Below are 144,179 nucleotides of genomic sequence, written 5' to 3'. Positions count from 1 at the left end.
CACTTGTAAATTCATAGTTTTACAGTCAGAAGAGATCAGTATGATCACCTAGTCTGTACATAAAACAGGCAATATAATTTCTCCCAGCAATTCCTGAATCAACCCTACAACTTCTGACTGAGTTAAAGCCAATCTATCAGAAAGGTATCCAATCTTGGTTTAAAGATTACAAGGGTATGTCTATGCTACAGTATAATCCCAGGCTCAGACTCAGGCGTAAACCCCACCTCCCTTTCTCTCTATAGACAAATCTCTCAGACTTGGGCTGGGACCTAGGACCCTGGAGGGTGAAGGATCCAAGCCCAAGTCAAGCCAGAACCCAGGGCTCAAGCTCTATTGCTTTGCAGTGTAGATGCAGCCCCTCTTGACTCAGGTCCTGGGAGTCTGCCAATAGTATCCCACTACTTCCTTTGTCCTCTCTATCCCAAGAATCTCCAGTCAGCTCAAGTAAAAACAGAAGCAACCCCTCAGTAGCAGCTCAGTGAGTCAGCGTTAACTCTTCCATTCTCTTCTGACCACTGAACTGCAACCACATCACTGGAGAGCCTTCAGTGTTCGCAATGGAGACTGAACAGAACAAGCCTTTTGAAAAGCACACTGCTTCATGGTCATGGGAGCACAGCCAGACTCGCTGACATTGTACCTGTTTTCTGAGGAGTTTAACTGGGTGCTGGGCACTGCACCATTTCAATTAGAGGTAGTCCATAGGAGACAAAAATCACTTGTCTCAACAACTGGGGTTTGAATTTTTGTCCAGAAATGTGTTCGGGTGGGGAGGAGGAAGGCTGTGGAATTGTATGTGTTTACATGCAGCCATAACAGGTTAAGCCACATGTAAGCTAGAGCGGCTTCTTCTCGATTCCCTCATGAATTGTGACCCTCTCTTGGGTACAGATAGCTGCAAGCTTTTCCTGAAGCAGGAACTCAGGATCACTTTGTGGGGAAGGTCATATTTTCCTGCGCTACCTCAGTAGTTGACCAGCCCACTCCACTCCTAGATATGCTGTTCAGTCACTATATGTTTGACTATTTTGGCTGCATATGCTGCAGGTTTCCCCCACCAGCAGCTTGGAATAACAAATCCCTTTGCCAATAGGGCACCACAAGAACAGTTATGTCCTCCAAAATGTGGAAGGCCTGAAATGATAGAAACAGCTTGTATAGCAATGCCACTGACTGCCCCCCCCCATCCAACTAGTTATGCAACTGTTATAAAATAAAAACAGCTTTGAATTTATAACCTTTCCCAATGTCGCTGCACTTCTTAACCCGGCTGCGTCTGGAGAGATTCTGTCAACTAAAGCATCCCTTTCACAGTAGATTGAAGTTCAGTTTTGCAATGTAACATTTTAGGTCCTTGAGATTCCACAAGAATTATTTCTGTGCTCCTGCACTGAGCTATTTGAGACAATTACCTTCTGTGTCCTGTCCTATTGCAAGCACCTCGTCATCTACTGGCTGCTGTACCTCCACAGCTTTACCTCCATGCAATACAAGCCTGGCCCATTGTAAGTTCACAAACTGTTCCAAGAGGAATCATTTCCATGACGGACTTATGGTTGAAGTTCTGAAGAGGGCCCACAAGCCAGTCCAGTCCAGTCCCAGAAACAGAGGGACTTGCAACTGGAGCAGGGGCATGCTGAGAGGCAAGAGGAAAGGCCGAGTCTGGCTGCACAGCATGAGGACATGATTTCAGTGTGGGAGCAGGCACTTGCTACATAGTTCCTGGAACAGGAAGGGCAGCTAAGGGAGGAGGACAGAGCTCAGCAGAAAGCTGTTTGAGTGGCTCCTCTCAATCACGAGTACAAGAGTACTGATGCCTGCTGCCTCTCCAACCTCATGGCCTGAGTCCCCTGTGATGTACCCTCAGTCCAGAAATAGCGTGGAAAAGTCCATGACTGGGTGGTCCATGCAATCAGTCCCCATGAGTGGCTGGGCAGGGCAACTAAACCCCATGCAATCCTCTGTCTTGACCCCCACTCCTGTAGATGCCCCCCTCCCTTGGTGCCAAGTGCACAGAAAATGGGGAAGAAGGGAAAGGAGAACGGGGGCCGGGGACATGCAATGGTAGGGGGTTTCTGTCATGTTTGCCATTGTTAATGCACATTTTTGTTGTTGTTTTGGAAGTGTTCTGTTGTAATTGGTATTTTGGTGTTGTAATGACAACTGGCCTGGCAATGGGTGAATGTTGTACGGCTTTAAACATAGGTTTATAAATAAAGCTTTTTATGTTATCAAGAAAGTTTATTGCTATCACTGCATCTCATCATACAACGTGTATTTAAAATAAAGCTAAACACATGATCAGGAACAATTAGGAATTAGTAAGTAGACACTATTCCTCCATAAAGTTAGGTACAGCAAAATACACTTCAATCACTTCCCTATATGAACCCATTCGGTGAATCATCCCCCACCCCTCACCCCCATTTCATGTTAAATCATAAGTACATTGCAATCAAGGCCTCCCAACCACTGAACTCCCCCAAAAGAAGTTAGCCCCATCCCCTCCACAGGCATGTTCCTAGAGGTACTATTCACCCTCTGCCATTGTGTCATGCAAGTCCATAATGCGGGACCATAAAGCATCCCTGATTCTGTTGCCCAGGTGCATCCAGCTCCAGCTGTGGTAGGGGCACTTTTTGGCTGAGTTTACCGATTCAGCAGTCCCTTGTTGTCACAGTTCCATTCAGGAGGAAGTGACTCACCTCTGGTTCACAAAGATTGTGAAGAACATAGCAAGCTTCAGTAATGCGGACAGCATTGATGACACTGGAATCCAAACAGGGCTGTAGAGATCTCCAATGGGATTTCAATCTGCCAAAAGCACATTCAACCACCATTCTGCACCTGCCAAAAGTGTAATTAAACTGTATTTTGCAAGGGCTTCTGAAATCAGGGTACAATTTCATAAGCCAAGGCAAAAAGGAGTATACAGGGTCTCCCAGAACAACACTGGTGACAGTAACTCCATTTATAACAATGTCATTTGGTGGGAATAGTGTCCCAGCCTGTCCATGAATAGACTCCCAATTGGCAAAAAACCCTGGCATCATGAACTTTCCCAGTGCAGCCCTTGTTGGCATTCATAAATCAACCTCTGTGGTCCCCAAGGGAATAGCATGCTTTGTGTACTTCAAAGAGCACATGAGAAGGCAGACTATGGGCACATGAGTCCCATCAATGGTCCCGGTGCAGTTTGGAAACATTCTCTCAAAGCCAGCAATTACCTCAGGAATACCTTTTATGCCCAGCACCTTGGAGTAAACCACATGCCTGATTGCCGCAGAAACCTTTGCCATCACTGTACCCACAGTAGACTTCCCAAACTGGTTGACAATGGACCAGTAGCAGTCTGAAGTAGCCAGCTTCCATTCAGTCATAGCAACCTGCTTCTGGACCAGCAAGGGTGGCCTCCTGAATGTGTCTTTACACTGGAGGATGGGAGCAAGCTGCTTACAAAGCTCCAGAAGTGTAGCTTTCTTCATGCGAAAGTTCTGGACCCACTGCTGGTCATCTCAGGTCTGCATGACAATGTGATGCCACCAGTCTGTGCTTGTGGCCCTTTGCCAGCAGCACCAGTCTATGTATGGGAAATCAGTGACTATACCACGTGTAACAAGCGGTATCAGCCAATGAGAGTCTGCCATGCCTGGGTATTCCTCCTACTCCATCCAAAGCTCTGTCAGGTGTCTTTGGTGGGACAGAAAACACTGCTGAAATGTCCACCAGAGCTTTTGTGAAGCTCTTCCCATTCCCTGACACAGGAGTGAAAGTGCAAACAAAGGAACTTCTTGAAAAGGGGTCTCCTTCTTGTTTCTTGGAGGGGGTATTGGTGGCTGATCAAACTTCCTGTAACATGCAGGGTGAGCAGTAAAGTTTTCCCACTGTGCACCACAGTCAAAGGCCTAGAGCAATCACATTTCAGGAGGGCACTAGGGTATGGGATATGGTTGGTTTGACTCAGGTCTGCATGCTGCAGTGTGGACACCAGAGCCCCAGGTTCAAGTCCAGGTTAGAAAATTCTTAATGTAGGGTTAAGAATCAGTGTAGACGCTCAAGTCCCGGGTTCTCTAACAAGGTTTAGCTAACTCAAGTCCCACTAACCCTGGGCTTACATTGCCAGGTAGCCATACCCTAGGTGACAAAGAACCAACCACCTCCCAAGTAAATTGTTTCAATGGTTAATCACCCTCACTGTTAATGTGAGCCTTATTTCCAATCACACAAGAAACATCTTGAGGCAGATGAACAACCACCACCACTTTCTAGGTCCTCTCACCAACAGAAGAATGGAGTCACTTATGAAAATCCAGCCATCGCTGCCAGTCTGCAACTGTTTCAACAACACCTCATGGTCTATATTCTCAAAGGCTGCTGATAGGTATAAAAGAATCAGCATGGATACTTAGTTCCTTTCAATTGTCAGCAAGAGGTCATCAGTCTTGCAAAGTGATTGCTACAAAGGTCTCCTTGTAACTTAAAATTCGCTTTGCTCTGTTTTTCAGAAAGAAATGAGGACAACAGGAAACTGGGAACTCAAGGCTCATATTTGCATTATTGGGGACTTTGTGTGATCAGTACAAATGGACTGAGGAAGTTAGATAAAATGACAATCCCATTTCCATAGATAAAAATGAGGATAATATTTGTCCTGATTTTATGCTTCCCAATATATTATGCATAGCTTTTAGTTGTTTCAGAAACCTCTCAGAGCTATAGGGCCAAATCTGAGGTCTTTAATCAGTGTATCTTCAAAGGGAGTTTGCATGAGTGAGGAACAAGTAAAAAAATTATTAAGCATCTCAGACTTTGCCTCATAGTTAGTAATTCCACTCAGTGGGGAAGTGTTGTCTCTTTGGATGTTTCAGCAAGTTGGTGTCTTCTTTGAACTCAGTAAAGATATTCTGGCCTCACACATCTTACATGCCACCAAGTAGCGTCTCTGTGCCTCAGTTTCCCCCTCTGTAAAATGGAACTATAATACTTACTTACTTCAAAAGGATTTTATGAAGGTAATTTGTGCAGCCCAATGAGATCGCGAGATGGAAGCCTGTATGTAAACACAAGGTATTGTTATCATTAGTGTTGGGTCAAAACCTAGAGACTTTATTCAGTTTGTACTCAGCCCCTACTGTCAAGACATACAGGTTTTAATATCCAAGCCATGGGTGCCAACTTTTCCTGGCGCCAGTGGGTGCTCAACCTCCCCCCCAGCCCCGCCCCCTCCTACCCCTGCCACGAACCCATTCAACCCCTTCCCCAAAGTCCCCGCCCCAACTCTGCCCCCTCCCCGCCCCTATTGGACTCCTTCCCCAAATCCCTGCCCTGGCCCTGCCTCTTCCCCGAGCATGCCGCGTTCCCCCTCCTCCCCCCTCCCTCCCAGTGCTTGCCGCTGCAAAACAGCTGTTTCATGGTGGCAAGCGCTGGGAGCTAGGGGTAGAAGAGGAGCTGTGGAGTGCTCAGGGGAGGAGGCGGAAGTGAACCGGGGGGGGCGTGGGGAGCTGCCAGTGGGTGCAGAGCATCCACCAATTTTTCCCCGTGGGTGCTCTAGTTCCGGAGCACCCACAGAGTCGGCGCCTATGATCCAAGCATTAAGACATACACTCTGGTTAGTGTTTCTGTCAGATAAGGCAGCTTGCCTCCAATCTTGCCCCCTGAAGCACCATCCTTGCCTCCCTTGCTTTTCTGATTCCCTTCATTCAGACTCCCCCTGCTCCCTCTTATAAACCTCCCCCCAAAACCACCACCAAAGACTTTAGAAACTCCACAGAGACTCCCATCCCTTCAGTGAGCCTTACTAATCCTATCTGCTTCCAATGAGCTTGGACTCCACAACTCTTTAATTTCACTGTCCCATGGACCCTCACGACATCCCAGCTCCCCTATTTCTAGGGTTACCATACGTCCAGTTTTTCCAGGACATGTCCGGCTTTTTGGTAATCAAAGCCCCGTCCGGGGGGAATTGCCAAAAAGCCGAACACATCCGGGAAAAATACCGGCCGGGCACTTCCCCTCCCGCAGCTGCTCTGCTCCTCCCCTGACTCTTCGGCTCTGTTTAAGAGCTGAGCTGCCCGAGCGCTACCGGCTTCGGGCAGCCCCCTTGCCTCCGGACCTCAGCCGCTGGCCAGGCACTTCCCCTCCCAGGCTCCAGCTGCTCTGCTCCGGCGGCTGGGGTCCGGAGGCAAGGGGGCTGCCCGAAGCTGGAGCGCTCGGGCAGCTCGGCTCTTAAACAGAGCCGAAGAGTCAGTGGAGGAGCAGTGCAGCCGGAGCCCGGGAGGGGAAGTGCCCGGCCGGGGGCGTAGGGTCCGGAGGCATGGGGGCTGCCCGAAGCCCGAGCGCTACCGGCTTCACAGTTTGCCAGGCAGCCTCCAGACCCTGCGACCCCAGCTGGGCACTTCCCCTTCCGGGCTCCAGCTGTGCTGGAGAAGCGCCAGCTGGGGGCACAGGGTCTGGGGGCTGCCCAGCAAACCGTGAAGCCGGTAGCGCTTGGGCAGCCCTTTTCGCTGGGAGGGAGGAGGGGGAGTTAGGGCGGGGACTTTGGGGAAGGGGCGGGAAATTGGGCGGAGTTGGGGCAGGGCCGGGGGTGGGAAAGGGGCAGGGCCAGGGCCCCATGGAGTGTCCTCTTTTTTTATTTTTTAAATATGGTAACCCTACTATTTCCCTATACCCTCCTCCATTTTATGCTGATCTCCTCCCACTGACATAACATAAGTGCGATTAGATGGGGTCAGACCATGGTCCATCTTGCCCAGTATCCTGTCTCTGACAGTGGTTCATACGGGAGCTTCAGAGTGAGTATACATTTTCTATTTTTGGCTTCTAGGATTCAGAGGTTTAGGGTTGCATCCCTGAGCATCTTAGCTAATAGCCATTGATGGATCTATCCTCCACAAACATATCTAGTTCTTTTTTTAACCCATTTATACATTTGGCCATCACAACATCCCTTAGCAATGATTTCCACAGGTTAGTTGTGTGAAGTATTGTTTGTATTAAATCTGCTGCCTACTAATTTCATTGGGTGACCCCTGGTTTTTGTATTGTGTGAAAGGGTAAATAACACTTCTCTATTCACTTTTTCCAAACCATTTTGTAGATCTCTATCATATCCCCTCAACAACACATCTCCCCTCTCTCACAATGCTCCACCTAGCCAGTGCCTCACAAGTGTCCCAGGTCACCAATTTCACTCACCACCACAACTATTTGAGAGACCTATACCGTTCAAGGCCCTTTCACAATGCTGCAGTTACTTCTACCTCCTCTATAATCCCATTCCACCTCACCACAGTTTTTGGATATTACTTGAGTCTTCACCCTACTCCTTGATGAACCTGTAGCCAATTAGTTCTTTTTATCATTTAATTTTATCATCTATTATCTTGGCAAACTCATGTTATTTCAGATGTAATCATTGTTAGCATAGATATAAGTAGGATAAGATCATAGGAGTATAATATTGACAAGTATTGAGGATCAGGGCCGGCTCCAGGGTTTTGGCCGCCCCAAGCAGCCAAAAAAAAAAAAAAGCTGCGATCGCAATCTGCGGCGGCAATTCGGCGGGAGGTCCTTCGCTCTGAGCCGGAGTGAGGGACCGTCCACAGAATTGCCGCCGAATAGATGGACGTGCCACCCCCCTCCGGGGTGGCCGCCCCAAGTACCTGCTTGACAAGCTGGTGCCTGGAGCCGGCCCTGTTGAGGAGTGATGAGTGTGTATTAGGTATATGAGTAAGGCTATAATGCAAGGCCTACAGGCTAAGGCCTCTAATATTTTAGTTTAAGCTATACTAGGCCTCAGGCTTAATGAGGCTTGACATAAGTAGATGACCCAAGAATAGTCCTGTGCCACTAAAGTTACTGGATTTCTGTAAAGAATGTGCCAATAGGTGATGTTCCAGGAAAATATGATACAGTGTACCTGTCTAGATTACAAGGCACTTGACTGTAACATCATGGAAATTTCTGCTTATACTGCAGGTTACCATGGAAATGTGTGTGTATAAATGCTAATAAGAATAAGGGAAACTAAGAGAACAGCCTAGGAAAAGTGGGGCACCCCAAAATTTATGGAGTGTGGAAGTACAGATAAGGAAGGGAAGGCTGGAACCCTCATGCATGTGCATAAGGTGCTAGCCATGCATAATAGGCTAAAAAAGGTTCCCTAGTAGGGATAGGATGGGAAGACCCTTTTATTGATGACCACCCACTGAGAGATCCATCAGACTATTATATCTTTGGGTATGTGAGTACAGTATGAATACTGCTTTGGCTTGTGCATAGGCTCTCTCGGGTTTTGAATACCTATGTGCAAATGTAATCTTAATCATCTGCTTAGTAAAACTTATAGTACAAACAAGACTTCTTACTTGTGACTCTGTTTGTGGTTACTGTTCTCATTCTTCATGTACTCCTAGAGTCTTTCAACCTAAGAATATTGCTCTGGGTAACTTTCTCCCTGTTGGTCTTTAAACTGTAGCAACACAGGAGCCAGACTTACTCACGCCCTAGGGACACTGGTTTAACCCAGAACTATCAATTCAATTTTGAATAGCAGCTACGAACCTATATAGACCGGCCACACCTTGGCTAGCCTAAATAGGCCTTAGACTTGCTGTGGAGCAGAGTGCTTGAGGGAACTTTTGTTCCTGTGCTCCAGCTGTCCAGCTCTGCTCCCTTATTCACTCCCTTTCATACTCCAAATAATTACAAAGTGTGAGCTATAGAGGGAGAAGTTGTGAGAAAACCATAAAACACACAGAGGTGCCAGTCACAGCCTCATTTTTAAGGTTACATCTAGAGTTCCTTTATATTCATATTTTGAACCTCTCCCCTATCAGGATCCCAACAAGGGCAGACAGGGACAATGCTCAGAGCAGGGGCAAACCTGAGGCTAGGAATAACTGAGGAGCTTGTAGTCAGGTTCAGGCCAGGGTCAATATCAAGGATCAGAGTCCGAGTCAGGTTTCAAGGTCCAAGTCAGGAGGTGAAGTCCAAGTCAAGCCAGGGATTTAAGAGCAAGGAACAGGCACAGCAGCTACAGAAGATCCACACTGTTGCCTGGACACTTCCTGGAAGGCCTCTTGGGTTTATATAGGGCAGGGAGCCAATCAGGAGCAATGGGGCTGCTGTCTGTCAGACCCTTGAGGTGGAATGTCCACAGCAGGTCATGGGAAGTGGAGCACATGTTGGTTACAGCTGCTAGGTGACAGCCTGGTGATTTCTGCTGCCTGTATTTCTTGTTCCCGGTTTCTCACCAGAAGGCTAAATGCCGCTCGAGGTGAGCATCCCTTTGTGGCTTCATTGGACTGGGCTTCATGTAAACAAGATGAGCTAAGGAAAGGAGAACAAGTGGACATCTTCCTGATCCTACACCTCTGTATGTGAATTGCTGCTATGGCAGATGGCTGAATTAGAGGGCTTTTAAAGAACCAGCCACCATTTTACCCTCAGCTTTACGATAGATCTAGCATAATGCAGCTTTCCAGCCCCCACTTTGCAGGCTGCCAGGCACTTCCCCCCCCATCTAGTAGAGATCCACCCCAGGTTCATACAACAGTGGGGGGTATGGATCAGTGTTCATGTCGCACTCCCCATCAGTACCTGGCCCGGGGTGGGGAAGCTAATGATCCAACCAGCAGACCAAATTCGGTGATGAATCCTGGTGGCATGCCACCTGAGGCATGTTGCGCATGCACTGAAAAGAAGATACAACAGTGACTTGGTTGAAATGAGTTAGTCTAAATTTAGCCACTCTGGAACAAGTGTCCATATCACAAAAACCAATATCACAAAATTGATAATGCTTCATAATTTTCTAATTAAATACATATTTCTTCCTTACATGTTAACATTAAAGATATGTAACCAGCTGCAGTCAACATAATGCAATGCAATGAAGATGAACCCATTGGCAATGGACAATATGACTTCTAGTTGTCTTCAAACCTTAAACAAAAAACAAACAAAAACAAAAAAGAGAAAATGGAGGCCATCTTTTTGTTCTGTTTGTACAGCACCTAGCACCAGGGGGTCCTGGTTGGGCCCCTAGTTCTCACTATAATAAAATAATATAATTAATGAATTCTTTACTGTGTGTTGAATGATGGCTATAAGTTCTAAATTATGAAGGAAATTTATTCTTTGCTTACCCACCAAGCAGAGACAAATCAGGGCCATTTTTAGGAATTTGGGAGGATTTACTATGGTTCTTCCTGGGAGGACCCCATCTTTCAATCTCTGCTTTCTTCTTCTTTCTTCAGAATCGCCTTAACCCTCCAGTGGTGGGGTGGACTAGCCCTGAGGTCCCCTGCTGGATACCAACAGGCCCTGCCACACCACTCCCCAGAAAAGGGCAGTAGAGAGGTCCTTCAAGTGGCATACAGCAGCGGTGTGGGAAGCAACCAATTGGGGCCCACCAGGCTAGTATAAGAAGAGCTGCAGGGCCAAAGTGAGACTGGTTCCTTGCTAGAGTTGAAGGAGTGTGGATGCTGTGTGGCTGGCTGAGGGAGTTGCAGGACCTTGGATGAGGTAGTGCTGCCAGAAGCTGGGGAGAGCAAGAAGGAGCCCTGAGCTGGTTGCAGGGACTCCATCAGGACAAGGCCCTGAGGTAAGAGTGAAGATGGTGCAGGGCCATAGGGAAGTGGTCCACGAAATTAGAGCAGCAGTGTGACTTAGATAAAGGAACACAGTGACAGCTACTATCTACAGGGTCCCTGGGCAGTGAGGGAAGTAGGGGAAATGTTCTGGGCATTGATGCACCCTGGAAGGGGGAAACTAAACTCTTTAAAGGCCCAACTGAAGAGCTGGGGCCAGAAAGGCCTTGAGAGGGTGAAGACATTTCCTCCAGGTAAGGAGCCCTGGGGCACTGCTCTATTCCAGAGCAGGGACAAACTGAGAGACATTACAGGGCACAGAGAGTCCCCTGTTGGACTTGCACCCTGAAAGGGGTTTCCTTGTCTTATCTCACAGACTGTATGAGTTGGCTGGAGGGCTGAGTCAGCAAAGACCTACCACAAACAGGTAGAGAGTTCAGGCACATGCACTTGGCCAGCGGGTGCTTGTGAGAGGTGAGTGCAATCCTGTTACACCTGCCTACCCACATTTTCTTTGTTAGAGACTAACCTGTAAATGTACCCATCCACTAGCAGATCTGGTAGCCTACCTCTCCCCATGACAGGCACTGTGAATCTGACACTACATTTAGTAGAGCAAGCATACCGCTCTTAATACTATGTATATTTTATTTGGAATTGTCCCACAAAGTAAAGCCCAAGTCCTGCAACTCGGGCTGGAGTCCAGCGCCTGTGCTCCAGCCTGAGCATTTATAATGCAATTTTATGGCCCTGCAGCCCAAGCCCCGTGAGCCCAAGTCAGCTGACCCAGGCTAGCTGCAGGTGTTTTATTGACTGGGGTATGTCTACACTACATTCAGCAACCTTGGGGACCTTTTGGTAACCCATGTTTTGAGGACTGCAAAGATCGCTACACAAATTTGTGTAATCTTTAGAAAAAACACATTTTCCATAAAAACAGATGTATGCTTTTTTCACAGAACTCACTTACACACACACTCATTTATGAATCTACTAGGCAATGGAAATGTACCTCCTTGTGTGTGAATAAAGCCCCAACAGTCTACTAATAGTGCTAACACACTGACATCATTCTACAAACATTTTCACATAATACAATCTCTGAAAACCTTTGTTTCCACTTAGGTCAAATTACTTGGAAAAAATCACACTTTTCCCATTAAAAATTATTTTCCCTTTATGCAGTTTCCAAGTACTCCACCCCACCTACCTCGAGTTCAAATTGGCTTGCTTCACTTCTCTGGATCCAGCAATCAGAACATATGCAGCTCCTTAGTGCTCAGGGCAGGTGGGGAGCAGAACAGAAGCAATCAATATACACTACAAATATTAAACTAACAGTCCAATTGTTTAAGTACTTTCTGCTTTGGCAGTAGTCTGCAGCCAGTAGGAGTAACAAAGTTCCATGCCATGGTGAATAAATAGTTCATGTCAATTTACAAACACTTTTATTCTTCGAATTTACATGGGGATTTAAATGTAAATTCAAATGACTCTAATGAAGGGTCCTTTTCAGATAACTAAACATTTCCAGCGCTCCAGAACTAGTTCTGTAAGGGCCAGATTTTCACCGACAGATTCTGGGTGCATTGTGCTGTTCTGGCACACAAAGCAGCCATTAAGCCAGCTTAAATGGCCTGTTAAACCAGATTTATGGCCTATTTGTATCACTTTAGTGGCACAAAGTAGCTGGAGTATACTGGTTCTGTCCACAAACCTTAATTATTAGTTCATTTAATATTGCGGAATTTTTGTAAAATACTGTGAAGATGAAGAGCTAAGTAATTGCTATATATCATTTGTTAATTATTATGGGTATATTTTCAGGCCTTCTGTGGATGCATGTTGCATCTGGATTTTGTGCCCAAAACTGAGCTGCAGGAGCAAATCTACTCACTTGCATCTCTCTACTTGACTGTGGATGGAAATCATAAGAGATGCAGGAACTCAAATATGCACGTGGAGTTTTCAATAGGCACAAATTTTGTGGGAGCAAATTACACACACACACACACACACGCACACTCACTCAAAAGAGTCAGGATTTAACCCTTCTGAAAAAGGCCCTCTACATTTCTAAAACTTGCCTTATTCTTGGGAAGAACTCCTGGTCCTGAGATTAAAAGTATTTTCTAAAAAAATTCAGACAGTGACTTTAATCTCACATTTTCTATGAAATTTGTGCGGTTACGCTTTTGTGCTTGATTTGCTTCCTGAATTACTGAGCAAAGCTGATATTTCATACATGAAAAGGTAAAGATCAAGCACCATATTCATCATGTGGGCCTATGGCTCTTAGATTTTCTATTAAACTTTTATAATCTTTCTATGTAATATATGCCTTATGTCTGGATAAAATATTCCCCACTATTTTCAATTATATTCTGAAAGGTTTTTATTAAAATATAAAATAATAATAATAATATCTAGCTTTTGTATAGCACTGTTCATCAGATCTTAAACACTTTACTAAGGAAATAAACATCAATATCCCCATTTTACAGATGGGAAAACTGAGGCTCATAGAAGTGAAATGATTTGCCCCTAGTCACTGTCGCAGGGCAAGTGTGCCCCATCCCCTCTTGGGGTGGGGGCAAAGTAAATACTTCCCTGCAGTCACGTCCTTACGACCACCCTCTGTCTTGGGGTGGTGCTTGCTCACATGCGCACTCTCTCTCTCTCTTTCTCTCAAAGTTGTGTGGCCAATGGCCAGAGTCAGGGTGACAGCACCTTCCCACAAGGCAGTGGGGACCAATGGCCAGAGTCAGTATAGTGACCCCCTCTATGGGGGCTGCGTGGCCTAGTGATCACAGCCAGTATGATTTCCCAGTTCGGGAGGGCTGTATAGCCTAGCAGTCAGAGTCAATTACAGCAGCCCTTGCATTCAGGACAGCACAGCCTGGCATCCAAAGTCAATATAACAGCATCCAGACTCAGGGCAGTGTGGCCTGTGTAGGGGGGCCTTGTGGGGGCAGTAGCAGCCTGGGTAGGGGGGCCCAGGCCCACCAACTCCACCAGGCCCTGACCCAGGGCCATAACAGTGGTGGAGTTGTCTGCTACTGGGTCAGCAGGGAATCCCACCGAAACACGCTGACCTCACTCAGATGGGAGATACCACTAGCTCACCCTCCCTGGGTCACTTTCTACCATGTTACCCCATGGACTATGGCTTCAGGAATTGGGGTTTCTGGGCTCCTCAGCACGGATGATTCCCTGGGACTCTCAGGATCTCTGGCTTCCCCAGGCAGGGGCTGGGATGGCTCTTCAGCTGGAGCCTCCTCCAGCAGTCAGCCCTGAATGAGCTGAGCTGTTCTGCTCCCTTTTATACCTAGTCTCCAGCTGGAGCATGCCCAGTAGGGCCGCAGGGACATGGCCTCCTGGGCTCAGAGAGTGGCATTAACTCTTACAGTACCAGTGCAGGGCAAGTGCCCTCCGTCACAGTCACCAGCCAAGGGAGACCCAGGAATAGAATCCAGGTCTCCTCCATCCCAGTCCAGCACCCCATCCACTAGGCAACACTGCCTCCATAAAAGTAGAATAAAATTATTTGTATAAAGTTATACAGTCCTGGAGGGCATGATACCCCTCTGAAATGGGTCTTGTTTCATTTCCCTCTCAGATTAAAAGAGCGAGAGTTGAGGCCACACCACTTGCATTTTTTCTTTAGCAAAATTTCACAGAAATAATTTTATTCAATGGAGTAAAATAAAAATATCAAATTTTGCCTGGTTCTACCCACTCTTACATTTTACATGTACAGAGCTGAATAGATTGGCAGTTTGATCAGTCTCCTTCTGTGGTAAATTGAACATCTAAATAGCCTCTCAAGGATCACATACGTATTTTCCAGGTTTTCTTTCATAGTTCCAAAATCTTTAAATCGGAATATTTACCTCCTCCTTCAGATTCTTCTTAGTAAATATTTGTTATGGTAGTGCCCAAAGACTCCATTAGGCGCCCATGCTGGGCACTATACAAACTTAGAAAAGAGACAATCCTTGACCATAAGGGGTTGAAATCTAAAGACACAAATTATATATACATTGGGAAAAGTTACCACTTTGTGCATGACCACCCAGTTTGTACAACCTCTACTGTCTGTTACCTAGAAGTCAGAGGCAGTGCCTTTTGGGTTTGGCCCCATGGCTCACTTTTTGTGGCAACTTCCCACCCTGCAAAACTTTCTCCTTGATCATTTCGGTCACTCTCCAAATATGAATATGACAAGGAACTAAAGCTTTGAATGGATTTTTACATTCAGAAAGCAATAGCTCTGTCTCAGCTCTTTGAGGAGAGTTGACCTAGAGGTTTTGCAGTTTGAGGGGAAAGGAAGTTTTGCTTCATTAAGGACTCTGTAAAACGGTAAGAACTGCATGACTTGGCCTAGCATTAACAGGATTTCCTCCCATGACGTCTGAGCAGTTGCTTAGGAACTATTCAGTAGGATTCTTTTCCTAGTACTGAATATGAAGCTTTCCAGTTGTTCTTACTTAAAGACATGTATCATTGTTAACTTGACAAATAACTCAAGCTATTGCTGTCTATTCTGGAATCTTTATTAATTTACTTTGGACAAGCTGTTGCAAGGGAGAAACAATCTTTTTGGCTACAAATGGAAAATAACTCTGAGCTCTTTAATTTAAACAAGTGTTAGAAAATGTTGGAAAATCTCATACTTATATTATCAGGCCAAGAGTAGTCTTAGATCTTGCTTTTGTTGTATATCTGGTGAAATTATATCCCCACTGAAATCAATGGGATTTTGTCCACAGACTTCTATGGGGCTAGGATTTCACGTATACTATACATTAGAGGGGGGAAGTCCAAAATCATACTTCTAGTGGAAAGCAGGTCTCAGATTTACCTGTGAAGAAGCAATTGACTCTATAAAACACAGTACTTCCCTAACACAACTTCACCACTCACCAACACATTTAAGAATTAGATAGTAACAATCCAGCTCCATTATGCTGCTGCCTTGGAAATCAACTGTTTGCATAATTTGGCTATTTGCAAATAAAATTGGGTCCAAATGCTGTTTTATCACGTGCAATCACTCCAGTTAAGCGTATACTTGGAAAATGCACAAGATTTCATCTATTTATCAGTTTCTTTTGAAACAGCTGTTAGTATCTGCACTAAAAAGTAAAATGCACAATGTCATTGGGATGTATTGAAAACATGCTTATATAAAGACATAAAACCCATTATTGCAATGGGGAGGACAATCTGCAAAACATCAAAGGCAAGATTCAGCTTGATTTTTGTTGGCTTCTGGCAATCTTACCCAAGATGCCATGCCGCAGTGATAGATAATCCACCAAGAGGACATTGCAGCAGTGCAAAACAGCTGCAACCTCCCCATGTGTTAGGGGCCATTAGGTAGCCAACACTTGCTATGAAGGGGGCCCAGCCAGTATGGCTGACAGATGCTCTGTTTCAGAGCATCTGGGGCTCCCATCATTCATGCTTTTGGACAAAAACTTATCAGGTTACCCCCAGGGAGAGAAGAACAATGTTTCTTTCAGCTCCAGGGAGCACAAAGGAAATATGGCTACCCTAGCCACCTCTTTTAGATGCTTCTTACCACCACTCCAAGTAAGCCAGCTTTGGAAGAGGGGGTAGGGCCAAGGACATGCTCCATCCCCCTTTCTGCCCTTGATTGGAAGGTTAACGGTACTGTGTGTTGGCCATTCAGTCCTTGCTCTCAGGGGAGTACAAGGACTACAATTGTATTTGGCTGCTCTGATGGGACAGAAGAGGAGAGAGCATTGCATCTTCTCCCAACCACCTTTCTCCTCCACCCCTTGTGTTCTTGTGCTGTGGCTGGGTTTGCTTTGGTCCTAAAATAGCATTTATTTTATCACAAAATACAACTTTTTGTGTTAAGATATTTTCCTATTCCCTTAATGTTAACTCATGTTAAACAAGTTTGACTGTGCTAAGACAAATTGCTAAGGCCCAAATTCTGCCCTCAGTTACTTCGACACAATTCCATTGGTTTTGGTGTAATGGGCAGTACAATAGGTTATTTGCATGAGTACAAGTGTAGGCAAAATTTATCCTCAAGCTTTAGGGCCCAATCCTGCTTCTCTGGAATTCAGTAGGCCTGATTTTCCACTTCCCTGCCCATTGTGTAGCATTTTTACCAGTGTAAAGTGGTACCAAATCATCTTACACTATTTGGTTTTCACTTTGCCCAGGTGTAAATGACAACACAAGGTACAAGGCAGAGGAAGATCAGGCCCTATGGGAGTTTTGCCATTGAGTTAATTGGAAACATTCTTGGTCCTGTGATTTGAACCACAATATTTAAAAACTGAGTTTCTATAGTCATTTTTTGCTGTGCTAAAGTAATGACAGGAACCATTTCATTTGGAACCAGCTAGCATTCATGTTTCCAAGATAAATACCTTAAAATAAATTATAATAAAAATATGGTAGACTAGGTTGTCATTAGTTAGGGTACCAATAGTAGATGGATTATTTTGAAATTCCATTCATTTTTTTAATTCTCTGTTGGTCCCAGTCCATGAGGCAAAAATATTTCAACAGATAATGAAAACAGACATATGTGAAGGAAGAATTAAATTCATCAATTGCAAGACTTGGCCTTAAACACCACTTTGCTGCACTGAGCTATACAGGCTGGCAAATGAAAGCACTAGAGGTGTGACATTAGAAGGGTCACCACATGAAGCTCAAGATTTTCTGCAGTGCATACTGCAAAATATAGAGAGGTCTATGAGAAAAATGATTACTGGACTGTGGGTGAAAGAAGACAGTCACTCAGGAGACAGAACCAACCACAGTGTCCCATTGTCAGACAGGTTCTTGGAAGACAGGTGCATAAGAGTATGTGCATCATGGAGCATGGTAAAGAACAGAAGCAACCTGGTATGCCATGCAGTACACTTGTATCTACATCAAGGGAAAGAAAACAGGACTTAGGAACCCAGACTTTCACTACGACTATCTGTCTCCTTTAGAGCCTGATCCCTGTGTAACCTTCCTCTATATCTCCCCTGGTGCTGTGAGAATATGGCTAGTTGGTTCTGGACAGCTTGGAGCTATGCAGGAATGCTCCTTCTTTCTGACTGCTATGCTTGAATAAACATGTCCCTTTTAATCGCTAACTCTAGATCTCGAGTGTATTTGTTTCCCTGTTAAAACAATAGTGATGGGTATGACAATACTGCCAACACCTAGTATTCAAAAATCATGAGGTAAGCCCCCCAATTCATGATTGGTTTAAAAACATGGGATTAAAAAATAGGTTCTTTTTATTTGTTCTCTGCGTTCTGAGCCTTTAGAGTGTACATTTTCAAACTTTTATCAGCAATCATGAAGTCTAGACATGTACTTTTGTAAAATGAAACTGGGAGCGGGTGGTCTCATGAAATCCAACTACACCTCTACCCCAATACAACGCGACCCAATATAACACGAATTCGGATATAATGCGGTAAAGCAGCACTCCGGGGGGGTAGGGGGGCTGCACACTCTGGCGGATCAAAGCCAGTTCAATAGAACATGGTTTCACCTATAACGCGGTAAGATTTTTTTGGCTCCCGAGGACAGCGTTATATCGTGGTAGAGGTATATTGCAAGACTCAGGATCAAATCATGAGTTGGTAACACTGGAATAATGGTGACATTGCTGCCACTGTTCACAATCCTTTATCTTAGCTATTTTCTATTTGGATTGAAAGGTTAAAGAATTGATCTGCATAAGTAGAAAATAAAACAGATTGTTGGGTTGTTCACCTTATCTATTATACGAGTTTATAGAAATACATGTTTGAAAGAGAGAGAATGGAATTGTAGGATTCCTGGATTCTAACAGGGGCATAACATTTCAAAATGTATGTTGTGCTGAATGCACTTCTGAAAAGCTGTTTGTTTGGGGCGGGGGTTATACTAACATGGACATCTTTTAGAAGATAAGGTCATGTTATATTCCTACAATTGATCTGTTAAGTACTTGTTACTATTAAATGCCATATTCAACAGTTGTGCCAAACACATGAGCTAATAAGTTACAAACTTTATTTTGAGCTGCTTGATTTAGAATCAATATTTTTGACACCCAATACAAAGTTACAGCAGAGCAACTTCCAAGTTTAAGGTCTCTTACTGTGTGTGTAATCTCACCTTAACCACTTGCATATGACATGAAACTGCCACCAGTTGCTGCTATAGCAGAGATTTTGTGGAGAAGTTGATGGTGGTTGGCTTTCTCCACCAGCTCAGATACAGCAGGATTCCTGAGAGAGGAGAAAAGCCTGCAGTTATTAGTTGGCAAAACAGTAAAATGTCATGGGGAAAAACCTTACGTTTCTATAGAAATGAATAGGTAAGGACATTCCTGATGAGAAATCTTGAATGCTACCAAGTTGTAATAATTTCCACATGGATAAATACCTGTGCAGAGTTCTATTGCCTTCAGGGTTGGTCCCTGCAGGTAGCATTTATACCAGTGTAAAGTGCCTGCCCATGTAGAGCTTATTGAAGAATTGGGGCCAAAAAGATCAGTCACCAGTAGGCATACTTTTTGCAAGAGACTATTCAAGGAGACCTCTACCTCCGCAACTGATGACCAATAGAGTAAATCTAAGTCACTAAAGAGTCATTAAATCAGAAAGGTAATACAGTCCCTAGCTCGGAGAGTGATTCTAGCTCATTACATGCATGGTATACTTATACAAAACCACTATACTACAACTACACTAATACAAAATTTAAATGGTATCAGTCTATAAATACCTACATAGAGAACTAATATTTGATAATGAGCTTTTCAATCTAGCAGAAAAAGGTATAAGACAATTCAATGGCTGGAAAATGAAGCTAGACACTGGCATAATTCTCCACTGGAATAATTTCCCAAAGGTCATGGTGGATTCTCCATCACTGTCTATTTTAAAATGAACATTGGATGCTTTTTGAAAATATATGCTCTAGGAATTATTTTGGGGAAGTTCTATGACCCGTGTTATACAAGAGATCAGACTAGATGATTGCCATGGTCCCTTATGGCCGTGGAATCTATGAATCAGGTCAAGATTGGGGGGGTCATGTGGTTGGCACTATGGTGCTCAATCAAAATTCTTGCTTTGGGGATGTAGTATTATCTAAAGTCTAAAGCTGGAGCTTGGGAGTCAACTGATGAGTTGTGCCATTTACATGTTGAGTAACCTTAGACAGTCTCCCTGTGTCTGTTTACCCATCTGTATAATAGGTGTAATAATACTTGCTTCTCGGGGAGAAGGTTTAATTAATTAACGTTTGTAAAGTGCTTTGAGTGTAGATGAAAGGCGCTATATGTAGGCAAAATATTATTTGTACTAACTGTAGCCTGTCAATGAAACTAGTGAATTTCAATAAGGAACATTTAAAAATGTCCTTCCATCTCCATGTGACTCTTTAAGGTTGCTCAGACAGCATTCAGAGTGTACACAAAACAATTCACCCTGGCTTTTAATACCATTATGGCTATTCTGTGTCCTCCTTTTAGTGTGCATATGGGACAGGGACTGTCACTTATTTTATGTTTGTACAGCACCCAGCACAATGAGGATCCAAAGTGGTTGAGACTCCCAAGCATTACCCCCAATGTAACTATTTAATGATAATAATATTAATAGTAAAAATTAATTTCCAAAGTGCTGCTTATGGTGGACAGTTTCTGGTCTTCATTACACTGATTTAAATACATTAAATCAGTGGAGTTACTGAAGATTTACACCAATGTATCTGAAAACAGCATAGTCTGGGGAACAGTACTCACAACTTTCTGCTCCAAAACCATGGTTCCCTACCACTTGAACTAAAGGAAAATTTTCATTAACCATGATTACCATAGGCCTTGTATTTAGGGCTAATAAAGGCAATGCAAAATTAAGTTTCTAATCATAACTTTTAAATGTACTTCATTCTGGGGGAAGTCATTCACTTTAGTCCCAATGTTACTTACATTCCATGCAAACTTGATGTCCTCTCACATTGCTGAAAAGTATTTGAATAGGAAATAAAGAATTATAAAACTGAGATTACAGAAAGTTATTTGCCGTAGAGGAACAACTCCCACAGGATTTTAAGTTTCCTTCATAAAAAAATTATTCATCACACAATTGGGTTTTGGAAGGTGGAGAAGTAGGTTTCTAATTTGAACCATACATTCATCCCCAGCAATCCTGAGTGAAGCTGATCAGATAGTCAGATGAATTTTGCCTAGTTTCATGTTTCATTATGAAAGTTTTGCAAAATTGTACTTATATCCACTTTGTAGACCAGTCTCTAAAGGATAAGACAGTCCTTCAGTTGAGCAGATGCAGTTCCATCCATTAAAGAACTACACACAAATACACCTACTTACCTTTACATAGATGTAGGTTCCACATTATTTTTATGTATAATCTTTTCCCTTCCTAACATCTGGGAAAATGGCCTCTTCCAAGCTGATGATTGGTAGGTTCACACCTATAGTTGGAAGGCTGGTATGTCTGAGCAGCAGACCTTGCCTGAGCTGTCAGCTGGTTTCCCTGACCTACTATACTACCAACTCTCTGCAGTAAACTATTACAATTTCATTAATTCTGTCAAGATCAAAAATTTGACATTTTCACTGGCACATGCAACTTTTCTCAATGAAAGTTGCCAAAAATCCTTTCTGGAACAAACCAGAAATATTCACACACTCCCCACAAGTGATAATTCTCATTTTTGCAGTATAATTAGCATTTTTCTGGTATTATGGTCATATTTTGTACTCAAAACAACTTTCATGTTCATGAAAAATAGACAAAAAAGATATTAAAGACCAATGATTGAGACTTTCAAAAATGTCTTGGAGATTTAGAGTTGTAGCCACGTTGGTCCCAGAATATTAGAAAGACAAGGTGGGTGAAGTAATATCTTTTATTGGACCCACTTCTTTTAGTGAGAGAGACAAGCCTTTGAGCATACACAGAGCTCTTCTTCAGGAATGTACTTAGTGTCACAGCTAAATACAGGGTGGAACAGATTGTTTAGCACAAGTAGTTAACAATCTGTTCTACCTTGTATTTAGCTGTGACACTGAGTAAGTTACCCAGACCTGAAGAGCTCTGTATGAGCTAGAAAGCTTGTCTCTCACCAACAGAAGTTGGTTCAATAAAATATATTACCTCACCTATATTTGTTTCTGTAGGAGATTTAGACACAGATTTTCATTAAATTAATCAAACCCATTAAAAGTAATGGAAGATATGTTTAAATCCCATGTTTAGAAAAATCTCAATTACCATGTTTGTCTTTCTGCAACACCAGCAAACTAGGATTTTTCATTAATAATTGGAGATTAGAGCAACAAACTCCAGATATGGATTTCAAACTCACTAATACTGGAAGACCATTGGATTGGCCCATTGGTGAAATCAACTTTGTGTCTAGTTTGGATTCTGAAGGCTCCCACAAGATCAAAGGTGATAAGAAACAGGGTTTTGACTTTGACCCATTTCTTCTAGTATTATCCTAATGTTCTACAAAACTGGGGAAAGACAGAAAGAAAATGCTGGGGTCCAGTTAATAAATTTATAACATACAAAATAATGGACACAATATAAGAACACAAAGAGGATGATGATTACTAGCCCTAATTTAAACTTAAAAAAAATTACTGGTAGCGTCTCACAGAGATTTAGTTAATTTTTAAGACAACCTCTGGCTGCATAATCAGATGCTTTGTGAAATTTCTAATGCCTATTCTTTCAGGCAGTGTCTTGAAGAAGAACCTTAGCTTGAGACTCAAACCCCTTATTAGACTATATACAGCAGGGGTCTGCAACCTATGGCACGCGTATCAAGGACGGCACGCGAGCTGATTTTTAATGGCATGCTGCTGCCTGCCGGAGTCCCGGCAGGCAGCAGCGTGTCATTAAAAATCTTGCCCAGCCCGGCCCGCTCTTCTCCGCCCTCTGCTTCCCCCCCCCCCGCCCCCGCGGGGGCAGGGAGCAGAAGCATAGGCGTGTGCACGGGGCAGGCAGGGGACAGGGAGCAGGGTGGGTTGGATAGGGGGTGGGATCCCGGGCAGGGTGGTTAGAGGGCAGGCAGGGGACAGGGAGCAGGGTGGGTTGGATAGGGGGTGGGATCCCGGGCAGGGTGGTTAGGGGCAGGGGGTCTCTGGAGGGGGCAGTAAGGGAGCAGGGGGGGTTGGATGGGGCATGGGAGTCCCAGGGTCTGTCAGGGGGAGGAGGGTGGATAGGGGTCAGGGCAGTCAGGGGACAGGGAGCAAGGAGGGTCCTGTGGGGCAGTTAGGGTGGGGGGGTCTCTGGAGGGGGTGGTCAGGAGACAAGGAGCTGGGGGGTGGTTGGATGAGTCAGGAGTTTGGGGGGGGCTGTCAGAAGGCAGGGGTGTGGAGAGGGGTTGGGGCAGGCAGGGATCGGGGGGTTGTATGGATCAGGAGTTCTGGGGGTCCTGTCAGGGGGCAGAGAGTGGTTGGATAGGCATGGGAGTCCTGGAGGTCTGTCTGGGGGCGGGGGTGTGGTTAAGGGTTGGGGCAGTCAGGGGACAGGTAGGGGGTAGGGTCATAGGGGGGCAGTCAGGGGACAAGGAGCAGGGAGGCTTAGATAGGGGGTGGGATCCTAGGGGGCAGTTAGGGGAAGGGGTCCCAGGAGGGGGTAGTTAGGGGACAAGGAGTGGGGGGTTAGGGGTTGTGAGGGGGGCAGTCAGGGGGCGGGAAGTAGGAGTGAGTGGATGGGGGCAGGGCGGGGCAGGGCTAGGGCATGGCGGGGCTAGGGGAAGGGGGGGTGGAATAGGGGCATATTCCCTCTGGCCTCCTGCCTTGACCCCCTCCACACACCCGTCTGCCCTGACCCCCCTCACACACACACAGCCCTCTGCCCTGAGCCCTGCACACACCCCAGGCCCCTTCCCTGAGCCCTGTACCCCCTCATACACACCCAGCCCTGCTTGACTCCTTCACCCCACCCCACGACCCCAGCCCTGACTCTGGCACCCCCACACATACCCAGCCCCCCCTGCCCTGACACCTGCACCCCCCTCACATGCCCCCAGCCCTCTGCCCTGACTCGTGTACCTCCCACATCCCATGCACCCCCCACATCCCCACCCCCACCCTGAGCACCAAACAGGAGCTCCTGCACGTGCGCACGCGCACGCGCGCACACACACACACACATTCCCACTTGCACCAAATGGGAGCTGCCCAGATAAGTGCCCCACACCCAAACCTCCTGTCCCAACCCTGAGCCCCCTCCCTCATTCTAGCTCCTGGCCAGACCCTTCACCCCCAGCCCTGTGTTCAGTGCACTCCCACCCTCAGCTCAGTGCAGAGAGAGGAAGAGAATGGGCCAGAACCAGAGAGAAGTTAGGTACCCACTGTATGTGGGTAGGACCAGGACCCCAGACCGGCAGTGGGCTGAGCGGGTCCAGCAGCCGGGATTCCGGCTGGCAGGAGCCAGCGGATGGAATCCCTGAGCTGCAGTGGGCTGAGCCGCTCAGCTCACTGCCGGTCTGGGGTCCCGGCCCTACCCACATACAGCCTGGCCACCAGCCCCACACAGCCTGCTGCCGGTCTGGGGTTCTGACTGCTGGACCCTTGCCAGCCGGAGTCCCGGCTGCAAGCCCTGCTCAGCCCGCTGCCAGCCTAGGCGAACAGAACCCCAGACCAGCAGCGGGCTGAGCAGGCCAGCAGTGTAAGATCAACATTTTAATTTAATTTTAAATGAAGCTTCTTAAACATTTTGAAAACCTAGTTTATTTTACAATAAAACACTAGTTTAGTTATATAATATATAGACTTATAGAGAGACTTTCTAAAAAAACATTAAAATGTATTACCAGCACATGAAACCTTAAATTAAAGTGAATAAATGAAGACTCAGCACACCACTTCTGAAAGGTTGCCGACCCCTGCTATACAGGGTGTCCTAGCTTCACTCTATCACTTTGATTAGTCTCTACCAAACTCCTTCTCATTGTAGTCTCCAGTTCTGAACTGAAATGATGCATTGAATGTGCTGGCTCAGTTTCAGAGCAACTGCATTTATATTCCCACTCTGTGGTCCATCAAGGGCACCCACTTTAGATTTCTAGCTCCAAGCCATCACCTCTCTTGGGCAGAGAACTATGTCTCACTCCCTCCTGATGTGGGAATTTAAGGCTGCACAGCTTCCTGCCTTACAATGTGATATCTCCAGCAAGTTAGACAGCCTAAAAAGGTCAGCATCTGTGCTTTGCTTTCTGTACTAAGGCTTTGAAGCATGTAGGTGCCTGTAGTTATAAGTTACCATACAGCTCTCTTGAAGCAAGCATATCTATTTTTATGGCAAAAGTTTTACAGAGAAAACATTAAAACCATAAGAGAACCTATACATATTCTAAAAAGTTCACCAGAAGTCACCAAATACAACCTAAGGGTTCTGGTAGGTTTTAGTCCTTCAAAACCCACAACTGGGTTTTCCCTGTGGTCACAAGTTCATCCATCTTAGATTGAAAACCAGAACGAAAGCTGGAAAGACCAGCTTTTCTTTATACAGCTCTGGTCTTTCATCTTGGACTTCCATAATAGGTAATCAGCAGATAATGGCCATCTCCTCAGGGTGCATCTTCAAAAGGCTGTGTTTTTTGCATAACCAGATATGTGAAATTTGTATTACACACTCCCCAGGGATTCCTCGGGAAATTCACTTAAAACTTATAGTCCCAAAAAGTCCATGTTTATCTGGCACAATTCAATATAGTCTTTTACATTTCTTTATACTTTCCAGGTCTTACATCTGTCCCATCGCCCCCGCAAGGGAAGTTACATACAATCCCAGGCCACCTCAATACATAAACTTAAGTCAATACAGTTGTCCAAGGATATTGTAGGAAACTGCCATATCTGTCATATGTGCATCCATAGATATCCAAATGGCATCTACATGGCAATTTCCTATGGTTTTGCAGGACCCATCTGGAACCATTTATATCACAGGCATTATAAAATAGTGTATTATTATTATTATTATTATTATAAGATTTGGCTAACCAGTTTATTCTACTACTTTTTTTTCTTACAGGAATATGTAAACTGTAGTTCTGAATAAGTGCATTATTCAGTAATCAACTAGCTTTAAGTGAATCATTCATTACCACTCTGCAAACCTGGCATCCCATAAACTGACCTGAACCCTGTTTTGCTTTAAAGGTGATCTCTGGGAACTATTTGTTGAATAGCTCCAGAGTCTGCTGTACATCATTTTTATTCATGAAAAGATAGATATCATATATGTAGCATCTGCACAGCTGGCTGAGTAATGTTTGTTTAAAAATATTATGTTCCAGATAAGTCATAAAGATTTCATCAGCTACTGAAAGAAATAAGAGATACAGTTGCAGCTCCAATAAACTGGTTATAATATTGCCCATTGCATATAATCTATGTGGCAGTGACATAGTGTATAGAGTATACCCACTTCCAAAATTTCCACTACACCCCTGAACTTTAAGATCTACATTCAATCAGTGGGGACAATGTAAACATAGAAAGTAATTCTTTTTAAAAAATATTGAATAAGATCTTAAATTCAATGATTATCAAGGCTGGCTCCAGGAAAAATAACATTAAACAACAGAAGAGCTTGTCTAATGGCCTCTGTTATTTGAATTAACAATGATTTTGGTGTGTTGCTCTCAACTTAAGCAAAAGAACCTTCTAATCTCAAATGCACAGTATGAATCTCAAAAACGTTTGCTACTGCAATTGAGTAGTAGAATAGGTTGAGACAAGTCTATGCACTACCACAGCATATATTTGCAACTAGTTATGTAGTAGTGGAAATTCTGTGCACCAGAATGTTTGACATTAAATGGTCCCCTTGTTGGCAGTTCAGTAAAGTAGTCAAAGATTGACTGGGCAAGGAGACTGAACTGTATTGTAAGTTGTGAGCAAATGGTGCAGCAATTTGTCAAAGTTTGCAATACCTACCACTCGTTATCCATGCGCTTTACTTATTCTGTGCCAAATGGAAGTTCCATGTGAGTAAGGCAAGCAAGATTTGGATTATCATAAATAAACACAGGACTTCAGCATCTAACATTTCTATAAATCTAGCAAACCTCTTTTCAAGAGAATTCAATTTTTTAGAATTATTTTTTAAATTTTCCTTTTATACCCTTTATTTATTATTTTATACCCTAAAAATTATTCGAAACCCAGGCATCTGATTTTACTTTATGGCTCAAATTTGCTTGGCCATTGTTCTTGTCGTACAGATGAGATTTGATTTTGGGGGGTGCAGGGAATAATAGGTAAGACAGAGTGCTGCAGCGAGCATAAATTTAACTTTGCAGAATGTCTGTGCTTGCAATCAGCAGTCTAAGGAGTTCTGCTATGATCATCAGGAGATGATGTCTATCAATCAGTCTTTAAATACTCCCTGTTAGGAACTGTTGCTGAGGATGTAATTGAAACTACAATTCCCACTAGTCTGTTCTTATTCTATTTTGTAGCCAAAGTAGAAATAAGGGAAGTTCTCTAGCTTTCCAATCCATTAAGTGGCATGGATCAAAAGGATTAGTACTGTGGCCCTAAAAGGGTTTTTTTTGAGCTATAACTGAAACTACCATTTTTGCAAGGCATCATTCAGGACACTAATCAAGTCCTGATTAGTGTTGATTTCAAAATATACTTTCAGATGTCATCCATAAAAATGGAGAGACAATTTGTTTCTAAGTGGTTTACCTTCAGAATCAACAGGACTCTGTATTTACAATGAAAGTATGCAAAATTCATTATATTACTCTCCCTGCTCAGATTTTCCAGAGAACAGGCATTATTTTTATGATTCACTGAATGGAGTGACACAATAAATTACCCTGACTTATACTCCATCAGAACCTATGATGATCCGGCCACGGCTGTTGCCCTTTCTCATTATGCACTGTCATATACTCCCTTGTCTAGCAATGAAATAATGGAGCGTTCCCAAACACCAGCAGGAGAGCTCTATTCCCCTCATGTATCTTGTTCTCACCCTGGGAACTTCTCCATTCCAGACTCACTGTACAGTTCCCCTTATGGATGGCTTCCATTCTAGTGCTTTATCTATGATGTCCCATGATATCTCATTCCTCATATTAGATATGCTCTTTGGAGACAAGCACCAAAACAATAAATCATGGTTAGGTTATTTTTAGGCCCCATTTCCAAAACCATGTTGCAAGTATTTCTGAAGAACCTGCACAAGGAACTGATTGTGTGCATGCACAAATAAATGACACAATTCAATGGTTTAATACTATCTGCCAAGTTAAACTACTGCAGAGCAGCTGTGTACATTTAAAATGATTCCTGGCACTACTGAAGAATCCATAAATCAGCAGTAACATACTTTCTTCCAATTAAGAGAGTTAAAGGGAAAAAAACAAGAAATTAATGTGTCTAGGAGGTGAATGACATCTCTATACATTTATAAATGTAAATAAAATAAAAAATAAGTAACTCTTACTCTCTGTAATATTACAGTTATAGCTCTTAAAAATGTTAATTTTTGCCAGCATTCCAAAAGTTTTGTTATTGGCAAACTTTTAAGCCTGCCAGGGAGGTTCTTCTAAACATATTGAATAGACCCTTCAACCAAAATATAAACACTTTCGGTTGCTTGAAATATTGCTGCCCAAATAATTTCTACCTAGTCCCTCTCTCCTGCCATTGTGATGAAACTGTCATGTGAATGAGAGTAAGTCTTTTTGAAGTTAGCTTGAAAGTAACCATGACATCAGATATTGCTTTAAAGAACCACATTACATATTTCCAGCTTCTAACCCACTGTCTGCCACCTTCTCAAATCTACACCAAAATCTGTTGGATAGTTGTCATTTTTTTCCCACTTCAAGTTCATGACCTCTCTTTTGAGATGCTAACTATAATAGGAACATTGTATGTTACATGTGCATAGCAGAGATACTGATGTACACACTGACAAATTAAGAAATGGCCCAGATCAGCAAACTTCATGGATGTGGGTAATTCCATTGACATCTCTAGTGGGCACCTGCCAGTTTTTGCTGTTTCTGATGCCTCTGCCTGTTCACTCCATATACAACATAAGCTACAGAGTAAGGTTTTTTTCTACTCACATCTTTGTTCAGTCATTCATTCATGTCATTCCACATGTCTAACCTGGCATTAGCTTGTCTGCTAATTGCAATTTCCAGCTTTTTGACACACTGCTAAGATATTTTCTATTTTCCTGACAATATTTTCTGCCCTTTAACATTCTTTTGTTTTATATTTTCCATGACTTCCTTAAGTCTGCAATAAAATAGTTATTTGCATGTTCAAAATGCATTTTATTCACTAATTAAATTTCACAGCACCCCTGCTTCAGGTGTACCACTGTACTGTGTTCACACTCCCTGCAACTGTAACTAAGTCTGTGGAATATTTCATTTGTCTGACAATTCCTGACAGCTCCCTGGAGCAGCTGGGTGAAGTCTGTGGTATATAATGTATATTTGCTCATATCCCCTTGCACCACTACCAACTGTGTTGAAAGGGTCCAGCCTTATGAGGATTCATGCATATGCCATGAGGACCAGAATTTAGGTGATAAGGAGCTTGAGTTCATTATTGGCATTCATTTGTACAGTAATTGTTATTTTCATTTTATTGCACTATTGTTGATTTTTTTTCTTTTGTGTTTTGTCCGTCAGCTGAACTTATAGTTTTCTTGACTCTTGTGTTTCCCTCTAGAATCCTGAAATGGTCTTCATCAGATCTCGCAGAAGGACTTCTCCCTCCTCTTTGATTATACTGTACTTTAAAAGAATGCCCTCAGGACACATCTGAGTATGCTGCTAAAGTGTCTGTACTGTGCGTGAATCTGTTTATTTCTTATTAGCTTGGCCAAACACCATATTGGAATCACAGCCCCAATGTCTTGGAGTGTCCTGTTTTGAACTTTTAGCAAACAGGCCACTGCTGTGGAAAATTTTGGATGTCCACTAAAGATTTCCAGTTGTTTCATAAGAACAAATGTGGAATGGTATGACTATGAGAGAGTGTTGCAATACCTTGACATAAGGTTAAGGACACTGTACAGCTGTAAGTTTTTATTATATGAAAGTTGCAGCACGGTGTAATAAGTCTATTAGAAATAGCAAGAGGTTGATTATAATACAGAATTTCAACATATTCTTTAAAAATGCCAAAATTACTGGGTTCTTCTATGGATTTTCTTTTCCTATCCCAACCCTCTATATCCTGCATACCTAGTGACAAATGTCTGACAATTCAGGAAAGGTTGAGTTGTGTCCTAATAATTCAAGAAACTAAGCTAGAAAATCTTTCTGCTTTATAGCACAGTATTTCTTTAAAAATCACAAAGAGTGGATAACATTTGACTGCATGTTACAGGATTCCTTTTGCTTCTTTACAGTAAAGACTGTTACTTCCTGCTCTGTTAGGGTGAGATTCACTTTATCTATATAAAATGCCAGTAATCAAACTTTATATGAGCAAACTTTAGAGAGAGCTGGGGAGGTGAAATCACCCCATTAGTGCAGAGCAATGTAGCAGGGCAATTATGGGCTGAAATAATGCTTGCAGCATCTATGTGGCCCTTGTGCTATGTATTGGGGCTACTCAACTGATATAAATATAAACCCCATGACCTTTTCCCCACCATTTAATGTAGAAGACAAAGGGCCTGTCTTCACTTGATGTTAGGGAGTGCCCAGTCCTTAACTCGACTTGATAATTCATGTGAAAACTACAAACTGCCATGACATCCCTAGGATTTTACTGTGAGTTAGTTAATGTTAGTTAAGAACACACCTTTTCTTCCCGGTGAGAAGAAGGCAGACAAGAAATAAGACATGCACCTGAGGGTAATTAACTACTGGGATAACCACCCAGGGCTGTGGTGTACTACCTATCACTTGAAACCTTTTAGAAAAACATCTGATCTTAATTTAAAGATGCTCGAACAATGGGCTTGATGCAGGAATTACTGGATGACATTCTATGGCCTGTGGTGGAAAATGTGAGAAACTTCTGTATTATTTTTATGAAAAATGTGTGACTCATTTTCCCCACTCACTTTATTGTTATCCACTGAGTGTGAAGTAGTTAATTTCGCCTTTGGGATCAGCGGGAAGGGGGCCGTGCAGTACAAAATGGGTGTTGGTCACATTGGGTTAGTATGAATTAATTAACATGAACTGTCAGTATATGAATATTGCTGTGGAAATACAATGGAAGACCAACAGCTGGATGTTAACTTTTTAACACCTGGCAGCCCAGGGAAGGAGAACATGTGGAACCAGACTGGTTGCAACATGAAGCAAAGAACTGAGGTGTCAGGATGGGTTAATAAGAACTCAGCTGACCAGTGCAAGGGAGAGAGTTTTGACTCATAGCCAAACCTCCCTGCTTTGCCTATAACAAAATCTACCTTCCAGGCCAAGGAAAAAGAGGAGCCTCCTTACCTGAAAAAAAGCAGAAGCTAGCAAGTTACATATGTAGGTTTTGCTTTAACATTCTAACTGAAAGACCCTAAAATACCATACTCCAATTGACTAATAAATGCTGGCTTGTTTTGAAAAGCCTGGCCCATGTCACTGCAAAACGTCTGCTGTTGTATGGCTCCCAGGAGGGTTATGTCTCCTGCAGGGCATTCAAGCTCTTTTGGACTCTGCTGAAGAAACCACAGAGGTGCTGAACCCAGAGACCCAGTCTCAGAGCAGTGGAGCCATGGGGCTCCCCTTTAAGAAAGGGGAGGTGTATAAGGACTAGACCTAAAGTAGTGTACTCCCAGAGAGACACTGCAAAGGTTGAAGGCCTAGCACCCTCTGAGGATCTGAGATACCTGTGTTATGCATGAGCTCTGACTAGATTATCCTAAAGATCCACTCTGGCCTTTTAATATGGAAAGCTGGCTTGGAGACCCATTCCAGGGTGCACAGAGAGCATGGAGGCATCTTAAGAGACCACTCTACCCATAACACCCACACAGCCCCAACACAGGGGGATTGTAAGAGACAGAGGCTTTTGCAATTATCCTGAGTGAATTTTACTCATAAGACCCAGTTCCATGAGATGTTGAACATTTTCTGCTAGGTGCTAAGCAGCCTCCACTTCCATTGACAGGAGTGGAAATTGAAGGGTGCTTAGTGTGATGGATATTGCAACCAAATGAATATCTTTGGGAACTATATTATATTAATCTTATTCATGGTGGGCTGGGGTTGTATGCAACTCCAAGGGGGAGGGCTACTACAGCCCCTCCAGGATCCAAAAACAATGGGAGTGATTAAAGTGAATCAGTTATAGTGTAAACACCTCTAGAGATGTACCTATCCCTGTGGAGGCTGGCATGTAGCAATTCAGACTGGGTTTTCCAGAGACAACAGTCAAAGAAATGGCTTTAAAGGCTCCGTTTAAACTGACTCAGGGCTTTCTTTCTGACCTAGCAAATAGATGGGGCCTTCTGTCCAAGAGGGTCTTTGCCCCTTGCAGAAGAGTTGGCAAGACTTTGGCCTATTATGTCCCCTTGAAACTGATGAGTAACTGTGGGGGAAGCTGCTAGGATGCATACAGAAACAATTTTAAGATACAGGTTTTCTCTGTAATGTTTTTACCTTAAGAATAAATGTGCTTGCTTAGAAAGAGCTGTGTAGTAACTTGTAACTATGGGCAATACACTGATCAGACTGTTTAGAAAGAAAGACATGCACAGGGGCTGGCCTTTAGATAGACTGGCTTGCTGGGAATATCACAGTGGATGGCAGGAGTCTGTGCAGTCTTAAAATACCCCAGTCAGAAGGTTGTGGGACAAAGGTCCCTGCACACAGACAGGTGATAGCTAGAAACCTGACTGGGCACTCCTACAGTGGACCACAGAGGTGGATACAGGTGCAGTTACCTGTAACTGAAACTGTGACATTTAGCACTTCACAGAGTACTCAGAACTTCATTGCAATGGTCCCTTAGTCTTTGTTTTTTACGTTAGTCCTTATTTGTTCTGGCATAACTTATTTAAGGTCTGACATTCTATAAAATTCAGACTCTTTCACTGCTACCCACACAGTCACTTTCTGGCTCCTAGACTCAAACTGACAAACAAGTGTTCCTCTAAAGGAAAGAAGTGATAATTGTCCTCAGGATACTTCTATATTTAATAAAACAGGCACACACTATGCCTTCATTCACAATAGTTATACAGCATGGCAGTCTTGGTAGTTAGTTTGGCACATGTGGAAGTTCCAAGTATTCTATAAGTAAATATTTTTCTTTGAAATGTATACAGTTAAGATGGCAAAATGAAGAATACTGAATTTAATATGAATTACTTGCTTTTTTCCATCCATTAAATAATGAGGAAGTTATATAACATACTGTGCTTTTCCATACTTAAATTATGGAAGTAATTATGATTTAAACAGAATGGCAATTAGTGAATGAGAGTACAGCAATATGATGGTGTTTGAATTGCTGAGGATTTCTGTGCTTACTTTAATGACAGCTAATAAGGCTGATTAGGGTGACCAGACGTCCCGATTTTGTCGGGACTGTCCCGATATTTGCTCGTTTGTCCCGCGTCCCGACCAATGTTTGGTCGGGACGCGGGACAAACAAGCAATTTTTGCCCTCCGCTCTGGCTCGCGCCCCCTCCCTCGCCCCAACTCCGCCCCCTCCTTCCCCCATTGGATAGCTCCCCAAATCCTCGGCCTGGCCCCACCCCCTCAACTGCCCCATTGGATCCCTCCCCAAATCCCCGCCCCCTACCGAAGCACGCCGCATTCCTCCTCCCTCCCAGGCAAGCGCTGGAGGGAGGAGGCCCGGGGACAGCGGGATGAGTCCGGCCTGGCCCAATCGCAGGCAGGAGGGTGGGGGGTACCTGCAGGGGGGCAGCCCCGGGTCCAGCCTGGGGAACCGGCTCCCTACGCGCCCATGGGTGGGGGGGCAGCAGCTGTCCGCGTGGGGACTCTGGTTCCTCGGGGCTTCACCTCCGCCACGTGCGCTCCGGCCCCGGAGGGGTGTAGTTGGCGCTGGGTGCCAGGCAGATGCCTCTGCCTGACACGCGGCGAGGGAGAGGCGGAGTAGCAGCTGGAAGGGCCGGTCGGGCTGCACTCCCGGGCCCGCGGGGAGCTGAAGCCTGCCAGGGAAGGGGCTGCCACACGCTGGCGCGCCCGCGGCCAGCCCAGGACGGTCTCCGCGCAGGGACTTGGCGGGGGTGCTCCCCCTGTCCGTGCCCATCTCCGCGGCATCGGGCTCCGGGCAGGGGTTGTTGCATCCCGGGACCCGGGGGCCGCTGTTTACCGGCACCAGCCTAGGCGCTTTCCGCTTGTTCGTGCTTTTTTTTTTTTTTTTTCTCCCTACCGGCTTTTTTATTTTTTGGCTCCGCCCCCTTCCCCCCCCGCCCCCCCCCCGCGCGTCCCGATATTTCGCCTCTCTGATCTGGTCACCCTAAGGCTGATCTACCTCATCAGTGGCCTGAAAACGCAAAAGGCAGAATTCAGCAAATGTTGCATAAGGTCCTGATTCTGCAAAGACTTACGCACATGCTTAACTATACAATCTGTGAGTCGTCCCACTGAAGTGTAACAAGTCTTTGAAGAATCCGGGCAAGAGAGAGAGATAGTTGTAAACTGAATGAAATTCTGATTAATTTACTATCACACATAATATAGATGAATGTATAAATGAGTGTAATGCATTCCACATATGCTCACATCTAACAGTAGGATAAAAATGCAAGATATTTTTAAAACAATCACTTTTCCTGTTCAAAATAAAAAGCTTTATGCATTTGCTTGTTGCATATTTTGAGGATGGATAGAAGGAAAATTCTACTGAATATGTTATCAGTTGGCTGCCATTCTCTGTATAGGAGCCAATAAAAATGGAGAATTGTATTGGGCTGCAATAATTTCCTCTATATCAACCCTTGCAAGGACTATTGCTTCAAATCCCAAATGTATTTGTAGAAACAAGACACTAATTTTAAATGTTTTCTCAAGATATGAGTTAATCATTACATTTGTTTGAATTCCATTATTTTAACCAAGCATGTTCATATTTTATAGCACAGAAGTGCAGATAGCATGTCCCAGCAAATGGAGGGCAGACTTAATAGTTCATTTTGTTGAGATCTCCTGTTTAAATTTGGGGGATAAAAATAAGGGGTTAAGTATGATGTGAGAGAAGGACACAGTTCTAAGAAGTGATGGCAGAAAGGCCTCTACATTAGTGACCAGATGAGGTTATGCAGCAAATGGATGTGAAAAATCTTTTCATCCAGGGTCAGATTAATGAAGGGGCTTTAGGGGCTGCAGCCTCTGCCAGTCGATCACAATGTCCTGGCCGCTAAGAGTCCAGCAGGGCAGCAGGGCTAAGGCAGTCTGCCTGCCTGTCATGGCCCCACGCTGATCCTGGAAGCAGCTGGCTGTTGGCATGTCTTAGCCGCCCAAAGCGGTGGGGATGGCTCTGTGCACTGCCCCTGTCCCCAGCCAGGGCCGGTGCAACCACTTAAGCCAACTAGGCAGCCGCCTAGGGCACCTAGTGGTTCAGGGTGCCTAAAAGCCCGCTCAGGTGAGGAGGTGGAGTGGAGGTGAGCTGGGGCGAGGGGGTGGGGGGGTGCGGGGAGGGCCGCCCGCAGTAACGGGGGGGGCGCACAGGGGAACTGCTCCCTGCCCCAGATCACCTCCACTCTGCCTCCTCTGCTGAGCACACAGCCCCCGCTCTAAGTCTCCTCCAATCGGAGCTGCAAGCCTAGGAGGGGAGGAGAATTAGAGCAGCGCCGGCATGCTCAACGGAGGAGAGCTGGGGCGGGCTCCCCAGGCAGGGTTAGCTGCCGCAGGGGGGGCTCCCCAGGCGGGGTTAGCTGCCGCAGGGGGGGGCGGGGTTAGCTTCCGCTGGGGGGGCTCCCCGGGTGTTGTTAGCTGCCATGGAGGGGAGCAGGGTTAGCTTCTGCGGGGAGGGGCTCCCCAGGCCGGGTTAGCTGCTGTGGAGGGGGGGGCTCCCCAGGTTGGGGGGGAGTTAGCTGCCACAGGGGGTGGGTGGGGGGGAGTTAGCTGCCACGGGGGGGGTGCACAAGATGGAAGTTTCGCCTAGGGCACGAAACTTCTTTGCACCGGCCCTGCCCCCAGCACCATCCCTGCAGCTCCCTTTGGCCAGTTCCTTAAGCCCTGCTGTGCCACTGGCCACGAGCTGCCTGTGGTAAGCACCTCCTGGCCAGAGCCTGCACCTCACACCCCTTCCTGCACCCTAACCCCATGCCCCAGGTCAAAATCCCCTCCTGCACTCAAACTCCATCCCAGAAAGAAACTAATAACAGCGGTTCTAAGGTAAGAAATAGGTTATTTTGAATTAACTGAACTGTATTCTACTTGTTTTAAGACTGAAATGTAACCACAGAATGGCTTAATGTTAATTAAAAGGCAAGTTTAGTATAGCGTTAATAGCCTTGATGCCATAATTGTGATCATTTTGTTTTAAATTAGGAAAAAGACTTTTATACAGGGGTCCCACAAAATCTAATAGCCCCAGACCCCCAAGAAAGTTAATCCTGCCCTGCTTTCAGCACAGGGAAGCCACAGTCACTCCCTTGCCCAGAGGAAACACTAAGTAAAATGAAACAGAAGCCAGGTAACTATTGGAGCCCCTGCATATTCCCAAGACTGCTTGGTCACTGGCTTCTTAGGTCTGATTATCTGATCCAAAGCAGGAGTCAAATACAACTCAGAAACTTAGAACAAGTTACAGCTACCCTCAAGCCAAACCCCAGAAACCTCTACTGCTGAGTTTCACTAAAATCCTGCAAGTTAAAATAATCTCCTATTTTATAGCTGACCAATTTCAGCCTAAACCTGGCCAACACAATTTCTTTTGCTATGTACTCTTAACAACATTTTAAAATATTAGCATAATTTATAACTATCAATATAACTGAACCCAGCTTCAGCCTTGCTGGCCCTCCATAAACCAAGGTGATCCATCACTTTTTGCCTCAGAAGAGTTCTGAGGGTGAGGGGAAGCCACCATATCAATGGTGGAGGACAATTAAATACATTATAAAATTCCATCAAACCATTGATAAAGTGATCAGTCAGAAGAACATAATTCTTCCTCAGAAGCTCCTAGAAACATTTGGGTTCCATTATTTTCTGAGTGTGGGTCATCAAAACAAATCCATTGCCCCAACAAGAAAGGGGAGCCCAATAGTCAGATCAAGAGACACGGGCTGGAGCATGACATGGATATAATTTCGAAATCTCTAATCCTAACCCCAATACTAGATCAAGAGTCAGCCAGCTATGAGTTAAGATAACAGCCACCTGGGATAGTCCCATAGTCCTCTTGGTGGCCATGAAATCAGAAGATTCATCATCCGTGAAAATGTTGACTATAACCCTATCCACCACTAGATATTGATTGCTTGCCTGGTAATTTACCAGTTTTACTTCAGGCTGGGACTGGATATCAAGACTGAATGCCATTCCCAGTGTATGAAAGCTGCACTCATCTAGATGGATAAGCAGTTCAAAAAAATAAGGCCATGACCAAGGATTTCCTTGAAGCTGTTTCAGGTGAACTTCCAAATCTCATGGTTGACATTCCTTCTGGGGCTGTCAATAGTGACAGTCTTTCCTCCAGAACCACTTAGGGTACATCTACACTACAGGGGGGAGTCGATTTAAGATACGCAAATTCAGCTACGTGAATAGCGTAGCTGAATTCGACGTATCGCAGCCGACTTACCCCGCTGTGAGGACGGCGGCAAAATCGACTTCTGCGGCTTTCTGTCGACGGCGCTTACTCCCACCTCCGCTGGTGGAGTAAGAGCATCGATTCGGGGATCGATTGTCGCGTCCCGACGGGACGCGATAAATCGATCCCCGAGAGGTCGATTTTCTACCCGCCGATTCAGGCAGGTAGTGTAGACCTAGCCTTAGTAATGTATCCACCCATGTCAGCCTGGTACAAGGGAAAATAAAGTTTGAGCTCAATCTGGTTCCTCTTTTGTTTAATCCAAAGGCCATATAAATTGTGTCAGGAGGAAGGAAGGAAAACCCTGCCAGATCTCTTAATGATCCTCTCCCTTCCAATCCAATGCGTATACCATTGAGGTCTAGTTCCAACCATTGGTCATTGTCAAACTGTCTGGAGCGGTTCAGGAGCATGAGTACCAACCTCATGGAAGACTTAAGCAGGGCACAAACCCCAACCTGGTTGTGAGTTCTATACTTAGATTTCACCAATCAAGTGTGAACTCCTCAAGCACTACAACAGTCTTAACATGGAGTCAGACAGTCCCATTGGGTACTCCAGTCTGTCTTGACATCCAGTTAAGCTTGCCTTTGTGATAAATGGCCCCTTACACTAAAAATCACAACAATATTTAGGTTACTCCCAGTCCCAAAAGATTAGTCACTTACCTCAGATCCTGCAGCAAAGACAACTCTTGTAACCAATCCTATAATAAATTAACTAAAGATTTATTATTTAAGAAAAAGAAATATAAGAGTTACAACCGAACTCGTTTTTCCGATCTAACTGGGACGGGTCAGATCGGATAATCAAAAATCTGGATAAACGAGAGAATGGGAAAGTGCAATGCTGCAGCGCCATCTAGTGGCCACATGAGAGATTTCCCCTTTCTGTACCTGTGCGCACTGGTGGCCTGGGTAACATGGAGAGCCGGATAAATGGGGTTCTACCATATTTACAAGATTAGAGCAGATAAATATGCACACACATGAGTTATAGTCTTAGGTTTCAAAAAGTAACAGAAGCTACTATAATACGCAAGTTCTGTGTCCTCATGGGCTAACCCAAGCTAAGGAGCTTGGGATCTCTTCCTTATCCTTAGAAATCTTGCCATCTCCAAGTCCAAGCAGGATAGAGATACCGTTCCTTCTTGTCAGGGATTTTTTCATCCCTTCCCCCAGAGTTCAAGCTGGTGGGATGAGTCCACGTGCACATCTCCTCTTCACAGATATGGGGAGTACAATAAACAAGGTTGTTGTCATTTCACAATGACTCATTTGGTTTCAATGGGCCTTTTCGTGTGCAGGACCTAACACCTTCTTTAGGAAGCCAGCATTTTACATTAATTAATGTTTCTTTCCTGTTTTCTGAGTTACACAGAGGTCTACAATGCAAACATTTAATATAACAATAACATGGGGTACAGATGTTAAGTGAGATTAATACATGTCGCACCCTACAAGTATTTCATAAAGTCTAAACACATCTATTTTAATAATACTAACACCAGGTGAGCCAGACTGGTTTCTAGCTATGCATTTGTCAGTGTTCAGTGAGGCCTCGGCATGAGCTGGCACTTGGTCTACCAGCATCACAGTCATATCAAACACCGTCCCTTCTGCCTCATCCCAGCCCAGTGCATATAAATGCTCGATGGTCCAAATCAAACAGTGACACCTTCCCCTAGCACATCAAAATTGCATCTGCAAGTACAAGGATCTTACCCTCTATCATCTATGTCTGAAACTGACCTTCATGCCTAAAATAAGAACAAAATCACCCCAAGCAGACTCACACAGCAGTCCCCTGAGCCCCAGAATTCTGCAGGGCAGGCACAGGTTACTGACTACTCGGGTCTACACTGGCCATAATTTAGATGACAAGGAGGGAAACTGCCTGGCTGACAGCCATTAATCTACCTTCTAAGCAACCCCCCCCCCCTCAGGTTCCCCCTGATGAGTCTCAGCCGTGATGCAGGAGGAGTGGTACCTGCAGTAAGCTGAGCATGCTATGGCTGGATTTCCTCTTTGTGGGGCTCTGGAGTTGGTGGGGTTGGGAGCAGTTGGAGCAACATGGGTGACCTTATACTACCTAGTATTTATAACTGAGACCACATAGTAGGCCTGACATATGGAAGCTTTAGAGATAGCAAAATAGGTGGCTGGAGTAGCCAGCCTAAGGTGAAATTGAATGTCCCTGGACATTCAATAACAGATTTAAAAGTAGCCATCCTTCAACAAAAAAACTTCAAAAACAGACTTCAAAGAGAAATTGCAGAGCTACAATTCGTTTGGAAACGTAACACCATTAATTTGGGCTTGAAAAGGGACTGGGAGTGGCTGGCTTCCCTCTCTTGGTATTGACACCTCCTCATCAATTATTGGGAGTGGACCACATCCACCCTGACTGAATTGACCTTGTCAACACTGATTCTCCACTTGTAAGGTAACTCCCTTCTCTTCATATGTCAGTATATTTTTGCCTGCATCTGTAATTTTCACTCCATGCATCTGAAGAAGCTTTGTACTCACAAAAGCTTATGCCCAAAGAAATCTGTTAGTCTTTAAGGTCCTCGTCGTTTTTGTGGATACAGATTAATGTGGCTACCCCTCTGATACCGAGGATAAAAGGCAATAATGGCTGGAACTGAGTTAGCAGACTAACTAGAGGAGGCTTCTTAGCTGCAGTACCGTGCCATGGAGATCAGGTATAGCTGGGGAAGAACATAGCTGGAGAGGAAGCTACAGCTTGTGGAAGCAAAGAATCTCCCTGGCAGGTGGAAGGCAGAATAATCCAGCATCATGAAGCTCCCTTGTTCAAGAGTGCTGCTTCTCAGCTGGCTGGCTCACCAGACAGTTTTCAGAGCCAGTGGGGGTAGCCAAATGCCCTGTTTACAAAAAATGAGTTGTAGCCATCTGGCCAGGAGAACTTGCCATGGAGACAACTCTAGCAAAGAAGCCATAACTACACCTGTTTTGGGGGAATGGGACAACTGGAATGGCTTATAAGTGTTCTGGGAGGAAATGATCATATACTGAAGGATAAAATAAACTCTTAATCTTCAGGTTCTTTAGTTCTTAATTACTTTTTTCATATATATGTTGCATTAATATAATGGAAACAGTACGTTTCTATCTCTACCACATACCTTTCTCCTGTATTTCTTGCAATTGGATCCTTTAAAATCTAAAGAGGAACATTTGACAGTAGTTGTGAAACACATCTGACATGATTTCATTTATTTTAGAATTTATAAAATATGCATCTTTCAGACACCAGAGAACGATCAATATTTAAACACATTAGGCATATCTCAGATATCAAGATCAACAAGAACCGCTCTGCCTATCAAGTACAAACAGACAGGCTATATTATGGGACAGATTTTGAAAAAGTCAGAAGTCTAGGCCTTGTGTGCACACATGTATACAAAACTTTCCTATCGTGTTCTCACACCAGATTTATGCAGACTGTTGTGGTAATTGCACATGCAAATTAAGCACACACGTATGTGCAGTACAAGGCTTCTGATTTTTCTTTTCTAACCTCCCCAGCTTCCTCCAAAAACTGGTCTTGTATGTCATTGAGAAACTGAGGTTTAAAGACAATGACAAGTTTATTTTTATTGTGAATAGTTTCCTTTAGCACTCAATGAATATATCTAAGGCAGATTAACAACATATTTCAACATTACAATATGCAGTTCTGATCAAGAAATCAAGTATCAGAGGGGTAGCCGTGTTAGTCTGAATCTGTAAAAAGCAACAGAGGGTCCTGTGGCACCTTTAAGACTAACAGAAGTATTGGAGCATGAGCATAAGCAAGTCTTGCGTCTGATGAAGTGGGCATTCACCCATGAAAGCTTATGCTCCAATACTTCTGTTAGTCTTAAAGGTGCCACAGGACCCTCTGTTGCTGATCAAGAAATGTTTATTAAAAGTACACTCATTTTCTACTAATGGTGTGCTTTCCTGGTAGGTTAAAAAACAATAGTATAAGAAATATAAAAGGGTGAGTGAGTGTTAACACAAAGATCTGCCTTTTCTGTCTTCCTATGGTCCATGAATAGGAATCGTCCTAACCTCATTACAGAGCTATGAAGTTCATTGACAGGCCTGATTCTACTGAGCCCCAGCAGGTCTCAGTGAAATCAAGAGACGGTGGAGCCTTGAAATCAGTGAAGTTGTGTGCGATCAGTACGATAAAGGGGAGTGAAGGAAGAGAGGATCCAGAAAGAGAACATAGGAAAGCTTAAGCTGCAAGGCTGGCACTGATTTGGGGATGCCTGTATGAGCAAAGCAATTAAAGCAAATGCACCATGGGGTGCAGGAAGAAAAGTGGGAAACAGGAATTAATAAAAATTAAGATGTACAACCTGTGATGGTTGGGCTTTGAAGTAACTTCTTGTGCCTTCAAGATACTGGACTCTGCTGGACACACACTTACCATATACCATACCTATATATTATATGAATAAAAGGAACGATTGTTTTGCTTCAGCACGATGGTGAATGTTGATGGCATCCTAGTAAAATGCATAACATTTATTGCTCTGATAAACTGCTCCCAAGAGAGTAATTTCCCTGCCCTCCCAGCTGGAGATACAGTGCTGCACTGACAGAGCAGGGTAAGAAAGGGACAGAACAATAGGTAAGTCAAGAAGCTGGGATCTGACTTTAACAGAGTGGGTGGCATTAATTTCAGTCCAGAAAAGCAAATAACTCACTCAAAGAGGATAGATTTTACTGGAAAGTGGAAATAACAAAGCTGAGAACTAAAGTAGAGCTAACATTGTATGAGCGTGTATTTGAGAAACTGAAAGTGCTGACTATTCACGTGTCAATAGATTCAGCTGTTCAGAAAAAGAGAGCCTTAGAAATGAGAGGTGTTCCTGATTGAATACGTTGCTCACTAGTTTAAGTGCATCAAAACAGCTAATTTCACAGAACACCTAGCCCAAATGTTAAGGGGTAACTGTGGTTGCTTGGATGAACTAGAAAACTTGTTTCCATTTTCTGTTTTGGTGGCAAGGAGCCTAAAGTCAGGATAAACTCTTCCTGCCTCACCATCTCAGCCAAGAACATGCAGCAAAAAAAGACTTAAGTCCCCACTTTAAAGAAGACTAAGCTGTTTCAATGGGAGCATTTTTGTTCCTTCTCTGTATGACAACTATTTTTACTTTTTAAACTATCCCTATCTATTCTCCATGAAACCTACCACTAATGTAGGTTGATTTACAGCTACTGCAGTAATTACTGCAGTGATTCGCATCCATGCTACACTCCTTCTTTGGTGGGCAGTGAGGAGCCTGGGCAGTAGCCCAGCTTGGAGTGGGAAGCTGGGACCCCAGGCGGCAGCAGGACTGTTTGTGGGGAGCCCGGGCAGCAGCACAGCTCTGACTGTGGAGCAGGGAGCTAGGGCGCCAGCCTGGCTGGGAGCAGAAAGACCGGGCAGCTGGCTCTAGCTGGAGCCTCCTACCCTCCATGAAGGCTTTCTTGTCAATTTCACAGGGAGCCCTGAAATTGAATGACAGCCAACAGAAAAGAATGATAGCCAACAGCAGATGTAAGTAACTCGGACACTGCGTTGCCCTAATTACACCGACATAAGCCCTACACCTCTTGCGGAGGTGGAGTTATGTTGGTGTAGTACGGCAAATACATCAAGCAAGGAGCAAGGCTGTAGTGTAGACACTGACATAATTAGGTCAACATAAACTGCCTTACACCAATCCAACTCTGTAGTCTAGACCAGGTCTGAGTGAAATCAGAGAGCCTTCTCCAAGGCTTTTGCCCCACACTTGCCATCAGCTAATAGCATCAGCTAATAAGACATTCTAATAAGTGAAGTATGGAAATGTGGTCTAGATTAAATTACTATAATGTGGGTGCAAAACTGGCTGAAAAAACCATACTCCGAGTAGTTATCAATGGTTCACTGTCAAGCTGGGAGGACAGCTCTAGTGAGGTCCCACAGGAGTCTGTCCTGAGTCTAGTACTATTCAATATTTTCATTAAAGACTTGGATAATGGTGTAGAGAATATGCTTATAAAATGTGTTGAGAGGGATTGCAAGCACTTTGAAGGACAGGATTAGCATTCAAAAGGACCTTGATAAATTGGAGTATTGGGCTGAAATCAATGAGATGACATTCAGTAAAGACAAGTGCAAATTACTTCACTTAGGAAGGAAAAATCAAATGCAAAAAATAGAAAATGGGGAATAATTGTCTAGGCAGTAGTACTGCAGAAAAGGATCCAGGGGTAATAGAGGATAATAAATTGAGTATAACCCAACAATGTAATGCAGCTGCAAAAAAAGTCCAATATTCTGGGGTGTATTAAAAGGAGTGTCATATGAAAGACACGGAAGGTAATTATTCCACTCTCCTCAGCACTGGTGAGGCTGCAGCTGGAGTGTCCAAGTTAAGAAAGATATGGACAAATGCAGGGAGTTCAGAAGAGAGAAATAGGTTTAGAAGACATGACCTATAAGGAAAGATTTTTAAAAACACTGCACGTTTAGTCTTTAGAAAAGAAAACTGAGGGGGACCTCATAGTCTTCCAATATGTTACAGGCTGTTATAAAGAGGATGGTAATCAATTGTTCTCCATGTCCACTGAAGGTAGGACAAGGCGTAATTGGTTTAATCTGCAGCAAAAGGGATTTAGGTTAGATAATAGGAAAACTATCTATAAGGATAGGATCGTTAATCTCTGCAATAGATTTCCAAAGGAGATTGTGGAATTCCCACCACTGGAGGTTTTTAAGAATAGGTTAGACAAACACCTATCAGGGATGGTCTAGGTTTACTTGGTCCTGTCTCAGCCCTGGGGAGAGGGAGAGGGAGAAGACGGGGGTGGGGGTGGGAGGTGGGACTAGATGACCTCTCTGTCTTCCAAGTGACAGACTAGTGCCTGAGCCACTGGACCATCGTTGCTCTCTCCAAAATGTTCTATAATGATTCAGGCTAGTCCCGAAGGATTGAAATTATTTCTATTATTAACATTTAGGTTGTGGTAGCGCCTCAAAACCAACCAGGCTGGGGACCCATGTGCTAGGCACTGGACAAATATATAGTAAATTACAGCTCTTGGTTCAAATGGTTTACAGGACAAGACATAGCAGGTGGATGACACCAAAAAGTGGGTTGGTGCTGGAGAGATGGGACACTAAAAATTGGCTAAGAATTGCACACATCCTATCAGGAGCAAGAACTACAACTCCTCAGTTGCCTAGCCGTTATCAGATTGCTATATGGATTATGGCAGAGATTGAATCTAATGAGTTAATTTAATGAAGAATAAGGTGGTGGCTTTACAGATTTTTACTGGAAGATTAGCAATATTGCATCACTTTCAGGTCACCATCTTCCCATGAAAGATGTATAAATTCTGTATAAATGAAGACAAATAAATCAAACACCACCATAGTACTATGTAGTTCCATATAAAAATGGACTTGGGAACTTGTCACTTGAGTCAGGAGATGCTGGGAATATCAGTTATGATAGTCAAAATCTTCACTGGGGGCAGGGTGAACTTGCAAGAAGGGAGGGATAGAAGGATCTCACGTGACTGGAGATTACACAATATTGCTGAGCATTCTGGGATGAGCCCCAAAGGAGTTGTTAGGTCTTGCTGTTCCAGAACAGGGAAGTGGCCATAAGAATAATTCTTGAACATGACACGACAGAGTAAATTGTAAGGAAACCGGCCCACTATACCACATTGTGACAATCAGGCTCCAAACACCTCACAGAGATAACAGAAGGTTTAAACCCCCAAAATGAGCAGTTGAAACAACTGATTGCATACTCCATTATTTTACCATAAGAGTATAGCAAGTAAGGTCTTTATGAAAGTTTATAGTGTTCTGAACTTCATAGTCATTATGAGATGTATAGACTGGTTCTGAATCTGTGTATTTATGTATATAGAAAACTGTGCTTTTAACCTGTACTACCACTTCTACTTGAAGGCATAGTACAGTTGATAAGCAGTTGTCTATATACATAGGTTCAGAACCAGGCTATACATACTGTAAAGCCTGAGGTTGCAACTCTGTGTTCATTTTCTGTGCAACGTGTGCCTGTTTGCTCTCCCTTACTATTTCATCTTTGAATCTGTTTTTTCTATTAAATAAGCATGGTTTATTTTTATATCAGGCGGACCTCCTTTGTACAAACTGTGGAGCATACATGCCAAAGTGAACTGAACTGGGAAGCCAGTTTCACGCCTTCAGGGATGACAAACCAGAGAGAAAATGTCTGAATTTCTGGTTTGAAAGAACTCGGGGATGATGGATTTGGGGAGATCAAGGACTGGTGTCACCTAACAAGTAACTAGGCTGGTGAGATCCAGGGTAAGACCTTATATTTGTGGGTTGGCTACTGGTGTCAGGCAGCTGCACAGGCACCCAGTGACAATGTCTTGCCAGTCTGGATGGTCCCCATATGTCACAATCATTATTATTGTTTTCTTTATTTTCTTTGTGGTAGTGCCCAAAGGCCCCCATCTAGGAGCGAGGTCCCATTGTGCTAAGGGCTGTATTAACACAGGAAAAATGTAGTCCATCCCCATGAAGAGTTTACAAACTAGAGGTGGTTAAGTAGGCTGCTGGGCCTTCACCCCAAGGAGACAGCAATAAGCCCCCATTTCACAGTAAGACTGTTAAGTAGGGGAGGGCAGGAAGAGTTGGTCACTGGACCTCAAAGATTCAGACTGGCACCTAAACTTTCACCTTTCTGGTACACTTAAGGAGAAAGAATGATTTCCATTTAAAATAATAGTCCTTGGCTTTTTCAACTCCAGATTATATTTCTGCAATGTATGTTAGCGGGACAATACCTGAAGGCCATTCAGAAAACTCAGCCTACATAAAAAACAGCTGACTGCTAACTTAGCTGTTGTTTCTACAAGGAACATGTTACTATGTTGGTTTCCATTTCACATCTCAGTGTAAATCAGTGTGTTAATATTGATCTATGAACAACATCCTTTATGTTTTGGGTCTTAAGTAGAGCTGAGAATTCACAGTGAACAATTTATCCAGCAAATTAAGTCTCTCGTGAAATTTGAGAGAGTAGATTGCAATATCCTTGAACATATTCATTATTAAGTTAGTTTGTCTTTTCAAATATTTTACTTTATAGACAAGGAGTTTTCAACCTTTTTTCATTTGCAGACCCCTAAACAATGTCAAATGGAGACGCAGACCCCTGTGGAAACATTAGACAAAGTCTGCAGACCTCTCAGGGTCCACAGACAGAAAACCACTGCTATAGACTGCTCAAGAATATACGGAATTTGTGTTGTTATTTGGTTGCGATTATTCAGACTGTCACATGATATTATTTGTTCCCTGAGCATACAAGCACTTCCCAAAGAAATACTGAAATTTGCCTTCTGCAAATATTTGTGCCAGTATATTGGACTGCATGAATGTTTGCTGAAAGCAACCATAGTTGAAGAACATGCATTTAAAAATTGGAATGATTATTCATGGAATTTGCCCCCCCCCCCCCCCATTATTCAACAAGCTTTAATCCTAGGTATCACCACCTTGGAGAGAACACCTTGCCCCTGGAGCTTTGCCTTTACAGTTGAGATCAGCAAGGACTCTCCAGCTGTCAGGGCCTAGAGGTTATCAGGACCCTGGCTATGAGGCTCAAGGTTGAGGTTAGGACCTGGGTTGGAAGAGATGCAAGAACATGGTCCACGTTCAATCTAGAGGGTCAAGGTTAAGCAATCCTTACCTGTGTCACCTGTAGGATCTGGTCAGAGTCCATGTCAATGAGTCAGGCTGGGTCAGAGCCAAGTGAGCCAGTCAAAGTAGAGTTAGCGGAACAGAGGCAGGGTAAGGGGTCAGGAGCAGAGCAGGGGACCAGAAGCAAGGCCAAGTATCAGGAGCAAAGCTGGGGACAGGAACCAGGACTGTGGCTCAGTATTAGGAGTGCATAGCAAGATCTGCTTGCAGCAGCAAGGCAAGGATCCACCTACTTGCACAGACACCCTCCAGCTTCTTTCCACTAGGCCTTAAATAGCGTGCCCAATCAGGGAACATGGTAGGCTCTACCAGTCAGGACTTGTGTGTGTGTGCAGGACAGTCAGTGGTGCTTGAATGCATAGGGCTCATAGCCTGTTGTTCCCCATTTCACCAAAGCTGTTGGGTATCACTGTGGACATGGTAACTGCCCTGATCCTAGTAGATCTAGGTTGTAGACCTGTGGCACTTCACAGAAATCTAGAGGCAAGGCATACTCAGTGGAAGATCCTTAACTCTGGAGTTCACTCTAATACAGCCTAAATTAGTCCAACTTTCTAGCATAGTACAAGGTTTATCTTGAAAACCTGGGCTAGTGGCTTGGGAAGGGTTTATTTAGTATGTCTTTATTTTAATAGTCATTATCAGTTTAGTCTCAGTAATATTTGTGAGTTTAATTTTTTTGCAAATGTGCCTACAGAGTCTGTGATGGAAGGTATGTAATAAATTGAAATAAATAAGTAAAATAAATAATCCTTCATAATTCAACATGACATCCTTCCTTTAATTTAAATTTAATCAGGGTATAAGAAACTAAATGCAGCTGTAAGCATTTACATTATGTATATATCCCTCGAGAGATGTAAAGTTAGGATTTGTTTTCACCCAATGGACATTTCACATGATTTCATGCAGTCATTCTTTATGTTTAAATTTTTTCTTTGCTACATTTTCCAACTTAACATCCCAGATGGGCAACATTCTCTTGCTACCTTATCAAGCTCAAAACATGTAAAGTCAAAACAAAGATTACCAGAAACACTCATGCATTTAATCAGGCTAGCTCAGCCATAAATTCAGTGATCAGTGAAGATTTCTATCCTAAAAATAGGCTAAGAAACCATACATGGCACAGCAATAAGTACACGTTCATTTTTACCAGTGCTATGTGTTAAATGAGCTTTTAGCAGACAACAGCCAAAGTCAAGGGCCTTTTAAAGCTCTCTTCTCCGAGGATATCAGTCTTGGACAATGACGCAGGAAGAAAATACATGGTGAGTTCAGAAGCGAATTCTTCCAACTATTAAAATGTTCCACTAGGCATTCCAATAATAAGAAAAAGTCAGAGAGTAGGAGAGACCTTGAGACCTGGCAGCACAAAAGGATACAACCCTCGGAATACTGTCGTTTAACAATACCTCACTATTAAAGGAAATAGGAAGAGATCCAATGGAACTGCAAGACAAGCAGAAGCCTTTATCCTTTAAATTCAACAGGAAGTGAATAATCCGATTATGGTTTAAATCTCTTTGAAAGTCAGTTGCCAATTAATTTTTTTTTAAATGCCCTGCTGTTGAATCTATCTCAAATAAAACATACAGCAATGCCTTACGAATCCAAAGCTAATGCTAGCAAAAACCTCTTAATCTGTATTTAATAATCTTTTGGCAGAGAGAAAGAATGACCCAAGGTAAAGTTTAATGATTAAACTGGCAATTATGGACATTGTTAAGAACTCATTTTTCTGTAAGTGTTCATATTAGCAAGTACAACTATTAAACACTCATACACTTTAACTACATTTTAAAAGTGATGGGGCATGGTCAACCATTAGTACTGTGCAAATTCATATTTAAAGTTAAATCATAGCATGTGCATACAATTTTCACAGTATTTGTTAACCAATAACAATAATAAAATCTTGCAAAAAAATATGCCAGTAGATGTTGTTGTGATACTTTGCTGATGAGTCACTACCATGACACTCCATGTATGTTTTCTTGTAGACATTTATATATACACAACTTGAGGGAAAAGTGAACATCATGGATTCTCTCTCCCTTCAAATAGTTTGGACTGGCATGTGCATAAGATAAACAAAAAGCCCATGGGAAAAATACTGCCCTCAGTTAGTCCCATACAAGCGCATTGACTTCACAGAGGTTGCCCGGGTTTAAAAGAGGGCAGAATTAGGTCCTGTCACCCCAATCCAGCAAAACATTTAAGTGCATGCTCAACTTTAAACATGTGAATAGTTCTATTGATTTCAATGGGACTATTCACAGTGTATAAAGTTAGGCATATGTAGAAGTCTTTGTTGGACTGGGATCCGTGGGTGGGACTTTCAAAAGTGCTCAGCACTGGCCTAACTCTTCTCCCATTGAAGTCAATGGGAGTTTTACCACCCTTAACATCAGCGGAGTTAGGCCAGCAGAGTTAGGCCAGCACTGAGTGCATTTGAAAATCCCACCCTATTACAGCACAGCATCAGTTCTGCTGTAGTTAAGCTTGAGAACCCCTTCCTCTAGGATAACTCTTCTAAGGGCTCTAAAATCCTCATGCCCACTTGGACTAGCTTGAAGTTTGCTATGCTTCATGGGAGTGAAGGGTAGGATTCGTGATCCAAACTTGTGATCATTGGACAGAGAGTTTCCAAGATAGCCCTCAGAAAAAATAAAAACGAAAACAGGATTTCATAAAGCTGACAGTTTCTACTAGTGAAACGAGCTTTTGAGCTTACACGGAAGTCTTCTTCAGCTCTTTGTAAGCTCAAAAGCTTGTCTCTCTCACCAACAGAAGATGATCCAGTAAAAGATATCTCACCCACCTTCTCTCTCTAATAGCCTGGGACCAACATGCCTGCAACAACACTGCGTACAGATTCTATCAGTGATTTTTCGCACACAAATGGGGCTCAAACCACAGCTCTGATCATCCCCCAACTGATCTCAGTAGTTCAACATTTAGTTCAGCTAGTGCATGGCACTCCCAACCCCTTTGGAAAAACAATATTGAAATTGTTATGAAAGGAAGAGTTAGACTTTGTACTTAACATTTCAGCACTGAATAGATTGCAATGCACATATGCAGAAGGGCCAGAAACCCTTTTACATAGTCTATCTGCCTTCCCATGACCTAGGTGGTTCAAAGGGATATGCTATGGCCATTAAACCAGAGCTACATCCAGGCATTGTAAACTTGAAATCGACCCTTGGCAAAAATCTGAGAAAGATCTGGAGGGATGTTGCTACTATCTACCTCTGTGAGAGAAGGAGGTTAATTTTGGGAAATGTAATCCAAATACAGCAGAAAATTCAGAAGAACTAAAAACTATTTCTGGAAAGAAAATCAATTACACATACAAATGCTTGCTGCACGGGCCTTGGGTTATGGAGGTTAGAGCAGTATAGGGAACTTAGGTGGGGTTAGGGGGTAGAAAAGTAAGGGGGGAGGGGAGGGGTTTGGGGCTGTGGGAAGGGAGATGGGTGGTAGAGAAGGGGTAAGAGGTTGGGGCAGGTGCAGGGACTAAGGGTGTGGAAGGGAAGAGACACTGGGAGAAAGGACATGGGGATGAGTGCCAGGGGGAGTGCAGAAGGATTACGGATAGAGGCCATGACAGACCCACATTCTCCCCTCCCAAGCATGTGCCAGGATCTGGGGGGAGCTGAGCCCCTCTCCCTGCCTCCCTCCCACCCACCATGCATGTGCCAGGATCTGAGCCCCCCCTCATGTTTGTGCCAGGATCTTAAGGTGATGCAAATTAAGACCTCTGAAAACCAGGAAAGACAAAGCTAAGTTACACACATCCCCTGTGTGGGGTAGGAGTGCTGACTGGAGTAAGGGGGGCAGAAGCCACCTTGGAGGGAGCAGACTGGGTGGAGTAGGGGCATAGCTGGGGAAGCCTGACTAACACAGTGGGCAGGGAGGGTAGCTACAGCAGGGTTGTAATAGGAGCACAGGACGCAGCTCAGGCTACATAATATATTGGAGACTTAAACACTTCCTATGGTAAACTACTGCCTGTGATATGTGTATGCAGCAGCAGAGGGCACCAGACAGCAAGGAGCAGCTTTTTATATGCTAACGGATTCTAAATTGCAAATGGTTTAATGGGGCAGGTAGGGGAGGGTTAGCTGAAAATGTTGGCAGGAGGGCTATATGTTGTGGGGGATGGTAGAGGAAGAGGTGGACAAGGAGAGAGACACACCAGGCTTCTGTCACACACTAAAATTATTGTAAGCAACATGGAATAAAACTATAGTTTCTCTCCCTGACCTATCAGCAACACCACCCTCCACCCGCCATACATTTCAAAGCATGACCATTGTCACCATTCCACTATAACAACATGTACAAAAGACAGGAGGACCACTTAGGAATCACACAGCATCCTTTACCTTTAGCTAATCACAATAGTGCCTCAGTTGCCAACCAGCATAATAACTACAACTGCCTAAATGACCACTAACTCATACAAAAACATTTATCTTAAAAAAAAAATCAGGAAATTCACTCACAAAAAACTCCATTAGTGCAGAGTGAATGTTGCCCAGTGGTCTCTGATGCCCTTCCAGAAGCTTCAGTTAAGCAAAACTCAAAAAACGAAGCAAGAAAGAAGTAAGATATTTCAAACTTAAAGTTTTGAAACCCACAACATAAAGAGAAGGTACAAATCAACAGAATCTTAACTCTGCCCTCTTTGAGCGATGCCTCAATACACCCATAACATGCACACTAACACTCTGCCTTTGCAGAATACTCAGGGAATAGGGTACATGACCACTTTAGGACAGTTTAACACCTTTTCTTTGCTAAGGCAAAAGTTAGCCTAGATTTAGGTCAGCTGAACTGAACAGAAACTACGTACACCTACTCCACACTCAAATACTTAGCCTGCTCCACAGAAAGATTACCACACCTGCTGGATTTTAATAGCCCTTCACCTCCTTTTACAACCTCTTCATCCTTACACACAGGTTGCCACTTAAATGCTATACTTTCACTTACCCATCATTAAACCCACTTTCAGATTCCAACTCTTGGCTGACAATCCCCCTGTGCATTGCTAGTCACCCATTCTGTAGAACTCTCCTCTGAAATGAGTCATACTGTAGCTACACCTGTAAATTTTAAATACAGATACTTACCAATGGCTTAGCCAAGGCTTCCTCATCAGCAGGCTGCTTCTACTGTGCAGCCAGGCTGCACCGCTAGGGCAGGGCCAATACCTGCCCCTCCCTGCTTGGGTTTTCAGGGTGGGGGAAGAAGCATGCAACCATCTCTGGGGGTGGCTACGGTGGATGTTGACACTGACCCACAGGCTAGGTGGCCCTCTGAGGTGAGTTGGGGGGGTGGAGGTGGCGCTTCCTCCCTGTCCCCCACCAGGCAGGGCTGGCACAAGCTGCCCACTATCATCATTTCCCCTCCCCCCGCCCCCCCAATGTTCCTCCACAGCCCCCTAAGGGTGGTATGCCCCACAGTTTGTAAATCTCCGCCATAAAGAATAGTGTACTGATTAAGAGTTAATGTACCTGTTATGAACATGAAGTTGGGGCGGGGGCAGGCAGGCAGAAGAGAAGGTAGTTTTAAAAACTCTTTTCCCCGCTATTTTTAATGGTTTGTCCAGATAAATAATACTACAAGCTTTTGGAACATGTGCATCATAAAGTTAGTAATGTTTATCCTCTGTGTTTTTAGAACTGCCATTTGTTTGTTTTTTCAGCAAATTACAAATGTTATTGGGCTAAAAATGAAACAATGAAACCAAGAAGGCACAATGTAGTCATATTAAGACACTGCAAAGCATGTTTTACTAGGTTATTAATACACACCTCCGGTATCTAATGGAACAAAGTTGCACTTGAGTCAAATAGTAATGGATACTAAAACACATACTGTTATGTCTTAAAGTTACATTCAGTAAATATCGTTCTCATGATAAGCACAGTTGAAAGTATTTAGTAAATATAGAGAAATATTAAGTTATTTCATGCATAATAATATATACTCTGAAAAGGGTTTTTTTCCTATTAGCATTAATTTAAAGATACAAAAGCCAAGCCTGGGATCTACATATATTCCTAGTTTAATCATAATTCCATATACAACATCCCAGGAATCATTGGACATTATAAATGTTTATTATTAAATCCAAACATTTTCATCGACATTCTAAAACTCATATACTTTATAACTCAAAGCAAGACAGGCAAATTAGATACAGGACAAACCAAATCAGAGAAAATACAGTTGTATACAGTGCTTAGAGAGAGTTGTGTCTATTATTGCAACGCTCTTTCTCCCCTCTCCCCCTCCCCCTTTTGCCTGGAAGGTGTATTTCTGCCACAGAAAAACTTGGCAGCTATAACCTTCAGCTAACTACTAGCAAATGCTAACATGCTGTAAAGTAGAACATTTATAGCAGATCCATATGGTGTGTACTGCAGGAATCTGAGATTTAGTGTTATAATGCATACACCTTCACCACAGTTGGCAAAAAGTAGATTTTATGCCATGACCCCAGTAGTAAAGGGAAGGTGTAAAATATGCACTGATCTATCCAACTGTAGACATTTTTATTCCTTGGCATCTTATATCCCAGGCTTCACACCAGAAGTGAGCTACTCCAGTCCTGGGTAAATAACTTGTTGATCAGAAATTAAATATAAGAGCAAAACATGCATATAAAGGGATAGCTGATTTTATTATTATTATTATTATTATTATTATTTGTCATTCTTAGTTTTAAAAGGGTATTCTATGCGGTCAGGTAAAATAAGCAGTACTCTCATCAGAAGGTAAGAATCTCTGAACTGACTGTCTTTGCTATAACAGAGTGTAGTATTTTCTGCTCAGTGTTTCATATCACATCAGCCAGTAGAGACCAGAACTTATTGCTAGCAGGATTATACTTTATTTTTATGTATACAATATTAATATATTTGGACAACCACAGGCATTTGTCCAACTCAAAATATGAAGAGTCAATATACATGTAGTGACATAAATTTAAAGAAAAACATAGCAATCATGAAAATAAAAGTTACAATTAAGAGAGGAATTTGCATCCTTGATGACATTATTTAAATTAAATTTTGCTATTAGGAAAGATGTATTTAAGAAATTCATTAATGACCTCTACTGGTTATCCAGTGAATTTCAGTGAATACAAGTCTCTTTTCTACAAGGAGTGTTGGTCTTTGTGAATGTATTAGACAACTTGATTTGTTATTTTTCTCTTTTGTGCCATTTTCCATCTGAAAAATACAGCATCACTGTAGATTAAAGTATTTTTCTGCATCATATTGTGATGTATCGCTAGTTGTTTTTGAAGATATTAGAACAGTCCCTCTGCCCAGACCTCCACTTCTCTGGCAGGCCATTTCTTTCATACACCAGGTGGCACCAGATAACAAGTTTAAATCAAGCTACTGCTGTTACTGTCTGGTGAAAGTGTTAAGGGGAGTTTGACAGAAATTGATCATTACAATATAAAAGGTCAAATGAGAGTCTGCAGGTTTAGCCAAATGCAGAAGTCTGTATTTATACAAATATACTTCATACAGACAAAAGCACAGCTGCACCTGCCTGGGTCACAGTCGACAGTTGATGCCCCAAGGTAACCTTTTTACTAACCATCGGTAAAAACAATGTTTAAATACACAGCTTAATTAAGTAATGAATTGTAGTCCATAGTTCTAATGAATTGTTACAAGACTATAGAGTTTTAGGGTGAGATTTTCCTAAGCACTCAGGGTTGCCTTAACTCTGCTTCTATCAAAATTAAAGGTAAAACTCCCATTGAAAAGCTAGGTCAACACTGAGCACTTTTGAAAAATACACCCTGATGCACACACAGCCAGGACATTTGGACAAAGAAAAAGAATTAATGGCATGATCTATATTGACTTCATCACTCTCACACTTACACAAAGCTTATAACATAGTCCATCGTGGGGAAGGAGGCATCAACATCTCTTTCTTTTACATCCGTGTGTGCTCAGAATTGTGTGGGCCTAATATAACATATGAGAGGAAACAGGGTCACATCCCGATATTGCTGCTGTATAGATGAGGATTATAGATAGAGGTCTGGAGCCTTCCTAGCTTCAGTTTCTCCACTCTTCAGTATATAGCTCATTGATCACAAATGAAATAACAAAGAGAGCAACTAACTGCCTATAAAGGATTGGGATAGCTGATTGTTTTCTTTTTAATTCTACTTACAGTTTTAAAGTTGTCTATAAATAAGCCTAGTAGCCAGACATATTGAAAATATTTAAACTTATCCTATGAAAGCATCACAATATAATATTTCTATCTGATTTAGCAACTACAAAAATAACCAGATTAGAAAAAGAAAAGGTCAGATAGAAAAAGGTGGGCTACATTGTACATTACAGTTACTCTGAATGTACACTGCTGTAATTGAGAATAACAGTTTGGGGATTTTTTTTTTAAACAAGAGCCTGTTTAGCCATTTACATGGTCAAGTTAAACGAGACACAATTAAGGTTTAGTCTTCCACCCACACAGCTCCTATATGTGAATTTCTGGAGTCCTTGAAGGGGGAATCAAGTTACCTCTGATTCTATGTTGTTTAACTTGGCAATTTTGGTACATGCTACCTATATTAAATCAGATATAGCATCAATTTGGTTTTGTTTTCTTTAGGAAAAAAGTGATTAGGATTTATTTTTCCATATCATGCCACCATAAAAACAAATATTAAATATTTTTAAAGCTGAGGCAGCACAATATCACCTGACCCTACAAACTTCTATAAACTTCTGCAAATAACTTGACCACTAAGGGTACATCTACAGTACGAAAATAATTGGAACTTATTCTATTTGAATTTTTGGAAGCGATTTTATACATTCGGTGTTGTGTGTCCCCACTAAAGCGCATGAATTCGGCGGAGTCCGTCCACAGTACCGAGGCTAGCATCGAATGTCAGAGTGGTGCACTGTGGGAAGCTATCCCACAGCTCCCGCAGTCCCCGCCGCCCATTGGAATTGTGGGTTAAGCTCCCAGTGCATGATGGGGCAAAAACATTCTCGCGGGTGTTCTGGGTGTGTGCCGTCACTCACTCCTCCCTCAGTGAAAGCTACAGCAGATGTCATACTGCCAGCAGATGGTGCAGTACGGTGCACCGCCTGTCTCCTGGTACTATGACTCCACCTCGCATGTCCTCTCATCTTTCTATCTACCCTTTTATCTAACCATTTCTCACCTTTTTTTGGCTACCGTGATCTGAGCAGCACAGCTTCCGTTGCAAACTCTGCTCTCGCATCGCTAGCTAATTTTTCCATGTTGTCTGTTCTGGGCTCCCATGGAAGCTACAGACAGCAACAATTCCCCGCCATTTTTCGGCCATCGTGAACTGAGCCGCACTGCTTCTGCCGCAAACTTTGCTCACACTTCCGCCGCAAACTCTGCTCTCCCGCTTTTGCAGCTCTAGCGAGCTTCCCAACTCCGTGAAAGCTACAGAAGACAGCCATTTACTGTCTTTTATCGGCCATCTTGAACTGAACAACTATCCTACGTTTCACGCCCTTTTTCCAGGATTACCCGTGCAGGCGCCAAGCATAAAGCCTGCTCAGATCTCCCCTGCAGTTTTGACCATTGTAAATACCTTGCGCATTATCCAGCAGTATGTGCAGTACCTGCAAAACCGGGCAAGGAAGCGATGACAGTGCGATTACTATATTGATGAGGACATGGACACAGACGTTCCTAGAAGCATGGCATGTGGCGATTGGGAGATCCTGGTGGCATTGGGCCAGGTTCATGCCATGGAAAGCCAATTCTGGGCCTGGGAAACAAGCACAGACTGGTGGGACCACATAGTGTTGCAGGTCTGGGATGATTCCCAGTGGCTGCGAAACTTTCGTATGCGTAGTGACACTTTCATGGAACTTTGTGATTTGCTATCCCCGGCCCTGAAGCACAAAGACACCAAAATGAAAGCAGCCCTCACAGTTGAGAAGCAAGTGGCCATAGCACTGTGGAAGCATGCAACACCCGACAGCTACCGGTCAGTCGGGAATCAGTTTGGAGTGGGCAAATCTACTGTAGGTGCTGCTGTGCTGCAAGTAGCCAACGCAATCATTGACCAGCTGCTATCAAGGGTAGTGACTTTGGGAAATGTGCAGACCATTGTGGATGGCTTTAATGCGCTGGGGTTCCCTAACTGTGGTGGGGCAATAAACGGAACGCATATCCCTATCTTGGCCCCGGCACACCGGGGCAGCCAGTACATAAACCGCAAGGGGTACTTTTCCATGGTGCTGCAAGCACTGGTGGATCACAAGGGACGTTTCACCGACATCAACGTGGGATGGCCTGGAAAGGTGCATGACGCTCGCATCTTCAGGAACTCTGGTCTGTTTGAACAGCTGCAGGAAGGGACTTACTTCCCAAACCAGAAAATTACTGTTGGGGATGTTGAAATGCCTATAGTTATCCTCGGGGACCCAGCCTACCCCTTAATGTCATGGCTCATGAAGCCGTACACAGGCACCCTGGACAGTAGTAAGGAGCAGTTCAACTATAGGCTGAGCAAGTGCAGAATGGTGGTAGAATGTGGTTTTGGACTTTGAAAGCGCGCTGACGCAGTTTACTGACTCGGTTAGATCTCAGCACAACCAATATTCCAATTGTAATTGCTGCTTGTTGTGTGCTCCACAATCTCTGTGAGAGTAAGGGGGAGATGTTTATGGCGGGGTGGGAGGTTGAGGCAACTCGCCTGGTGGCCAATTGCGCACAGCCAGACACCAGGGTGATTGGAAGAGCACAGCAGAGTACGCTGCGCATCAGAGAAGCTTTGAAAGCCAAAAGAACAGGAGTACTTGTGGCACCTTAGAGACTAACAAATTTATTAGAGCATAAGTTTTCGTGGACTACAGCCCACTTCTTCGGATGCATATAGAGTGGAATAAATATTGAGGAGATATATATACACACATACAGAGAACATAAACAGGTGGAAGTTGTCTTACCAACTCTGAGAGGCCAATTAAGTAAGAGAAAAAAAACTTTTGAAGTGATAATCAAGATAGCCCAGTACAGACAGTTTGATTCATGACTGGCCAGGGTACGGTGTGACAGTTGTGTTTGTTTCTCTTGAATTTACCTGCCCCCATATATATGAAAGGAAATAAAGTCAAAATTGTTTAAAAACTGTTATTATTTGTTGCACAACACATTGAGAGAAATCCAAAGGTAGACCGGTTTAGGGAGGGTATTGGGTTGGGGGGGTGGAGGAGGAGGGAAGGACAAGTCCAGAAACCAAATCAAAAGTTCGCATATGCCAGCTTTCTGCTGCTTGGGTGATCCTCTGGAGTTGAGTGTGTGGGTCCCTGTAGCCTCCCACCTCATGTTCTTGGGCATCTGTGTGAGGAGGCTATGGAACTTGGGGAGGAGGGAGGGCGGTTATACAGGGGCTGCAGCGGCAGTCTGTGGTCTTGCTGCCTTTCCTGCATTAGTTCTACCATACAGCGGAGCATTTCAGTTTGCTCCCCCATGAGCTTGACCACAGCGCCCTGCCTGCTCTCATCATGCGCATCCCTCCTCTCTTCATGTTCCTGTAATGCTTTACAGGATTCCGCAATTGTTTGCCTCCACGCATTCAGCTGGGCCCGATCAGTGCGGGAGGACTGCATGAGCTCGGCGAACATGTCGTCCCAAGTTCATTTTTTCTGCCTTCTAATCTGGACCAGCCTCTAGGACAGAGTAGATGGGTCTGCGTTGAAACATTTGCACCTGCGGGAGGAGAAAAAGGGAGGATAGTATTTTAAAAGATACATTTCAGAGAACAAAGAGGACACTTTGGTGTGAGTAAGCCATCACACACGGCCGAGCAACAGAATTCAGCTTGCAGTAGGGTGACCAGACAGCAAATGTGAAAATCGGGATGGGGTGGGGGGTAATAGGAGCCTATATAAGAAAAAGACCCCAAAATCAGGACTGTCCCTATAAAATCGGGACATCTGATCACCCTGACTTGCAGGCAGCCTAGGGGCACGCGGGGTTATGCTTCTTCTACATTCATTTCAATGCTTTCAAACTGCTGGGCCCCCTTTCCCATAGCAAGCAATGCCTGGTGGGTTTGCCATATAAAAGGAGGGCCTGCGGGCTCTCTGGGATAAGGCTCTGAGCAGGGATGAACCCTTTAAACTAAACATGAACAGCCCAGTGTGGCTGGGTATCCCCCCCCCCCGCCACCCTCCGCGTGGCCCTGATAAGGCTCTCACTCACCAGAAGAACCTTCTCCAGGGTCATGGTCCAGGAGCCCACCTTGGGAGTGGGGGGGGAGGCTATTGGCTCCAGCATTAAGAATAGTTCCTGACTGGGGGGGGGGGGAACGGATTCCCCACTTGCTGCCTGTGCACTGTCCTCCTCCTCCTCCTCCTCTTCGTCCTCCAATGACTCTTCCTCCTCGCTCCATGCAACTCCCCCCTTGCAGGTGTCCACAGACAGTGGTGGGGTAGTGGTGGTGTCACCCCCCATAATTGCATGCAGCTCACAGTAGAAGCGGAATGTATGGGGCTGTGACCCAGAGCACCCATTTGCCTCCCTGGCTTTTTGGTACACTTGCCTGAGCTCCTTGATTTTTGTACGACACTGCTCTGTGTCCCTGGAGTAGCCTCTTTCCATCATGCCCCTGGAGACTTTAGCGTACGTATTTGTGTTCCTTTTTTTGGAATGTAGTTCTGCCATAACAGATTCATCTCCCCAACATGCGATGAGATCCAGTACCTCCCGTTCGGACCATGCTGGAGCTAGTCTGCGAATCTGGGACTGCGTGATCTCTTGTGATGGTGGACTCTGCATGGTTGCCTTTGATGGTGGACTGTGCTGATGGTCACTTGTGCTGATGGTGACCAAACAGGAAATGAAATTCAAAAGTTCCCGGAACTTTTCCTGCCCACCTGGCTAGTGCATCGGAGTTGAGAGTGTTGTCCAGAGCGGTCACAAGGGAGCATTCTGGGATAGCTCCCGGAGGCCAATAACGTCAAATTGCGTCCACAATACCTTTAAGCCGGGATTGCGATCTCGATTTAAGCGCTACTCCACTTGCCAAGGTGGAGTACAGAAATCGGATTAAAGAGACGGTTTGGTCGTGTGGACGGAATCATTTTTTTTGTTCCGAATTAACTCGGCTAATTCCGAAATAACAAACTAGTGTAGACCAGGCCTAAGCTTAACAAATTCTTTATTGCAGAAAAGTGAAGACTATTAATGTAAACTAGCCACCAGAGGGAGAGCATATATCCAAACAACATAGAAAACGGTTGATGTTGGGAGAAAAAACGTATCCATTTTCCTGGTTTATACATTTCACAGCTTTCAAATGCATGTAGAACTTGATATTTCACTGCTTTCACTGAAGTGTCTCAGCACAAAGGGGGTTAAAAATTGATATCTGAAAAACAGAGTTCAAACAAATTCCCTTTCCAAGTTTCTAGCAAGCTCTGTGTGCATTTAATACAATGAAACCAATGTTAACAGCAGAGCTGGTACAAAGCACTGCCATTCCAATTTGATAGTGTTTTACATCTACTTTGCACTGGTGTAAAGGACTACACAACTGACAAGTCAGTGGAGAATCAGCACCAGTATCTAAGGGCTCACCTACACTCAGAAGTATCACATACACTATACCAGTATACTTAAAATTATACGGTCCCCCTAGTGTGGGCACAGTTAGCTTTCTCCCATAGCTATACAACTATATATCTTTATATTTGTATAACTACATCTGCACTGATATACCTATAACAATATTAAAATAATCACATCCCAAACTGAAATAGTTATACCAGTTACAAAAGCTGCATGTAGATCAGGCCTTAGCAAATGGAAAGAACCATTGAGAAGAATAATGTAAAACAGTACATATGGGGAAATACATTTTATTTAAAAAATGTTTACTAAGGAAAATGAAGTTTGTGCTTTGATCCTGATCACAGCATTCTGCAACTGAAAGCATTATCCAGTGAAGTCTGACTATTTAAACGACAATGCTTTTTGATACAGTAGCGTGACTAGAATTCAGTGGAGCAAGTTTGGCGATGCTTCAGTTCTATCTGCCGTTATAGTTTGCACAGCTTTGGTGGTACAGTATACCATGGTTCACACTGCCAGTCGATGCCTTCAGTTTGGTAAGATTCGCTGTATGCAACCATCTTTTGGAGAACCCTAATCAACCTGACCCTTTCTTAGAACTTTGTCATAACAAAGGATGAGATTGTAGTTGTGAATTGCTTTGTCCTACTTATACGACAGAACTTGAGTACTTAGCTAATGTTATATATGTAGTAGTTTTTTTCCCTCCAGTTTTGGAGTGAGACAAAAATTGGGTAGTGAAATTTCTTGAAAAAGACTGTTTATGCAGAACTATTCATTAATCAAATCTCCATCTTGCCTGCTATAAGAGATCCTCTCTTGTTTAGAGCCAAATTCCACTCTCCTTACTCTACCAGTATCCCCGTGGAGACAACTCAAATGCACAAACATTACTTAGGTGACTAAGGATTTCAGGATCTTGCCCTTGGCCCACAACATATTGATAAAGGGCATGATTCAGGCTAAGATTTTGGCACAGCTATTTTTAGTAAAAGTCACGAACAGGAGGCAGGCAATAAACAATAAATCACAGAAGCCCGAGCCCTACTGCTCGGAGCTGACGGCCCAAGCCATGCCGCCTGGAGCTGAAGTCGCAGAGGTCACATAAAATCATGGAATCCGTGACCTCCATGACTGACTCGTCGCCTTAGGCATAATCCTATAAAATGTTACTCACTCAAGTAGTCCCATTGAAAAAAAAAGAGTGCTAGTCACATAAAGATTATTAATGTAAGTAAGAGTCTGCAAGATTAAGTTCTTGTATGCCATGTGAACTCTGATATGTCCACGTTTACATGGAAAATGTTATAACCATGCACATTTGTTCTACTAGGTTTAAATAAATCACTTAACAAATAATTTTGTTACAGTCTAAAGAATTTTACTGTATTCCTTGTTTTTTCTTTTTCAATGTAGAAGTAAACTTTTATTTTTCTAAAAGAGATATGTAATGATTTAGGGATGAAAGAAACATTCATGTACTGGATAGATATAACCAATGGTACACTATGTACTTAAATTGCCAGCACTTTTGTGCCATCATTATATGGTTTTAGGGGCAGATTTTAGTTGAATTAAGGATATTACAAATATCTAAAACAAAGTAATCTTTTATATCTAAAAATCTGATTGGCTACATGTTAATTACTTCCTGTAGCTGAATTATTTACTACACAGTTCATATACAAAAACAAAATAAGTTTGAGCTGATTTTCGAGTGCTATTACTAAAAGCAGAAGTTTTATATTTAAATTAAAGCTGCCTGAATGTATTATTTAATTGTTTTAAAAAATGTTTCAATTAAGTTACCTGGAGTGCATAGACTTGTCTTAAACAGAAACCATTTAATGCTGGATAATTTAATTATGAAGTGTATAATTCAATTTGGCAAGTTACCAAAGTGTCAGCAGTTCAATGCAATTTGAAGTTCAGCTATGCACTTTCAGTTACTTGATTACTTTTTAGCATGTTTCATCCAAAGCCAGGGGCACAGAGAGTAATTAACATCACCTTTCCAATATGTCCACAGATGGCATTAGTACCGGCTTGTGCCTCTTTTGAATTTTGTACTCTGTGGCTTTGCTAGCTGTGACACACCAGAGTGTACAGCAGGCCTCCAAAAATCCCATATCCTGCAAAGACTGCAGTGTTCCCAATGCAGCAGCACAACCAGGAAAGATCCAGAGTCTCCATTCTCAGCAAGGAAATTTTTCAAAAGTTTTCCACCATTGCTAAAGCTAGTTCAGTTTCACCAGTGGTAGCAATCCTGGAAGCCCCACTGCAAATGTTATTACAAAAGTAGTTTTATATAAGAGAGAGATAGTAGTATATATGTGAGGCTTTCCTGGAGAATATCACTTGGAAGTTAACCCTGAAGTGAAACTGAATCAACAGTCATCAAGCAGAGTGCCAATTCCTTTGAAGAAAGAACTTAAAAACAGACTGACAACATTGTGGAGATGGGAGTCAAATAAATTTATACAATTGAAAGCCTGGATCAGCAATATGTTAGTTATTTAAAAAATAAATCACAGCAAATCCTGCATATCTATTAACCCCTTGCACCTCAATAAAGCTCTCAAATGATCTCATCATCCTTTACCTACAGCTGAAGAGATTCTGCCAAGTCTCACAAAAACAAAGGTCTTTTCAGTTTTAGATACCAAGGATGGTTTCTGGCAGGTAAACCTTGCTGAAGGAAGCCGCTATTTGATGACCTTCTGAACCCTTTTTGGCAGGTATAGATGACTGCATATACTATTTAGGATTTTTCCACTGCTAGATCATCACAGACCGCAACAGGAAGTGCTAGAGGTATTTGCAGGGGCCGATTGCAGATGAAATTTTACATTTTGCAGTAGAACAAGTGAATCTCACAGATTCAAATTTCAAGGCCAGAAGGGACCACCATAATCACCTAGTCTGACCTCCTGCACCTCACAGGCCACAGAACCTCACCCACCCACTCAAACTGAATAAGAAAAAAAAAAGACTGTGCCTATCATCTGTGCTGTGAATCAGACACCAAACAACAGAGGGCTTAAAACCAGACCCTGTTTGAACAGTTTTAGACATGCCCTGTCCACAAAGTTTGCAAGATGAATACCATTTTGGGGGATTTGTTAATATTCTCTCCAAATACCTGCTACACCTCTTAGGGGTCAATGAACTCCTTAGGAGATTGACCAATAAAGAGGCTAGATGGTGTCAGGAAACCCAACAGCAAAATGCTTTCCAACAGATCCAGACATTAATGACTAACCATCCAGTCCTAAAATACTACGATGTTAAAGCACCGGTAACTATTCAGAGTGATGCTCGTGATTGCAAATTGAGAGCAGCATTATAACAAAATGGTCAGTCTGTAGAATTAACCTGTAGGACACTACTGCCAACAAAGCTAAAATACGCTCAAATACAAAGAGAATGACTAGCCATTGTTTTAGCATGTACCAAGTTTGACCACTAGCTCCTGACAGGTAATCATATCTATACAGATTACACAGACAACAAACTTTTGGAATCCATCTTCAGAAAGCCTTTGCTACCTGCTCCAAAACATCTGCAAAGAATGTCAATGATAATCTGAATAATAACATTCCAGGATTGTCACTCTGAAGCCTAAAATGTCGGTTGAGTCAGTGTGAAGTGATGGAAGCAGCTACAAGCATGGTTAAGAGCTCTTTTTGTTCAGAACAGAGGCATAGCCATGGGTGGCCCTGGCCCACTCATTTAGCAACCAGGCCCACCCAGATCAGAGCCTGTGTAAATGCAGAAACTGTCCAGTGTGTGGTTGAGCTCCTTGGGAGGCTGGAAGATCCAGCAGGGCACTGCCACCCCTGTGTCCAGTTGCACAGCCAGGAGCTGCAGGAAAAGTAGCTGCTGCCCCATGGAATGAGGAGATGAGGTGCAGTGAGGAGATGGTCAGCAAAAAAAGGGGAAGGCTGCCTGGAGAAATCAGGCCGGCTCCATGGGAGTTCTTGCTTCACTGGTGGATTCCAGGTTCCGATGCCCCCATAGGCTTGTCCAAAACTGTTCAAACCTTTTCAGGGTTTGGTTCCTCCCAGCAGCAGCGAGAAGCTGCTTGGCAGAAATCATCACAATCCGATTGTGTCCCATCCTGTCCTGATCTGTCCTGCTCCAGTGACGGGCTAGGGAGAGAGACAGAAAAGGAGATTGGGGAAGCCAGGGGCAGAGAATGGTCAGAGACAGGGCAAGCCAGGAGGTCAGAGATCAGGGGAACTAGGGCAGGGGTGGGCAAACTTTTTGACCCGAGGGCCACATCGGGTGTCTGAAACTCTATGGAGGGCCGGGTAGGGAAGGCTATGCCTCCCCAAACAACCTGGCCCCCACCCCTTATCCGCCCCCTCCCACTTCTCACCCCCTTACTGCCCCCCTCAGAACCCCTGACCCATCCAACCCCCCCGTTCCCCGTCCCCTGACTGCCTCCCCGCAGAACCTCCGCCCCATCCAGCCACCCCCTGCTCCCTGTCCCCTGACTGCCCTCCGGGTCCCCCTGCCCCTTATCCAACCCCCTGCTCCCGGCCCCCTTACCATGCCACTCAGAGCAGCAGGAGTTTGCAGCCGCACCGCCAGGCTGGAGCCAGTCATACCACCGCGCTGCCCAGCAGGAGCGGCAGGCCAGAGTACTGGCGGCATGGCGAGCTGAGGCTGCAGGGGAGGGGGGACAGCAGGGGAGGGCCCAGGAGCTAGCCTCCCCGGCCAGGAGCTCAAGGGCCGGGCAGGACGGTCCCGTGGGCCAGATGTGGCCCGTGGGCCGTAGTTTGCCCACCTCTGAACTAGGGAGTAAAAGAGGGTCAGAATTGGATGAGCTGGGGCAAAGCTAGGGGATGCAGAGAGGGTGTTAGATGCTGGGGAAAACAGAAGTGGAGGAGGGGAGCTAGGGGATGTTGGGTGGGTGCAAGAGACTGGTGGGAGGCAGAGGTTTGGGCAGGGAGGCATGGGTGGGAGATGGGTATAGAGCAGTGGTTCCCAAACTGGGGTTCGTGAAACCCTAGGAGTTTGCGAAATGTTACAGAGGGTTCTCGGGGGTGGGGAAATTCCCTAATGGCGGACAGAGCTGTCCCTAGGAATCCTGGGCAGCACAGGGCCAGTAGCCCGGAGCCCCTGGACTTCCAAGAGCTAAGCAGATCAAAGCAAGCATAGTTATCACACTGAGGAGATTTAAACTTCAAGATTCCTTATAAGAAATGAAAGGGAGATGGATATTTTTGCTGTTTTTAAAATTAAATAGGCAGCTATTATGATTTTGAAAATTATTATGAAGAACAAGTTTAAGCTTTGTTGTAACGTGCGTTGTTTGCCTGGATTGCTCAAGACCTGACTGCTTGTGTAGGAGGAATTCTCTGAGTTGGCTTTTTAAATACCTTCATGCTGTTTCACATCTGATACTCCTTGATGAAACACAGGGGCTTGTCTTATAACAGGCTTATTCAAAGTGATACAAGCTATGAAAATGAGATCTTGGAAGAGTGTTGCCATTTTCATAACGTAATAAAAATACTGTAATGATAAATAATAATTAATAATAAATAGTGTGTAATAAGCATGTCATAAAAACAGGCAGGCAAAGAGCAGGTGTTTCTTGTGCACTGAGCAGTCCCTTTACAAAACTCCACATTGCAGCCAGTTTTAATGGAAAAGCAGAAACAACTGTTAAGATTGCCAAATGGCACACTGGGATAATAAAGGCCACATGGACGATATTACTGGACTAGAGAAATACACCAACAGAAAACCTGGACAGCAGTCCAATATTGTGCCTCCTGTCCCACTAAACATGCACTCTACTACCTACAGCAAATATATTTTGAATCAGCAGTAATGGAAAAGGTGACACAACAAATTGAACAGCAATGAAACAAACCTAACACTTTGAAAGAGGCACCAAAGAATTCCCTGCACTCCAGACAGAATAGCCAGTAAGATTACAACCAGCATCTAATGACAGAGACAAAAGATGGAGGACAGGGACAAGCACACAAAGGGTAGCACCAAAATCATACACAGTAGAAGGTTAAGGAAAACTCTACCATCTGTCTACTCTAATTTCCTAATAGCCACCAAGGATCAGTTGTTTTCAAGAGAAAACTCAAAAGATTCCCCCCTGTGGATGCCGATATAGGGACTACAGTAGAAATTGGCAATTACTGTAAAATGAGTTGACTTATTACAGACCCTCAGGAATTGGCAAAGATGATGCTAGAAAACATACAAGCACAAAAATGTCCTGAGGACAAACATCAGCAGAGTAAGGGACTCAAAACAAAAACCACACTAAGTGAAAGATCAGTGAAGTTGCCTAGCAATTTCGAATTACCTTATAGGAAGAGAGATGTTACAAGAGTTTTATATAAAAGAAAGAGATATTGCTGTGTATGTAAATAGTTTAAAATCAGCATATAAGAATATGCAACTGTTCATACGTTTGTAAGACTGAAAGTTGTTCTTGTGTGCTGAAAATGATTTCTGAATCACACAACTCTTAACAAGTGACCCCTGGGCTGCAGCCACCATTTTAAACACTATGTCATCTAACCTGCTCAGAGCAGGTCTAACTGACATCTGCTTAAAATGGTGGCGGCACTTAATGTCTGGGGCACCCAACACTGGGGCACCCAACATTGCTATCAGAGATAAGCACTGAATACCCAAATATTTCACTGGATCTGTACAAAATTCAGATACCTTGAGTTTTACACAAATGAATCCCCATCCTAAAGTTTCAGGTAATTAGATTTACTTGAAGTATCTTAGATTCAATTACAATAGGCTAATGTGATTACACCCTCCAACGTGCCAGGGCCACAAAAACTCTTTATGCTTTAAAGAGATGGATAAGGTAGTGGGAAGTGCCTGGCATGTAATGGAATGGTAGATCAATGGTATTCTTTCTAGAGATGGAATATAAGAGGTGTCAAGTATCAGAGGGGTAGCTGTGATAGTCTGAATCTGTAAAAAGCAACAGAGGGTCCTGTGGCACCTTTAAGACTAACAGAAGTATTGGGAGCATAAGCTTTCGTGGGTAAGAACCTCACAAGTGAGGTTCTTACCCACGAAAGCTTATGCTCCCAATACTTCTATTAATATAAGAGGTGTTTCTCTTAGTATTTCTCACTGTAAGTGTGTCAGTAGCTGAAGTGTTTAGATCCCAAGGCCAGAAGGGACCGCAGAGAGAGTTGGGGAGAGTTCATGTCTGTGTTGGTGACCAGTATGTGACAGGTGAGATTTGAATACATATGTGTTTCCAGAATAAGGGTGAGGGTGTGTGGTTTATTTTAGAAATGCAGAACATATACAGAACATTGAGTAGTCACAAAATAGTTATAGAACTAGGTCATTCACTGTGGAATCTGAGCACATTACACAATTTACTGTAATCCACAAAACTAGAGCAGGGCAGCCAAGTAGCATGCATCAGACATGAAAGGAATGCATTTGGCAGGCCTGTCATGCATTCATGCAGCCCAGCTGGATCTTCGCACATCCAGCAGGGGTGCAGGAACAAAGTAGAGTTTTCCCTATAATTAGTCCTTCCTGATACAAGGTGACAGCACTGAGGACAGAAGGCACGGTCTCTCCTCTGCTCTCAGTACTCCCTCTGCTGGCACCCAGCCAACCTAGCACTGGCAGCATGAAGAAGAAAGAAAGAGCTGGTTCCAGTTGTGATTCACCTGAGGAACTGGAGGAGGATAGGGGCTGAAAAAGGAGAGGGACAGACTGTGGGGTGGGCAAACAGAGGAGCAAAAGGGGCAGCCAGTGGGAGGATGGGGAAATGAGACAAGGACAATGTGGAAGTAGAGGCTCAAGGAGGGGTGAGCTGGAGATCTGTGGATAAATTGGGGAATGGGAAGTAGGGAAAGACATGGGATGCCTGTTCCATGCCTCACTCTTCCCCCAACAATCCTCCCAATGCTCCAGACTCTCTGCCTCCCCCTCCAACCAACTCACTCTCTGTTTAACTGCTTGCTCTCCTGCCCCTCCCCAAACAAAGGCCCTGAGCTCCACTTCCCCTCCCCCCCACCAATCTGCCCTAACTCACTCCAATACGCTACTCCCTACTGCCTTTTCCAGGTTCTCCAGAGCCTCTGCTTTCCTCAGCCCCCTAAGCCGCTGCAGGCTGAGCTTCGCCCACCCCCCACGCCACTGCTCTGAGGCACCATGAAGAGTAATAAATGACCATTTCTTAATGACAGACAATGTCACACATGGAGCTACACAAAACTTGTCAGCTATGCTACAACTTTCTTTTCTCTTTCCCATTCATAACCCTATTGTGACCCAGACGCTTCTTGGCAAAGAGTCCCCGGTTCTTTGCAAAGCACTCTCACCTCAGACCAGACAAATTCCCTGCACCAAACAAGTCTTACAGGATATTTATCCATAAATAACATATAACATGTAAGGTATCTGCAGAAAGCTCATAACTTGCCAAGATGCATAATCTTTGTGAGTTGTACATACAAGTAAATTTAAGGATTAATGTATTTATATTGAAAGTAAGCTTTATGGATTTGGAATAGAAATTGGTCACCAGGGATAATATCCATTTAGCCCGGGGGATAATGGCCCATTTGGGTTGGGGGGGCAGCTGTCATGCGGCCCTGTTTAGCCAGTGATGCAATGTAAGGCTCAATTGTTTAGCCATGCCCAATTCCAAGTTTTTCAATAGAAAACCATCAGAGGTAACGGCAAACAGTCAAACTACTTGAAGGTAAAAAAGAAACGTTGCAACAAGATGTGTAGTGAGAGATTTTGCCTCAGTTGTTCGAATTACCTTAAATGAAGGTTTGCAGAAAAACCTCGGGAGGGGGTTTAAAATCGGAAAAATTATAATTCTCTTAGTTGGACAATTATAGAGTGGTAATAGACTCCCCCTTGGAATGCTTACAAGAGTAATTAGTTTTAAAATTTAAGCTTTTATTAGATGGAAGTTAATAATGGTTTAAATATAGAAAATCCAATAATGGCAGCTATAGGGATGATGCGGTGGAAGATTCCATTCTAAGAAACATAGGGGTCCATTACCTATGAGGAAATTACATTTCCTATGACGCAATGGTCAATTCCATTTTCCAGTAGGCTAAACAGGAAGTAGTTAGGGGTCACCCACAGGTCATCTGAAAAACCCCATAGGAATACATAGGGCCATAGGAGTGTATAGGGTTTATGCAATCAGGAGACAGTATTGCATCATTTCCGGATGATGTAATAGAAGCATGGTATTGCATCACTTCCTGTGGGGAATGACTCAGTAAAATCCCATAGAGATACATGAGACTTCCTGTCACAGGTAGATACACATGACTGGGCGTGGCAAAAATAGCATATGCTAATCTCTGGAGGCTGATTGGCTGATCTTGAGTGACCAAACAGTATATAAAGGCGACAGCCAATAGGCTAAACCCTGTAGTTGGATAGGGACCTTGGAAGAGAGAAGAAGCTGCAAACATCTGCAAGGAAGAAACCATCTGCATGAGGCAATAGCAGCAGCAGCAGCAGCAGCAGCAATAGTACTCTACAAAGAAGAAGCTGCATGAAGAAGAGCTACGTGAGCAGCAGCAGCAACCACAGAATTCCAAGGTTGTCATGGACAATGGCTGCTCTAGCAACCCAGCCAGCAGGGGGCTGCAGCAGCAGCTACCCCAGCAGCCACGCAGGCTTCCATATCTGCCACCAGCAGGCAGCATTTACCTCCAGAGTAGCCAGAAGCAGTCACAACAGCAGCCAGTGACTCACCATCAGCAGCAGCAGACAACACTCTCTAAGTTTGACAGATCAGAAGGACCAAAGATGGTTTCAGAGGGATTTTGAGAAAGCCCTTGTAAGTCTAATCTTCCCTTATTTATTATCTGAGAGCTTATGGGTTTCGTTTGTAAATAAAGATCGGTGTCTGTGGTCTGAGTGAGATCTTCTCCTACCCATCTAGGTTTCAGAGTAGCAGCCGTGTTAGTCTGTATCCGCAAAAAGAAGAACAGGAGTACTTGTGGCACCTTAGAGACTAACAAATTTATTAGAGCATAAGCTTTCGTGGACTACAGCCCACTTCTTCGGATGCATCCTACCCATCTAGTAACCAGTCAGCCAGCACTTACTAGATGTTTAGTATTAAGTGTTGATTGTTTATTGTTATATGTTAAAGAGTGTTAAGTATATGGTTATAGAGTCTACCTTTTCATTGCCACGCTGCTTATCCTTATATCTATCTCTATTCTTTTATTGTAACCACTCATTTCTAAATAAATAGTATTTTTGATTTCGAAAATTACTGCTTGTGTGCCTATTCTTGATCAGAGAGCTGTATCCGTGTCATTTCAAGGATCAGCAAGACTAGCTTGCTCTGGGTCAGAGATAAGCACGCTGGTAATATCCTGGAAATTCTAAGGTCACAACCTTGGTTACTGGTTTAGATAAATGAAAGGTTAAGGTTTTAAACTAAAGGCAGTGTAGTTGGGTAATATAATTGGTTCAATATAATTGAATACAAATCTTCCAATAACAGATGGGGGGTTGCCCTGTCAGAGAACAGAAACAAAAGGCTGTTTTCAGTATATCACAGGGGAGGGAGAAGCACTCTGTATCCATTCATTGAGGAAAACCCCTTGTAGAGTTTGGATCCTGGTTCATAAGAAACCAGCCAGCTCTGCAACAGACTGAACTTTGGGGCAGGGGTCTACTTTATTGGATAGAAAAGGTAACTGTTGATGAACATAGACTCAGGTTTGCGTTTTAGGATTTTGTTGTATATTATAACCATTTGTTTCCATCGCGCTCTCTTGTTTCTAGTTACATCTTTATTGATTCTTTCTTAAACAGGCCTACTTTGATTTATCATAAGTGCTCAGTGGTTTACAGGACCAGTGGTTTAGGGTAAAACTGATTAACAGAGCTACCCTGCACCTTTGAGTGCAGAGGATTTGGAATTTCTGTGAATACCCAATGTCGGGGTGGATATCAAGGGAAACAATTCAAGGGGGGTCAGAGACTGGGGTGCACCTAGTGTTAACGTGGAAGGCAAAGTTAGGGCTGGCATAGCCCAGAGGAGAGTGCTTGAAAGACTGATGGAGCTGACACCCAGCTACAACAAGAAAAAACAACCTTGTGCTGGATGCAGGGGGTAACAAGGTGACACAGTCCTTGGTGCCCTGAGAACCATCACAGCAACCCACACCTTATTTGTAAAATAAATTAACAGTCCACCAAAGACTTGGTCAAACAGGTTCCTCATGATTCATCACACCTAGGCTCTGGTAGATTGTTGGTGGGAGCATGTTCCAGAAGCTTGGACCCTCATTTGAGAACATACTGCTACCAGCGCCAGAGAACTGAACCCCAGAAATGGAGCAAAAAGACCGCAGTACATTTTTATTTCTTGTGACAGCACATCAGAAAACGAGGTGCTCTCTTTCAAAATGAAACCATTCATAACAAAATTACTCCAATTGCACATAGAAGAGACTAGGCAATCAGTGTGCAACAATGGCATTATGTGCACATACAAGATCTTATTCTCTTCTCATCACAGTATTATTTCTATATAACTCCAATTACTACAGTGGTGTTCCTGTTGATTTATAGCAATGTAAGGGAGAGTCAGGTCCATAACATCTCACTGCATTAAAAAAAAGACAGGTTGGTGCATGCTGTATTTGCTGACACTACCTGTGCTCTGCGTGGGTAGCCTCAAATAGAGTGCATTACAATAATCTAGTTTTGCGGCATGGATCACTGTGGTGAGCTCCACATCAGAAAAGAAAAGAAATGTTGCAACCTCTGGGCTAGTAGTAGATGAGGAAAACCCACTGACACCTAAAGCTAAAAAACAGTAATAGAGCTAAAATGGCTCAAAGATTAAAACATGAAATGGCTAAGGTGGTTTAGAAACCTTTATCAGAAGGCCTATAAGCATCAATTCCATCTTATCTACCCTAAGCCAACACCCAGCCAGTGTCAAACAGCTGGGATACAGAAATTACAGTGGCAGGATTTGATGAAACCACGAAAAAGAGCCGAGATGTCCATAGTGGCTGATTTGGGACTAGAATACAGGAGTCTTGACTTAAAGCTAAACAATCTATCCCCTAAATTAGTTATTATTAGATGATAACGTAAATTGTATGTAAACCTCTTTCCATTTAAATTAAATACTCGTCTGAATACCTCAATTAAAGTGTTTTAAGGGCACCATTGCACTATTCCACAATATGCTTTTCTGAAATATTGGCTGACTAAGTACTTGGTTTCACCATTACAACGTGATTAAATGTTTTTCCAGTAACAAACTCAATACACTGAAGGTGTGGCAGTGCATCTATTACCAGAAATCCAGTTAAAATAATTACCACAGTTCTCAGTCAGTTCAATTTCAGAACAAACAGAACTCTGAAGTCAAAGGATGACCCAAGCTATTTCATGTGAACATTACATAGGTTTCCATTGCTGGGTCTTCCTGCCTCATCATCAGAGGGCATTTTTATGACACAATGAAAGAAACAAGAGAAAAAGGCAACTAGAAAATATGCTAGGACAATGCATTCGTTCACCAAACTATGCTCTCCTACCAATCCAGATGATCCTGGCAGCTTCACTCACTCCGTTGCTCTACACACACACACTTTTCCAATCATACTTCACCATCACAGAGAGGAAAAAAAACTTTCCAAGAAGTATTTTTTTCCTGCAGGTATTTTACTCCCTGAGGAGGCTTTCTCTCTTTGAATCCTGTATGGACTAGTTGTTTCCAGCTGGAAAGGAGCTGTTCATTTCTTTCTTGTCTGGGTTGGAGTTAGCTGAGAGAGGTAGCTCTCGAAGCCCACCCCCTCGTCCCTGGCTGGATAAGAGAGACTGTCACTCGCAGACAGGAGCCAGGGCAGACAAAGAGGTATTTGTACAACACCTCCCTTCAGCCCTCCCTCTCCTCATCTCCTTTAGCTCCAACTCTCAACTTGTACATTTAAAAAGATACAGCTGCCAAGAAAGTGAGAGAGAGAGAAGCAAAAGAGAAAGGTATGTCTTGCTCCTGCAATTATCCTCATTTATTTGTTCCCCTTCGTGCTAGTTACAGGATGCAAAGCTAGATAAATTACATGTGATGAATGGCATGTGCAGGAGGCACTTTGGGAAGGTTGACATTCACTGTGAGCAAATGATGTGTTGCAGGACAGATGTGCGGAGATAAATCCAGTTTAATTTATTCAGCAAAAGAAAAAAAACAATACTTTTTAACATGTTACTCTTCTTTATAAACTTGGATGTCACCACAGTTCATAGTAAGTTTTCCACTATCATCCACTATTTTCATGCATTCAACATTATTGCAAAAACTGGTGGATGTGAAGAGAAGTGTTTTCACAATGAGCTGCTGTCTGTAGGGAAACTAAATGGGTCTTCATGAAAACCCAATTCCTGGAAAGAAACATGGTATTGATGGGTTTTACAAAGAGGTAATTCATTGAATTCATCCTCGGTGGAGTAGCTGCTGTCCTTACCATGGTTCACAATGTACTGACTGTTCCGGCAAAAGTCCGTTTTTTTGGTTTTTGTTTTGTTTTGTTTAATTTTGAGAAATGCTTCTTCAAACTTATTTAATTCTAAAACTCACACATATGTCATATATCAAGTGATACCCCAGTTCTGCAGATGTTGTTTAATGATTTCCAAAGGCTGCATCTAACAAGTCGCAAGTCTGAACAGTAAATGTCATCAGTTCAGCCTTTTGAAGGTATTTTGGACTAGGGAAGTTTGACAGATGACTGCTAAATGATGTGAAGGGAATTTTGCATTTTGAATGGTGTTGCTAACAGAGTTACTTTTAACTCTTGAACTGTACACCCATTGTGAAGATATCTAAATATATTATCTGTATAGTAATAAAACTATTATTGCACTTTGAACTTAATTGATTAGTCTGTTAATGTAGGATATACCGCCTGTATGACTGTAAAGGACCATACGAAGACAGAGAACCATTTACAATGAAGTATCTTTCATTTTTAAGATGAAGCAGCTAGAGACGCTATAGAATTCTTGACAAATAACTATAAATATGTGTACATTTAAAGTTCAGTACATATATAGCTTACACATTTGTTTCCAAATATGAAAGTCCGAGAAACTGATTTAAAGGAAAAGATATCGAACTAAATTTTTAGTTTCATTCACTCACACTTTTCCTTATTTCTATTGCCTACCCATACCACTAGTGCTCATTACTGACAGCAGCTGCTTGCATGGGACTTACAGCAGTATTAATATTCTCAAGAAACATAGCTCTGTTTATCTTGGCCATTGAGGCAGAGAATTAAAAAAAAAATCGCCCTGTGTATCTAACCATTCCAAAAAATATGCAGTGCCAAATTGCCAGGCAAAACAAGAATTTAGGAACTTCACTGTTAACTTTAGCAATGATTCCTCACTCATCAGGGAATCTTCCCGTCAAACTGTCTATTTTCCAGTCATACAGAAAACTAAAGCTATTTTTGTGACACTGAAATTGTTTCCCTGTCTTAACTTCTTTCACCAATGTCATGTCAAATGCCATCAATGGAGTATTTTATCAAAAAGGACCTATGCAAATGTGGGCAGTTTGCTTCAAATACTTTCAGGAGATTTTATTCCTGTTGGAACTTGAAACTGAATAGTCTTGATAGATTGCACCTATTGGAGCTTCGTGTGATTGACATTGGTGCCTTTTAATGAGGTAGGAAACAGACGTATCGCAGAAAGAAAGGTTACTTACTGGTAACTCTTCAACTCAACCGTGTGAAATGTGTTCAGCAGATTTCACTGGCTGGATAGGTGTCAATGCAATTTTATCTGCACTTGGTGATGGCAGAGAAAACTTGAGTATCTATATTTTATAAAATGCGCACACACACACACCCCACATACCTATTCTCACACACACACACACACACTCTACATCCAGCAACTCTTCATCAGCTATGCAACTTTCCACCTTCATGGGTACCTCAACAGTACTAGTTTAACAGCATAAGGAAAGAGGTCATACCACTAGTTGGTGAGTCAGAGGGTATTCCATATATTGCGCTGCATAGAAGCTCCGCCAAGCCACTACCATCTCTTCCCTTATCTCCACACAGTAGAGTGCTGTATTGACAAAGCTATAGCCTCCATGATCTTGGACACTCCCTGTGACAGTGTACCTCATAAAGCTTTATGGGGGGTGTATGTTTATAAATGTATGTATGACATAACTAGAATATGTTTTGTGCTGCCTGTGCCATGTAATATATCTCCGTAAAGATAATGGTCTACTATATCTATTCATCCTATCTGTACTGTGATAGACCCAGGCCAGTTGGGTACAGCAGAATAGCAGAAGGCAGATATACTGGCCACTGGATTAACAGTTTTCTGTTCCCTGACTGACCAGAGCAGGGGCTGCTCCAGGCTAATGAGAACATCTGACTCCAATTAACCTGCAAAAAGTCAGGTGAGGCTATTAAGCTAATGTGACCACCTGACTCTAATTAAGGCCCCGCTGATACTATAAAAAGGGCTCACTCCAGTCAAGCAGAGGAGAGGAAGTGTGGCTGAAGGACTGGTTAATGAAAACACCCTCAAGTTATTGATAAGGGAGCCCTAAGGTAAGGGAGAAGCAGGAGAGCTGTGGGGAAGTGGCCCAGGGAAATGTAACAACTCTGGCAGTGAAAGGTTGGCTGCCAACAGCTGCTACCATTAGGGTCCCTGGGCCGGAACCCGGAGTAGAGGGCGGGCCCGGGTTCCCCCCAACCCACCACTACAAGAACACCTCCTGGGAGGAGAAGTCAGGCCCCTGTCAGGACAGGAGGCTAAACTGTTCTAAAACAAGCCCTAGGGACAACAGAGACTGTGGGAGTTCTCTCACCAACCTCCTTGCTGGCTTATGATGAAAAGGGCTCAGTAGACTGTAATCCTGGTCCTAGAGAGAGAAGGGCTACGTGGAGGGTCACAGAGAGCCACTGAGGCTACCATATACCGCCTAGAAGCGCAGGACCCACGGGGACAAGGTCTGAGCTCTGCCACAGTACACATATATCATTTTCTACTTGAGGTTAAGAATATGGGCTGTATATTGCTTGGTTTCTAAGTAAGCTTTGTGAGGCATTTGATCAGTTTCTTTAAGAAGGAATTTGCAAGGTTAAGTACCTGATCAGGAAGCACTTGGGGAACAATGCATCTTGGAATGCTCCAATCCACATAAAAAGTCTTCCTGGAGACATACAAGATACCATGTGGACAATGGCTTTGTCCTGTAAAGACTGAGTCATGCAGGCACATGTGAATTGCCCAGGTGACTCCAGAACTCCATCTTGGAGCTGGACTTTGCATAGGAGGGGGGTCTCCACCCACAAGAGAGAGTCTATTTAAACTTGTGGGAGACCCCTCCATTTTGTCTTCAGCTGGCTAAGGAAGGAGCCTCTCCACCCCCCAGGATACCTGAAGGGAACTGGAACAAAGGACAGTAACTCCAGGGGGTGTGAGTGATTGCTGGACCCAGGCTAAACGGAGATTAGCCTGTAAAAGGGAGCATTCTGGAACTGGTGAGGAACTTATCTGTATTTAGTTTGATTACACATAGATTTGTGCATTTTATTTTACTTGGTGACTTACTTTGTTCTGTCTGTTACTACTTGGAACCACTTAAATCCTATTCTCTTCATTTAATAAAATCACTTTTTCCTTATTAATTAACTCAGAGTATGTGTTAATACCTGGGGGAGCAAACAACTGTGCATATCTCTCTATCAGTGTTATAGAGGGCGAACAATTTATGAGTTTACCCTGTATAAGCATTATGCAGGGTAAAACAGATTTATTTGGGTTTAGACCCCATTGGGAGTTTAGCATCTGAGTGCTAAAGACAAGCACACTTCTGTGAGCTGTTTTCAGGTAAACTTGCAGCTTTGGGGCAAGTTATTTAGACCCTGGGTCTGTGTTGGAGCAGACGGGAGTGTCTGGCTCAGCAAGATAGGGTGCTGGAGTCCTGAGCTGGCAGGGAAAACAGGACCAGGGGTAGTCTTGGTACATCAGGTGGCAGCTCCCAAGGGGGTTTCTGTGATCCAACCTGTCACACTCCCCTTTGCAGTTTTCAATCTGAAAATAGCATTTCCTCTAGGACAAACCTTTTTTGAAGGAAGCTCTTTGATTATGAGTTTTATGTAAATTAATATCTATGAAAATAGAGCATTTAAAGAGGACACACTTCAGTGCAAGAGAAACAATGGGTAAACGTTTGAATACTAGACATACCAGACAGGTTATAAAATGAATTGTCATGCAACACCAGTGCCCTCTAGTCCACTATTCTGTCTACAGTTGTTCAGGAGATTATGACCTTTCCTGAATGATGCTGAACTTGTCACAGTTATCCATCCACCCCACTCCTCTCTATGCATTATTATAACACACTGTTAAGGGATGGCTTTGTAGGCCATTAGCTGATGCAGGCCCTTCCGCACACACACTTCTGCTTTATATTCTGAACAGGCTGCCAGTTCAGTTCTGGGTGCAATTGAAGTTGTAGTTATCTTTGAAATTTTAAAAGATCTGGGACCGATTTACCTGAGATCTCTTGCCATGTGTCCTGTGGCAGTTGAGAGCCAGTAAGGCATTCTTGATACCCATACCTGGAAGTGCGAGCCAACATTCCTGGATCAGCAACAGGGTATTTTCAGTTGAGGTCCATGGCCTTTGGAACCTGCTATCTTTAGCAGTCTAGAGACAGAGTCTGACAGAGTTTAGGACACAGCATAAGGATTTCTTTAAAAAGTTAGTCATACTTTTAACAGATCTACAAAATAAATTATTTTTGAGTTGCACGCTGTCATAAGGACCTAATTTTCACTCAGGATTTGGTCTAACTTTCTACAGGGGCAATTTTGCACAACATATAACCGACTAATGTACCTGACTTACAATGGGTGGCCAAACAGCAAGTGTGAAAAATCAGGACAGAGGGTGGAGGGTAATAGGAGCCTATATAAGAAAAAGACCCAAAAATCAGGACTGTCCCTATAAAATCTGGACATCTGGTCACCCTAGACTTACAGACACAAATAGTTCAGTAGTTAAAGATCTATTTGTGCCTGCAATTTATAACATATACAAAATATGGCACAACTAGTTACATTGGGACTAGAAAAACAGAGGCCAACTTTGAAAATCAGGTCCCATATTTTTTTAGGTGTAGTACCATCCAGTATCATCACCTTTAAGCATGATTATATATTCAATGAAAAAAACTTGTACTACTTTGAGACTGCCCTTCGTGTTAACCAGGGTAGAATGTGTCCACACCTTTCCTCCTTAGACTATAAACTCATTTAAGCAGGATTCACTTATGTACTGTTTAGTGCTGGGGAAACTGATTTAAAATAAAAACTATCCTACAAACATACACCATACTTGAGTCCAAAATCTAACTTTAGGCAAAGGTGGGTCAATGTTTACCTTCTTTGAAGGAAAGAGGAATTTATTATTATTTGGCACATTGGCTAGAACAAGTGAAAATAATGCAATCTTTTAAATATTAGACATGGTCCCTGAGGTCTAATGAGCACATTTTATAAATTAAAAGAATAATTAAGTTGGGCTACTCCTTAAGATAAATGTGCATGCAAAAATTCATGTAAACCAGAAAAATAGTTCATTGAATGTCACATCTGTAACAAAGATAAATAAGCATTTGCTTTTATTTTAACTAAGCATACCTGTAGCGGGGTGGTCACCCCACTCATGCCCTGAAGGGCTTAAAACAGCCCTAGAAGAGGGGTGGGATGGGGGAAAAGGCAAGGCTGATTGGGGGGAAAGCAACCACAGGTGGGGCCATGCCCCAATCAGGCCATGGCTGGTCCTATAAGAGGGCTGAGGGACAGAGACTGGGGAGAAAAAACACACTGTCTCTCTAGCCTATTGAGAGAGAAGGATCTGGCTGCCTGGGAAGTTGAGGAGGGTACCTAGGGTGAAGCAGCGCTGGGGAAGGACAGAGGGAGCTGAGGAGCTCCAGCCTACCAAAACCCCAGGCTGCAGGCCTAGTTAAAGGCCTGCAAAAGGTACTGGGGCTGCAGAAAGGCAGCCCAGAGCTAGGCAGAGGCAGCTGGTCCAACCCCCCTTGCTGATGGTGAGTGGTTTACAGACTGCAGTCTGCCGAGCGGGGGCTAGACGATGACTGGTAGTAGCCACTGAAGCGAGGTGGGGATAGGGGGTAGGGCTTCCCCTGGGAGGGGAGACCCAGACAGAGGAGGTACTGCAGTTGGCAGAACCCCTGGACAAAGGGCATCGGGATCTGGGAGGGACATGGGGTCAGCGGCAGGCGAGACATCAGCCGGCAGAGGGTGCTCTGGAGCTGGAAAAGAGCTAATTCCCTGGACAACCAGCAGGAGATGCCACGCGGCTGAGTTGTCACCCTGCCACAGTACCCATAACAAAACATATAAAACTTTTAAACCAAATTTTTTTGTACATAATGTTAGCATAAGCATGTATGTTAGTGTAAAAGACCAGAATAATGAGGTGCCCATGAGTAGTATTAAACTAATAATGCCAGTTTTAACCCTATAATGTTAGTGTTTTTTCTAAATGGGCTTAAGACTCCAGAAACTGATTTTCTTAGGCAGTTATATCTCTGTTGTTTTGTGTAGATAATTTGTCAAAATGGGTGAAGGATTGGAAGAGCAGCAGGGTGGAAATATCAATGTAACTGTCTATGAAAATTAATTGAATCAAGTACGTGGTAAAGTAGTATGTGTGTCCGACAATGTTTTGTGTTTTAACATGTGGTCCTTCTCTGAAAAGTGACTAAAAATGGCATGGCAGGGTTACATGTTTAAGTGATTTCCATATCAAACATGCTTCGTTTACAAAAGACTTCCCCTCCCCCGCCCAGCCTGCTATCAATCCTGCAACCTCGACCTGAGATCGGAGAGTCAAAATGGGTTTTTCCTTGATCATCATAATCATACATTATAAATATTCTAGAGGTCAAATTGTATCCCCATTTGTCCCACAGTATTCAGGTTATGCATTCAATTCTCCAGCTTAGGTGACCAGACAGCAAATGTGAAAAATCGGGACGGGGGTGAGGAGTAATAGGAACCTATATAAGACCCAAAAATCGGGACTGTCCCTATAAAATCGGGACATCTGGTCACCCTACTCCAGCTGCATGAGAGCCTAGAATCCAGCTCATAGTCTCTTAGCTGAGTTGGGTCTATAATGTTAGGATTTTGTTGCTTTTTGGTCTTATTTGACTGTAGAGCAGATATAAGTAGGAATACATACAAGAATCAAATCCGTTGAATGAAAAGATGCAGTATTTGTCTGGGCTGGTTATCAGGGTAGAGTCACTCTTTAAATCTAGAGAGGGATTGGAATGTTTGTATCAAGCTAAAAGAAATGTAAACAAACATTGTCTCTCTATCCTTCAATATTCTGCTGGTAAAAACCAAGCTGAGCCACAGCTCAGATCCTGGCCTAATTTACAAATGAATGCAAGTTGGGTGCTCTTCTCCAACTCCCTCTGTGTAACATGTTCAATAGTCTCTGTTTCATGGAAGGGCTGGATTAGAATAGCAGGCAGTTTTGGAAGTCAGGACAGAGGTGCACTGTTAGTGCTGTGACGAGCCTGAACTCCCTCTGCTATGCTTGGTCTTTCACTTTCTTGAAAAGTAAAACCAATCATGTGCAGAAGTCTGCAGTTGAACTAAGTCAACAAAATTTCCCCTTCCCCTTCTGCACTTAGGACCAAAGAATCCCATGCACTGCTCCAGGCTGGGGACTGACTGGCTAAGTGGCAGTTCAGCAGAAAAGGACCAGGGGATTACAGTGGATGAGAAGCTGGATATGAGTCAACAGTGTGCCCTTGTTGCCAAGAAGGCTAACAGCATATTGGACTGCATTAGTAGGAGCATTGCCAGCAGATCGAGGGAAGTGATTATTCCCTTCTATTCGGCACTGGTGAGGCCACAGCCGGAGTATTGTGTCCAGTTTTGGGACCCCTACTACAGAAAGGATGTGGACAAATCGGAGAGAGTCCAGCGGAGGGCAACAGAAATTATTAGGGGGCTGGGGCACATGACTTATGAGGAGAAGCTGAGGGAACTGGGCTTATTTAGTCTGCAGAAGAGAAGAGTGAAGGGAGATTTGATAGCAGCCTTCAACTACCTGAAGGGGGGTTTCAAAGAGGATGGAGCTAGGCTGTTCGCAGTGGTGGCAGATGACAGAACAAGGAGCAATGGTCAGGCCCTCTCAGAAGTCCAGAGATGCCCAGGCCACTTCCAGCTTTTGAGGCCCCTAGTCATAATAAAAAATGACGACACATGAAAACAAAATAAGGCACCAAAAAAAGTGAGATATAATGTGAATATTTTTTTTATTTAACAAATGCTTTCCTAGCCTCTCTCTGTACCAATGTACTAATTATTGAGGAAAAAATCTAGCTTCATGCAATGTCACAGTTGATATTAAGCATGGAGAACCCATTCAAATGCTCTTGTCCCATAGTTGAACAGTGATAGATCGTCACCTGCTTCAACACATTGAAGGTGCGTTCACCAGGCAAACTGACAAAAATACGCAATGCAATTGTGATAATAGGAAACACCCCAGAGAGACAAAGTTCGAGTATTTCTTGAAGCAATTCCTTTGGCTTGCAATCCAATTTAAAGTTCATGGAATATATTTGTTTGAGGAAGATGACCTTGTCACTGAGGTCTTGAGATTTCTTTGTTGTACTGTTGCTGAAAGTGTTCATCTGCAGAAAGTAGATCTTCATTACTTAGTCTGTTGAACTGCAAAAGAAACCCAAAAAAGTACAAATTAGTCAGTGACTCAAATCAACAAATAAGATCTGATTGAATATAGTCAGTGATGACAAGGAAGACACTGACCCTATAATGCTGCTTGGCATCGGATTCAGTAGGTAAGTAGTGATTGGTGGAGAACTCAGCTGAAATGCCAATATTCTGTGCTACTAATTTAGACTCAGTCAGGATTGCAACCTATTGTCCACAAATCTGTTGACTGTCATTGATAAGACTGTCAATGTTATTCCTCTCAACATCAAGTGTAGCATTGTGTGCTTCAAATACCATATTAGTTTGGTGGATCATTTTAAGTAGCTTCATCCACAAAGATGACATCAGAATAAATTCAAATTTGGACGTGTGCTTCTGAATAGACTGAAGTTCAGTTCGAGCCTGTGCAATGAGATTCACACAAATGCTGAATGGTACACAAATGCTGAAAAGACTTAAAACGAAGGAATACTAATTAAGAACTCAAAATGAAACAGTCAGACAGGTTATTATCCTTATCACTGAATCAAAACTCAAGCACACAAGGTATAATATAACAGTCTGAGCTGAAGACAAAAGGGATGACATAGTGTGTGTGTGTGTGTGTGTATGTGTATGTGTATGTGTATATAGATATAGAGATAGATAAATAAACACAGTCATGGATACAGACAGAGGGATAATGTCCAAAAATTACAAACGTGTGTCCTCACGAAACTCACTGTACAAGATAGTCCTCTCAAATTTTCACTTTGAATCTGGGCCTATAGACTACGAAAGCCTATAATGATGGCCAGGCTACCAAGCTAGGGCTCAACTAACCAACCAGTCACCTCTTTTAGCTACCATATGAAGATGATAACGAGGAATTCTCATACATAAATAATTCCTAAGGGATTACACTATGAAATTAGGTCGAATTTATAGAAGCCGGTTTTATAGAAATTGGTTTTATACAGTTGATTGTATGTGTCCCCACATAAAATGCTCTACGTGCATTAAGTCGGCGGACCGCATCCACAGTACCGAGGCTAGCGTCGACTTCCGGAGTGTTGCACTGTGGGTAGCTATCCCACAGTTCCCGCAGTCTCCGCCGCCCATTGGAATTCTGGGTTGAGATCCCAATGCCTGATGATGCAAAAACAGTGTCGCGGGGGGGTTCTGGGTACATGTCGTCAGGCCCCTCCCCCTCCATCAGAGCAATGGCAGACAATCAATTTGCGCCTTTTTACCTGGGTTACCTGTGCAGACCACATACCACGGCAAGCATGGAGCCCGCTCAGCTCACCGTCACCATATGTCATCTGGGTGCCGGCAGACGTGGTACTGCATTGCTACACAGCAGCAGCTAATTGCCTTTTTGCAGTAGACGGTACAGTATGATTGGTAGCCGCCATCATCGTATTCCTCAGTGAGTTCGGTCAGAGGCACCTGGGCAGACATGTTTTGTCTCCTGGAGACTCAGTCCTGCCGGCAGTCCTACTGCACTGTCTTGACAATGATGGCTAGCACTCGTAATAAAGCATCTTCTGCCAAGCACCCAGAAGATGCCGATGGCGATCAGTCATGCTGCAGCGTCTGCTGCCAGCCTAAGATGTAAAAGCTAGATGGACCAGATTTGTTCTGTATTCATTTGCTTCCCCCTCCCTTCGTGAAATCAACGGCCTGCTAAACCCAGGGTTTTGAGTTCAATCTTTGGGGGGGGCCATTCTGTGTGACAGTTGTTTGTGTTTCTCTCTGATGCACAGCCACCTTTGTTGATTTTAATTCCCTGTAAGCCATGTCGTCACTCGCCCCTCCGTCAGACAATAGTTTCGCACCTCTTTTCAGCCCAGACACCATATCACTGGGATCATGGAGCCTGCTCAGATCACCACGGCAATTATGAGCACTATGAACACCACGCGCATTGTCCTGGAGTATATGCAGAGCCAGAACATGCCAAAGCAAAACCAGGCGAGGAGGCAATTGCAGCGTGGCAACGAGCGTGATGAGGAAATTGACATGGACATAGACCTCTCACAAAGTACAGGCCCCAGCAATGTGCAAATCATGGTGTTACTGGGGCAGGTTCATGCCGTGGAATGCCGATTCTGGGCCCGGGAAACAAGCACAGACTGGTGGGACCGCATCGTGTTGCAGGTGTGGGACGATTCCCAGTGGCTGCAAAACTTTCGCATGTGTAAGGGCACTTTCATGCAACTTTGACTTGATTTCCCCTGCCTTGAAGCGCCAGAATACCAGGATGAGAGCAGCCCTCACAGTTGAGAAGCGAGTGTCCATAGACCTATGGAAGCTTGCAACGCCAGACAGCTACCGGTCAGTTGGGAATCAATTTGGAGTGGGCAAATCTACTGTGGGGGCTGCTGTGATCGAAGTTGCCAGGGCAATAAAAGACCTGCTGATATCAAGGGTAGTGACTCTGGGAAACATGCAGGCCATAGTGTATGGCTTTGCTGCAATGGGATTCCCAAACTGTGGTGGGGCAATAGATGGAACCCATATCCCTGTCTTGTCACCGGAGCACCAAGCCACCGAGTACATAAACTGCAAGGGGTACTTTTCAATGCTGCTGCAAGCCCTGGTGGATCACAAGGGACATTTCACTAACATCAGCGTGGGATGGCCATTTAAAATGGGTTTGCAATGTAAAAGGAGGGGCTGCGGTTTCCGGGTTAACATGCAGCACAAACCCAACTACCCCCACACACACACCCAATTCTCTGGGATGATCACTTCACCCCTTCCCCACACCACGTGGCTAACAGCAGGGAACATTTCTGTTCAGCCGAGCAGGAATAGGCACCTCTGAATGTCCCCTTAATAAAATCACCCCATTTCAACCAGGTGACCGTGAATGATATCATTTTCCTGAGGATAACAAAGAGAGATAAGGAATGGATGTTGTCTGCATGCCAGCAAACACCGGGACCATATGCTGCCATGCTTTGTTATGCAATGATTCCAGACTATGTGCTACTGGCCTGGCGTGGTAAAGTGTCCTACCATGGCGGATGGGGTAAGGCAGCCCTCCCCAGAAACCTTTTGCAAAGGCTTTGGGAGTACATGAAGGAGAGCTTTCTGGAGATGTCCCTGGAGGATTTCCGCTCCATCCCCATACACGTTAACAGACTTTTCCAGTAGCTGTACTGGCCGCGATTGCCAGGGCAAATTAATCATTCATCATTAAACCCACTTGCTTTTAAACCATGTGTAATATTTACAAAGGTACACTCACCAGAGGTCCCTTGTGCGCCCTCAGGGTCTAGGAGCATGCTTTGGGTGAGTTCAGGGGTTACTGGTTCCAGGTCCAGGGTGATAAACATATCCTGGCTGTTGGGGAAATAGGTTTCTCCGCTTCCTTGCTGTGAGCTGTCTTTATTGTCTTCATGGTCATCTTCCTCGTATCCCGAACCCACTTCCCTGTTGCGTGATTCTCCATTGATGGAGTCAAAGCACACGGTTGGGGTAGTGGTGGCTGCACCCCCTAGCATGGCATGCAGCGCCGCGTAGAAGCGGCATGTTTGCGGCTCTGCCCCGGACCTTCCGTTTGTCTCTCTGGCTTTGTGGTACGCTTGCCTTAGCTCCTTAATTTTCACGCGGCACTGCTGTGTGTCCCTGGTATGGCCTCTGTCCTTCATGGCCTTTGAGACTTTTTCTAAAATTTGTCATTTCATTTACTGCTATGGAATTCAGCTAGCACTGATTCGTCTCCCCATATGGCGAGCAGATCCCGTACCTCCCGTTCGATCAATGCTGGAGCTCTTTTGCGATCTTGGGACTCCATCATGGTTACCTGTGCTGATGAGCTCTGCGTGGTCACCTGTGCTCTCCACGCTGGGCAAACAGGAAACGAAATTCAAAAGTTCGCGGGGCTTTTCCTGTCTACCTGGTCAGTGCATCTGAGTTGAGAGTGCTGTCCAGAGCGGTCACAATGAAGCACTGTGGGATAGCTCCCGGAGGCCAATAACGTCAAATTCCATCCACACTACCCCAAATCCAACCCACAAAGGCCGATTTTAGCACTAATCCCCTCGTCGGAGGTGAAGTAAAGAAACCGGTTTAAAGGGCCCCTTAAGTCGAAAAAAAGGGCTTCGTCGTGTGGACGTGTCCAGGCTTAATTCGATTTAACGCTGCTAAATTTGACCTAAACTCGTAGTGTAGACCAGGCCTTAGTCAACTAGACATAAACTATAAAGACACTTAATGTAACAGTTCTCTACATTTCAACATGCACTTGATCCAGCACCAGCCACTAGTAGTGATTTGTTTATATAATCAGCTGATCTGAGACCACACGTTCATCACAGTCTAATCTTGTGCCATCAGAACAGATATATTTTTATTGGTATTTATGAACATTTTTAACTCTTTAATATGTCAAAATCTATATCAGTTAACCAAAAAATTGTCTTTTGCCAAATCACATCTCTTATTTGCTTAAATTTGCAGCTCTAAACAGAGAGTCACATTTTGGTCCGATAGGGATGTGCATAAAAACAAGTTGTGAAACTTATCAAATGCCAAAAAATTAAGAAGGGTCTACATTTGAGGCCCTCTTTGAGCTTGAGGCCCAGGCCAAATGGCCCTCCTGCCCCCCCCCCCCCCCGCCCCTCTGATTGGCTCTGGCAATGGTCTCAAGTTTCAGTGTGGGAGGTCTAGGTTGGATATTAGGAAACACTATTTCACTAGGAGGGTGGTGAAGCACTGGAATGGGTTACCTAGGGAGGTGGTGGAATCTCCATCCTTAGAGGTTTTTAAGGACCAGCTTGACAATGCCCTGGCTGGGATGATTTAGTTGGGGTTAGTCCTGCTTTGAGCAGGGGATTGGACTAGATGACCTCTGAGGTCTCTTCCAATCCTAATCTTCTATGATTCTATTATAATACATTTAGTAGGTCATGCTAGCATGTAATTTCTACCACATTTGGGAGAAATAGGTAGAATAATCTTACTAATCTATTAGAATTCTTTGAAGGTGTCAACAAACATGTGGACAAGGGGGATCCAGTGGACAGTGTACTTAGATTTCCAGAAAGCCTTTGACAAGGTCCCTCACCAAAAGCTCTTATGTAAATTAAGCTGCCATGGGATAAAAGGGAAGGTCCTTTCATGGATTGAGAACTGGTTAAAAGACAGGGAACAAAGGGTAGGAATTAATGGTAAATTCTCAGAATGGAGAGGGGTAACTAGTGGTGTTCCCCAAGGGTCAGTCCTCGGACCGATCCTATTCAACTTATTCATAAATGATCTGGAGAAAGGGGTAAACAGTGAGGTGGCAAAGTTTGCAGATGATACTAAACTGCTAAAGATACTTAAGTCCAAAGCAGACTGTGAAGAACTTCAAAAAGATCTCACAAAACTAAGTGATTGGGCAACAAAATGGCAAATGAAATTTAATGTGAATAAATGTAAAGTAATGCACATTGGAAAAAATAACCCCAACTATACATACAATATGATGGGGGCTAATTTAGCTACAAGTCAGGAAAAAGATCTTGGAGTCATCGTGGATAGTTCTCTGAAAATGTCCACGCAGTGTGCAGAGGCGGTCAAAAAAGCAAACAGGATGTTAGGAATCATTAAAAAGGGGATAGAGAATAAGACTGATAATATCTTATTGCCCTTATATAAATCGATGGTACGCCCTCATCTCGAATACTGTGTACAGATGTGGTCTCATCTCAAAAAAGATATACTGGCACTAGAAAAGGTTCAGAAAAGGGCAACTAAAATGATTAAAGGTTTGGAACGGGTCCCATATGAGGAGAGATTAAAGAGGCTAGGACTCTTCAGCTTGGAAAAGAGGAGACTAAGGGGGGATATGATAGAGGTATATAAAATCATGAGTGATGTGGAGAAAGTGGATAAGGAAAAGTTATTTACTTATTCCCATAATACAAGAACTAGGGGTCATCAAATGAAATTAATGGGCAGCAGGTTTAAAACAAATAAAAGGAAGTTCTTCTTCACGCAGCGCACAGTCAACTTGTGAAACTCCTTACGTGAGGAGGTTGTGAAGGCTAGGACTATAACAGAGTTAAAAGAGAACTGGATAAATTCATGGAGGTTAAGTCCATTAATGGCTATTAGCCAGGACGGGTAAGGAATGGTGTCCCTAGCCTCTGTCTGTCAGAGGGTGGAGATGGATGGCAGGAGAGAGATCACTTGATCATTGCCTGTTAGGTTCACTCCCTCTGGGGCACCTGGCATTGGCCACTGTCGGTAGACAGGATACTGGGCTAGATGGACCTTTGGTCTGACCCGGTACGGCCTTTCTTACGTAATAAGAATGAAACAACTTCAGTAGAGTCATCATAATTTTGTAATGATTTAAAAGAGCCAAAAAGCATCAAGAAACTGGGGAAATGTATCTGAACATTTCCACACTGCTTTGTTAACGTTATTATGCTCCAAACATATACAACTACATGAAAGTAGACATTCATACCAGTGAGCTGGTCTAATTCTCTCAAAGCCATTTCCTGAAGGAGAAAAGCAAAAGAAACATCAAAACTGCCAGCAATAAAAGGCTCAATTCATGAGAAATAAGAATAGGGTGCAGAGAGGGCAGTGAAAGTTAACTCCACAACAGTGAAGCAGCAATACCTTCTATCTCCTGGGAAATAATCCTCTCCAGCACAGTGGTCCAACTCCCAAAAATCCTCAGGATAAATTGGATGGAAGCTAGAGAAATGAATTAAGCAACCTGCACAAAAACTGATCTATTCAGCATCAATACATGTCTAATGTGCCTCTTTTCTCATTAGCACTCCTGTCAAAAGCAAGCTTTGGAATGATGAAAATGAAGATTCTATCAGCTCTTGTTTTGCTGAGCATGCTGCTTGGTACTAACATGATGCCTTTCAGTCGACTTTCTTGTTACAAGAAAGTGCTAAAAGATCGCAACTGTCACAGCATCCCAGAAGGTGTGGCCAGTCTTCGACGCATTGATGGAAATCTTCAAGACCACTTCTGGGAAGGGCAAAGTTGTGAGATGATCTGTTACTGCAATTTTAGCGAATTACTCTGCTGCCCAAAGTAAGGCAACTTTCTGTTACATAGAATTTTACATGTTTCTATGGATTTAAACAAGTGCTCATTACATTTCACTGTAGTATAGACTACTACTTAAGGGACCAGCTTTCGTTTCAAAGAAATGAAATATTTTATCAAGCTTAGAAGTTAGACCAAGATTTGGCCATTTTCTTATCATTTCATTTGCTTTTTTTTTAAGTAAAGGGGAAGATTGACATTGTGTTTGCTTAAAGTATTAAATCACACATCCCACTACAGACCTGATGTAACATTATTTACTTCAGTGAGCTTATAGTAGGCTGAATTTTGCCCCTTGTTCTTTACTTACTTGACCCAGGACATATAAAAATTGGGCTCTTTGAACTAATCCCTTGATTTTTTCAGCCAATAATTTCAGCACCCATTAGTGAAGACCAGTTTTTCAAAAGAGATGAGAAAGACCTAAGGTTCTTGCTGCATGGTAAAATATGTCATTGCCTCTGTATATTAGTTGGTGCAGATATTTCATCTAAATAAGTTGAACTACTGCAAGAGAGACATTTACAATAAAAAGTCTGCAGAAAAGTGAATGGGGAAAAAAACTGAATTGAAAAGCATTCAGAAGTTACCTAAAAACCTCAACACTTCCCCCACCTCTACTTGTAGTATCATAGACAGTGTTGCACATTAACAATGAAGGATAGTGACAAATACTCCCAATGTTCATTAGCAGATCTTGTTGGAAAAACTCTAGTGGAACAATTCAGTCAAAATCTAAATGATTTGTGAAATCATGTCAATTTCCCTGAAACTTGGTTTCAGGGAAAAATTCTGACAATGTCCAAACATGTTGCCTCACCATTTTTGGAATTAAACATTTTATTTTTTTGTTTGTTTTAAAATTACTTTGTTTCAAAATCTTTATTTTGTATACTATATAATAAAAATTTAAAAAGCCAAAATGGAAACAATTTTCCCCATGAATTTTCTTTTGGGAGAACGTCACAGTTTTCAGACTCCCCCTCCCCCCAATTCTGAATGAAGCCAAATTTCAAAGTCCTTTATTACACAGAATTTCCATCCTCCACTCAGCTCTATTCATTAGGTTTATAATGGCATATTTTTCCCTATACTACCCTATCCAATTTCATTGCTTTGTAAGAGTAGGTCCTAACAAATATTTATTTCATTCAACGTTAAAGACCACACCCTTTGCTCCAGGTGCTCTAGAATAACTAAAACCCACAAAGAATAAAATCATATTAGCCTGTCCTTACTATGCCACAGTAACCTGAATGATCCCTGCACTGATCACCTGTATTTCTCAACTCACCCTCTCCTGAAATGTCCTAAAGAGGAGCTTTTCAGCATGTCTGAAGGGTTAATAAAATCAGGCTGTGTGGGAATGAATTCCAAAGTCACTCTGCCAGCAACCCACTTCCTTTTAAACTAGGCGGCATGGTTTAACAGCAACTTTCATAAATAAGAGCAACTTTTCATATTTCCCATTCCCTCCAAAATCACTGCAGGTACCTAGATAAGGCACAGTATTTGCTTGCTAACTCACAACAAGTCTTCAAAATCTTAGATAAAGAAAGCTTTTACTAGACTACAATACAAAAGATCTCTTTGCATACCACAAAAGACCCTCATCTTGGAGTTCAGTACAAAAGCCTCACTTAACTGTGTATGTGCACATTTTCTATGCATCTTTTTTAGAATTTATCTCAATAAAACTGAAATTATGCCACCAGGATGAAGTCCTAGCCCCACTGTGGTGCTTGGCAGTTTTGCCATTGACTTCAGTGGAACGAGGATTTCCACTTGTCAGAAGTTTAGTTTCTACTGCCACTGAAGCTTGTGCACTTCTTCAGATTTGTATTTAAACACAAACCAAAACAGCAAAGCAGTTGTAGATGGGTTTCATTTTAGAGTTTCCGATAATTTATGATGACCTTAAAACTGAAATACCTGATAATTTCTTTCAGAGGTATTTTCTTTGGACCAAAGATCTCTTTTGTCATCCCTTGCAACAATCGATGAGCATCATGTGTACCAGTGAGAAGACGCACACAGGACTTCACAACAGGAGATAAACAATGTTGTCATAGAAAATCTAAAAAAGAACAGGAGTACTTGTGGCACCTTAGAGACTAACACATTTATTAGAGCATAAGCTTTCGTGGACTACAGCCACTTCTTCGGATGTATATAGAGTGGAATATATATTGAGGAGATATATATACACACATACAGAGAGCATGAACAGGTGGGAGTTGTCTTACCAACTCTGAGAGGCCAATTAAGTAAGAGAAAAAAACTTTTGAAGTGATAATCAAGGTAGCTCAGTACAGACAGTTTGATAAGAAGCAAGTGTGAGAATACTTACAAGGGGAGATAGATTCAATGTTTGTAATGGCTCAGCCATTCCCAGTCCTTATTTAATCCTGAGTTGATTGTGTCTAGTTTGCATATCAATTCCTTTACTAGTTTTGAGAGCTCATTCTTAATCTTTCCCTGTTTGCTGTATAGGATGCTGATCAGGTGGTTTTGCAGTTTCTTTGAGAGTGTGTGACACAGTCTCTCAGCATAGTCTGTGTGATATGTTCCTTTCTATTCCTTTCTACAGCACTAGAGTGCAGAGCCTTACTGTACCAAGTAGTATACGTTTCCCTTTCTGTATGTAGAAGTAACCATGGTTTGAAGCTTTAATGGTAAAGCTCTCCTTTCTAACTTGGTAGTTATATTAGTTTTCATTAGAAGGATTTAAGAAGGGTGCAGTAGAACCTCCTTAATTCATTGTGCAACCCAGACAGTCTCAAAAGATCTGGTGTTGTCATTCCACCTCTCAAAGATTTAGGGTCAAATTTTCAGCTGCTATAAGGCAGTGTAACGCCTCACTACACTGTTTTACTCCCATCGAAGCCCTTAGCAGCAGTTCACTGTACTGCAATTTCATATCAATAAGTCTTCATTACTTTAACAAAAAGTAACATTGAAATCAGTGGGAGCTGCTGTGCGTTCAGCACTTTTGAAAATCAGGTCACTTTATTTAGGTGCCTAAATAAGGTTTGAGGACCCTAACTTTTTACATCTGTTTTTGAATATCTTGGTCTAAAAAGCTTGTTAATCCCCTTGAAGTCAATAGCAAGACTCCCACTAGCTTCCATGGAAACACAATTGGACTCTAAATTCACAAAATAGTTATTCATAATGGGGCCTTATTTAAACTCCTCTTTGCACTTTTGGTGTTTAGTACCCAGCTGCTATAATGTATATATTCAGTAAAACAGCTACTGGTGATGAGCCTGATCCAATATCTTTGGAAGACAATGGGCCCTGATTCAGGCCTCGTTTGAACTATAGCACATCTCAGTAGTAACTTTAAAATGCTAGTTCCCTATCTTTAATATAGCCCTTTAGGAAAAGACAGGTATATAATTAGACACAGAGACTAGCATTCTAAGCATGTACACCAATGAAAGCTGTATGCCATAAGTATTAAATGTTTCTTTTCATTAACATATGGTAATTCCTAGAGCTACCAAGTTAATCAGATGGAAAAGTGTGAAAATATCTAGTGCAAAATATGAAACTTTAATATAGCTATCTTGTGCTATTCTTTTTCATTGACACTTTCTGCAGTAGTCATTTTATGTAAATTACATAGCATTAAAAAAAAAATCACTATTGCCTAATAGACAACCATACTTCACTTACATGACAACTTTGTATCAAATACAAAATATGTTCAGAAACTTTGCTGTCTATAACAGTTGGATGATTGTAATCTTGTACCTAGTTGGTCTGAGTGTTTGCTGGACTATATGCAAATGATAATAAATGTGTATTCAATTAATCAATTATGTTTATTAAGTGACTTGCACCAAATAGTTTCACAATGACCAGTTGCAGGACAGATGCAATTTTTTAGAAAGTCTCAGTTTACCTGTCCCTCATTCACTGGTTTTCCCACAGCCTGATCAAACTATGCAAAAAAGCCCTGAGCAGAGTCCAGAGACAAACTGTTAATCTCTGCAGATACAAATAAGACCTGCTGAAACCAAGGGATGTCTGGAAAGCTTGAAGGCCTTGTCCTGCCATCTATCAGCAAGGTGTGGAGAGACAAGCTTTCTCCTTCCTCTTCCAGCTTCTACCTGAATTACACTATGCTTGCCTCTGCTGCTCACAACTTTCCAAAGCAGTAGCAGCAGAACTGACAATTGTCATCTTCACATCTTCATACAGCATTCTGAATGTGGCAGTAAAATTGACCAGTTCCGTGAAATTCACCAATTTCCTTCTTCTACTGCTGGTTGGGGAAGGCTCTGCAAGCTGCAGATTCAAAAAGACAGCACCACATCTTCTCTTATGCAGGAGGTTATAATTGCCACAGTATTAAGAACCAGAAACAATGTTTTGTTTTTTAAGAACAGAAGCTTAAGACTGGAAGTTTAGTTTCTGTTAAAACTTAGGCTTTTGGCTTCCTCTTGCACCAAGGAAAGTTTCCACTCACCTGTCAAGTATCCAAGAGGATATTTCAAGCCCTGTCATGTGTAATATGATTAAAATGCAATAGAAGCTTAAATACATCCACATTTTGGGCATCCTACTTATTATCTTACTGAATTTAACCTACTCTATTTCCATCAGTAGGATGGTGCCATTCAAGGTAATACTTAGTTTTCAAAGCACTTTACAAACGTTACAATGAACGCACACATTAGAAGAGAAGGTTCATGAGTAGGAGTACTGAATTCAGGCAAATAGCTATGTCTGGTTGTACAGTGCTGGCCGAAGTTTGATCAAGAGTGTGAAAATTCATAGGACATGGCAAATGCAAAAGAAATTCCATCACTGCTAATTACTGGGAAAACAGCCAGTTTGAGCCTGGGGATTATTTCCATCAGTGAAGGGCTACAGGTAAGGAAAAACAAAGAACCACATAGGAATAAAAGCAAGTTTTTGAGAACAGCGAGACCCTGCTAAATCACCATATCTAGCAGCATGTGGGACAGAGTAAACAATATTACTTTCACACATTTTTCTTAAAGTGAAGGTAGCTCATCATTGATCAAAAACTTATGTTCAGAGTTTTATATCAACCATGCCTCAGTGAGCATAGAGAGATGCTGCATTCTTCTCAGTTTTAAGATGCCATCTCACTTGTTTCTCCTCACAGCTCAGAAGACAAAGCAGAAAATTGCATGTCATCCAGAACTTCATTGTTCTCATAAGGGTTCAGTGGAAATACAGGAGGTTTTGTGTTGTGTCATAGCTGTCACTCAATGTTGTAAACTTTACTAAAATATATACATTTAGATGCAAGTGCTATATGTAAAGGTAACAATTCTTTAAATTAATGAGCTTTATGCATTTTCCAGCCGTGAGTTAATGCAGACCTCACCGGAGCAAGACACAGTATGTTTATTAAATAATATTGAAACACAGCATGAGTTCCTCAGCCTTCCTTTCTCCAATGCAATTTCTAGGTAGTAGCATATGTAGATCAATAGAGAATCATTGTTCAAAGAAACAGAAGTTTTCCATTATAAATGATGATAGTCTTTCCATCTTCATGTGGATATTTGAGCACTAAATAGCTGCCATCATTTTTATATAGTAGCATGATGGTCCTGAGGCTTAGCAGTGCATATCCCAGAGGTGAAGAAACTAGAGATCTCAAAAAACCCTCTATTAAGATCTTTGCATACCAGAATTCTAAAAGAAAAACACAAGTGCAGCCATTTATACTTATGACTAACAACAACTACAAGTGTCACTGCTATTCAGGAAGCCAAGAGCAATTCTATTATGACCCTTCTGTTTGGAGCAACTATGTTTAGAATTTATCACAGCAAAATTTTATACTATATAGAAACCATGTTGTGGTGTGATGATTTCAAAACACATTTCACACACTAATCTTTAGCATACTTCTATAATTAAAAAAACAAAAACAATATTTTTAATAACTTTAAATATATTTAGGTAAACCCAAACTATTATTAGGTACAAATAACTCACTAAATAAGTTACAAACACACACACGAACGCTTGAGCAACAGTATTAATAATATTTATTTAAAATACTTTTGCTGAGGAAATCTCATTTTAGAGGAAGTTGTTTTTCAGTGAGTCAGCAAGACCATGAAAAATAAAATCAGAGACAAGTTCTCTGAAAAAAAAGTTACAAAGAAAGCTTCTGCATGTCAAAAACAGTCTTTAGATCTGCAACTTGAGTATTAGTCCCATTTTTTTCCATCCTAGTGAACACCACTGTCCATCTTTAGATCTGGTTTGTTCTTGTCATTCTTCACTGAGTAGATGAAATATGTTAAGGTATCCTTTTCATTCACTGGAATAGTCCTGAAATGGCAACCAATTATCTATAAAGAGAAAGTTTAAGGAAATTAAATAGCCATTTGGTTATATACAATCAACAAGTTCACATTTTGTAGATAAGGGAACTAAAATTCAGAATTAACACAGAGTTGACATCTATTCCCTTTTTAAAGATTTGATCAAACGGATCAATACTTTGCCTCCATCCAACAGTCTGGATCACACAAGGATTAGGCATTGAATCATTTCAGTACTCTAAAGCAGGCCTGCACAACATGCGGCCCGCGGGCAAGCGGTGGGGGGCGGTTTCCGGGTTCAACCCCTGCCCGGGGGGCCTGACCTCACAGCCCCGCGCGCCGCGCTCTGACTGCCCTGACAGTCAGAAGTGCGGCTGCCGGGTTTGCCCCCTGCCGGAGGGTGGGGGGGAGGGGAAGGCGACCTCAGCCCCGCGCGCCGCGCTCTGACCGCCCTGACAGTCAGAAGCGCGGCTGCTGGGTTTGCCCCCTGCCCAGGGGTGGGGGAGGTCGGGCCCCCCTGCCCCGGCAGGGGGCGAACCCAGCAGCCGCGCTTCTGACTGTCAGGGCGGTCAGAGCGCGGCGCGCGGGGCTGAGGTCGCCTTCCCCCCGCACACACGTCTCCGTCTCCGTCTCCCGCTCCTCCTGCCTGGCGTCCAGCGTCACTTCCGGGGCTGCTGAGGCGGGAAGCGCTGGGCACGAGGCAGAGCCAGTAAGTCCGAGCGAGGGGAGAGGCACCCGGCCTGGGCTCGAGCTGCAGCTCATGGGGGCTGGGGTCAGGGGGATGTCCAGCTCAGAGGGGCTGGGCTCAGAGCTGAGGTCAGGGCTGGGGGGGGATGGGGTCAGGGGGGTGTCTGGCTCAGAGGCGCTGGGCTCGGAGCCAGGGGTCAGGGCTGGGGGGGGGGGGGCTGGGGTCAGGGGGTGTCAGGCTCAGAGGGGCTGGCAGTCAGGGGCGTGTCCGGCTCAGAGGGGCTGGACTCGGAGCTGGGGGTCAGGGCTGCTGGGGGATGGGGTCGGGGGCTGCTCAGCTCATAGGGGCTGGGCTCAGAGCTAGGGGTCAGGGCTGGGGGGGGCTGGGGTCGGGGGGTGTCAGGCTCAGAGGGGCTGGCGGTCAGGGGGGTGTCCGGCTCAGAGGGGCTGGACTTGGAGCTGGGGGTCAGGGCTGCTGGGGGATGGGGTCGGGGGCTGCTCAGCTCATAGGGGCTGGGCTCAGAGCTAGGGGTCAGGGCTGCGGGGGGATGGGGTCGAGGGGGGTGTCAGGCTCAGAGGAGCTGTGCTCGGAGCTGGGGGTCAGGGCTGCTGGGGGATGGGGTCGAGGGGTGCTTAGCTCAGAGGGGCTGGGCTCGGAGCTAGGGGTCAGGGCTGGGGGGGGGCTGGGGTCGGGGGGTGTCAGGCTCAGAGGGGCTGGCGGTCAGGGGGGTGTCCGGCTCAGAGGGGCTGGACTCGGAGCTGGGGGTCAGGGCTGCTGGGGGATGGGGTCGGGGGCATCTCAGCTCATAGGGGCTGGGCTCGGAGCTAGGGGTCAGGACTGGGTGGCGCTGGGGGGGGGACGGGGTTCGGCGGGGCTGGGTGGCCCTGGGGGGGGGGGGGGGCCTGTTTCAGCACGGCCGGGGGGTTTCGGCCCTCAGCTATTTTCTTTGGAGTAATATGGCCCTCGCTGCTTTACGAGTTGTGCAGGCCTGCTCTAAAGTATGAATTGCAGCAGATTGACCCAATCCAGCGAAATCCATGGCTTTCTCAGCTACACAAAGCTGACCTTTCAGAAGAGAGGTAAGAGTCCACAAAAGGTACTCGTGAGTGTGTACAGTGCTTGAGTGTAGAATATAATAGTAGAAATGGGAAATGCAGGATCATTATTATATTGGAAGGGTCCTGCACTTGATCATTTTTGGAGGGGTTAATGAGCTTGTCCATGGGTTTTTTAACCTGATTATAAAGAGGAAGATGTAATAACTGAGCAGTCAGCAAGGGTGAAGTTCAGCTTTGGTCACGGCCATTTAAATTGGTCAAATTTTTCAAAAAAGGCTCCTACCTCACTTAATTGCTTTTGAATATTTTTTTTTACCCTTTATGAATTTAAGACTGTTGGTTACAAGATGTATCTAAGTACGGAGCAGTGGCAGAAACAATTCCCTCTGCCAGTTACTGTGGATTTGTAATATCACTCTCTCCCTTGTTGCTGTGAAAAATGCCTATACATGCCGGGGAGGAGGAGGAGGAGGAGAAAATGACTACACAAAGTTTAGTCAAAGGCACAAAGTAAACCAAAAAAATGCCTCTTAATCTTTTAGTTACAGTAATCTTAACAGTTACTTGTGAAGACAGTAAATTAATCATTTAGAGAGGTGATGTTTAAGTGACAGTGTACCTTTAAAGTTCAATTCTAGCTGACTGACTAAAGCATCCATACTGCATTAGGACATCTGGGGACTCAATGAACATGCTCAGAATTTCCTGGCATCATTCCCAAGAACCAAGTTTGCTATAAATGGTGATCAGCTGGGGAAATCACAGATGACACCTCTGGAAAGAAGGAGGTTCTAAAACACTGAATCTGGCACTTCATGGCCACTGGAGAAGCAACAAAAGCTAGTTTTAGCCCGCACTGTTCTTCCCAGAAGTCTGGCAATACAGAACAGTACAAGTTGGTTGTAGACTAACCAGAGTTTTATAGTAGCTTATAGTTTTATTCTTCCTGTTATAAAGTATTTTATGATATGCAACTAAATCAGTTCTTTCAAATCACATTTCTTCCAATTTAATAAGTGCTCATACTTTGTCTGAAGTTGCATACAAAGAGAATATACAGTGCTGATTTTAAACTCATATTTGCCGTTGCAAAAATGTTGGCAACATACTGTTCTTTTACAGACCAGCCTCTTGCATACATTTAAGAATTTTGGCTTTAATCCACACTGATTGGTGGAAAGATCTACAAAATGCCTACACACAAATGCAATTCACCATAACATTTCATAAAACTAGACACAACACAATGAAGATTCAGATAGCATTCCAGATCTGTGTGTTTGCAATGCAAAATGGAGTCAATTTTTTTTTAAAGTAAAAGCTTTGCCACATTTTAAATGATTTGTTTTGACTAGAATACTGATCTTTTACCAAGTAAATTATATTTTCAGAAGACCGAAATTTGCAAACATGCTAGCATTTTGTTGTACTTACAGATACTTCTGTATTTTTGTGGCTCTTAGTTTTGCAAGTTTCCACACTTACAAGAAGAGACATGAAATCGGATGCCTAGATTTCACATTAAGTTACTATTACTTGGGCCCATATTTCTATTAATTGTACTTTTAAACTATACTAGAACTTTACTGCAAAAATAAAAGACTTAATTCTGCCTTTAGCTGCAAAGGTGCAGTGTCATTGAAGCCTATAGTTTTGCAGTGAGGTAACTGAGTGTAGATTTAGGCCGTTTGTCTTAAACTACATGTTTCTGAACAGCAGTGTTGCAATTCTATAAACTACTTCAGGATTCTTTCCGAGTACCTACTTCTAAACCTGACTTCCTTCCTTTAACCTGAGCTTTTACTTTTGATTTTCTTTCTTAACTGAGTGCTCTTGGCTCAGGAGCTGGGGACAGAAAGACCAGATAATTGAGGGGAAACTAGATAAGTAACTTCATTTTATTTTCCAATCCAATCCACATGTTCTCTTTATGCAAAGAGAAGAGTTTGTGGCGCAGGATACAATCTGATTATAATGCAGTGGTATATTAACTATGGCAATTATAGATAACTTTTATAGTTGACTAAAGACAAGAATATGCTACTCATGCTAATACGTTGGTAAGGATCACATTTTCCAGAGCCACAAGTAATAGTAAATTACATTGTCTGCTACTGAACAGACATTCATACGTACTTCAACAAGCTGTGCTTTGTTAAGTCCTGGTCTGGTCTGTAACTTGAAGTGTCTTTTGTACCTTCGAAGTGTGTTTACTTGTAACTGATATAAGTCAACCTAGAAAAGAAGAAGAATATCATTAAAGTTAGCTGGGCTAAAGAGAGCATTAATTTGTTATTAATCGTAATGTACTTATGATTTAAAAGGTGAAGTAATAAACAAGTATGGAAACTAAGTTGAAGGCAGAAGCCTAGTTTCTCCACTTCTGGGATATGCATATGCTAAATATCATCCTGCTGACCCAGCCAGCCTTTAGTAGGCATTCAGCATAGAATAATGTTTTGAACTCATCTTCCCTCCTCTCCCCAAAAGACACTTAAAAGTAGAGTTAAGGCTTATTTCTGTGCTGAATGTCCATCACACCTTTTCTCCCTCTTAGGTGTGGAGAGTCGTATTTGGCACTAATTTGTGGACTCAGCTCAGTTTCATTTTTTCATTCATAGTTTGACTTTAATATGACCAAGCAAAGGCATAATACTAGTCAATCATTAATGCAAGGTCAAGAACTGTGCTCACAGGATGCCTTATAGTAGTATTTCATTAGTCAAAACTTTGCAGACACGATGTACAAGAAATAGTACAGCTGTGCCATAACATCTGTGCAACAGGAGACTGAAAAAAACTAGCATGCTATAAGTTTCTTTAGTTTGGAGTGGCAGAAGAGAACAGTTGTTCATGATCTGTGAATATATTGCCTCTACAGAGCCACAATGTAGTAGTTATGTGCATAGCCAGAGTCCCACAGAATTATTGTCCATCAGGATAATTGAGGGGAATTGCATCCAAAGAAGTGAGGTTTTAACTCACGAAAGCTTATGCCCAAATAAATCTGTTAGTCTTTAAGGTGCCACCAGACTCCTTGTTGTTTTTGTAGATGCAGACTAACACGGCTACCCCCTGATACTTGTCCATCAGGAGTTAGCATCTCCTTAAGTCCTACATTTCATAGGCCACGGATATAAATACCCACACCTCGGCCCAGTGCTCCCTCAGTTTCTCTATTCCCAGAAGATCTATTTAGAGGGCACCACCTAGAGAACAAACATTACTATTAAGAAACCCCTTTTTCCTCTTTTCTGACTTGATCACCACACAGCCCTACTGTAGGAGATTAAGTAGCAGTAACCTCCCTGAGAAGATAGTTTGACTGAGAAGACCTGCTAAGTGAAAATGATTGCAACACTGCCCTTCCAAAACCAACATCTTGCTGTCATGAGAACTTGAAGTGATTAACTTAATACTATGAAGCAACCTTAATGATAGTTTTTAGGCTAAGTAGGCGAGCTCTTGCACACTTGGAAACTGGCCAAGCTTAGAATGGTGCCAGCCTCACAGCTCCTCCATAACCAAAGAATGGTGAAGAGGTGTGTCATTTGCCCCGTCTTCCCAGAATCAGATGTCTATGTGTTATATCTAGGGCCCTACCAAATTCACGGCCATGAAAAACATGTCACAGCCCATGAAATATGGTCTTTTGTGTGCTTTTACCCTATACTATACAGATTTCACAGATGAGACCAGCGTTTCTCAAATTGGGGGTCCTGACCCAAAAGGGAGTTGCAGGAGGGTTGCAAAGTTATTTGGGGGGGGGGGGGGGGTTGCAGTATTGCCACCCTTACTTGGCCGAACGCCCAGCTCTGCAGGCAGCAGCGCAATACCGTACCATGCTATCCTTACTTCTGCACTGCTACTGGCGGTGGCTCTGCCTTCAGAGCTGGGCTCCCGGCCAGAAGCCGCCGCTCTCCAGCTGCCCAGTTCTGAAGGCAGTTGCTGCCAGCAGCAGTGCAGAAGTAAGGGCAGTAGTACCCCAACACCCCCCCCATAACCTTGCGACTCCCCCACAACTCCTTTTTGGATCAGGACCCTTACAATTACAACACCATGAAATTTCAGATTTAAATATCTGAAATAATGACATTTACCATTTTTAAAATCTTATGACTGTGAAACTAACCAAAATGGATCATGAATTTGGTAGGGCCCTAGTTATATCTGATTTGTCTAGGGGAGTCCCATTCCCCAAACCAGTATTTGATTTGAGAAGCCTTTACCTCACCTGAGCAGAAAGGCAGATTAAGCTTTCCACAAGGTTCCAGAAGCTAGCAGTGCTGGGGATACCTTTTCCATCAGTGAAAATGTGCAGAAGCCACTACAAAGAACTACTGGTCCTGAGAACTCAGGTGGAGGCCAAGGCATTCTAGGAGGACCCTTGATTTCGTATTCAAGAGGCCACTGATGTAACAAGTGGAAGAACATACAGCCACACACATCTAAGATGCATGATACCCATATGAGGAAAACCTGGGTAAGAAACTCTGGTGTTGTCAAGAGTTGACAACTGAGGCTCTTCAGATGTGTTCCTGACCTAGACTTCTTTTGGAAGTGCAGCTGCAGCAGTCTGGCAAGGGACTTGCTTTTTATGATCCAGAGAAATCCATAGCACAAGATCAGTTGCATCAAGAACTGCAGACTCCACAGGAAAACAAAAAAAATCAGTTTCTGAGTATATCAATTCTATGGTTCCATGAGCACTGTGGAGTCATCTATGCGATGCAGGAGTGTGGATGAAAAGGCAATTTTAGATAAAATTTTCTATTAACTGATGAATGGATCTTACAAAGAAGAGAAACAGGACTCAGCAAAAACGACAAAAGGGAGCTGCCCTCTTTCAGTCTAAGATCTTTGCCATACTACTAATGCCTGAAGACACTTTGGGTATGTCTACACTGCTATTAAACACCTGCAGCTGAACCATGTCAGCTGACTTGGGCTTGCGGGGCTCGTGCTATGGGCTGTTTAATTGCAGTACAGATGTTGGGGTCCGGTCTGGAACCTGGGCTCTGGGATTCTCCTCTGAGCCCGAATGTCTACACTGCAATTAAACAGCCCTGTTTAAGTCAGGGCCAGCCACAGGGGTTTAATTGCAGTGTAGACATACCCCCTCAGGACATATGGATTGCCAACAACACTTGAAGGAGCAAGTTCTGAAGCAGGGTCTTAAAAGTGCTTTTGGGGGCCTTTTGGAGAAAGTCTCACAGGCATCACAGCCTCCAGCTGAGTGCACTTTCCCAGGTAATGCCCATCTGAAGGATAGACGGGAGAAAAAGGGAGGAGGTGTTGCCTTATATATTAATAATGTACACACTTGGACTGAGGTGGAGATGGACCTAGGAGACGGAAGTGTTGAAAGTCTCTGGGTTAGGCTAAAAGGGGTAAAAAACAAGGGTGATGCCATGCTAGGAGTCTAGTACAGGCCACCTAACCAGATGGAAGAGGTGGATGAGGCTTTTTTTAAACAACTAACAAAATCATCCAAAGCTCAAGATTTGGTGGTGATGGGGGACTTCAACTATCCAGATACACCTCTACCTCAATATAACGCTGTCCTCGGGAGCCAAAAAAATCTTACCATGTTATAGGTGAAACCGCGTTATATTGAACTTGCTTTGATCCACCGGAGCACTGAGCCCCGCCCCCCCGGAGCACTGCTTTACCGCATTATAGCCGAATTTGTGTTATATCGGGTCGCATTATATCAAGGTAGAGGTGTATATGTTGGGATAATAACACAGCAGAGCACAGACTATCCAATAAGTTCTTGGTAGGGCCGGCTCTAGGCACCAGCTTAACAAGCAGGTGCTTGGGGCGGCCAAGGGAGAGGGGTGGCACCTGTGGCAATTTGGGGGCGGCAGGTCCCTCACTCCCTCTAGGAGCGAAGGACCTGCTGCTGAACTGGAAGGACCTGCTGCTGAACTGCTGCCGCCGATCGCGGCTTTTTTTTTTTGCTTGGGGCGACAGAAATGCTGGAGCCAGCCCTGGTTCTTGGACTGCATTGCAGAAAACTTTTTATTTCAGAAGGTTGAAAAAGCTACTGGGGGAAGCAGTTCCAGATTTGATTTTAACAAACAGGGAGGAACTCATTGAGAATTTGAAAGTGGAAGGCAGCTTGGATGAAAGTGATCATGAAATCATAGAGTTCACAATTCTAAGGAAGAGTAGAAGGGAGTACAGGAAAATAGAGACAACGGATTTCAGGAAGGCAGATTCTGGTAAGCTCAGAGAGCTGATAGGTAAGGTCCCATGGGAATCAAGGAAAAACAACTGAGGAGAGTTGGCAGTATTTCAAAGGGATACTATTAAGGGCCCAAAAGCAAGCTATTCCGCTGGGTAGGAAAGAAAGAAAATGTGGCAAAAGACCAGCTTGGCTTAACCACAAGATCTTGCATGATCTAAAAAAATAAAAAGGAGTCATATAAAAAATGGAAACTTGGACAAATTACAAAGGATGAATATAGGCAAACAACACAGGAATGCAGGGGCAAGATTAGAAAGGCAAAGGCACAAAATTAGCTCAAACTAGCTACAGGAATAAAGGGAAACAAGATGACTTTTTATCAATACATTAGAAGCAAGAGGAAGATCAAGGGCAGTGTAGGCCCACTGCTCAGTGAGGAGGGAGAAACAGTAACAGGAAACTTGGAAATGGCAGAGATGCTTAATGACGTCTTTGTTTCGGTCTTCACCAAGAAGTCTGAAGGAATGCCTAACATAGTGAATGCTAATGGAAAGCGGTTAGGTTTGGAAGATAAAATAAAAAAAGAACAAGTTAAAAATCACTTAGAAAAGTTAGATGGCTGCAAGTCACCAGGGCCTGATGAAATGCATCCTAGAATACTCAAGGATCTAATAAAGGAGGTATCTAAGCCTCTAGCTATTATCTTTGAAAATCATGGGAGACAGGAGAGATTCCAGAAAACTGGAAAAGGGCAAATATAGTACCCATCTATAAAAAGGGAAATAAAAACAACCCAGGAAAGTACAGACCAGTTAGTTTAACTTCTGTGCCAGGGAAGATAATGGAGCAAGTAATTAAAGAAATCATCTGCAAACACTTGGAAGGTGGTAAGGTGATAGGGAATATCCAGCATGGATTTGTAAAGAACAAATCACGTCAAACCAATCTGATAAGCTTTCTTTGATAGGATAACAAGTCTTGTGGATAAGGGAGAAGCGGTGGATGTGGTATACCTAGACCAGGGGTCTCAAACACACGGCCCGCAGGGTTCTTCCCTGCGGCCTGCCAGCTCCCCGCTGCCCGCCCCGGGCCAGATCCGGCCCCTCAGGGCATTGGATCCGGCCTGCGGATTTGCCAACCCCATGGTGTTGAGGGCCCCGCGCTGCTCCGGGAAGCGTCCCTGTGGCCCTGGGGAGAGGGGGCGCAGAGAGCTCCGTGAACTGCTGTTGCCTGTGGTTACCTCCCCTGAAACTCCCATTGGCCGGGAACAGGGAACCGCGGCCAATGGGAGCTTCGGGGGAGGTACCTGTAGGCAAGAGCAGCGCAGGGAGCTCTCTGCTCCCCCTCCCCTCTGGGCCGCAGGGACACGGTGCCCGCCTCTTCCCGGAGCGGAGTGGCACGGGGCTGGGGCCAGCAGGGAGCCTACCCTGGCCCCGATGCGCGCCCCTGCCACCCCAGAGCCGCTCCAGGTAACCCGCGCCGGGCCAGAACCCAAACCCCTCCTGCACCACAACTCCCTGCCCTGAGCCTCCTGCCTGCACCCCAACCTCCTGCCACACCCCGCACTCCCTCCTGCACCCCAACACCCTGCCCTGAGGCCCTGCCACACCCCATGCCCCTCCTGCACCCCAACCCCCTGCCCTGAGCCCCCTGCTGCACCCCGCAGGCAGGGGTGGAATGGGGGGGCAGGGCCAGGGACAGCGGGAGGCGGGTGATGCGGCCCTCGGGCCAACGTACGAGTCCTCATGTGGCCCTCCTGGTGATTCGAGTTTGAGACCCCTGACCTAGACTTTAGTAAGGCATTTGATATGGTCTCACATGATATTCTTGTCAATAAACTAGGCAAATATAACTTAGATTGGGCTACTATAAGGTGGGTGCATAACGGGCTGGATAACCATACTCAGAGAGTAGTTATTAATGGTTCCCAATCCTGCTGGAAAGGTATAACAAGTGGGGTTCTGCAGGGGTCTGTTTTGGGACCGGCTCTGTTCAATAACTTCATCAACGACTTAGATATTGGCATAGAAAGTACGCTTATTAAGTTTGCAGATGATACCAAACTGGGAGGGATTGCAACTGCTTTGGAGAATAGGGTCATAATTCAAAATGATCTGGACAAGTTGGAGAAATGGTCTGAGGTAAACAAGATGAAGTTTAATAAAGACAAATGCAAAGTGCTCCACTTAGGAAGGAACAATCAGTTTCACACATACAGAATGGGAAGAGACTGTCTAGGAAGGAGTACGGCAGAAAGGGATCTAGGGGTTATAGTGGACCACAAGCTAAATACGAGTCGACAGTGTGATGCTGTTGCAAAAAAAGCAAACATGATTCTGGGATGCATTAACAGGTGTGTTGTGAGCAAGACACGAGAAGTCATTCTTCCACTCTACTCTGCGTTAGGCCTCAACTGGAGTATTGTGTCCAGTTCTGGGCACCGCATTTCAAGAAAGAGGTGGAGAAATTGGGGAGGGTCCAGAGAAGAGCAACAAGAATGATTAAAGGTCTAGAGAACATGACCTATGAAGGAAGGCTGAAAGAATTGGGTTTGTTTAGTTTGGAAAAGAGAAGACTGAGAGGGGATATGATAGCAGTTTTCAGGTATCTAAAAGGGTGTCATAAACAGAAGGGAGAAAACTTGTTCATTTTAGCCTCTAAGGATAGAGCAAGATGCAATGGACTTAAACTGCAGCAAGGGGGGTTTAGGTTGGACATTAGGAGAAAGTTCCTAACTGTCAGGGTGGCTAAACACTGGAATAAATTGCCTAAGGAGGTTGTGGAATCTCCATCTCTGGAGATATTTAAGAGTAGGTTAGATAAATGTCTATCAGGGATGGTCTAGACAGTATTTGGTCCTGCCATGAGGGCAGGGGACTGAACTCGACCTCTAGAGGTCCCTTCCAGCCCTAGAATCTGTGAATCTATTAAATGAAGAACATAGCAAGTCAAGATGAATGCCTTTTAAACTCCATTTTCCTACATTAATCTGCCATCTCCTGCAATGTTAGGAATCACGGGAATTAAGTATGCCCTCTAACTGCCAATTCCTACTCAAAAATAGTTCTGCTACTGCATGGCTAAGCACATGGCTCCTACACTGGGAATCTGTGGAGAAAATGTCATGAAGGAGAAATCTTTATCAAAGTTAAAATTGGTATAGATATAATTCCAACTTTCCTTTCTGGGAAAAATACTGTGTGTAAAACAAAATGAAAACATATCTATCAATTAGATTATATATTTTAATATCTTAGAATATATAATTATATTACAACTAATACAGAAATATTAAAATATTACATAAATATTAATGAAGTGTGTGAAACAGGAGCTCTCTCCCGCCCCTTGAACAAATTAACATTGGAAAAAATTGCATTAACACAGACTTGGTAGCAATCAAGAACAAGCTTTACATGACAATAGCCAGGACAACTATTCAGCTACCTCTGGAGTGTCGATGTCTTGCACTGGTGAGTCACCATCATCATCACTGCCTTTTCTCTTTCTTCTGTTTCGCACACTCTGAATTAAGTTTTTGTGGAAGTCACAAATATAAAGATGTCTTGCCTAAAAAAGTAGCAATGTATGTTTTAAACACAATTCCACACTAGTCTAACATCCAGGAAATACATAATAATGCAAATTACACGTTGCAGTAATTTACCATGAAGTATATCCATCAAGAGGTTCTGGTGACATTAACTAGAGTTTAAGAATTCTGCTTCTACCAGAACCCACAAGATAAAATTTGGTATGCTATAACTTACTGCATCCCATTTGGCCTAGAAAACTCCTTGTATCACTGTACTGCTGCAGTGAGTCAATTCAAAATTGGTATTAACAGGCTGTAGAGAGAGCCAAGTACAGCCCTCTGACATTACTCATCAGAATGCAGGGAATGGGGTATGAAAATTACTTTGCAGTTCTGTTAAATGGACAAAAAAGCAAGATTTCAGCAGTCTCACTTTCCTTAGTTTTACTTCCACCGTCCATGAAAAGTCATTGTAAATAAAGGACTTACACATCTATTTTTTTTAATTTCCTTTTTCTAGGAATTAGCTCATTTTGAGGTTAAGTGCCTAAATACTTGAAAAAATCTGGCAAGAAGTTCTTTTATAGAGGAAATATATACATACACATAGGGCTAATGTGCACCAGTAGCTCCCACTGGCTTCAACTGGAGCTGTGGGGGTGGGAATCAAGCACTTAGAAAGTTAAATTTGGGTTGATAAAAACAAATTGGAGGCCTAAATGAAATTTCTTTACATATATATAAACCGAAACATTGGAGTCCTAAGCTTTTCCTTTTGTTAATGCAAAAGAGCTTTCTTTGCCCATTTAGAGTTCGCTTAAGTTTACTTCACAAGAGCTCTCTCATAAACCATGATTCAAAGAGAAAGCTCCCAACCGCCAACAGAAGCACAAATACAAATTAGCAACCATTTTTCCCAAACCCATTTTTCCCATGAGTTTACACAATCTCTTGAGGGTGGTAACTGTAACAAGCATATTAGAAGCCCCTTTTTGGGCCAGCATCTCTTAACACTTCTGCTGTGTCAAGTAAAAATAAATCGCCTTTTCAAATACTCGTGCATTTCAGTATTCATTAGGGAAGGAAGCCGGCAGACATTTGCTCTGCAGATTAACACTGCTCCGAATCTTAGAAATCTATCTGCTACCAAAGGGTGTTTCTTTCTCAGCAGACTGGGGAATGGAGACGGGGGCTTGTCCTGCCTGCGCACAGTGACACAAGCTTGTGGCGATTTCTCGTACAGAGGAGCACTACGAAGAGCCTGATGGCTGCCAAGCGGAAGACACGGTGGCAAAGAGAGACGCGCAGCATTACAACACGCGGCGGAGCGGCCAAGTGTGCTGCCCTCACTAGAGTCAGCCACACAAACGTGCAGAGTCCCTGCTCTGGAAGGGCGGCGGGGGGAACGTGCAGCCCCCAGCTTCTCCTGCAGTAGGGGGGCAGCCGGACAAACAGCTTCCCTCTGGAATACCAGCCTGACTTTTCCGGAGGGAGAAGGGAAGAGGAAGAAAAAGCAGGAGTCTCTTTCCCCTCCTCCCCCATTACACTGAGCAGAAGCAGTTTAAGCTTCACTCACTCTTCCAGCGTCAGCCGACCGTACCAAGGGCAAAGCCCAACACCGTTTAACACAGAAGTCTCACACTCGCTGCGGCGCGGAAGGGGGAAGTAGTTTAAGCCTTTGTAGGGGTGACTCTTGAGGCTGGAGTAAGGCTCCGGAGAGGGGGTGAGCTATTGTGCAGTGCGCCCTGCGCGGAGAGCTGCAACGCGGCGCCTTAGACACATTGTCCCGTCAATAGCGATAACAGAAGCCCCAAGGCGCTTCTCCGATACCCCCACACGGGAGGGCTCCCACCAGTCGCGGATCTCCTTGCCTTGGGGGCGCTCGGGGCCGGTGACCCCGCAGGAGTAGCCGTGATCGCCTGCCACGATGAGCGCACTGCAGGAAGAGAGGGGACTCACTCACCGGCCGGCCCTGACTGCCCCTTACGCCCGGCCCCGGGCACCCTCCCTCTGCCCCAGAGGCGCGCAGCGGCAGCGGACTTGGGGAGGGGGTTTCCCGTCACTTACGCTCTTGTCCAGCTCGATCTTCACCTTCTTCTGTGAGATGCTCTTCTGGATCCTCTTGCTGAAGCTGGCGTTACCGGCGGCTCGGCTGCACCTCTCACCTTCCTCTCGCAGGCAGCACAGCTGCCCAGCCCCAGGGCCAGCACCACCGGGGGGCCCTGCGGAACCGGCGGCGGCACCTGCGGCAGCGCCAGGACCTAACCCCGGCGCCGGCACCTCCACGGTGGCGGCTGCATTGGCCACAACAGCAGCAACGACGGTGGCGGCGACAGCATCCCCCCCTCTCTGGGTCACCTCTTCGGGGGCGAACCCGTTCATTGCCCCAGCAGTGTCCCGATCCCAGCAGAGGAAGCCACCGACCCGCCCGGGCTCCTCACCCGCCTGCGCCGCCCCTTTGTCCGGCAGAGGAGCAGGATCCGTCCCTGCCGCCCGGACTGAATCAAACTTCCCCGCTGTCTGTGCGCTTGGCTGCAAGGGAGGGATTTAAACCTGCCCCATCAGCAGCCGCTCCTGAGAGAAGCAGCGTCCCCTGCAGGGGGCACGATCCTCCCCTTGAGGGTCACCTCCGTCCCCCTGGCTCCCGGCAGACAGAGCCCCCGCAACAGGGGGCACAACCCCTCCCCCAAGGGCAAACAAGGGCTCCTTCAAGGGGCACAGCGAGATCTCCGCTCGGCCCCCCTCCACTCGAGTCGGGGCCCGAAGCTGCTGGGGGTCTCCCTGCGGCGGCCAAGCGCCTCACTCTGTAAAAGCCACGTCCATCCCCCGGGTCACCCCGCTTCCTCCTTCCCCCACTGTCATGTGGGGACTTTTCAGCTGTTTCCTATGTAACAACAGCAGCACCCAGCCTGCGGCTCCGCTCCGCAATGCGCATGCGGGCTCCCCCCCCTCAGGGGGCTCATGGGAGCTGTAGTTTCTATCATTGCAGCGTCGGCAAGGGCGGGGAGGGCTGAAAAACTACAGCTCCCCAAATGCACCACGCGAGTAGGGCTTGCGGTGGGCCTGGAGGGCCGCTGTAGACGTTTATGAGGCTGCCCCCCCTCCCCCCACATCTGATGGGGGCGGGGCAAGATTGGTAACTGCGTTCTCCGCTGAACAGGCGAGAGTCCCCTCAGTCCCCGTCAGCCCTGGAGGTGGCGCAGCGCTGGGCCCTGCTACTGCTCTGCTTCCTCATTCAAAAACTGGCAGAGCAGCAGCCGTTAAGATTTGAAATACGTCTGTGTGGAAGAAGCTGAAGCGGAGCCGCTCGCGCCCTCCCCCCCATAAAGCCACTTCTCAGCGGCGCTGGCTGAGCCTAACCCCCTGTTCCCTGCCCGGAACAAGGTCCCTACGCGCCGCTGCTGCCAAAGCGGCTCGGCCCAGCCCGGCAGCAGACCCATCTCTGTCTCGTGGTTTGCGCTGGCGGGCGGAGGCGCTGTGTGTGCGGCGGGTTATTCCGGGTGGTGGTGGGATGAGTGAGGCCTTGCGTGAGAGGCGGGGAAATGACTCCCTGCGCCCCACGGCGGCTGCCGCTTGGTACCATCAAGCAACAGGCAACTCTGTCTTTGGGAGCTGCGCTTCCCCTCCCCGCGCCGAAGGCGTTTCGCTGGCCAGCCACGGCCATGTTTGCACGCGGACGCCTCGGGGCTGCAGAGCTGCCTGCTGTGTGCGCGGTGACTAGCTCCCCTGCTCCACCGATGTGTGAAAAGGGGCTCGCTCGAGTGAGGCAGCCCTTGCTCCTGCAGCGCCCCTGCTCGTAGTTACCCCCAGAAAAGGCAGGGGAGCTTTTGTCTCCCAAACGACACCGCACTCGCGTGCCAGGTCAGCGGCGCACAAAGCAACTGCAAGCCCGAGAGCGCGATTTCCATTTCTCAGCGCGTTTTTCTCTAGTGCTGTCGTGGCGCACAGATCTCACCGAGGGGTCGCTCCAGGAAGGTTTTTAGAACTTCTTTCTACAAAACCTTTTCCCCCGACCTCTCTCTCCTTTTTGTTTTGTTTTGCCCCAGTTCTCTGGGGATAAAGGCTGGAGTATATGTCTGGTTTGGACGGTGGCGGTAGAACTCAGGAAATTGCAGTGTCACTTCTTCAAATGAGAGCAAGGTGACAGCTCTAAACTTAGCCTATGATTGTGCCTGTGTTGACAGAGAATGATTGGTCCTTGCTCTTGTTGATAGCTTTAAACCATATGTAATTTTAGTTAATTTGGAAAGCAACTAGATAACACTATTGAAATTGAGGAATAAGGGTCAATGTAGTTTTTATAATTAAAAGTGACTTTAATTAAAGAAGACTTTAACAACAACAAACTTAGTCCATTTCTTGGCCTGTCATTTTCCTAGATCTCCCTTGCCACTAGTAGGAACATTTCTATTGCAGTAACAGTTTTTTCTATTAGTACAGAGTTTCTCTTTACAGAACTTACAATTAAATTAAAATTTTCTGCTCAGTGTATTGTCAAGCATGATGGAGAGGTCAAAATTAAAGACTGACTTCAAAAGGAGGAACAATTAAAATGGAGGTAATGAGCAGTAAGGGTAAAAGCATTTGTTCAAAACAAATCTAATGTCAAAACTGTATAAAAGTACATTAAAAAAGGTTAATTAACATATAAGCATTTAATAGTTCAGTTTTCTCTGGCTGAGGGATAGAGTGAAGGGCCAGACTTTGACCTACTGTTTTTCTTCATGTGTTTGCACAGCCCATGGTAATGAGTTTTCCCCTCAGATAAATGGGGATTTATATTGACCATAGGCAAAGAAGTGTGAGTTTAGTCATTGAAACATTAATTCAGTTGTATTAATTACAGAGTATTCAATAGTTACCAAATCAAAACAAGTAGAGTGATTGAGAGGTCAGAGAGTGATTTGAGGAGACAGGTCCTGTGTAAGCTACAATTCTGAGTCAGGGAACCTGATTATAACTATTCCAATCTGTCGTGCAGATGGGATTTTAATCTGATAACCTGGTATTACAGAACATGGTTAAGGTCCCACCTAGACTGGATTTGAAACTGTTGTAATAATCACATAATAACTGAAATTCAGTTGGGCCTGTAGACATGTCAATTACATGGAAGGAATGTGTCAAAGACTGAAGGAGAGTTAATAGAAAACAGTTAGGAAGCTATGGTTTAGTCAGTCTAGTTGGCTGATATAAGGCTGGGAGTCAAAAGACCTGGGCTTTATTCTATATTCTGCCACTCTGTGGACTTGGGCTTTTCTGTGCCTCAGTTATCTCATCTTTAATATGGGGATAATAAAGGCTACATTTGTAAAGAAGTTTGAGCACAGAAAGCCCCTCATTAAGGAAAAAAAAGGAATGTATAGGATAGCAAGCATATAAGGATAATAAGGATAAGGGTGGGTTCCAGGAATCCTCCCTTAGCAAATTTTGGGATACTAATTGCAATTTTCTGCATTTTAGACTGTGTTCCACAATAAGTGGCCAATATGCCATGGTGCTGAACTCAGTTGCTTCATGAGCATGGAGAGGTTCAGTCACGTTCAACAGTGGTTGAGGGTGGGGGTAATACTCTCTGACACGTGTTCTCAGACATGGTGGAAAAATCAAATCTAGCATAGTCATTATTACTCTGCATGGTTTTGCCTATGTTCATTGCCAAACCATATCTGAAACTGATTTAGCTGTAAGAGTGTTTAAAATTATTTCAACTTGGAGTCCCAGTCCAGCAGTAAGCTCCATATGGCTGGACTCATGAGCCTCCATGGAGCTCACTTACCCTTGACCGATGACCCTCAACCAAATACTGTCATACAGAAGCCACCTGAGCAAGAGAGCTGCAAAGGTCAAGACATGCAACAACCTTCTCAGCAAACTGTCTGGTTCTTTATGGGGAGTAGGTGCTCCAACACTAAGGACCTCAGCCCTTGCCATCTGGTATTTAGTAGCAGAGTACTGTGCACCAGTATGGAGTCAGTTGACACACACCAAACTTGTTGATGTGCAACTCAACTCAACAATGCACATTATCACAGGAATTCTCTGACCCACTCATCTTCCATGACTTCCAGTTCTGAGGCACATTGCTCCCCCTTACATCAGGAGAGATTGCAGCTGGCGAGCTGCTTGAGAATGTATGTTCAATGACCCTTTTAACCCACCAGCTACACGTCTTTCATTGCAACACCATGGTGGTTGAGGCTGCCATGAAAGGATGCGACAGCAGAGTCCCTGTGGTGGGAAAACTGGTACTTAACACCAACCACCAATCAGTTCCTCATCATAGACCCTACTGCTCATCTTCCAGCTTCGACCTGCCATATCGTCAATGGGTCCTTCTTAACTGATTCCAAACTGGGCAAGGACTTTGTACAGCCAACCGGCACCATTGGGGTCTTTGAGACAATCCACGCTGTAGCTGTGATGCAGATCAAACGATACACATTGTTGAGGAATGCCCACTAACCAAATTCAACGATGGTTTCCGAGAGCTCCACTTGGCCACTAAGAACGCTATTGCTTGGCTCTGTGAATACTCAAATGCTAAATAAATAAATCAGTGAAGCTCACTGCAGGATTAGGGCTTTGGTTTTCAAACATTTCAAAGTTTAGCGTAGACAGTGTCAAGAGGGATTCCATTAGATAAAAGTTGATCCAAGTTTAAAATTTTATAAAATTATAATCTTGTGCAATACTTGAGACCAATAGTAATATTTCCATGTAATTTTAAAAAACCCTGTGGAAATTTTTTAAAAATAAACATGCTTAGCAAATTGTACATATCAAACACTACAGCAATCTGCTAATGCATAGAAATTGAATAGAAACAAGACTGAACTGGATGAGCCTGATTGGATAGTTCACTGCTCACAGGTACACTGCGGCACCTGCACCACACCTCTCTGAGTTCAGTGTTGTTCTGCAGGGTAGCAGGGGCAAGGTGAGTTGCAGGGCTGAATCTTAAGATGATACTGCTATCACAGGCAAAGAAATTTGTTTTTGTAAAAATATATTATTTTTAACCTGACAGGATACCCTTTTAAACAACTGAAGATTAACGTCTTCCCTTTTTAGGTCCTGGAAAGTTTATTCTTTGGAAGCCCACTCATACATTATGCTGCACCTAAGGGTGCCACAGAATGTTACTGGAGGGTGGAACCAGCCTATTGGAGAGTGGTTAGGGTAGGAAGGGAAATCAGAGACATTTATTTTTGGATATATTATTTATTGCATTTGTTTTATTTTCTAGTATTGAGATTATAAAATTGATTTTTTTAAACCCACTCCAAATACTTAAAAAAAAAAAATGCAGGGTCCTATGGTGACCTGTGGTAAGTGACATGATAGCATTGAGTGGAATGTCAGCTGTAGTCTAGTCTTAATGGGCTCTGAAACAAAAAAGTAAGTTTATAGACTGAATTCCCTTTTGATGTAGGGCATTCAGTACCTAACACTTAACTTTTGCTGAAGCAGTTTTAAAATATTAAGTGCCATCCCTTCTGCGCCGTCACATTCCCTTCCTCCTTCCCATCCCACCCTCCTCAGTGGGCTTTCCTTCCTCTAACTTTTGAACCCCTGATCTTTCTCCCAAGTGAAATCTGTCTAAACATAGGGCCCAGTCCCCAAGGTGAAATAACCCTTAGCACTTGTCTACACACAGTTTTTGTGCCACTTTCACTATATAGGTTTGAAACCAGTATAGTTAAAGCTGTACAGCCTTCCAGTGTGAAAAATTTAGCATATACAGGTGCAGATACCAGTATATCTTATTCCTGTATAATTTAGCTATTATTGTTAAAATAATCCACATCCTTATCTAAAATAGTTAAATTGTTACAATAAAAATGTGTGTAAACCAGGGCTTTGTGAGTGATCCAGTTGATCTGATGTGTTCCTTTTTGTTAGTCCTCTGCCTTATATTTTGTACATTAACAGTGTTTATGTAAGATATGGTTTTATTAAAAGATTGAAAGCTGTAAACAAGGTCCAAAAATAAACATTGTATTTTAAGAATAATCTAGGTGTTACAGGATTAAAACTGATAAGCCTGAGTACTGTAAAACCTTGGAAGAGTTGTGTACATACCCATTACTATTTGTAGCAATTCAGTCTTTGAATGTGCCATTATACTTTGTCAAAACAGGCTCCAAGGTCCTTCTAGTAAATGGCTTCATTTTTATGTGCAGAGAAGAGTAAAATAGTTATCAGTTGGTGTAAAAAAAAAAAAAAGAGGAAAAGTCACATGCAAGCAAAATATTCTTGTTTGGAAACTAATTGAATGCAAAAGTGTCGCAATTAAATTTTGTATTAATAAAGGATGACAAATTACTTTGCTTTATGAAGCAGATATAGAAGCTAAGGGGTGTATTTTCAAACATAACGCCACACAAATATGTGGGCAAACCTCCAAATTTGCATAGGGTGTCCAGGCTAAATTTGATATATTCTCACCCTCAGAGCCTCCAAAGTGAAAGATTACTTGATGCACATTCATTGATATTACAGTGCAGGATTTTGAGGTTACTATTTCAGTGGTTATTTACCTATCTGTTGTTTTCCTTGACATTTTGTTACATACTGTTATGTTCATCCTAAGGCCATGTAGAGTCACAGAAGAATACCAGAGAATATTCTCTCCATTTCTTTCAATTACAGGGAAACACTATCTGGAGCATATAGTGAAAATACTATAAGTTTTGTTATAGTAACACAATATAATTTGGCTGTTAATATTCAATATAAGGTACAACAAAGTCTCAGTCCAGCACTCTTCTTTTTTCATTCCTGCTCCCTTTTTTCAAGCTATCGCAGCTATTTTGCTAGTAATGGAAACCCTACCATATCTTCCCAGCAAATATTTGCAGGTCTTGACTTGGATGCATTTTCAAACACTGCAAAAACCAGCTGTGCTTCACAACATTTCGTTTAGCTACCAGTAATCTACAATGTAGATTTTGTTCTTTTGAAACCAAGATAAATAAATTCACAATTGACACACTGTCCTCAGCTTACCCACGCTGGTTAGGTGTTTCCTCACACTAAATGACATCCCACCTTTGCAATTTTATCCTAGAGGTCACAAAAAAAAAGTGATGATCCTATGTACCTTCATGACATCTTGAAATGTAGATTTTCCTTGCCCAAAATAAAGTGGGAAACTTTTGTATCCTTCAATGTAAGTATTACAAGATAAATTATAACTTCATTGCAGAAATTGAGATGATTGCATCTCTATATCTGATCGTACTCACACTGAAGTTAATGGTAATATCCATGGACTTCAACAGGAAGTCCATTCCCCTTCTCTGCCTAGGCATAGTAGAATTTATTAAGTATAGAGTATTACATTTAGCGGTTAATTTACTTAAAGATAATTTAGGTTCTGTTTATGAAAAGCTTAACAAAACACAATATTTGTTGAAATAGTTTCATGAAATTAAGATAAAGTGATTAAAATTGTTTTGTTTAGATTTAAATATTTCCCAGTAGTGTTTTGCTGCAGCGGGAGTTCTGGCTGAATAAGAGGTGCCAGATTGGACCCTAATCCAAAGAGAAATGTAGTTTTTATAAAATTATTTCGAGCTTTAATATTCTAATCTATAAGTAACTGATAAAGAAATTTGTCTTTTTAAAGTATGGTTTCTATTGTGATAATAACCTTTAAATGAAAGGATGGGGGGGAGGGGAAGGAAGATGATGGAAGGCTTTGCACATTTACTACAAAGTCCAGAGTCCAATAATATTTAAGGAGCATTGATAGGGGACCATGTCTTCATATGTTTGTACAGTGCTTACCTTTATTTTTTTATGCTCCTTGATCTAAAGTGTCATCTCTTTATTAGATACACAGACTTGCCAATTCTCATGAGCCATATCTTAAAGCCCCACCTTGCATAGACAGGTGATTATGAGAGAGTCTCCATTTTCTCTCTCTCTTTCTCTCTTTAAAGTAAGTTTCTAGCCGTCATGATTGCAAAGGAAAGCAGGGCCAAAGATTATGCCAATGGCTCAAAAACCAGAAAGCAAACAAAAAAAAAATCCAACTGTTTATTATTATTTTAAAATGTCATGATTTTTAAGTCAATCTCATGATTTTTGTATGCTTGGGTTAGTAATACTGTTATTATAGACAACATGTTTGGGGCCTGGTCCTGTAAATCAGATCAGTGGGGCTCTGCAGAGGCACAAAGAATCTGTTTGTAGGATCTGGCCTTAGAAGGCATTCAAATACATTTAAGGATATATATTTTGTATTAGTTATATATTTATTAGCATAACTAAAACAATAAAATGCAGCATTATATTCTTTTCTGTTATGTATATCTACTGTATGTGATGGGCTTGTATGTTTACTGAATGTAGTCTTTACTACTACTATTTGGTAATGGCTAATAGGGTAGTCATGGGTCCTGTGCCATCAATAGTTAATATTTCCAAAGCTCTTTGAACATACAGTGTTGAGGTGCTAATTATCATCAATATAAAATTCATAGCCAGGAAAATCATATAATCTAGTCTAAACCTACGAAACAGAAAACACTTGATCCAACAATTAAAAAAAACTATTCATCAAGACAGTTTCTCTCTTAAAGGTTTAAGGCCATGTTTGAAGGCTCACAGGTTGTACAATCTAGTTCTTTGACTACGGGGTGAAGATCCCTATCTCTTCAGAGGCCCCCCCCTTTCAGCCCCCTTCTTCCGGGTACCCAAGAACTGCATTATAGAGCTCCTTGTTTTTCTGCCATTTACATGATTGGACCCTTTTACCCCTATTTCATAACCCCTCTTTATACGTAGAGGTGAGCAAATAGTTTGCTCCCTGCTTGCTGTGTTCAGCTAGGGCTTCTGTCCAATGTAACATACATGGTCAGGTTCTCTTTGTGCAAGCCTAGCCCCTATGGGGTGAGGATTAACCCTGAAGGTGCCACACTTGGTTAAGATTTTCCATCAGAGTCTTGGGGGTAAGCTATGGATTGCTACCAAAGCTTCATAGTAACCCCTAAGGTGTTGTGATGAAGGCGTGCTCCCCCAGTTGTCCTGGCCATACCCTCTTCTCAGCTAGCAATGCCACATTTCAGGCTGAATTGGCCCGTTAGAGCCTTCCCAGCAGACGAGGTTCTAGGTACATTTCAGCTCCACAAACTCACCCTGATGGTCTTCTGCCTGGGGATCTCCAGCACCTGGCTTTATCTGGGCTACATCTGGCCCACAGTGTCCACAATATCAAGGGATGGTATTTTCAGAAGACCCTAAATCACTTAGGACTGCACAATGCCTATTGAAAGTCAGAGGGATTTGTGCTCCTAAGCCACTTTGCTCTTTTGAATATCTAATCCAAACTATTTGTTGGGCTAGCTGTCAACCATTTGTTTTCACATGGAAGGGAGATGTTATATGTGGTGTATAGTTTAAAAAAATGAATGTATGATACAAATAAAATAGCGTCTCTACAGAGTGCTATGGACACAGAAGTTTTGATCCTTTAAAACTACCAATTCAGTTACTTTACTGTAGTACATAGCACAGCAAAACAATATTAAAATTGTAAAAAAGTGACCACTGATTTGATTTTTCCTCCTTCCATGTAGAAGGTCAAGATGTCACCGGGCATTATAAGCTCTGTTCCAAGCTCCTTGAGATGGCAGGAAGCGATAATATGGTACAGGCACTACAGTCAGCCAGCGGGGGAGTGAGAATTGCACGTCATTCTCCAATGTCCTCCTCTGACTGAAAGAGTGGCAAGGGTAGGGTCCAGAGGGAGAAGTTTCCATCTCTCTTCATTAGGGGACAGTCATTGTAATGTACTAGAGCAGTGAGCAAAATCAGGACAAAAAAACCCCATATTAAATACATAAACCAACATTACTGTAATGTTAGCTCATCAACTATTTCTATACTGTATTACAGATAGGACACGGGCAACAGCTACACAAGAGTATGAAAACAATTACTAGACCCCTATTAATCTATGGATTGAGCCTACCAGCCAGGGTGAAAGATACCTGTGCTGCCATTTACCAAGCCATTCCTCAATCGGCCCCCCTTTATGCTTCTCTATTGAGAGTGTCTATACACCATTTTTCATGTAGAATGGAGTCCTACCTCATTCAACATACACTTCGGGAGATGTACACATTCACTATGTGCATAAATACACCTTTGGACATTTATCCCTGCAGGAAAATTTTAATCAGTAAAGCTGAAAGCACTGTGTCCAGAACAGGATGATGATAAAAACATTTAGGCAACCTTAACCATAGCTAGGGATCAACCTAGGGTAAAGAAAAAACAACTATAGCCTGGAATAAAATTGGGGAATGTCCATATCAGCCTTTACAAACATATTAAGGTTAAAAAAAAAGAAAGGGCTAATGAAGACAAGCTTCAGATAGAATGGATACACTAGATATGTCTTTACTGCAGTTAGCCTGAGCTCTTTCCATGATGATGCCCTTAACCCCCGTCTCCACTCCCATCCACACACAGAATTCTCTCACCCAAGTTTAGCGGTACTTTCAAGCCATGCTAGCTGGCTCAGCTGAGCAAAGGGGTTAGAGTCTAGGTTTCATGGTCACTTGGGCTGATAACCCACCCACTTTTCAGTGATGACACAGGCTAAATCACTCAAGTGGTAATAGTCTTCTAGTGCCTTTCCACAATTCCTCCCTTGTGCCTAGAAGGACAAAAAAGTTCTACAATTAAATGGGGAAGAATCATAGAGCATCTCAGTTTATTGCAGCACCTAGACCCATGGGATATTTTACCCTGAAGTCCTAGAGACGCGTGGAAGTACAGCACCAGTGAGGCCAGAGTAATTCAGGTATGGCATTGCAATGTTACAGCTCACTCCAGGCTAGGCTAACCTGGGTGCTGATCACCCAGGCTAATCCTGCAGTTAAGACATAAGAAATATAGGGAACGCTATATAGGGTGAGTGGTTACAGACCCTTGGCTTTGCTATACTCATGGTGAGAATGTATTCTGCTGTAACTACACTTTCTTATGTTATTGCTTACTTATTAAAGGTCAGTTAATCTAATTAAAATTATTAAATCAAGCATATGCTTTCTTACCTTTCATCAGTGTCTCATATACAGATGACATTTTAAGTAACATTCATACATGTTATTTTAGGGTTGGTCTACATTAGAGTTAGGTCAATGTAAAGCAACGTACATGGACCGAATTATCAGTGTACACACTACAGCTATGTTCCAGCTGATATAAGGGCTTGTCTACACTACCACGCGGGGTCGATTTAAGATACGCACCTTCAGCTACGTGAATAGCGTAACTGAAGTTGACGTACTTAGATCTACTTACCGCGGTGTCTTCAGTGCGGTAAGTCGACAGCTGACACTTTCCCGTCGACTCCACTTGCACTCCTCGTTCTGGTGGAGTACCCAAGTCGATACTAGACGCAATAAATCAACCCCCCGCAGGATCCATCGCTGCCCGCCAATCCAGCGGGTAGCGTAGATAAGCCCTAAGTGCCCTACTACACTGACATAACTCCACCTCCACAAGAGGCATAGGGCTGTGTTGGTGTAGTTAGGGTGACCTAGTGTCTGTGTAGACACTGCATTACTTACATCCCCTGGTGACTGTCATTCTTGTCAATTTCACAACTCCATGCTCCAGCCGTGAAATTGACAAGAAAGCCGGGGTGGTGGTGAGCTCCAGCTAGAGCAGAGGTGGGCAAACTATGGCCCGCGGGCTCTCAGTCCCCCACACTGCCCCCATCAGTCAGTGGAAGCTCTCCTAGTGAGGATGCATACCACCAATTGGAGGGTAATGGGGTGCCTGTAAAAGAGCAATTACTGCAGTGGCTGTAAATCAAATTATCATAGGTTGACTTAAGTTTGTAGTGTAAACATGCCCTTAGACACTGATTAAGTGGGCTTAGGAGTTCTCTTATGATTCAGTCTAGTTCTTCACAAATCCATAGACTGACATAGCCAGTCACTCACTTTCATAGATTCCAAGGCGCAAAAGGGACCACTGTGATCATCTAGTTTGATCATCCTGTATAACAGAAGCCATAGAATCATAGAAGTGTAGGACTATAAGGGACCTCAGTAGGTTATCTAGTGCAGTCCCCTGTACTTAAGGCAGGACTAAGTAATAACTAGACCATAGAACTCTCCCAAAATAACTCCTAGGGAATGTCTTTTAGAAAAACATCCACTCTTGATTTAAAAATTGTCAGTGATATAGAATCCACCATGATCCTTGGCACACCGTTCCAATGACTAATTGCTCTCCCCCTTAAAAAAATATGCCTTATTTCCAGTCTGAATTTGTCTAGCTTCAACTTCCAGCCATTGGATCATGTTCTATTTTTCTTGGCTAGACTGAAGAACCCATTATTAAATATTTGTTCTTCCTATAGATGCTTATAGACTGTAATCCTTCACCTTCTCTTTGTTAAGCTAAATAGATTGAGTTATTTGAGCTTATCACTATAAGGCATGTGTACTAATCCTTTAACCATGTCATGGCTCTTCTTTGAATCATCTCCAATTTATCAGCTTCTTTGCCTCTTATTTGCTTGCCCTGATGATCATTAGTAAGGAGACACCAGATGATGTACCTGCATGGACATCCGTAAACACATCTACTATATGCAATTAGAGCTAGGAAAATTTTTTCAGACAACAGTTTATTCACCAAAGAAATACAGTTTCAGGTCAACCGAAACTATTTGCAAGTTTGGATCCAACAAGAAATAGTTGCAAATGAAAAAAAGAAAAAAGATAAAGTCTAAGTGTTTTATTTTGACATTTTCTAAACAAAACGTTTTCTTTTCAAAATTATTGTTTGCTTAGAAATGTAGATAGATTTTAAGAAACAAAAGAAGGGTAATACACCCCCAAGCCCTCCTCCCCCCAAATTAATTTAGGCAATGTCTACACTACAGACCTTGCAGCGGCACAGCTGTACAACTGCAGCTGTGCTGCAGGGTCTCTTGTATAGCTGCTTTATGCCGGCAGGAGAGCTATTCCTCCAGCGTAATTAAACCACCCCCAATAAGCAGCAGTAGCTATGTCAGCAGGAGCCACTCTCCTGCCGACATCCCGCTGTCCACACCCCTGACCAACAAAAGTTTTGCTGACAAAAGTGCTAGTGTAGACAAAGCTTTATAGACAAACTAAATGTTTCAGAAGAGTGTTTGAGTAAGCACTCTTGTGTAACAGTGTTCTAAATAGCCTGAAGTTTAGATATGAGCAACTTTGGAATGCCATAGAGAAAGGAATCCGATTAATAAGGTGTGAAGTGGCAAATATGGCTTAATGATTCAACAGTTTGTTGACAGTAGATGTTGGCTATTCTGACGAGGAGATAGGGATGCCTATAGAGTATGCGATGCAAGGTGCAAAGAAGAGCTTGGGCTAAAAAATGGGGTCAGTTTGAAAGTGAGATGGGTAAGCTGATAGAATTTCACTTTCTAAAATGCAGGATTTCCTTGATGAGGTTTGATTGGAGAAAGTTAAGATTAGTTTTGAAGTTTTGAAGAAAGGCAGTATCATGGACCTGCATATGCGCCGTTTGACCTTGTGGTTAGAGCCAGAGCCCAGCCTAGTGGTTAGAGCCAAGAACAGGAACCAGGATACTAGCTGAGGGTCAGAGCCAGAACCAGGAACCACGCAAGGGAGCAGAGCTACAGCAGACTGAAGTGGGACAGGAACTAGGCAGGAGCAGATCTGGAGCAAGGCTGAGAACAAGACAAGAGTACAGCTAGAAAGAGGAAGGCGCAAGAAAGATTACAGCTGCAGTCATAAGCATTGAGCAGCTGGTGACCTACCCCTGATGCTGAACTTAAATCCTGACCTATTGACTCCTTGCAGCCTACTAGGCAGGCCAACCTATAAGGCAATGAGCTGGGCTCATTAACTGGCCTGTGGGCTGAACCAGCTAGCACCAGGCTCAGCTGTGGGCACTTAAGCCCATAGTTTCCAACAGGCAAACAGAGAAATTCACAAAACTTTTGTCCTTCTGTTGGGCATCAATGCAAGTGTGGAATTTTCTGATGACTTCAGGTCTGCAGCTTCCCTGAGAGACATTTTCTTTTAAATGTTCTTCTCCATGAAAAACAAAACAAAACACAGATATGTATCTAATAAGCCTGACTAGCTTATAGGTTAATGAGGCCTGTTTGATCATCATATTTTGAAAAAGATCTACTTGCTGTTGCTGTCTAAGATCTGGCAAAGGAACTATGTATGTACGTATGTATTTACAGTGCATTCATCACTGTGGCATTTGAGCACCCCACAGTGATTACACAAAATAAACAAATAGATCCTTGGATCTCTTCCCCCTTCCACTACTATCTATTCGCAGTTTTAGGGAGAAATGGGAGTCAGGTTCACATTCTCTAAAAGTCTTATCTGTTCTCCAACAAGTTAAATTCCTCTTTAAAACAACCTTCCTCATTATTATAAAACACTTACATAGTTCTATAAATTTACACAGTGCATAATACATGCACAGCACACATCCTTATCCAAAAGTCTTTCTGGGAAACTATTACTCCATAGTATTAATTGATAGAAAATTAAGTACAATCCATGGATTTTAGAGATTGAGTATAGATATTTTGTTTTAATATATACCCAATATAATGCATTGTGTTAATACACACATGTATTTTATATATATTTTAAATGCACAGACAAAAGGGTTATTTGCCAACAGTCAGAGAACAAAACTGTTTCCGCAGAGCCACCCTGAGCCATATCTCTGTGCTCCAGAAATGTCCTTGCATGACTCCTACACCACCCGTTATGAGGGTATAGAATCATAGAATCAGAAGGTTAGAAGGGACTGCAAGGGTCATCTAATTTAACCCTTGTATGGGCAAAAAAGGCCCATTCCAGCAATTCTTTGCAACTGATGACAACCTCTGCCAGATCTAAATGGTTTAAGGACTTTTACACCATTAAGGAATAGGTCAGTATTGAGCCCAACATCTCCAAGAGTATTACATGCTTTAACAGGGAACAGCATGGACAGCTCACCAAACGAGTTCAGCTCTTTTGGTTGGAGTGAAAGTAGATGGTCCTCTCCCTTTTTGTGGTTACTAGCAGTTAACATTGTCAATTCTCACAATATTCCTTTTCTTAACGTCCCAACTCTTGGAGTCATGTGATTATTCAAGAATCTCAGTTATCATTTAAAAAAAAAAAGTAGTTTCTAGCCCTCCCTGTTGTAAAGAAAGGCTTGAAAACATGAACCCTTTAAGGCTTTAAATCAGAAGGCAATCCTTCCCCTCACCCCTTTTTAACATTTCATCATTTGTAAGCCAATCATGATTTGGGGTGGCGGTGACGTATTTTTTGAACACTTGGGTTTGGCAAAACTGCGCACTGATACTAGTCTGTCCAGGAGCTCAAGCTACACAGGGCTGGGATTGTGACTATAGTCTCCTTGCCTCCCTCTCAGTATTAGAATAATAATAAAGAGCCCTATTAGAATAAATGAGAATCAGGCCCAACAAAGAAAAATTAGAAGAAGAATTGTAAACATAGTGTAAATAGCAAAACTACTATTTTCTTGTTGAATGGAATTTGAAAAAAGTTCAGTTAAATATAGATAGAACAATCATTGTGACTAAGAACAGCTGGTGTTCCTAATATTATCCGTGTTAGCACGAATATAGATTTGTTGTATTCATTTCCTATCATATGACCACTTCAGTTTCACTCTGCTCTGCAGCTGTCCTTAAGAGCGTCTACTGTAGGTTGTCTTTATTTCAGATATTTGGTACACAGCAAAGTCAAAACAACTCACTGAACTTTAGAACTAGTGTGACAACTATACCTCTGTTTTAAGATAGAGCAACAGTAAGAGCTGATTAACTGGTTATGCAGGCTTTGCATAACATGTGCAGTAAGCATGTGATTTTGTGAGGGAGAATATTGTTTGTTCAGAATAATACATTAAAGATAGAGAGATATTCCTGTTTTATAGAGTGGGTCAAAAATGGAATAGTTTTCACAATTTTTTTTTACCTCTTTCCTTCAAAAGTTTGACTTTTTTTTTTCAAAATTAGGAGCTTTTAAAATTTGAGTAGCTGTATCATATTACCCAATTTGATCAAACCCAAATACAGAGAAAGTACATACTTACAATCTCAAAGGTACAGTAAATTATTAAGTTTTTTTATTTCATTGGGTCAACTGTTAAGATAGCTCTGGTTTTTAAAAATGATGACGTCTCAAACATAATTAATACTACAGATGCTGGTATGGAATAGGTCAAAATTATACATGGTTTCTTCCTTTCTGTTGTAGAATTTTTAAGTCATAGTCTAATAAGGGGGTATCATGGGGTGCACAGCTGGCCCCCCTTCTTCAGGGTCCAGTTGCCCTCCCAAATAAGTCCAGGGAGATTTCAGCTCTGTGCAACACCTGTGTCTGTTATTCTTTAAGTGTTTTCCCACCACCAGTATCCAACTATATACAATCCTTACAGGTTTCTCGCCTACCACAGGCTAGGTCAGTAACCAGCTAGAGGGCTTCTACCTCCCTCCCTCCCTCCCTCCCTCCCTGACAGATCTCTCTCTCTCTCTGGCTGCCTCCTTCCTTCTGCCTCCTTCCCAACCTTTGAAGCACCTGCTTATCAGGTTGGCAGGTGTTGCCAATCGCCAGGCAGACATAAGGCTTTTCAACCAGCCCCAATCAATCTACCTTGATTGGGGCTGGCATGGTAGGGGTTGATTAGGTGTGTTTACAGCAGCACCCTGCCACTGCGCAAGTAGAGTAGGGGCGTTAGGGAACGAGAGCTGAGGAAGCGCTACATTGATGACATCTTCATCATCTGGACCCACGGAAAAGAAGCCTTTGGGAGACAGCCCCCTAACCTGAAGCAAATACTCACCAGCAACCACACACCATACAACAAAAACACTAATCCAGGAAATTACCCTTGCAACAAAGCCCGTTGCCAACTCTGTCCACATATCTATTCAAGGGACACCATCATAGGACCTAATCACATCAGCCACACCATCAGAGGCTCGTTCACCTGCACATCTGCCAATGTGATATATGCCCTCATGTTCCAACAATGCCCCTCTGCCATGTACATTGGCCAAACCGGACAGTCTCTACTCAAAAGAATAAATGGACACAAATCAGATGTCAAGAATTATAACATTCAAAAACAGAGAACACTTCAACCTTCCTGGTCACTCAATTACAGACCTGAAAGTCGCAATTCTTCAACAAAACTTCAAAAACAGACTTCAACGAGAAACTGCAGAACTGGAATTAATTTGCAAACTGGACACCATTAAATTAGGCTTGAATAAAGACTGGGAGTGGATAGGTCATTACACAAAGTAAAAACTATTTCCCCAGGCTAATTTTTCCCCTACTGTTACTCACACCTTCTTGTCAACTGTTTGAAATGGGCCATCCTGATTATCACTACAAAGGTTTTTTTATTCCTGCTGATAATAGCCCACCTTAATTGATTAGTCTCCTTAGAGTTGGTATGGCAACACCCATTTTATCATGTTCTCTGTGTATATATATCTTCCTACTGTATTTTCCACTGCATGCATCCAATGAAGTGGGTTTTAACCCACGAAAGCTTATGCCCAAATAAATTTGTTAGTCTCTAAGGTTCCACAAGTACTCCGCGTTCTTTTTACAAAAATTGTTGTTAGAGTTAAGTTTGCTCAAGTTCATTTCCTTTCATTGCAATCAACAAAAATCAAGTTAAGGCAACATTTTTCAACTGTAACATATAACCAACCACTGAACCGCAATACACATTGCATTAATCACAATCACTCTGAAATGCATAACCTTAACTCCAACTACAACTACATTAAGATATATTCCCTAGCGGTAAACACATAATGGTTAAGTCTATGGGTAATATGTTGGCCCCATTGAAGTAAATGCCAAAACTCCCATTGACTTTAACATGGCCAGCATTTCACCTTATACTGTGATATTTGTACATGAATAATTTTGAGGTCAGAGTTAAGGTCAGGCATGAGTATTTAGGATGTTTGCATGGTTATTGATGTGAGCTGAGGTTGGTCTGGATTTTATTGTGGCCTTAACTGGTGATTTTGTCATTTTTTAGTGATTATGCTTATAAGGAAATTCACTAGAGTAATCTTAAATCTAAGATAAACAGGATTTTTTGTGTGAATTTCCCTGTTTTTCCCCACTTTTAAAACATTTTCAGTACTGATCAAGAGCAGTGTTTAGATGTGGAATGAGGGAGGGGGATTGGGAAATTGATTAGATGAGCTGGTATGGACAGTAGGGCTTGAAAAGTAGGCTTGGAAAACAGATTACTCAATTTAGAACCATTTTTTTTTTTTGGCCCACTGTGCACCTTTCTTTATACCAGTTCTCCAGCTCCACAGCTCAGGCTGGCTCCTTTGTTCTATGCCCTCCCCTCTCCTCAATATTCTCTGTATTCCACTGTTTTTTCTTTTCTTCTTAATTTATATTTTACTGAAGATTAATCAAAATTAGCAAAAAAATAAAACATTTCATTGGGGTGTGGATTAGGGACTGGGGGAGGGGCATGGAACTAGGGAACCATACAATTTAAACAATAACTTCATGACCTAAATTGTGCCTCATCCTCCCATGCTGTATAATAAAAAGTAAGTGTGAAGTCCTGGGGTCTACACACCCTCAACTGATGTACTCCATGTGTTGCTTGCAAGCTGAGAATGGACTGATAGACACGGATGCTAGAAGTACTGCATAGGAGAAGAGCACTATGGAGCTTCTAAATTCTATAATTTAGCTTTAGGAAAAGTAAGGACTGGATTCCTCGGAGGGAATATGGATCAGAACACAAAACTTATTTTTTGTGGTTTCCTCTGGAGAGAGGAGTAGCTGCATAGAGGAAAGGGAGGATAGTGACAGTTTAGTGGAATGTTTGGTAAAGTCCAATTTTGTAGGAGTCAAACTCACTCAGAAAATGTTTCCTTTACCCTAGCATGCTGGCAGGGAAAGATTTACACACTAGAGTTTTGAAGCGGAACATTTTCCACACAAGAATGCTCATATTTAAAATGTTTAGCATCAGCACTGCCATGGAAATTTTTCAGCATCAATATTCAGGCACAGAAAATTTTCAGTACTGGTTTCTATGTTATGTTGGAGGATATAGTGGAAGTTAGTGACTACAAATGTTTGGGTTTGTATGCTGTCTGATGCACAAGTATATAATATAGCCATCCACAAACAAATTTAAGTGTGTAAACCTTTCTATTTTGAAGTTAGAAGGGGCTGAAAAAATATTGTTCAGAATTGCAGAGGCAAATTTGTAACCAACTGTAATTTCTAAACTACCTAATGAAATTACTCGACGCTTAAGCAAAACAAAATTCTGCTCCATCCCAACAGCAATAATAATAAAAAGATTAAAGTTTCTGTTCTGTTCTTTATTAGAGCAGGGGTTAAAAAAAAGCATGTAATGGACCCTGGTTGAAATTGTAACTATGATAGAGCACAGTGTCTCTTAATCTTTCCAGGTTCGCAACCCCTTATTCAAAGTCAAAATTTTTCGTGCCTTGCCTTACATTTAGTATAAATTAAAAGTAAAACAAAAGTATCAGTGCTAACAACGATAAGCCTACATAAAGTATTTGTGTGTGTGTTTCGAGAAGTCAGCAAATAATATCTGACCTTGAAGGGTAAGAGTGGGCAGGGAGTTGGGGAGGGACTTTTTCTTTGCTTTAGATTGTAATAAATTTGTCAACACCTCGTGACCACCTTGATTGCCTTTTGTAACCTCCCTTGGGGTCAACAATCCATCAGTTGAGAAACACTCATCTAGCGAGCCACCTCTTATAAGCCAAATTCTGCTTTCAGTTACATCAAAGTAAAACTTGATTTCAGTGGTGTTACTCCACATTTACATTGGTGTAAACTGAGCAGAATGTGCCCCTCCAAAGTCATAATTTGAGTGGCCTGGATGTGAGACCTGCAATGCTTGTGATACCTCTAGTGAACCAGGTAACAGTCTTACAGGAGACGTACCGCTGGTTATATTATTATTGATGATCCGCGACCAGACAGCTAAAGGCTCCGTCTCTAGCAAGGGCGGTTGAGAAGGAACTGAGGATGGTTAGCTTGCGCGCGCTGGCTAACCTCGTGGCACAGCACGAGGAGAGACAGCACATGTGCGGGGCCAATGGAGATTGCTACCGAAGTTCTCTGATCAGCAGCCCAGGGATGCAGACACACCTACAGTGGAGCACCCATAGGGACACTACTGAAAGAAGAAAACATCCTAGGGAAACTGTCACATAGGAATGTCTCACCAGAAAGAAAATGTCTCATCTCATCAGCTAATCAGATTCCCAAAACAAGATAATTGTGCTTTACAAATAATAAATATGCCTAAATAATAACAACAAAGCAAGGTAAAATAAATTTTTAAAAATGCATAAGGATTAAGAAAACACTCCTAACAAAATAAATGAATAGCTCCTCACATCACTATTAAAGTCAGAACACTGATTTGCTAGTCAGGAGGAAATGGTTTATAATAATAAGGCTATCTTAGGGCACTATAAAATATCCACAATTTAGACTTAAAAACAGTAAACTGAATAAATGTGCCAACATTATGAATTGGCACAGCCATGGAGGTTAGGTAACACAGAGGATTTTGACTACTGGGGTCTCTTTTAGGACTTGTCTGTGCAGGGAAGCTTATTGGAAGAACTACTGAGATTGTAAGTAAGGCAGGGACTATCTTTTTGTCTTGTGTTTGTACAGCACCTTGCATAATGGGGACCGGATCCATGACTAGCTCCTAGGTCTATGGTAATCCAAATAATAATAAGCCAGTATAACCCTTTGTGGACACCGTTGGGATCTAGGGTCCCTTTTTTCAGTTCAACTTACATTTGTTTGGAAGTAGCTCAAATTAAACTTAAAAAAAAAAGCAGTCTGAATCCTGAAAAAGTGTCCACGTGGGGATTTCACCACATAGATCTGCCAGTAAATTTCCCTGTGTAGACAAGCCCTTGGTACAAGGCCAAAGTGAAGTTGAGGGACTAGGCAGCATACTCCTTGATGGATATGTCTTTTGGGTGATTGGAAATGTCTGGGCAGGAATGAATAGGAGGATCTGTGTGTAAAAACTTGTAGAACACCTGCCCATATTATACATGTACCATTTGCCACTGACTGCAGGCCTTGTATAGACTAGGAAAAAACATCAAGGTAGTTTAACTCAATTGAAAACTGCACTGTAGACAGTTTAAGATCTTGTCCATGTTGAGTTATCACCTACGTCTTGCCTATGTCATAACTTAACCTGCTAAAATCCCATGAACCTACGCAACCCCCTTTGCTGTCCACCACCTCCGACAGAAGCATGAAACCTGCCCAGCTCTGCACTATTGCCATGAGCGTTGCAAGCACAGGATACATGATCATCCAGTATTTGCAGAGCCGCAAAAAGAACCAAATCAGTAGGGAACATGACAGTTTCATGTAGGACAGATTGCAGAGGGACATAAAAAACAATTGAAGGCTGTTGGGGGCATTCACGGAGCAACTGCAGCTGGTGGAATACCACTTCTGGGCCCCAGAAATGAACACTGACTAGTGGGATGCAGATTGGGACTACAAGCAGTGGCTACAGATCTTTTGGACGTGAAAGGGCACATTCCTTGTCTGTGGATCGAGTTCAACCAAGCCAGCACAGGGACACCAGAATGCTGCACTGAAAGTAGAGAAACAAGTGGCCATTGCACTGTGGAAACTTGCAAAGCTGGATTGCTACCAGACTGTGGGAAATCATTTTGGAATTGACAGTAGGAGCCATTGTCATTCAAGCATGTAGGGCTAATAATTGTCTCTTTCTGTGCAAGGCAGTGATACTCAGCAATGTGCAGAACATAGTGGATGGATTACCAGCAATGGGGTTCCCTAACTGTGGTGGAGTAATAGATGGCAATGCATATCTGTATTTTGGCACCAGAGTACTTCAACAGGAAGGGCTACTCTACAGTTATGAAAGCGTTGGTGGATCACTGGGAATGCTTCATCAACATCAATGGTGGCTGGTCAGGAAAGGTACATGATGCATACATCTTTAAGAACACAGAACTGTTCAGAAAGCTGAAAGCAGGGACTTTCCCAACCCCCACTTATCATTGGCAATAATGCCAACAATGATCTAAGGGAACCCAGCCTGCCCTTTGCTACCCTGGTTCATGAAGCCATACCCTGGTCACCTTGACAGCACCAGGAATGAGTCAACTTCTGGCTTGGCAGGTGCAGAATGACAGCTGAATGTGATTTTGGTAGATTGAAAGTTGTTTACTCACATGACTGGACGCTATGAGAAAAATATGCCAACTGTTATAACTGCCTCCCACGTTCTGCATAATCTATGAGGCAAAAGTTACCATGGTGGCAGAAGTAGAGTGGCTGTCTGCTGAGCGTGAGTAGCCCAACACAAGAGCCATTAGAAGAGTTCAATGCATTTATGCTGCTGAGGGAAGCCTTGAGAAAGCACTTTATCAGGGAGCTACAGTAATGTGCCGTGGTGAACTGTGCTGTACCTGGCCGTGCAGTTTTGGGACCTGTTTGGAATTGTGTGATGCTTGGTGTACATCTGTGAATATACTACTATCAATACACCTATTGATTTTGTGGTGTTTGCTTTACATTATTACTACACTGCATTTGTCACTACTCCTATGATTTGTGTCACACTGTACAGTAACAAGTAAGTGAATGCTTTCAGTACTGCTAGGCATTCTGCAGCACATAGTGGGAATTAATAAAGATGAATTATTTCCCCTAAATTATAGTTTTATTTAACAAGACTAGTGGGGGGGAAAAATCAGTTAAATTTAAGAGCAAATACGTTAAGTTCTGTTCCATGAATGTATTATGTTAACAAGGGGGAAAACATATATATCTATTTTGGCAACACATACAGCAACTGTGACTCTCAAGGAAAGGGTATGTGAAGCAGTGATTGTCCTTACTGTCCCCTGGTGCGGAGTGGTAGGAGCGGGGATGTGGCCCCAATGCCACATGGAATGTTATGGGAAGAGAGTGTAGGGAAGTGTTAAAACTAAGTTCTCCAGGAACTACAAAGAGAGGTGATGGCATGATTTGTTGACCTACAGGTTCAACAGCGTCTGCAGCGTCTGTAATAGCTGCCAGAGAAGCCCCATTATGTCCTCATGCGTCTCCCTCTCCTTTTCGTGCTGGGACTCTGTCCTGTCATTCATACTCTAGGCCCTCTGCTCAAGGTACAATGCAGCACTGGCTTGCAGGATCTTGCTGAACACATCATCCCAAGTCCTCTTCTTTCTCTGGCTCAGATGTTGCGTGGGTATGAAGGAGGAACCCCTTAAACCCACAATGGTGGCAAGCTACAGAAAAACACAGAGATAAAATCATCAGTATGGTCACAACAGGAAGTGAAAGTTAAGGGTCAGAATTCCCTTCCCTTGCTCCCCTTAAGTTTTAAACAAGACATGTTTATTGACACTTGTGGTTTGGCATGCTTGTGCATGGCACCACTCACAGCACCATCCATGGTAAATATGGCCTGCCACAGGCAAGGGAAATGAGGAGGGAATTGCTCAATTGCACGAAACTATGAGTATATGGCAACAGTACTGAATATTGGCACCCCTGTCCACAGCCGGTGGTGATTTTAGCTGGTATCTCACTCCTAAGGCAGACAGCGCACAAGCTGCTACTGCCATCCCAGAGCCACCCTTGCCCATATGCTGCTAGCCTGTTTACTGCAAAGGTGCCTGTCAAAGTTATTGCCAAATTGCATGCAAAAGCGTCTTATTGCAGAGGAAGAAATAGAGCTGCCATCCCTAGAAGCCTTCGGGAGAGAATTGCAGAGTACCTTCATGAAAGTTTTATCAAGATCTCTCAGGAGGATTCAAGGACCATCCCTGTGTACTTAAAAAAACTACTCTGCATAGTCCCCACTTAACTACAGGGGAATGAAAAGCAGATAACTCTCTTCAAGATGCTGTGACTAGGTAATGGGATCCTTAGATGCATAAACGGGAATATCAAGCAAGAGTAGAGAAGTTATATTACCCCTGTATTTGACACTGAGGAGACCACTTCTAGAATACCATGTTGAGTTTTGGTGTACCGCTACCTCTTCTTGTACACATAAATTAATGAAAAGAGGATAGCTACGTCCTGCTAAGTTGTGAGTGCCATCAGTACGTCACTGTAATGGGGGACACATGTATATGCTTGAGCCAAGGTTTCTTCCCCTGCATCAGGCTCATCCTTTCTCAACTACCAGGACTGACTGGACTGCAGTGAAGTCTCAAACAGGTCGTGGATTGCAACACACCTGGACCCCCAGAGGCATGTTTCCTCATCTTCCTCACCCTTGCTCTTCACAGCAGGGCTCTGTCTCTCGAATGCCACAGAAGTATTCATGGAGATCTGTAGGGTGGCAGTGGGCATGTATGGCATGCATCTCTTTTTAAAAGCGGCAGGTCTGCAGCTTAGCACTGGATCGACTGTTGGCCTCCCTGGCCTTTTGGTATGCCTGCTGTAGTTCCTTTGCTTTCATGCGGCACTGCTATTGATACCCCTTCTACGAGCAGATTATACAGGGAATGCAGGAAATGTCCACATTTCTATGGCTGGTCCACAGCTGTGCCTTCACAGCCTCTTCTCCCCACAGTCCCAGGAGATCCAATATCTCTTGTTTACTCCAGACCAGAGTGTCTGGTGCAGAGAACCAGCATGGTCAGCTGGGCATTTGCATACAACAATAGTGAGCACAAATAGCAGTTCTCTAAGCTGGGCAATGAAGAAAAGGAATTTCAAAAAATCAGTTTTATAAGGGTGCAATGTAGTCTTCTAGTCTCCTTGATCCCATAGCGGTCAGCGTTGGGCATTGTGGGAAAGCTGCTTGAGAACTGCTAGGGTCAATGTAGGTAACAGTGTCTACATACGGACTGTGTTGACCTCAGTACATCAACCATGGCTCAACACCACTGGGGAAAGTGGTGTTACAGCATCGCCGTAACAAGGCACTTACATTGGTGGGAGACAAATCTATGAGCATGCCTACACTACAAAATTAAGTCAACTTAAGTCGTCATACTGCCATCACAGTAACTAAGTTGATAGTCCATGTCCACACTACGCTCCTTGCATCGGCAGAGTGTGTCCATATTAGCAGCTTATATCAACACATAGAGCAGCGCACTGTGGGTAGCTATCCCATTCTGGATGTCTTGGGAAGGGGTTGCAAAATGCAAAGCACAGGGGAAAAGGGAGAGGATATCATTCTGAGATCATAGCAAGAGGTACATTTGCAGAGGATAGCATGCAACTCCTTGTAAAAGTAGTATATCTGCAGCTCTGCACTAGAATAACTGCTTTGGGCAGCAGAGTTGAAAATGGTGACCAGCACAGTCATAATGGGCATTGTGGGACAGCTCCTGGAGGCCAGTTAAATTAACATAAGCAATGCAGTGTCTGCAATGCCACTATGTTGACCTAGCTACATCAGCGGGAGAAATATTGTATTGTAGTGTAGACATTGACATTATTATGTCGATGTAAGATGCCTTACGTAGACATAACTCTTTAGGGTGTACCAGGTCTAAGTGTAGACCAGGGATAGACAACCTATCGCACGTGTGCCGAAGGCAGCACACAAGCTGATTTTCAGTGGCACTCACACTGCCCGGGGTCCTGGCCACCGGTCGGGGGGCTCTGCATTTTAATTTAATTTTAAAGGAAGCTTCTTAAACATTTTAAAAACCTTATTTACTTTACATACAATAGTCTAGTTATATATTATAGACTTATAGAAAGAGACCTTCTAAAAACGTTAAAATGTATTACTGGCACGTGAAACCTTAAATTAGAGTGAATAAATGAAGACTCGGCACACCACTTCTGAAAGGTTGCCAACCCCTGGTGTAGACACACACACACAACTAGGTTGATGCAAGGCTGCTTACGTCAACTGTACTTTGTAGTGTAAACCAGGCCTTAGTGACAACAAAACAGACTAAGCTAATATCAAAAGAAAAATGGATCTAGAGTAGGAAGAGGAGAACAGAAAGAAATAAAAGAATATACAAGTTTTAGTACCTAAACTCTGAGGGCCAAATTCACCCCCTGGTATAACATGCTGTTCTGATAAGTACGAACTATAAAAGTTAACAGTTTGTAGAAAGAGCAGATTTAATGTTACTGAATATGGTCTCTAGGCTTTTAACTATGGCTTTCTCTACAGGGAAGAAAACCACAACATAAAAACCAGATGACCACTCTTTTTTGTTGAAACTGGCTCCTTTTATCCTTGTGCAAGAGATGAAAGGGGAAACCTACCAGCCTCTTCAATCACAGACTGCTGTCTTAAACTGGGATAGTTTATATGAGGATGATTAACAAAAAAAAAAAAAGTGTGAGACTGCAAATTCATCATTGAAATATGCATTGTAAAAAGCGCCCTACATTCCCAAAGGAAGGGTTTGTAAAAACTGTCTCACTTACCACGGAAGGAGGCTTGCTCCAAATGCGAAGGAACTAGGCGGGTCAAAACTTTCTAGCTATACAAGTTCTAGGCTCCGATTCCACGAGGAAGAAGTTCAGCTGTCACAGGAGAAGAGCTGGGAAAGTGCAGTAAGAAGGAAACACTTCATAAAGCAAAGCCTGAAAGCAGCATGTACAAACATCACCCATATTACCTTTAAGGACTAGCTGATGAGGGGGACTCACTGTATGGAGCCAGACCTATACAATTCAGAAAGCCAGAGAAGCCAGAATTACTGATACAGAGCTCCTGGGCGTTATAACCCCAATCAATTACCTTGGGGAGAGGGAGAGGCGGGAAGAAGGGGCGGGTATCAGACATCTCCACCACCCAACAATAGCCGTTAACCCTTCCTCTTGCCCAAAGCAGGAACTGCACCCTCCTTCTGATCTGTAAACTAACCCGTGCCACAGAACAAAGCTAAGCGCGTCCCGCTTTCAGCTTCATTTAACAATGAAGATAGTGAGAGGGGAGTTGTGATGGTTTGAGGAGGCGTAGAAGTGAAAGTTAAAACATGGTTTTGCTATTTACCACACGTTGTTAGCTGGATCAGCAAAACATAACCCACCTCTGGCCCTGCTGCTGCTGCCAGCTCCCACACACATGCTCTGGGGAGGAGAGCAGGCTGGCTCTCGGAGCTGCTGTTTAAGGCAGTGTTTACAGTCACTCTGGCTCTGGGGGTGGGGATGTCTGCTGCGCGCATTTCAATGAGCGGGTTCCAGTTCTCTGAAGTTTACCCGAGTCGAACTGCCCAAGCTTGACAAACAGCCTTGCAGCTCCTCGCTCTCGAGCGAGCCATTGAGCCTGCTCTTCCTGTATCCCCAATCCTCCCCTCCAGCTATATCCCGACAAACACCAACCCTCAGCCAGTCCCTTCGCCACTCTTCAAATCTCCCCCCTCTCAAGGGAGGGCCAAGCACACCCGCCATTGAAATCCGTCCCCATTGATCCCATGCGCAGTGCGAAACGCTGGGGGAGAAGGGAGCCGGGAAAGCAGCCGCAGCCAGTCACTGAGAAAAGCCCTTTTTCTTTAACACTGGGAGGGAGGGAAAGCGAAGGCGAATCAGAGAGAAATATCCCGTCAGGGGGGGAAGGGAACAAGGATCTTAGATTTTCCAGTTTACAAAAGCCAAGCCTGTTACCCGCGCCGCTCACTCTCAACAACGCCTGGGTGGGAAAGAAATCCCCGACCCTTCTAGGGGACGCTTCAACACAGGTGCTAACTGCTGAGTAAATTCGCTCAATAGAGGCCTACAACTCCCAGTGTGCTCTATTCTACCTTGCACCGAGCTGCCGCCTTAGAGACGAAGCAAGGCATGCTGGGAGCAGTAGTCCCCAGGAGCCACTCCGGGCTCCACGCATCCCCGACTGCAGCTCCCTAATGCCAGCCTGTGTTACCCATACGAATGTGATGTGTTGTTCACAACCCCGCTGGCTTTTAACGGCCTGTAGGCTGTAAATAAGAAGTTTCCTAAAAAACCCGCCCGCCCTAGTTCCTTTCCTCAAGCCACAGAGGTTTCTACTTTCAGATTGCCAATCCTGTCCACCACCCGCACCTTTTTCTGGCGCCTCTTGTTTTTCTCACTTCATATCCCTCCCCCTCCCTTTGTATTTTTAAACCACGCTACTCCGCCCCGCTCTGTCCAATCGCAGTTCGGGTATTCCATTACAGCCAATGGCGGACATCCCCGCGGTTTTTTAAACTGCTGCTAGCCTCCAATCGGCGCCGGAGCTCTTAGTCCCGCCCCCGTCCTCTCCCTAACCGGTTCCAACGAGTACTGGAGCCAACGAACCCCTGAGACTCGACCTAACTTATGCGCTGCTCATGGGATGACGTAAAGAGAGCTAGGAACCAATCCATTGTACTCGCAAGCCTAAGGGCGTGACCGTGTGCGGTTCGAAAGGGTGTGATAGCCAATCGGATGACGCGGTAGGCGGGACCGTAGGTGCTGTGGGTCAAGTTGCTGTGTCGGGTAGGACTGTGGAAAACAAGAGGCTGTAAGTGCGTCGGAGAGAAACCATTTGGCTGTGGCAGACGGAGCAGATCCCAGCACCAGAGCCCAACACCCCGCAGCCGCCGCCTCTCACCGCACCAGGCAAGGCCCCAACAACTGCAGCCTGCCCTGAGGAGTGTCCGCGCCGCTCCGTGCTGGTGACGGTGCCAGTGGGAGTCGGGACGGGACCAGCCGTGGGGTGGGGCGCGGCGGCTCCCGGGCGCAGTGGGTGTTCGGCCCCGCGGCGGGGGCGGTTGTTTTAGTGGGGGCTTCTTGGCTCTGCAGGTCGGCTGGGCAGGACCGCGCCCGCGGAGTGGGGCGCGAGGCGGGGAGGGGGCCCGGTGCCATCGGGAGAGCGCGGGCGCGGTGGCATTTCGGGAGGGGGGTTGGTGGCTTCGCCGGGGCCGCTGGTGGGGTGGAGGCGCCTGTTGGTCCCGGGGAGGCCGCCCCGCCCCGTGGAAGTTTACTCGGAGTCGGAGGCCGCTTGGCTCCTCGGGAGAGGGAGGGGCCGGGCCCGGGGGATGGTTAGGCGGGAAGCCGCCGCTAGGGGATAGGCGGGAGTGGCCTCAGCCGCAGCCCCGCCCGGCAAGCGCTGCCGTCCCTTTCCTCACTCCGCGTCTCCTCCCCAAGGGCCCAGTGACCGCTCCCGCCATGGGCAAAGGCGACCCCAACAAGCCGCGGGGCAAGATGTCCTCGTACGCGTACTTCGTGCAGACCTGCCGCGAGGAGCACAAGAAGAAGCACCCGGACTCCTCGGTCAACTTCGCCGAGTTTTCCCGGAAGTGCTCGGAGAGATGGAAGGTGAGAGAAGGCCCGGGCCCGCCCACCGGCCAGGCCGCATCTCGGGGCGGGCGGGGCTTCCCTGCTAGCTCAGTGGAGAACGGTGCGGGGTCTCGTGTCTGGGAATCGTGACTCCCCTCCCCCATCGCCTCGTCAGCCTGTTTCATGGGTTTATGGGAAAGAAAAGGATCCTCGGGTGCAGCTGCTGTTAGCTGTTAATGAGTCACCAGGCCTTTTAGCTGATCTAACGCCTCTTTTTGCAATGTGTCTGCAGACAATGTCTGCAAAAGAAAAATCAAAGTTTGAAGATCTGGCGAAAGGAGATAAAGCTCGTTATGACAGAGAGATGAAAAATTATATTCCTCCTAAAGGCGAGAAGAAGGGAAAGAAAAAGGATCCCAATGCTCCTAAAAGGCCACCGTAAGTGTCTTCATCCTGGAATGAAAAGTATATTTTCAGTTTTGGTCAGTGTGACACCTTTTTATTTTTCTTTTTCTTTCTCCTTGATCAGATCTGCATTCTTTCTCTTTTGTTCTGAACATCGTCCAAAGATCAAAAGTGACCATCCTGGCTTGTCTATTGGGGATACTGCAAAAAAACTAGGTGAAATGTGGTCTGAGCAGTCAGCCAAAGATAAACAACCATTTGAACAGAAGGCAGCAAAACTAAAGGAGAAATATGAAAAGGTACAATGAAAACATCCAAGAATGTATATGCGGTCCAAAGTTTGAATAGTTATAAATGAAATAATGGTGGCATGCTCTGTGCTTTACACAAGGGAAAAAAACATCGCTGCCTCACACTCCTGAATAGACTACACAACGTGACAGAAAACTGAAGAACATTCAATTTCTATAGAGATGGGTTAGACAAGGCCTTACTGTGTAGGGAAACACACAAATGTAAAAATATTCAGACCAGATATTGCAGTGATTCTCAGTCTGCTCCATGCCAAAATTGCATCTTAAAATAGGACAGAAAAAGCAGGAAGGCTATAAGCCCCTGAAATCTGATCCGGGGATTCCTTAGGGGTGGGTCATAAGTGCCAGGTTGTGACCCTTTCTCTTAAAGCATCTAATTTGTATGTTGTACAGCTCAGTATAATGCAAACAATTGTTAAATTAATGTTAGTCTTGGGATTTACAGGGATGTAATTCATTACTTGAAACTTAATGGCATCACTCTTTCAGGATGTTGCAGCGTACCGTGCCAAGGGCAAAAGTGATGCAGGAAAGAAAGGTCCTGGTAGGCCCACAGGATCTAAGAAGAAGGCAGAACCTGAGGAGGATGAAGATGAGGAGGATGAAGAGGAGGAGGAAGATGAAGAGGAGGATGATGAAGATGAAGAGTAAATGGATATCCTGCTGTAAAGATTTGTGCTCGAAGTCCAATATTTTGCTAAGAATGTGAACTCAAGTGCAGCTCATTGTTAGCTTCAGTATAAAAAAAAAACTGTACAGAATTGTGTATAGGTAATGTGATTCTTTGTAGGGAGACCTATATTTTTTAATGTAAGTAGTAGCTGAGGGCCGCTACAGTTAGGTTCTTAAAAACAAAAAACGGATGTTGTGGAATGTTTCTGCATATTTAATGGTTTCTTTAAAATTCAGTGACTGATAGTCTGATGTTTTTAGCAGAGTAAAACATAGGAAGTAGCAAAATAGCTGATCTTATATTTTGTAGAATATTGCATTGTATTACTTTTTTAACAATTTTGTAATAAAATGATGTACATTACTGTGTTCTGCTGTTACTGTCTTGGAGCATCTTCTAAAATACTCTTTATGATCATAAAGCAATAAATGGATACACTTAGGTATTTATAATTTAACACTTTAAACTTTCTTTACTTGTAAGCTCTTTTTGGGGTAGGACTGCCTAATCTAAATACATTACAATAATGGGGCCCTGATTCTAAATAGTGCTTGTGGATACTTCTGAAATGCTAGTTAGTGTCATGACTGGAATTTAGATTTCTCTCATGTGAGTTGATTACATCTTACGTCATTACTTGCTTCCCTGTTCTGTTTCTATTTATAAGTTAACTTCGCCAAAGTAAAATCCCTGAATGGAGGTTGGTAAATATTTTGTTTCCAAAGGCTGTCTTTTTTTAAAGACGAGATAAAAACCTTTTTGTGGTGAAGACGTAGCTTTAAAGTTAACATGCTTCCTTGTTAATGAGGATTAATGATTTTTTTTTAATCACTTTGAAATAGTCCCTCCTTAACCAATACCATTAAATTACATTAACAGTGAATTCTGCTAGCATAGGAGAGGTGGTGTGTTGGTGATGCAGACTCCAGCTATACTGCCACCTTTTAAAGGAATGTGGGGTCCTAAAGCTTTGTCTAAAGATGATCTGTAGCTGCCAATAGGTACAATGATAACAGCTTTGCCTTACATTTTTTTTTCTGTACACAAATCTTAAACCCTCTTCTATCACTATGCTTTCACTTATATAGTTTGACTATACTAGTGCTTAACTGGTGATCTGATCCTTTCCCCTTAACAAAAGGGGACTTTACAAAGTAATTTTGATGGTACTGGGAGCTATTAATACACTGACTCAAACAAATGGGACTCTGCTCTAAATCAGGTCCGTGATCCTCCTGTCTGTCTGCATAGGCTCAGAAACCCTATTAAAGCACATACCTTATTACCTGTTTTCAGGGTTCTAGTTCTCAAGTTCAGTATTGAAGAGGGCTTGTGGGTGACCCTGTGCACTAGGTCAGCAGTTCTCAAACTTTGTTGCCTTGTGGCCCTCTTCTGACAACAAAAGTTACTACACAACCCCAGGAGGGGGACTGAAGACTGAGCCACAGGCAGGGGGCATGTAACCTTAGCCCTGGGTGGTAGGGCTTGGGCTCCAGACTTGCTGGGGCCCAGAGCAAACACCACCCTTGGTGACCCCATTAAAATGGGATCATGACCCACTTTGGGGTTCCAAGCCACAGTTTGAGAACCTCACTGAAATTTGGTGCAGACACCCCTTTATTAGACAGTGGGGCAGATAGGCTAAATGTCAGTAAGTGGCAGTGTGACCAGGCACTTGTGGTTCCAATGCCACTGAAAGGTAGCCTGGCTGGGCCAAATCTCAGTAAGTGGTATTGCAACCTGTTGCATGGGATTACCCACTAGTGTTCAATGCTGAAATTGAGGAATATGGCCCTGAAAACATTATTTAAAACACTGATTCCAATAAATGGGATTCTGTATTGGTCCCAGTTCCATCAAGGTTACATTGGAAAATCTCATTTTGTTAAGGAGGGGGGGTAGGTAGTAGCCACTTTTTTTTTTTTTTTTTTTTTTAAATGAAGGAGGATGTGAGTCAAGGTTGAGAGCCCATGGTCTAAAGCAGGGGTGGGAAAACTATGGCCCGTGGACCGCTTCTGGCCCATCAGATGCTTTTATCTTGCCCTCGAGTTCCTGCTGGGGAGTGGAATCAGGTGCTTGCCCTGCTCCAGCTGTCCAGTGCTCCCCAGTCCCCCTGACTCTCAATTCTCTTGATGAGCACCATCTTTTGGCATGCAGAGCCACATTGCACAGGTGTGACTTCACTGTGCTGTTTCTGGGATTGGACCTCCACCCCTATGCAGCAGAGCACCCAATCCCTGCCCAGTCTCCTACGGACCTACCCTTGAGAGCCTCGAAACCACCCAGGGGCCGCACCAGTCCCAGCTAGGGTGCCTCTGCCCGTGACAGTGCCTGGTATGGCCCCCTTTGAGTCACTGCTGGCAGGGCCCCTAGGAGTTCCCGGTACTGCCCCTGTAGAGCCCCACCCCTGTGCCACATCCCATGCATCCCCATAGAGTCCCCCCTCCCCCATGGGGCATTCATGCCCACCCTACAATTTTTGTACCCAGATGTGGCCCCTCAGGCCAAAAAGTTTACCCACCCCTTGGTCTAAAATCTTTAATTCCCCAGGCAACAACCCACTTAAGCCCTAATCAACATGCTATGAAGTGACTAGGCACCTATATTTGCTGTACAGTTACTATGGTCACTTTTGCACTATGGACACTTTTACAGTGCATTCCCATTTAGAAGAATCATTGCTGTAAGAATCAAGGGCATATAGTGATCAAAACAGAAAAATCATTCTTATAGTCTAAATATACTCTGCTTACAAGAATCAAATCATCTAGGAGGATGTTAGTCTTATAAAAGACATTTACTGTAGCTACAGTCTGAAATTAGTAGACTTTTTTTGGGGGGGGGGGAAGAGGGTAAAATCACCCTTTCCCCCTAAATTGGGGCAAATTCTTTTTACTCTGTGCGCCTCCCCCCCCCCCCCATTTGACAGCTTGTAAAGTGCTAAGTTTGTACAAGCACCTCAACCTTGGTGACATTACTGCCCAAAAATGGAAATGATGGGTAATATGTTATATGTGGAATAATCTCAGCCCAGTGAGGGAATTAGTTGTCATAACAGTAACCATTTTACATGGAGGCATACCGTTAGCTACTGGAAAAGATGTGTAGGTAACACCACGACTGAGCACTATAGCAGCATTCTCACCAAGTACATACAGTAATGCCTCACTTAAAGTCATCCCGATTAACATTGTTTTGTTGTTACGTTTCTGATCAATTAGGGAACATGCTTGTTTAAAGTTCCGCAATGCTCCCTTATAACATCATTTGGCAGCCACCTGCTTTGTCCACTGCTTGCAGGAAGAGCAGCCAGCTGGTGGGGGCTTGGAACTAGGGTGGACCGGCAGCCCCCCATCAGCTCTCTGCTCCCCTAAGTTCCCTGTGCAGCAGCTGCCCAGCAGGCTACCAATTGCTGGCAGTTCAGCTGTCCCTCCCCCCCACTGCCATGTGCTGCCCCTGCCCTCTGCCTTAGAGCTGCTCCCTGGAGCCTCCTGCTTGCTGTGTGTGTGGGGAGTGGAAAGGGAGGCTAATGTCAGGCTGTCCCCCTCACCCCTGCACCCTGCTTACCCCATCTTCCATAGAGCAGGGGGGACACATGACAGGGTTCAGGATGGAGGGAGCTTCCTGGCAGCAGCTGCCATCTCAGCTTGCTGATCTACTTAACAAGGCAGTGTACTTAGAGTGGGGTCAGCGTACTTGAAGGGGCAATGCGCATCTCTCACACATAGTGTGTGTCTCTGTCTGCCATGCTCTCCCCTCCCTCCATTCGTGCTGCCTTGTAGAGTGTGAGGCTACATTAACAACAAGTTAACCCTTGAAGGATCAGCCAACTGCTAGTTCATCATTCAGCACTAAGGCATTCCCTGGGAAATATCCCACCCTCTGACTTCACCTCCTCAACCAAGCCTCACAATCATCATCGCTGTGTACCAGTATTGTTTGTTTAAAACTTATACTGTGTGTATACACATATACACACACACTCACACACACACACACGTCTTTTGTCTGGTGAAAAAAATTTCCCTGGAACCTAGCCCCCCC

General features: G+C 43.7%; 3 protein-coding genes and 2 long non-coding RNA genes across 6 annotated transcripts; 2 read left to right on the top strand and 3 right to left on the bottom strand.

Annotated features, from left to right (window-relative positions):
• Positions 1 to 2,657: 2,657 nt before the first annotated feature.
• LOC135983684 (uncharacterized) lies at positions 2,658 to 9,699 on the bottom strand. The gene is made up of 2 exons (XR_010601419.1): positions 9,604 to 9,699; positions 2,658 to 5,053 (listed from the first exon to the last, which is right to left on the bottom strand). It is a non-coding gene; the product is annotated as an uncharacterized LOC135983684 (long non-coding RNA).
• A 63,850-nt stretch (positions 9,700 to 73,549) lies between these two features.
• On the top strand, positions 73,550 to 95,033 carry SCRG1 (stimulator of chondrogenesis 1). Its single transcript, XM_005300053.4, has 3 exons — positions 73,550 to 73,779; positions 89,342 to 89,612; positions 91,577 to 95,033. The coding sequence occupies exons 2-3, from the start codon at positions 89,368 to 89,370 to the stop codon at positions 91,629 to 91,631; spliced, it is 300 nt and encodes a 99-aa protein (XP_005300110.2). The 5' UTR covers positions 73,550 to 73,779; positions 89,342 to 89,367; the 3' UTR covers positions 91,632 to 95,033.
• A 618-nt stretch (positions 95,034 to 95,651) lies between these two features.
• On the bottom strand, positions 95,652 to 117,725 carry SAP30 (Sin3A associated protein 30). Of its 2 annotated transcripts, XM_005300050.5 has the most exons (4): positions 109,492 to 117,725; positions 107,337 to 107,459; positions 99,833 to 99,931; positions 95,652 to 95,977 (listed from the first exon to the last, which is right to left on the bottom strand). In XM_005300050.5, the coding sequence occupies exons 1-4, from the start codon at positions 109,804 to 109,806 to the stop codon at positions 95,855 to 95,857; spliced, it is 660 nt and encodes a 219-aa protein (XP_005300107.2). In that variant the 5' UTR covers positions 109,807 to 117,725; the 3' UTR covers positions 95,652 to 95,854. The 2 variants fall into 2 exon arrangements, with proteins under 2 accessions (XP_005300107.2, XP_042698028.2); XM_042842094.2 differs by lacking the exon at positions 107,337 to 107,459.
• Positions 117,726 to 128,830: 11,105 nt separating this feature from the next.
• Positions 128,831 to 137,537, bottom strand: LOC101939836 (uncharacterized). The gene is made up of 3 exons (XR_256238.4): positions 136,556 to 137,537; positions 135,948 to 136,063; positions 128,831 to 132,817 (listed from the first exon to the last, which is right to left on the bottom strand). It is a non-coding gene; the product is annotated as an uncharacterized LOC101939836 (long non-coding RNA).
• A 280-nt stretch (positions 137,538 to 137,817) lies between these two features.
• Positions 137,818 to 140,498, top strand: HMGB2 (high mobility group box 2). The gene is made up of 5 exons (XM_005300049.5): positions 137,818 to 138,083; positions 138,612 to 138,782; positions 139,036 to 139,181; positions 139,273 to 139,447; positions 139,952 to 140,498. The coding sequence occupies exons 2-5, from the start codon at positions 138,633 to 138,635 to the stop codon at positions 140,111 to 140,113; spliced, it is 633 nt and encodes a 210-aa protein (XP_005300106.2). The 5' UTR covers positions 137,818 to 138,083; positions 138,612 to 138,632; the 3' UTR covers positions 140,114 to 140,498.
• Positions 140,499 to 144,179: the final 3,681 nt, after the last annotated feature.

The sequence above is a fragment of the Chrysemys picta genome, chromosome 5, assembly GCF_011386835.1.
Source record: "Chrysemys picta bellii isolate R12L10 chromosome 5, ASM1138683v2, whole genome shotgun sequence".
NCBI lineage: Eukaryota > Metazoa > Chordata > Testudines > Emydidae > Chrysemys > Chrysemys picta.
Note: the sequence above shows the minus strand (reverse complement) of the source record. Positions and strands in the feature narration are given on the sequence as shown.

Excerpts from the sequence above, each read along its gene's own strand:
- SCRG1 (XM_005300053.4), top strand. The coding sequence starts at position 89,368 with ATGATGAAAATGAAGATTCTATCAGCTCTTGTTTTGCTGAGCATGCTG. Across the intron at positions 89,613-91,576 it reads GAATTACTCTGCTGCCCAAA|AGGTATTTTCTTTGGACCAA; the intron begins GTAAGGCAACTT and ends AATTTCTTTCAG.
- HMGB2 (XM_005300049.5), top strand. The coding sequence starts at position 138,633 with ATGGGCAAAGGCGACCCCAACAAGCCGCGGGGCAAGATGTCCTCGTAC. Across the intron at positions 139,182-139,272 it reads AATGCTCCTAAAAGGCCACC|ATCTGCATTCTTTCTCTTTT; the intron begins GTAAGTGTCTTC and ends CTCCTTGATCAG. Across the intron at positions 139,448-139,951 it reads TAAAGGAGAAATATGAAAAG|GATGTTGCAGCGTACCGTGC; the intron begins GTACAATGAAAA and ends TCACTCTTTCAG.
- SAP30 (XM_005300050.5), bottom strand. The coding sequence starts at position 109,806 with ATGAACGGGTTCGCCCCCGAAGAGGTGACCCAGAGAGGGGGGGATGCT. Across the intron at positions 107,460-109,491 it reads AGATCGAGCTGGACAAGAGC|GCAAGACATCTTTATATTTG; the intron begins GTAAGTGACGGG and ends CTACTTTTTTAG. Across the intron at positions 99,932-107,336 it reads AAGACATCGACACTCCAGAG|GTTGACTTATATCAGTTACA; the intron begins GTAGCTGAATAG and ends CTTCTTTTCTAG.